This window comes from Dasypus novemcinctus, chromosome 14, assembly GCF_030445035.2.
Source record: "Dasypus novemcinctus isolate mDasNov1 chromosome 14, mDasNov1.1.hap2, whole genome shotgun sequence".
NCBI lineage: Eukaryota > Metazoa > Chordata > Mammalia > Cingulata > Dasypodidae > Dasypus > Dasypus novemcinctus.
In genome coordinates this window covers 66,291,111-66,434,925 of record NC_080686.1, presented here as the reverse complement: position 1 = coordinate 66,434,925, position 143,815 = coordinate 66,291,111, and the positions used below count along the sequence as shown (strand labels likewise).

At 38.9% G+C, this 143,815-nt stretch overlaps 1 protein-coding gene, 2 long non-coding RNA genes and 1 pseudogene across 6 annotated transcripts; 2 read left to right on the top strand and 2 right to left on the bottom strand.

The window, feature by feature from the left end:
* Nucleotides 1-18,694: 18,694 nt before the first annotated feature.
* On the bottom strand, nucleotides 18,695-20,290 carry LOC139436383 (tigger transposable element-derived protein 1-like; annotated as a pseudogene).
* Nucleotides 20,291-32,431: 12,141 nt separating this feature from the next.
* LOC131273300 (uncharacterized) lies at nucleotides 32,432-35,797 on the top strand. Its single transcript, XR_009180488.1, has 3 exons — nucleotides 32,432-32,778; nucleotides 33,360-33,486; nucleotides 35,462-35,797. It is a non-coding gene; the product is annotated as an uncharacterized lncRNA (long non-coding RNA).
* Nucleotides 35,798-51,962: 16,165 nt separating this feature from the next.
* Nucleotides 51,963-96,156, bottom strand: FZD6 (frizzled class receptor 6). Of its 4 annotated transcripts, none has more exons than XM_004457580.3 (7): nucleotides 95,863-96,156; nucleotides 94,507-94,842; nucleotides 63,034-63,230; nucleotides 58,590-59,607; nucleotides 56,107-56,255; nucleotides 54,493-54,921; nucleotides 51,963-53,421 (listed from the first exon to the last, which is right to left on the bottom strand). In XM_004457580.3, exons 2-7 carry the CDS (start codon nucleotides 94,681-94,683, stop codon nucleotides 53,256-53,258), a joined length of 2,136 nt encoding a protein of 711 aa, XP_004457637.1. In that variant the 5' UTR covers nucleotides 94,684-94,842; nucleotides 95,863-96,156; the 3' UTR covers nucleotides 51,963-53,255. The 4 variants fall into 4 exon arrangements, with proteins under 4 accessions (XP_004457637.1, XP_071064069.1, XP_012380227.1 ...); XM_071207968.1 differs by having other exon boundaries at nucleotides 94,507-94,591; nucleotides 95,863-95,992; XM_012524773.3 differs by lacking the exon at nucleotides 95,863-96,156 and adding an exon at nucleotides 95,516-95,715.
* Nucleotides 96,005-121,917, top strand: LOC101427407 (uncharacterized). Its single transcript, XR_001118563.2, has 3 exons — nucleotides 96,005-96,541; nucleotides 96,761-96,838; nucleotides 116,673-121,917. It is a non-coding gene; the product is annotated as an uncharacterized lncRNA (long non-coding RNA).
* Nucleotides 121,918-143,815: the final 21,898 nt, after the last annotated feature.

The following is a 143,815-nucleotide window of genomic DNA, read 5'->3' as shown; positions in this document are numbered from 1 at the left end:
GCGCTGGTGAAGGCCCCTTACTTCCTCTTTATCCTTCCAATGCTCTAAGAAGGTGCCCTCCCTTGTGCTTACATGGCTGTTTGTGTTAGAAAATTTGCAAAAGTAAAATTTTTAGCCACAATTTTTTAAGACTCCTCTCTCTTTGTACTCACATTTCTCCTCCATTTCACCCTTCTGTCTGGTGGCATTGGAATGGTCACAGATGTTTTGGGGATCCAGGTAAGGGGAAGTTGAGTTGGTGACTCATTTAGTTTGTGTTTAGTGAAATATGTTTATTTGTTATGGCTAACCGGCCTGGTGTAGGAATGGCTTCTGGGAATATTACTATCCACTGGGCTGATTAACCCTTCTTGGGATATGAGGGTGCAAAGCTATAGGTCGTATAAACATATCCTAAGGCACTTGGCCTCAGAAGAATGTGGTGGTGGAGGAGAAACAAGTTTAGTATGCATACAGCCAGAAGCTAGCCCTTAGAAAAAAATTTCCATAGAAAAAAAATTCCAATCATTAGACATGTAAGCAGAGGATTCAGGTCTCACCAACATCTGGTCAAAATGGAATTCCCTTCTACAAGAAATAAACTCTATAATACAGTGAACACAATAAAAATCACCATAAATATTTTTCTTTGTTGACAATCTCACAAAATCAAATTACTGGAATTTCAGTGCTTATGGGGAATAAATCTGTACTAGTACTACAAATGATGAGCTCACTGGTGTGTAAAGTCACATATTTTTTAATTCCAACCATCCATAATTTAAAGTTTCCACCAACCATTGTACAGGAATGAATTATCTGTCTAGTCTCTCTGTAGAAAATGACATTATAAAATCATTATCATATCAAAGTGAGTCAAAGAGCAGGCAGCTGAAAAATATAGGAACAAAGGTATGATAGAGATGTGTCAGGCAATTAATGAAAATATTATGACATTTTTCTGGATTTTGTAATGTTTATGGCATCCATTGGCATTTGGCAAATATGTTAACTTGTGATTTCTCATTCTAAATAGTTGCTTTTGTACATAATTTTGTATTCATAATTTTGTAATTTTTTTTAAAAAAGTGGTCCTTCCAAATTATGTGAGCTTTGGCCCCACAAAACCTGGATCAGTTCCTGTGGGGCTGGTGGGGGTCAGTATTAGAAAACAGATGAATAAACTAGTATCTTAGGGTTACTTGCACTAGACCTCAATGTTGGTAAGACTTGAAACTTGATTTTAAATTTAACTTTTTAACTAATTAGAAGTAGCTTCAAATAGCATCTTCCATGCACAAACAGCACCCCATCTTTATTTTAAAAATTAGGAAGAGAAATGAATGGGTTAATATTGTTGAGTGTAGTTTATCCTATTTTGTTCACGAGATGCGAGTTCTAATATAACCACATTGATCTCTTTGGTAGAGAAGAGTGATAGACTTTTAGAGCTGGCAAGAATTTTAGAAATCATCTAATCCAATCCAGAGAGTCTATGGTTGAGGCATATAATTATAGGCAACTCAGAGAGGTCAAGGAACTTTTCCAAGCTCCCATGGCAAGTGAATGTCAAAGACAGGCTGTACTGATATTGGCAATTGGCCACAGGCTAGAAGCTAAAATTAGCAACAGCTGTAAACTGCTCCTACCCTTAAGATGGAGAGACATAGGCTGCCCAGTCAAAGCTGGAACTATGCCAGGCTTGTCTCTTAGCGGCTGGATCCAGGAAAGAGGTGAGAACCACTGACAGAAGAGCCATCTGTAGCAGGCAAGAACAGGGCCAGTACTCTGGTTTCTTTCTTCCTCCCATCCTTCAATCTTTGATTGGCCAAACCTAGCTGGAGGGCCCCTGATACAGGCACCTGGGAACTGACCTGCAGGGGTCAGCTTCCTGTGATAAAAAGGGGAGCAGGAAGCAGGAAGAACAGCTCTGACAGCAAACTGGTGCATATCAGTCCTTCCACTGGCTCATGCCACATTTATATGCACAAGCATTGGTCAGCTCTGAAATCCAACAGTGTGGTGACTTCATTCACATTCCTAACTACCTAGATTACTGGAGTGCTCAGATCAGTAAGTGGTTAATTTACTGTCACCCTATACTGGTAAATATTAAGTATATAGCACTTGAGGCCTCTCTCTAAGCCAAACAGCATATAAATGCATTACCTTCCCCCTAGCATGGGACATGACTACCAGGGATAAGCCTTCCTGGCACCAAGGAATACTACCAAGCATGAACTAGCAATACAACTGGAAAAAGATCTTGGCCAAAAGGGGGGAAAGGTAAACACAAATGAGTTTATATGGTGAAGAGACTTCAAAGTGAGTCAGGAGGTCATTCCAGAGGTTACACTTACGCACATCTCAGCAGAAACTCATTGACTTCCAAAGTAAATATTACCTCAAATAGCAGCGCTCCTAAGGGCTCTGAAGACATCCAGACACTATATGCAGTGCAGATAGCTCAGGAGTTTGGTGCCCTACCAGTGGGCCCTACTTTGGAATTTATGCTCTCCAGTGTGACAGAGTTGGACTCTGTACTGGTTTCCCTACACATGGCTCTTCTGCCCCTTCTATTTGAATCTATAGTTAGTATTAGAGTTGATAGGTGTATGTCCAAGAGACTTAAATCTTTGGACTGTCCATATACCAGTTGGGCCCTGAATCTCAACAGAGTTGCAACACTGACTCTCCAGTTCACTGGACTCACTCAAGACAACTAACAAGGAAATGATGATGGACAACGACCATCTCAAGGAACAGAGAGAGTCTGAAACTGCAAGCAAGATAGTCCAATCCATCTGTCCCATGGGATATAAGCTCCCTCTCAATTAGAGTTGGAGTGGGCATCACCATCCCATAATCCTCAGGATTGGAGAATGAATGATGGACTAGAGTAAACTTATGAGTTACTCTACTATAGACTTATTGTGATTCTAGAAATGGAAGAACTTTTATCTTTAATGTGGAGGCAGTGGACACTGGAATTTCTGACGGGAAGGAGAGGGGAGAGTAGGTGTAATTTGGGGGCATTTTTGGGACTTGGGAATTGTCCTGAATGAAATTGCAATGACTGATACAGGCCATTATATATCTTGTCATAACTTACAAAAATGTGCGGGAGAGAGTGTAAACTACAATGTAAACTATAATCTACACTTACTAGCAATACTTCAAAATGTGTTCAGCAGTTGTAACAAATGTACCACACTAATGAAGGATGTTGTTAATGTGGGAAAATGTGGGTGGGGTAGGGAGCATATGGGAATTCCCTATATTTTTTATATAATATTTATGTAATTTAAGTATCTTTAAAAATAAATAAATAAAGTAAATCCAGGCAGGGAGAAAAAAGTATATAGCACTTGAACTGCTCATAAGTTAGGGGAATTTTTATAGTGCTAAGAGAATTATAGAACCTAAATCATTAGTGAAAGATGAGTGAAAAATCCCTTGCCTGAATTATGGTTAAGTATGTTCTAAGGGCATCCTTTTTTTTAATTTACACAACTGGAAACTGATATCAAAACAGCTGCTACTGCAAATAGAAGAGAGCTTTATTAGCAATATAACAATTCACAAATTGGGCAACATCAAGCAAAAAAAAAAAAAAGGGCTTATCGCAAAATCTAGGAAGAAGGAAACTTGTCTGAAACGTATTGGTTATGGTTTAGAACTCTTTTTCTTGTCCTATTTCCTGTAAGTCTCCTCCAAGCTGAGCATTTCTGCATTTGATTGCCTCAGCATAGGGTACTTGCCTCTGTTGCTGAGAGTCATTTTATAGCCCAGGGCCTGAAGGTCAGTTTAGAGTTCCTTTAACACTTTGCAGGGCTTGAGGGCCATCGCTGCTGTGTGTGAGAACTGAAAGAGTTATATTTCATTTATTCTGAATCATTCCATGTTGTGTGATTTCAACTTGGGTAGTCTTTCATTTCCCGTTGAATTTTCTTCCTTTTCATTAAGTTTCATGAAGCTTTCCCTCTTCATTAGACCTTGTGTATAGAAATTTTAAAATCAGCATCCTTGGAACAGACTCTGCTTTGTGAGACTTCCTCAGAAAAGTGTTCACCACAAAAATCTGTGTTTAAAAATGGTCAAGATTAAAGACATTTCTGGGCAGTTCAGATGACTCTTTGCAGTCTGTGTGTCTCTTTCGAGGTACAAAGAGCTGCCTGTTTTGTGATAAAAGAAAGCCAAAGTAAGCAGGATTTTGGAATTATATCTTAAAATATTTAGGTTTGCAAAATACATCCAGATCCCCACTCTCCCTCCATAAATCTCCAACCTCATCAGCTACACCATAGTTTCTTGTTATTCTCTCCCCCATCTTCACATGTGATTGCTTTGTTGATATAAAATCAGACCTTTGCAGTAGAAACGAGATAAGCCAATAATATTAAGCTCCTCTCCCTCACCTATTAGAGCATTTAACAAATGACAAAGCAAGCTGAATGCACGTTCAACTTCCCCATCTCTCAGTGTCCAATAGAGAATGCTAAAATGTGATAAAATGGAAATTGACTGGTTACAGAAGGGAAAAAGAGATCAGAAAGTTTGAATACAAAATAAGAAATGGATAACTACACAAAGGAGAAAAAAAAGTTAATGGAAGAGTTCTTTGTTAATTATGGCATTAAAGTTACCTATTATAAGACTCGCTAGCCAATTTTACCCTACTCTGATAAAATTAAAATGAAGTCTAGGCAAACGGCCTTCCCATCTCATTTGCCATGATTTGAAAATAACTCTGGCAATATTATCAGATACTTTGGCAGTATTATCAGATTTATCAGTATTACAGAATTGTTAAAAACATCTTACCATCTTTTTCTCTAACTCTTGGCTAGACTGTTTCTTATTTTTATGGACATACCCCCTAAATTATCTATGGATTCTAGAGAAAGTATTATATTAGTCAGCCAAAGGGGTATTGATGCAAAGTACCAGAAATCTGTTGGCTTTTAAAGTGTATTTATTTGGGGTAGAGCCTTACAGTCACAAGGCCATAAAGAGTAAGTTATGGGAAGCTGATGTGGCTCAACTGATAGAGTGTCTGTACCATATGGAGGGGCCAGGGTTCAATCCCCAGGGCCTCCTGACCCATGTGGTAAGCTGGCCCATGTGCAGTGCTGCTGCCGCACACAAGGAGTGCCATGCCACACAGGGGCATCCCCACGTAGGGGTCCCCCACAAGCAAGGAGTGCAACCCTCAAAGGAGAGTCACCCTCCTTTTTGAAAAAAGTACAGTCCACCCAGGAGTGGTGCCACACACACAAAGAGCTGATGCAGCAAGATGATGCAACAAAAAAGAGACAAAGTTTCCCAGACCCGCAGGAAAATGCAAGTGGACGCAGAAGAACCCACAGCGAATGGATACAGAGAGCAGACAACAGAGGGGAAGGGGAGAGGAATACATAAAATAAATCTTAAAAAAAAAAAAGGGTAAATTACTTCCCTCAACAAAGTCTGTTGCCATGTGTGGAGCAAGAGGTTGCTGGACTCGCAGGGGTACAGCCTTCCTTTTCCTACTGAGGCTCTGTGGTCCCAGCTTCTTCCAATATCAGCTGTAGGCTAGGATAAATCTCGTCTCTCTTTCGGGGTTCGTTTCTCTCCAGGCTCAGCTGGTCATGGCTTCGGTCTCTGCAGCTGCAAACTATCAGGGTGAATGGCTCATCTCTCTTCCCCAGGTAGTAGGATCCTGTCTAATGAGCTGTCTCTCCTCCTCTGTGTTCTCCTTCCATGCATTTACTTCCCAGGGCTCCAGCATCAAAACTCCAACTCCCTCCTCTGCCACGTAGTTTTCTCTGTTAGTCCCCTTGGTGGCTGGGGACTCAGCATCCTACTGACGTGACCAATCAAAGCCCTAATCATAATTTAATCAAGTGAAAGCGAAACCTCTGAAGTTAATATAATCTAATATGCCCGGAGGAACAGACCAGTTTACAAACATAATCCAGTATCTATTTTTGGAATTTATAAACAAATTGCTACAAGCATGATTTGCAATTTCTAAACGATGCAAAGCTGGAAGAGATATCTATGCAATGCTCAAGCTGCTTGCACCAAAACCAGATGAGAAAGATCTGCTTGGCAGCAGTTTCTGAGATCAGGGTGACTAGGTGATGGGGGAGGGAGACATGTTGAATTAGCCACTTGCTAAATTAAAACCAATTAATGGTACAGAAAAAATCACCTGAAATTGAATAAAGAGAGGGAATAAAAATTTTCACTAATCCATCAAGGAGATATAAACATCTATTGACCCCAACCATGTACAAACTTTATTTGGATCTTAAATCGACCAGGTTAGATGCTGTCACTACTTATAAGTGACTCCTACACTAGGGGTGATAAGGGCTGGCCTATGGCCTGGCTCTTGGTTTCATTGTGAGATCTCATCAGATAACTGGAGTCCTTGTCATGGACCTTGACTTTCAATGTGATTGCTCTCTTGGCCATCACAGTACCATTCCTTTCTACTCCATTCTTTTGGATACAATTCTTCTTAGAGCCAGGCCACATCCTCAGCATCTGCTATGTATGTAGCCAAGAACTGCTTCCTCTCAGTAATCCTTTATTAAGCGTCTGATTACGTTTCGAGGTGATGGCTGGAATATTACATTCCTGTGCTATCTCGCAGTCATCCCTGCCCCCTTGACCCATATTCACACATATAAACTAAGGCAAAGTCCTGCATTTCTACTCTGATTTTAATATCACTCCATATTTCACAATTATCAAGACCAGAATTATATGGCTACTAAAAACCACGCTATTCTTAGTGACATTTTAGCCACTCTAAGAAAGAAATGCGTTGACAGACATAGACTATTCTGCATGGATAAGAACACTGCTGGAGTTCTGTGTTCTGTTCCAGGCAACATATTTTAAGAGGAACCTTGGCAAGTACAGCACAGGAATGTTTCTAAGTGGAGTGAGCATGACTGGGAGGGGATTTAGAAATCATAAACAACGAACAGTTGAAAATTTGGAGGAAGGTAGCGAAGGAGAGGCAAGATGCAAAAAAAAAAAGTCTGAAGGACTGCCTCAAAGGGGAGAGAAGCCTTTGTCTATTGTACTCAAGAGGATGGAATAAGCTTCGCTGAGATAGTTGTCTACAGCATTCCAGGAAGTGCTAAGAGGGGAAGTGATCATTTGAGGAGGATGTTTGTGTTGCAACAAAAGTCCAGTTGTCCTGGCTGTGGGTGGGCAGGAAGAGGTTTTGTCTGAAGGTACAGACATACTTCTGTGAGGCCTCCTTTTTGGAGGTAGTTTGCATAGGGCAATTTCAGTTGACCCTGGAAGATTACATTCCAGAAATAGGATATGAACTGGCAATGTCTAACTCACTGAAACTGGGCTTAATAGGTAGTGCATGTCCCAGGAACTGAAACTGGCTGCCAACTCTCAAAATAGTCTTGAAGCACAGCCATTTTAAGAGTTGCAAGGGTGTGGGGACTGACTCCAGGCTTTAGAAAGCAGGTTCAGGGGAGTGGATGTAGCTCAGTGGTTGAGTGCCTGCTTCCACATATATGAGGTCCCAGGTTCAATCCTGAGTGCCTCGTAAAAACAAAACAAAAACAAAACAAAAAACAACAATAACAAAAAAACAAAAACAGGGTTCAGGTGTACTATTTTTCTCTGAACTTTTTCTCAGGACACTCTATTGTGAAGATATCCCAACCAGCCCTACCTCACCCAGAAACTGTGTCAATCACCTCCTGTACTTTGGATTCCCTCTGACCTGTGATGCTCTTATTGATGCTGCCACTTGGGTTATCTCCATTATTCTTAGAATTCTTTCATTCATTCACTCAAATAAAATTTATGGTACCTACTCTGTCTCAGAACCCTATGTTAGACACTGGCAATATAAATAAAAAGACATAATAGTCTACGTCCTCAAAGGGCTCTGAGTCAAGTACAAAGACAAATTTCTAAAGATATGATTACAGAACCGGGTGGCAAATTCCATTGCCTGAGTTGGGAATAGGTATTGCTATGGAAGGCTCCCTGGAGGAGGTAATACCTGAACTGTTTTAAAGAGCAGGCAGGAGTAAGCCAGGGAAGGGGTAGGTGCTGGGCTTTGGAGAGAGGTGGGGGAGGGGGAGGAAAGGAATGGCATTTGATCAAAGTGGCAGTGTGAGAACTAGCACAGAGCTGTGGAACAGCCCTGTGCTCAGGGGTGTCTAGAGCTTATACTGCAAAGCAGGAAGTGTCCACAAATGAGGTTGGAGAGGCCAGTGGAGGTCAGAGCATGGTGAGCTCTATATTCCTTGTCAAGGAAATTGGGTTTTGTTCTAGATTGGATGATTTGTAACCAGGACTAGCCTGATCAGGTTTGTTTAGGCAGAGCCCTCTGGCAGCATGTAGAGGCTGGTCTCAGGCCAGTCAGGTAGTATCCAGAAAGACCATTTAAAAGGCCGTTGCTATATGGCAGACCAGCAGCTCTCAGACATAGTGGTTTGTTCTGATTAGTTGTGAGAGCAGGCTCAAGTCATGCTAGGGCCTGGAAATTGCCCAGGGTCTGAGTCATATTTAAAATCTATTCTGTGTGTTCATGATCCTAGGGATGTCTTGTCTGTAACTGATGTGACTACCCATGAATATTTATTTCTCAGAAGGAAAAGGATTGGGACCCACTGGTATAGGTGAGATGTGGCAATGATCTGAAATTGTACAGTGATAGTTGGGTTGGTGAAGAAGTGATGACGATAAAAATTGGGGAGATGCAATCATTGATCTTACTGATTGATTAGATCTAGGGGTGGTGGGAGAGAGTGAGAAGTCCACAATGATATTCTCCCCTCCCCAAATATCTAGGTTAGGTGGACAATTGATGGATTGTGAATCCACCACCTGGGATGTAGGGTTCAATAGAAGGACAGCTTTCAGGGCACAAATAAACACATGCAGCTTTGGACCCGTCGGTTTTAAGGTACCTGAGGGACATCCCTGTAGAACTGTTCTGCAGGCAGTTGGAAACACAGCTGTGAAGACTGACAGAGTCATGAGCACAGACATGATACATGATACCATGAAGAAGGATGAGCAGAGTGATCAAGGAAAAGAAGGCCAGAGGGATGAGGTATCTACATGACTAACAAGTTCTGATACTGTTGGCCACTCTGTCAAGGGTGAAATTGATAAGAGGAGATGAGTGGAGATAGAATTCACTCATGAGTGAAACTGCTCATTTATATCAGGACAATGAAAAGCATACTTGCTACTCTCCCCTTCTGTTGACTTTCTTGGTGACAGATGAGGCAGAACAACAGTTATCTGTAGAACTGTTGGCTTTAATTAGTATATGACTGCTTAAGGAGTTACAAAGAAGTATGTTTGCCCACAAAAGGAATCAATCATTTGCTTTCATCAAATCACATCAGATCCTGTCTGTGGTGAACATGATTGACACACAAGCACACCTAGAGGCTGAAACACAAGCACAACTGGTGAAACTTACATTTCAAAATAGTAAGATGCTTTTTCACAATTTTGCCTATTTCCTTAAAGTTTTAATATGCTAGACATTATTAACTGTTTTTTAGTTTTCACCTGCAATTATCAGATGTGCCAGGAGGAGAGGTAGAAGAGCTTTGGTTATAGGGTTCAGATAACCCTATAACAAAACTCCTAGCATGTAGGTATGTAGTTACCCATTCATTACCCTCATAAAGTAAAAACACCCATACACAGATAACAAAATATTAAAAGCAATCATTTGAAAGTGAATCTGGATTATGAGTTTTAAGACACATAATTGGCTTAGCTTTTAGGAAAAAAAGAACCACTACCACATAAAATATATACAGGTATATATCTGGTCTCAGGATCCCTTTACAGTATGGAAAATTATTAAGGAATCTAAAGACTTTTAGTTATGTAGGTTGTATCTATCAATGTGGACAGTATTAGAAATTAGAACTGAGGAATTTCACAATATTTTTATTCACTTAAAACTAGCGGGAAACGGACTTGGCCCAGTGGTTAGGGCGTCCGTCTACCACATGGGAGGTGCGCGGTTCAAACCCCGGGCCTCCTTGACCCGTGTGGAGCTGGCCCATGCGCAGTGCTGATGTGCGCAAGGAGTGCCCTGCCACGCAGGGGTGTCCCCCGCTAGGGGAGCCCCACGCGCATGGAGTGCGCCCCGTAAGGAGAGCCGCGCAGCGCGAAAGAAAAGTGCAGCCTGCCCAGGAATGGCTCCGCCCACACTTCCCGTGCTGCTGATGACAACAGAAGCGGACAAAGAAACAAGATGCAGCAAAAAGACACAGAACAGACAACTGGGGGAGGGGGGGGAATTAAGTAAATAAATAAATCTTAAAAAAAAAAACAAAAAAAACTAGCAATAATTAACCCATTAAATGTTAACAAAAATATTTTAATGAAAAAGAGCTCTGTTTTCTAAAGCAAAAATTTTAGTGAGAAGAATGTCATTATTTTGCATTTTGGCAAAATTCTTTGGCTTAATAAAAGACAGCTGGATTCTCATATCTTCTTCTACATTCAGTTATGCGACACGTAGCCACTGGAAAACTCCACTGTGCATGTATGAGAGAAAGAAATGAAAAAGCCAAATAATGCCTTGGTATTATTGTGAAAATAGTTTTGATGTCACAGTCTACCTGAAAGTGTTTCAGGGACCCTCAAGGGTCTCTGGAGCACATTTTGAAAATAGATGACTTTTGGGACAGGCAGAGGTAGGAAAGAGCCTATGATGGTCAAGTTCATGTGTCAACTTGGCCAGGTTATGGGGTCCAGTTCTTTGGTCAAGCAAACACTCTCCTGATTGTTATTGTGAGGACATTTCATGGATTTAAATCATCAATAATTTGATTACAACCACAGTCAGCTGAGAAGGTTGCCTTCAACACTGTGGGAAGTCATCCTATCAGTTGAAGGCCTTAAAAGAAGTGATGATTTCAGCAGTCAGAAGAATTCCCATCTCTACTTCCACCAGCCAGCCTCTCCTGGGGATTCATCAAAAACCTTCAGAGTTCCCAGCTTACAGCCTGCCATATGGAGTTTGGATTCACCTATCCCCATAGCTGAGTGAGCCAATTCCTATTAAAAATCCCATAATATTTACATAATATATATGTATATATCTTCTGTTGGCTATGTTTCCTTAGAGAACTCTAATACAGAGCCTTAAAAAATAAAAGCTAGAGAAGTAAGAGGAAACCAGGACAAAACCCTGTATTAGGAGCAGATCCTTCGCCTCTGCTGTAATCAGGATTCATCCACCTGGGGGATTTAGCTCTTATTACAGGCACCTGAAAGAGCTCCCATAGGCCTGTGCAACAGAGAAGTTAAAATCACGGCAGAGAGCAAATATCCTTAGTACAAGATGAGAAGTCCCTCTCTACTCAAGCACCTGTTGGCCTTCCTAGGCTCTTAGACTGTTGATTCTATTGCTCAGCCCAGAACTTTGGCATTACATCCTTCTCTAAATCTTTGGCAACCTCCTAGTCTTTGAAATTAGTTGAGTCTATTGGATCCACAGTGCTGTTTTTCTTTTTATTTTATCCACAGCAGACACTTCCTCCTCCCCAACCTCACTATCAAACTAGGTTTTCAGAGCCGTCAGTCCTTCTGTCTTCTGGCCTGCTATTTCCCTTACATTTCAACCTTAATTTTAAAGTAAAGAACTTTATTAGAATATCCTTTTTTTAAAAATTTTTTTTAAGTAGAGAAGTTGTAGGTTTATGGAAAAATCATGTAGAAAATACAGCATTCCCACATACTCCCCTCATGATTAACACTTTGCATTAGTGTTGTAACTTTTTTACAATTGATGAAATATTATACTTGTACTATTAACCATAGTCCATAGTTTATATTAGACTGTATTTTTATCCCATATACCACCCTACTAAAAACACCTTGCCTTAGTGTGGTACATTTATTGTAATTCATGAAAGAACATTTTTATAGTTGTACTATTAATTATAGTCCATCGTTTACAATAGGGTTCCCTGTGTTGTACAGTCCTATGTTTTCTATTTAATTTTTATTTCATCAACAGATGTAAAACCCAAAGTTTTCCCTTTTAACCACATTCAAATATGTAATTCAGTGCTGTTAATTATATGTTAATTACAATTTATGCTATCATCAATACCATCCATTTCCAAAACTTTACAATCAGCCCAAGTAGAAATTCTGTACACTTTCGGTATTGATTCCCCATTCCCTACCCACAACCCTGCCCCTGATAACCTATATTTTAGATTCTAATTTCATAGTTACATATTTGAATTATTTCATATCAGTGAGATTTTACAATATTTGTTCTTTCGCATCTGGCTTATTTCATTTAAGATGATGTCTTCAAGGTTCATCCATGTTGTACCATGAATCAGAACATCATTACTTTTTATGCTCAATAGTATCCCATTTTATGCACATACCACATTTTGTTTATCCATTCACCAGTTAATGGACACGGGTTGCTTCCAGCTTTTGGCAGTTGTGAATAATATGAACATCGGTATGCAAATACCTATTTAACTCCCAGCTTTCAATTCATTTGGGTATATATCTAGTAGCAGGATTGCTGGGTCATATGGTAATTCTATACTTAGCTTTCTGAGGAACTGCCAAACTGTCTGTCACAGAGACTGCAACATTTTACAGAATATACATTTAAATCACCTTTTTTTAAAAAACCTACATATTTAAAGCCATTCTTTTCCAGTTTAAGAACAGGTAGACTTTGGATTTTAGGCACATACTGAGCAATAAGTATTTATTAAATGAATGAATAAATAAATCAGCATTCATCCAGAGGCAGAAACATGAAATGACCCTGTCATGTGTCCCTTTTCAAAGGTGAGAAAGTTTTTCCCAGGGCCCTCCTTGCCAATTTCCCTTCTGTGTCATTTGCCAGAACTGGCTCACATGCCTGTTGCCTGAACCATCTGGGCAAGGGACATTAGATCCATAGCAATAGAAAGAGATCTTACCTCTCCTGAAGAACATGGCTGCTTGGAAGACAGAGAACAAAATAAGTGTTCTGTTAGCAGGCATGGTGGTTAACTGTTGGGTAGAACTGAATGTGTCTGCCACAGAATCCAATCTCTCTTAGTAGTGATAATCTTACCATTTACCTTCTTGCCAACCATGGGAAAGTCCTTGGTTTACTCATCCAACCTCCCATCTGTTATTTCAGTTCAGAGTACCTTTTGGAAATGGGAGACCTCAAAGGTGAAGACAGGATAAAGTTTCAGGGGAAGTAAATTCCTAAGTCCAAAGAAGTATCACAAAGTTCCATTTATAGATGTTAATCCATTATACCTACTCTCTTCTGACATTAGCAATTTTTTCTAGTGTAAAAAGGCTAATTAGAGAAGGCAGCTCTGTTTTAAGGGAAGTTGCTTCATTCAGTTGTGGTTTTAATGGAATGTTTCAGAGAAGATCCATTTTTATGAGTGTTTTCCACAGATTCCAAGAAGCTTACACAAATTTCTCTGCTTACTCAGTATCCTGTGTAAAACATGTTTGCATCCTGCCTCCCTAGGGATTCTGGTCTCAATGGAATATACTTTTTCCCCACATGGGGTACTTTGTGACATTTATGGGACTCCATTTCTTGAGAAGCTTGTTTAAGTTTGGGAAACGTCAGGTTCCTAAATGGTTGATCTATTGGCAGAAACTCAATTATTAGGCATCTGTTATCAAATCACTATCAATGATTGCTACCATGATTCTATTTATAATAATCATGATTGCACTTAAACTCATGAGTTGTTTCCACACAAGTCTTTATTTACATTGGTGTGTTTTTCAATTCCACATTGAAAGAGAAGATGAATCCTTGTGACAAATAGTTTCCACTTAAGAGTTCTTCATCAGTTGACCCATTTGAAAGAGGTATAAAATGATGACTCCATTCCCTCTTCCATTCTATCTGCTATAACTCAGTGTACCATAAGCATTTTGTAAATTTACAGATTAATAGCTTCTTAGTAGCTTACTTTAGATTATCTGCAAAATTGGTCATCACTTTGTGTAAAAATAACTTCTAAATGTATGTATATAGAAAATTTGAGTTTTAATTTGATTCTATTTAATTAGATTAAGAAGAGTTTCATAGTAAATATCTTGAGGGTACACCACACACTTAGCAATTTACCTTTTATGTCCTTTAGTGTTGTATAATTTTTTTTTGCTATATCATTGGTTTCCCAAAGATTACCAAAAAGGCAGGGACTATATCTGACATTTCTTTGTAGTCTTCCACAATACTTAATACTTAAAACAGTGGTTTTTTTGGTCTTTATTTATTTTTTTAATGTTACATTAAAAAAATATGAGGTCCCCATATACCCTCCCACCCCCCTTACCCCACTCTTCCCCCCATAACAACAACCTCTTCAATCATCATGAGACATTCATTGCATTTGGTGAATACATCTCTGAGCGCCGCTGCACCTCATGGTCAATGGTCCACATCATAGCCCACACTCTCCCATAGTCCACCCAGTGGACCATGGGAGGACATACAATGTCTGGTAACTGTCCCTGCAGCACCACTCAGGACAACTCCAAGTCCCGAAAATGCCCCCACATCACATCTCTTCCTCCCACTCCCTACCCCCAGCAGCCCCCATGGCCACTTTCTCCACACCAATGCCATATTTTCTTCGATTATTAATTACAATAGTTCATGAATAGACTATCAGTAAGTACACGCTAATCCATACTCTATTCCTCCATCCTGTGGATCTTAGAATGGTTGTGTCCACTCCACATCTATATCAAGAGGGGGCTTAGATTCCACATAGATGCTGGATGCAATTCTCCTGCTTTCAGTTTTAATCTATATAATGGATGCTAAATAATACTTACTGCATTGAACTAAAATTCTACCCTTGGCTTCTTACAAGTTTCAGAGCATCTAGAACAGGAGAATAGAATCAGTTTGGGAAGAAGGTCAATCTCTTTTGAAATCTGTCACCAAATGTAGTTTAAAGTTTGAGTAAAATTGGGTGGAATAGTGCAGAATTGACTAAGGTCCCCTGAAAATCCCAACTCTGGGTCATCTTTTAAACGAAGGCTTTCTGGAATTACCATTGTCCCCATTCAAAAATCACTTTGGCTGTGGCAAGAAGCAAAACAGATCCATGTGGAGTAGCATTTCTCTACTTACAAAAGTGTACAAGAACTCCTGGTGTAGCCAAACTTCAGCATTAGGCCTTCTGTTCTAGAGGCTCATTATCTGTCCTACTTGTCTTCACCAGACCTCAGATTGGGAAAAGCTTTTAGCTTATCACTTTTTATCCTGCTATGGCATCAATCCCCCATGCTTATAATAGAATAATCAAAAATTTAATACTGAGGATTGAATTTCCTTTAGAGGCATAAGTCACATTTCCCCATCCAGATGATTACTATTGCTTTCCCTGCCGACACTTGATCATCTGATTCTCAGATGTACTCATCCCACATAAATCCTACCATTTTGCAGTATGAATAAGCTCAAATTCAGACTTACTCAGGTGGAATAATGTACATTTTGCTGAGGTGATCAGGGAGCCTGATATATTTGCACTCTTATAATATTTCAACAAATAGTTGTTGAGTGCCTTTTATGTGACAGACACTCTGCATTAGGGTATATTGCCCCAAGAAGTTGATTGTTATATCAGTTAAGGTGCTTTCAGCATCAAGTAACAAAAAATCCAATTCAATTTGGCTTCAATAATAAGGAAAATTATTTTTTCTCTTAACAAGAAGTTCAGAAGTTTACTTAATTCAGTGGCTTAGCCATATCATCAAGGATTCAGGTGTTTTCCCATCTGTATCATCTGATGCTCTGGGAGTTTGTCTGTCCCTAGACTGTCATTCTGTGGGGGAGACAGCTGGTCCTGGTGTTCCTGCTGGGTGCAGCAATGTCTAGAGGAAGAGGAGGCTCATCTCTTGGAGTGTCTCCTTCTTAAGAAGAGAACCTTTCCCAGAAGCTCCCCTCTCTATAATATCTCACTTCCCATCTGATTGGCCAGAATGGGGTTATATGTCCAACCTTAAAATAATCATTAACCAGGGGAATGAGCTAATTGCAGTTGACTTAGCAAATCAGCCAGAAGCTCCTGGGACCAGTTTCCCTGTGGGAAATAGCAACCCAGGATTGCTACTTGAGTAAATTGGGATTCTGTAACGAAGATGGAAGGAAGAATGAATGTTAAGTTGATATTTAACAGCTTCTTTTTCCCTCAAAACTGAATGAAGCTCAAGTTGGTGCCTGTACTTTCATATTCTTCACTAAGATGCTAGATATGTCTTTTCAATCCTTTGACTCCATAGCAACCCTAGCCCATCACTCGCCCACCTCCAAACTATGTAGTCTTTGTGCACTCCTCTGTGTCTGGCTTCCTTTGCTCAGCATAGTGTTTTTGAGATTCACCTTTACATGTATCCGTAGTTTTTCTTTTTATCATTGAGCAATATTCCATATTTGTTTATCCATTCATCTGAGAAGATTATACCCTATCAGCCATTCATACTTTAGGATGAGTGAGTGTATTACCTTTCCAGAGAGCAGGATTTGATCCGAGGAGAGTAAGAAAGAGCCCCAGGGCATGGATCTCTGGACTGCTGCTACTGCAGAGAGATGACCTCCAAAAGCTAGGAAAATGGTGAGAAGATGACAGTGTGCCGGTAAGCACTACCCCCTTGCTGCTTCCACTGGGTGGAGGAGGCCCAGATATGAGCTGGATTGCCCTGGGGGCTCCTGGGAATTCCCTGAAATGATGATTCCTATTTCCTATTCCTTATAACTTCATCACCAGGATTCCTTTTGTTCTGAGATTCTTGGCTTTTGCATGAGAAGCAAGAATCTAAGTCACTCCATGGGCTGCTGTGAAGGTATTTCTCCCCTCCTGATGGACAGAGTCCTAGAAAACAGAAGGCAAATGGAGACAGGATGGTTCCCCTCCTGTCTGAGCCCCAAAGGTGCATTATTAGTAAGCTCTTGGCCTAAAAGTTTGAAGTCCAATTCAATATGCTAACTTCAATCCCAATTTTCTGTTCAAGTTGTAGTAATCTCAGACCTCAGGAGACCCAGAGCTATGAGCTAAACATTTAATTCCTCAGTATATTTAACTCATGTGGTTATGACTCATTGTTAATATCTTCAACAGATATGCTGGTTTCCAAGCCACATATCCAAACTAAGGATTTTAATTGTTTTTCTTAGTGATTTGCTCATGTCTGCATACCAGCAGTCAGGCTTAGCTGTCCAAAGCCATCTTGAAATATTTAACTTCGAATTCAGTATAGGACTAAATCACCTCCCGTAGAATATTTCTAAAATCTCTATCCAGAGATACAGATCACTGACCAAAATTAAGTTCCAAACAAATTCACAGTAGGACATAAGCTATATATTTTTATATTATTGTATATTAATGTAATATGAATGAAATTTTACATGTCAAGTTCCAAGAATATGCATATTGTGTCTTTTACAAGTTGAAAAAAAAGGAAATGTTCACTAATGGGTAAGAATTTTGGAAATTCTAGAATAAGGGTGAAGATAATGAAATCCGTAAAACTGCTCATCTTTCTACTAATGTGTATCTTGAACTGCAATGGGCACTGATTTACATTAAATGTTGAACAAGTAATAGAAGTTTGCAAAACAGTTTGTTCTTTCTTTCCATGTTGTGGCTTTTTTTTTCCATTTCAGGGGCTGAAATGGGGAATACATGAACTCATCTTGAAAAACTCCACCAGTATAGAAATATATAGAGCAGAAGGTGAAAGTTTTTCCTGCTACTAACCACCACCATAATCTCACTCCTCTGAAATAATTATTCTCCATAGATAGGTAGATTGTCTAGAATTATATACATATGCACACATACATATACGAGGTAATACTTGAATATAGGCATACCTCAGAGATCTTGCAGGTTTAGTTCCAGACCACTGCAATAAAGCAAATATTGAAATTAAGTAGTCACACAGATTTTTTTGGTTTTCCAGTGCATATAAGTTATGTTTATACTATGCTGTAGTCTAAACGTGCTGTAGCATTATGTCAAAACAATGTATATACTTTAATTAAAAATATTTTATTGCTAAAATATGCTAACCATCATCTGAGCCTTCAGTGAGTTGTAATCTTTTTGCTGTGGAGGGTGTTACCTCAGTGTTGATGGCTGCTAATAGATCAGGTGGTGGTTGCTGAATGCTGGGACTGTTAGTGGAATGCTCTGGATTCTGGGCTTCTAAGTTCTTGGCAATGTTGCATAAAAGAATTTAAGGACACGCCATAGGGTAGGCAAGGGAGTAAAGAGTTTATTAAGAAACAAGAAAAGAAAAACAGAATGCAACCCCAGACATGGGTGCAGGCATGCTGCAGGGTAAGATGTGCATGTGGGACTCCAGGTTAGACCTTTTTAAGGTCTTTTTCCTCCTTCCCTTTCCTAGTGTTGGGAAGGGACCCCAGTTGTTTGCTGCTCTGATTAGCTGCCTATTAGCTCTCAGGGGCCCAATGTGGGAGGCTTGTTTGGAGTTATCCAAGGCCTCTCCTTGACCCTGGAAAGAGTTCCAAATGCAACCTTGTGGCCAGGGTTTCAGCAGGGTTTTTCCGGCTTTGTTCTTAATAACAGGGGATTTCTGGGTAGGGTTTCATGGCCATGTTTTCTGCCAGTTCCCAGCTACCTTTCCTCATTCCCTCTACTAACCTGCCTCAGAGTGGCTATGACAATTTCTTAAAATAAGACAACAATGAAGATTGCAGCTTGGATTGACCCTTCCTTTCCCAAAAGATTTCTCTAGTATGCGATACTGTTTGATAGAATTTTACCCATAGTAGAACTTCTTTCATAATTGAAGTCAATCCTCTCAAACCTGCTACTTCTTTATCAACTAAATTGATGTAATAATCTAAATCCTTTGTTGTCATTTCAACAACGTTCACGGCATCTTCACCAGGAGTAGATTCCATCGTTTTTTTTCCATCTTAAGAACCACTTCCTTTGCTCACCCATAAGAAGCATCTCCTCATCCATTCACATTTTATCATGAGATTGTGGCCATTCAGTCATAGCTTCAGGCTCTGCTTCTAATTCTAGTTCTTTTGTTGTTTCTAACACCTCTGCAGTTACTTCCTCCACTGAAATTTAAGCACCTTAAGTCATCCATGAGGGTGACTCCTGTTAATGTTAATATTTTGACCTCTTCCCATGAATCATGAATGCTCTTAATGATATCTAGATTAGTGAATCCTGTCCAGAAGGTTTTCAATTTACTTTGCTCAGATCCACCAGAGGAATCACTGTCTATGGCACCCATAGCCTTACAGAATGTATTTCTTAAATACTAAGATTGCAAGTCAAAATGACTCCTTGATCCATGGGCTACAGAATGGATATTGTGCTAGCAGGCATGAAGACAACCCTCAACTTGTGCATCTCCATCAGAGCTCTTGGGTGATGAGGTGCATTATAAATGAGCAGTAATATTTTGAAAGGAATCTTTTTTTCTGAGCAGTAGTTCTCAACAGTGGGTTTAAAATATTCAGTTAACCATGTTATAAACAGATGTGTTGTTATCCAGATTTTGTTTCTCCATTTAAACAGCCTAGTCAGAGTAGATTTAAGATAATTCTTACAGGCTCTAGGATCTTCAGAATGGTAAATAGCATTGGCTTCAACTTAAAGTCACCAGCTCTGTTCACCCCTTAGCAAGAGTCAGCCTGTCCTTTGAAGCTAGGCATTGACATTTCCTTTCTAGCAATGAAAGCCCTAGATAGCATCTTCTTCCAATATGAGGCTGTTTCATCTACATTGAAAATCTGTTGTTTAATGTGGCCACCTTCATCAATTATCTTAGCTGGATCTTCTGGATACCTTACGGCAGCTTCTGCATCAGCACTTGCAGCTTCACCTTGCACTTTTATGGTACGGAGATGGCTTCTTTCCTCAAACCTTGGTAAAAACCTCTCCAAGCTTCAAAATTTTCTTCTGTAGCTTCCTCTCCTCTCTCAGCCTTCATAGAATTGAAGAGAGTTAGGGCCTTGCTCTGAATTAGGCCTTGGCTTAAAGGAATGCTGTGACTGATTTGATCTTCTATCTAGACCACTATATATCAGCAATCAGGCTGTTTTGCTTTCCTATCATTTGTGTGTTCACTGGAGTAGCACTTTCAATTTCCTTTAAGAACTTTTCCCTTGCATTCACAACTTAGCTAACACTTTGGCACAAGAGGCCTAGCTTTTGGCCAGTCTCAGCTTTGACATGTCTTTCTCACTAACCTTAATCATTTCTAGCTGTTGATTTAAAGTTAGAGACATGTGACTCTTCTTTTACTTGAACACATAACAGCCATTGTAGAGTTATTAATTGGCCTACTTTCAATATTGTTGTCTCTCTGGGAATAAGAAGGCCCAAAAGAGGGAGAGAGACAGGGGAAGAGCTGGTTGATGAAGCAGTCAGAGCACACAACATTTATTAAGTTTGCCATCTTACATGGGCACAGCATAGTTCATGGCACCCCAACAATTACATTAGTAATGTCAGAGATCACTGATCAGATATCACTATAATGTATATAGCAATAATGAAAAAGTTGAAATATTGTAAGAATTATCAGAGTGTGATATGATTTGAGCACATGCTTTTGCAAAAATGGCGGTGACAGACCTTTTTTACTCAATGCAGGATTGTCATGAAACTTAAATTTGTTTAAAAAAAAATCTGTGAAGCACAATAAAGTGAAGCACAATAAAATGAGGTTTGCCTGTATAAGCTAAATAGGGTCCCATATGTATTATGCTATAACCTGCTTTTTTTCCCCCACTTATAATACATCCTAGACAACTTTCCCTATGAACATTATACTTAGTTCAGGAACTCTTAACAAAGGGTCCATGAGCATGAATTGAAATTTAAAAAAATATTATTCTTGTTGGGACATGTTGGTTCAGGTGTGGTATATTTATTAAACAATACAGTATAGTACGGACTTAGTAAGGGGTCCATGGTTTTCACCTGACTAACAAAGGGGTCTGTGAAACAAAAAAGGCTAAGAACCCCTGATTTAGTTCCTTCTTTTCCTTTATTAAAATGTTTCCATAGTTTTCTATTGAATAGATTCCATAACCAGTGCCATACTTGAAGGCATTTTTAGGTTTCTGTTATAGATGTTGCTTCAGTTAATAACACTGAGTAATATTCTTATATAACACTAATCTCTGTCTGAATTTATCTTGTTTGTTTATTCAGTTACTTGTTTACTGTCTGACACCTCCTGGAATATAAGTTCTGTGAAAGCGGGGCCCTTCTCCTCATTCCCCATTGCATCCTCAGCACCTAGAACAGGGCCTGACATGTATCACCTATTGTTATTACAAGGAGCACTTGGATATTTCTGTATCTGTTCCATGATGGGTGAGGTGGCTACTTCCAGCCGTCTCTCTGTCTTGTCCCCTTGCTCAACCGTTAGGACTGCTTGCTGAATCAGCAGTGCCAATTTGGAGATTGAGCTTCTCTAAAGGTCTTGAAATCTTCCCAGTCTGAAAGCTATAAGTCAGTTCAGGTTTTGGGGATTCTACCCTCACCCCAGATCCTTTCCTCCTAGCAACTTATCTGGCTCTATGGGTTGGGTGGGGAGCCAAGACACATTCATCACTTGATTCCTTGACACTTTTGCTCTTGGCTGCATCCGATGTAACCCTTAGGAATGAATGTCATTGATTGATGCAATGTGTTGGGAGCAGTACAACAAGAGTTACTTGATACAAAAAATACTTAAAAGTAACTACTTTTCTTTTAGATGAAAGTAATCCAAATCCTTTGAAAATTGCCATTATGATTTGCTTATAAAGAGTAGACTTCTTTACAAAACATGTTGCATGCATTATCTTTTTAATTTAAGAATAAGGTATTTTACTCCATTTATAAAAGTCTTTATGTCCTCAGAAAAATTCTGATGTTTTCTTCATAGTTCTTATGGAATTTATTATATTATTGAATGGAATTTTTTTCCATTGTACTTTCTAGTGAGTTATAGTTGATATTTAAGAAGGTTTTGTATACTAATTTTTGCAACTGGCCACCTTACTGAATACTCTTATTAGTCCTAGTAGTTTCCAAATCATTCTTTGGGGTTTTCTAAGGATACAATCATAATAAACAAATAAATAATTTGCCTCTTTCTTTTCATTACATTGGTGAATCCTTTCAGAGCAACCTGAGAAAAGCTGTCAAAGGAATTACCTTCATCTTGTTCTTGAATTTAACCAGAATGCTACATTATTGTTTTGATATTAAGAAAGGATTTATTACTGGTTTCTGAAGGGGTTTAAAATCAAGAATGGATGAATTTTATTCAGCACTTTTTTGACATCTTTTGAGATGATCACATATGAACACATAGTTTTTCTTTTTTCCTATTAACATGTGAATTATATTAATTTATTAATATTTTCTGTATCAGTCAGGAACAGACAAGAATGAGGTGGAACAGTCAAACAGGCTCATGAGTGTTTAATGAAGATATTATTTCATTAAACAGATGTGTGGGCAGGGTAGACAGACTAACAAAGGAGAGTGAAGCCCTCCAGGGCTGGCAAGGGTGGAGAGTTCTTACCACCCCTGTGTCTGAAAGGGCAGAGAAGAGAGTTGTCACTGGAGCACAGAGACATCAGCTGTAGGTGTAGTTTAACTGTAGCTGTTGGAGACAGCCACTCAATAGAGGAATGCAGGCACTGGCAAGCCCTAGCTTGGCATAGAGGGAGCTGGGGAGGGGGTGGGGATAAGTATTATGACCTGTCTCTTCCCACCCTCCAATCCCCTGACAGTGCTTCTGATTGACTGAACTCTAGCAGAAACCAGAAAGCAAGACCCAGTGAAGCAGTTCATAAAGATTGGCCTTCTGGAACCCAGGCCAGGATGGGTAAGGTCAGTGAGTGGATCTGAAGGAACAAGTTATTTATCCCAGCCCCACCCCTTCCATCTCCTAGCATCCACATTTGGTCCAGAAGAAAAACATGGGGGACACACAAAGTTTTATTCGATACTATTAATATATCATTGTAGGGCAATGCCTACATAGCAAAACCCTAAAACATAAAACATTAGCTTCAACTGGGAGTAGATGTGACTCAAAAAGTTGAGCTCCCACCTCCAACCCAGTAAGTCCCGGGTTCAGTTCCTGGTGCTTCCTGAAAAAACAAAAATGAATAACAAGCAGAAAAAAAAAAAAAAGACAAATGAAAAAACCCGCTCAGGGAAGCCGATGTGGCTCAGTGGTCAAGCCCTGGCTTCCCACCTACAAGGTCCCAGGTTTAATCCCCTGTCCCCAGTACCTCAAAAAAACCAAACAAACAAACCAAAAAACCCGACATTAGCTACAACCAATGTTTTTCACATAAATAGTGGGAGGGAAAAAGGGGCAGGAGTGACAATTATGAGGCCTAAGCTTATAATCATAGCTGCCTTCTTCAGTCACCTGTTCCACGTTCCCCTCATCTTCTTCTAGTACTTCATCTGGTTCAGGTTTTTCCTGATTAGATGATCCTGTTCTTTTGGGTTTCCTCAGTTTTTTCCAATGACCAAGACTATTCCAAGAGGTAAACCTCTTAGATTCCAGACATAAACTTTTTTCTTAAATTACAGAAGTTGTAGGTTTACAGAAAAATCATCCATAAAATGTGGAGTTCTCATTTACTGCCCTATCATTAACACCTTCCATTAGTGTGGTACATTTGTTGCAATTCATGAAAGAACAGTCTTATAATGGGATTAGCTCTAGTTCATTGTTCACAACATGGTTCACTGTTTACGTTGCACAGTTATGGTTGTTTTAAACTTTTATTCTAGTAACGTATGTAACCAAAAATTTTCCTTTTATCCCCATTCAGTATATAAATCAGTTCTGCTAAGTAAGTTTAAAATGTTGTGCTACCATTACCACCATCTACTACCAAAACTTTGTGACCAACCCAAATAGAAACTCTGCACAATTTAAGCATTAACTTCCCATTACCTACCCCCACCATCACCCCTGGTAACCTATATTCTAGATTCTGACTCTATGAGTTTGCATATTCTAATTATTTCATATCAGTGAGGTCATACAATATTTGTCCTTTAGTTTCTGGCTTATTTCACTCAACATGATGTCTTCAAGTTTTATTCATGTCGTCACATATATCAGGACTTCATTCCTTTTTATGGCTGAATAATAATCTGTTGTATGTATAATTTACATTATATTTATCCATTCATTGGTTGGACACTGGGTTGCTTCTATCTTTTGGTGATTGTGAATAATGACACTATGAACATCAGGGTCCAGATATCTGCTCAAGTCCCTGCTTTCAAATCTTTTGGTATATAACCTAGAAGTGAGATTGCCAGGTCATATGGTAATTCTATACTTGACTTTCTGAGGAACCATCAAACTGTCTTCTACAGCAGCTGCACTATTTTACAATCCCATCAACTATGAATGAGTGTTTCTATTTCTCCAACGTTTGTAATTTTCTACTTTTTGAATGGAAGCCATTCTTGTGGGGGTGAAATAGTACTTCACTGCAGTTTTGCTTTGCATTTTCCTAATAGAGATGTTGGGCATTGTTTCATGTGCTTTTTGGCCATTTGTATATCTTCTTTGGAGAAATGTCTATTCAAGTTTTTTCCCATTTTTTAAATGGGTTTGTCTTTTTATTGTTGAGTTGTAGGATTTCTTTATATATTCTGGATCTTAAACCCTTTTCAGAAATGTGGTTTCCAAATATTTTCTCCCATTGAGCAGGTTCTCTTTTTACTTTCATGATAAAGTCCCTTACATAAAAGTTTTTAATTTTGATGAGGTCCCATTTATCTATTTTTTATTTTATTGCTTGTGCTTTGGGTGTAATGTCTAAAAAACTATTGCCTAGACAAGGTCCTGAAGATTCTTCCTAAATTTCCTTCTAGAATTTTATAGTTCTGACTCATATTTTGGTCTAAGATCCATTTTGCATTAAAATGTATATATGATATTAGGTAGTAGTCTACCTTCATTCTTTTGCACATGTATATCCAGTTTTCCTAGCACCGTTTATTGAAGAGTATTCTTTTGATCTTGGCACCCTTGTCAAAAAATCAGTTAGAGATAAACCTTAGCGTTTATGGCTAAACTCTCAGTTGGATTCCATGATCTATATGTCTGTCCTTGTGCTAGTACCATGCTGTTTCAATTACTGTGATTTTGTAATAACTTTTAAAGTGAGAAGTGTGACTCTGATTTTATTCCTCTTTTCTAGCATAACTTGGACTATTCTGGGCTCCTTATCCTTCCAGATAAATTTGATGATTAGCTTTTCCATTTCTGCAAGGAAGGTTGTTGGAATTTTTATTGAGATTGGGTTGAATCTGTAAATCCCTTTGGATAGAATTGGCATCTTGAAAATATTTAGTTTTCCAATCCATGAATGCAGAATGTCCTTCCATTGATTTCAGTCGTTTTTTAATTTCTTTTAGCAATGTCTTGTAGTTTTCTGCATAGAAGTCCTTCATATCCTTGGTTAGATTTATTCCTAGATATTTCATTCTTTTAGTTGTTTTTGTAAAAGGAAGTTTTTCTTGATTTCTTTTTCAGATTGCTCATTATTAGTGTGTAGAAATTACTGATTTTTTTGCATGTTGATCTTATATTGTACCACTTTGCTTAATTCATTCATTAGTACCAGTAGCTTTGTGGATTTTTCTGGATTTTCTGCAAATAGGATCATGTTCTCTGCATATAAAGGAAGTTTTACTTCTTCTTTTCCAATTTGGATGCCCCCCCCCTTTTATTTTTCTTTTGGCTTTTGCTTAATTGGTCTAGCTGAAACTTTGAGTACTGTGTTGAATAACAGTGGTGACAGTGGACATCTTTGTCTTGTTCCTGAAAGCTTTCAGTCTTTCACCATTGACTATGATGTTAGCTGTGTTTTTTTTCATAGATGCCCTCCTTCATCATGTTGAGGGAGGTTATCTATTCCTAGTTTTCTAAGTGTTTTAATAAAGAAGGGGTGCTGGATACTGTCCAGGGTCTCTTCTGCATCACCTGAGATGATTATGTGGTTTCTTTCGTTTGTAATGCTAATGTGGTGTTGTACACTTACAATTTTCTTATGTTAAACCACCCTTGCATAACTGGAATGAATCCCACTTGATCACAATGGTTAATGCTTTTGATGTGCTGTTGGATTCAGTTTGCTAGTATTTTGTTGAGTATTTTCACATGTGTATTCATAAGAAATATTGGTCTAGTTTTCTTTCCTTGTGGCTTTGATATGAGGGTGATGTTCATCTCATAGAATGAGTTAGGAAGAGTTCCTTCCTCTTCAATTTTTTGGAAGACTTTGAGCAGAATATTTGTTAATTCTTGAATGTTTGGTAAAATTCACCAGGAAAGCCATCTGGTCCTGGACTTTTCTTTCTTAGGAGGTTTTTTTTTTTTTTAAAGATTTATTTTTATTTATTTAATTCCCCTCCCCTCCCCCGGTTGTCTGTTTTCTGTGTCTTTTTGCTGCATCTTGTTTCTTTGTCCGCTTCTGTTGTCGTCAGCGGCACGGGAAGTGTGGGCGGCGCCATTCCTCGCCATTCCTCGGCAGGCTGCTCCCTCCTTCGCGCTGGGCGGCTCTCCTTATGGGCGCACTCCTTGCGCGTGGGGCTCCCCTACGCGGGGGACACCCCTGTGTGGCACAGCACTCCTTGCGCGCATCAGCACTGCTCATGGGCCAGCTCCACACGGGTCAAGGAGGCCCGGGGCTTGAACTGCGGACCTCCCATGTGGTAGACGGACGCCCTAACCACTGGGCCAAAGTCCGTTTCCTCTTAGGAGGTTTTTTTGGGAGGTTTTTGATGACTGATTCAACCATGTTACTAGTTATTGTTTTGTTGAGATCATCTTGATTCAGTATAGGTAATTTATGTATTTGTAGGAATTTTTCCATTTCATATTTCATCTAGGTTGTTCAATTTGTTGGCATACAGTTGTTCATAGTGTCCTCTTATAGTCCTTTTTATTTCTGTGGGTCAACAGTTAAGTCCCTCTTTTCATTTCTGATTTTAAGTTATTTGTATTATCTCTTTTTTGGTTTGTCAGTCTACATAAAGTTTTGTTGATTTTATCAATCTTTTCAAAGAACAAAAATTTGTTTTTATTTGGTTCTATCTGTTTTGTTTTTATTCTCTATCTCCTTTATCTTAGCTCTAATCTTTATTTCCTTCCTTCTGCTCACTTTGGGTTTAATTTGCTCTTCTTTTTCTAGATCCTCTAGTTTTTAAGTAAAGTCTGGTTTGAGATTTTTCTTTTTTCTTGTTTTTTTTTCATAAATCAGCTAACAAAGCAAGCCAGCCTTCTTTTTTTTTTTAAGATTTATTTTTATTTCTCTCCTCTCAGCTCCCTCTACCCCCCCCCCCCCCCAAAGTCTGTTCTCTGTCCATTTGCTGTGTGTTCTTCTGTGTCTGCTTGCATTCTTGTCAGGCAGCACTGGGAATCTGTGTCTCTTTTTGTTGTGCCATCTTGCTGCATCAGTTCTTCTTGTGCGTGGAGCCACTCCTGGGTGGGCTGTGCTTTTTTCATGTGGAGGGGCTCTCCTTGTGGGGCACACTCCTCATGCGTGGTATACTCCAACACAGGGCATTCCTGTGTGGCATGGAACTCCCTGCACACGGCAGCAGTGTGCGTGGACCAGCTCACCACACAGGCCAGGAGGCCCTGGGTTCAAATCCTAAACCTCTTATATGGTAGGTGAACACTCTGTTAGTTGAACCACATCTGCTTCCCTTTTATTCTTTTTAATGTAAGTATTAGAGCTTTAGATTTCCCTTTCAGCACTCCCTTTACTGCATCCCATAAATTTTGGTGTGCTGTTTTCATTTTCATTTGCCTAAAGACATATCCTGATTTCCCTTGTAATTTCTTCTTTGACCCATTCATTGTTTAAGAATAAGTTGTTTAATTTTCACATATTTGTTTTTCCCTCTGTTATTGATTTCTAGCTTCATTCCATTGAGATCAGAGAAGATATATTGTGTGATTTCAGTATTTTTTAACTTATTGAGACTTGTTTTGTGATCTAACATATGGTCCTTCCTAGATAATGGTCTATATACCCTTGAGAAGAATGCATATTCTGTTGTTGGATGAAGTGTTCTATATACATCTGTTAGGTCTAACTGGTTTAAAGTATTGTTCAAGTCTTCTATTTCTTTATTGATCTTCTGTCTATATGTTCTATCCATTATTGAAAGTAGGATATTGAAATCATCTATGATTCATGTAGATCTGTCTATTTCTCCCTTCAAATCTGTCAATATTTGCATCATATTTTGGGACCCTTAGATGAATATATATTTAGAATTCTTTCTTATTGAATTGACCCCTTTGTCAATATAAAGTGACCCTCTTTGAATCTCATAACAGTTTTTGATTAAAGTCTATTTTCTCTGATATCAATATAGCTAACCCAGTTCTCTTTTTATTACTACTTGCATGGTATATATTTTTTCATCCTTTCACTTTCAGCCTACTTATATCTTTGAATTTAAAGATGAGTCTTTGTAAGCAGCATGTAGTTGGGTCCATTTTGCCAATCTCTGCCTTTTGTGTGGAGAGTTTAATCTATTTATCTTTAGAATAAACTATGATAATGCAGGATTTTCTTTTGCCATTTTGTTATTTTGTATTGCTAAGTCTTAAAACGTTTTTAATCCTTAAATCTTCCATTAATGCTTACTTCCATTTTCATTTGGTTTTTTGTATTATATCACTTTCAGATCCTTCTCATTTCTTTCTAAATATATTTTTCATATATTTTCTTTGTGGTTACCATGAGTTTACAATTCAATATCGTAAATCTATAAAAATCAGATTTGATTTGATACCAACTTATCTTCAATAGCACACCCATACTCTGTTCCTCTACCCTATCTCCGTACCTTTTTTTTCACTTGTTAAAAATTATATCTTTGTACCTTGTATATCCAAGGCCATCAATTTATCATACTTTTTATGCATTTGCTTTTTAGCACCTTTTAGAAAAAGAGGAGTTACATAACAATACATTAATATTAGCTTTTATAATTAGCCATGTGATTATACTTTTACTGTAAGTTTTTATTTCTTTATGCTGCTTTGATCTACTGTCTAGTGTTTTCCCTTTCTGTCTGAAGAATTCCCTTTAGCATTGCTTTTTTAAATTTTTCAAAAACTTTTAATAACTTTTAAAATTAAAATTAATAGATCACATAGAACATTACATTAAAAAAACATGAGGTTCCCATATAACCCACACCCCACTCTGCCACCTCCATCATTTTTGTAAATTGTATTTTTTTGAAGATAAATACATCACAGAAAAGGTTACATTATAAAAAGCATAAGAGGTTCCTGTATACCCCAATCCCTCTACCCCACTCCTCCCATACCAACAACTTCCCCCATCATTGTGGCACACTCATAGCACTCGGTGAACACATTTTGGAGTACTGCTGCATCACGTGGATAATAGTTTACTCTGTAGTTCACACTCTCCCCCAGTACATTCAGTGGGTTATGGCAGGATATATAATGTCCAGCATCAGACCCTGCAATATCATTTAGGACAATTCCAAAGTCCCAAAAATGCCCCCTCATCACATCTCTTCTTCCCACTCCCTGCCCTCAGCAACCACTGTGGCCACTTTCTCCCCATCAATGATACAATTTCTTTTATTAGTAGTCACAAAAGTTTCATAGGAGAATATCACTAAGTCCACTCTAATCCATATTTATTTCCTCCATTCTCTGGGCCCTGGGATCGTGATGTCCACTCCACCTCTATATTGAGAGGGGGCTTAGATTCCACATGGATGATGGATGCAATTCTCCTGCATGCAGTTGTAGGTACTCTCAGTTCCCTGGTGTGGTGATTGACCATCTTCACCTCCCTGTTAGCTGACCTGCATAAGTCCAATGAACCATAGAGTAGGAGTTGCAACTCTGCTGAGGCACAGGGCCCAGCTGGCACATGGACAGTCCAGAGATTCAAGTCTCCTGAGTATACACCAATGCTAACACCAACTAAAGGTTCATTAAAAGTGACAGAAGAAATAAAATGAAACAAAACAAAAATAAAAGTGACAGAAGAGGCATGTGTAGAAAGGTTACATTTGAGTACAACTCCATCACACTCAGGGACACAAATTCCAAAGTAGGGCCCCCTGAGATGGTACTGAGCTCCAGAGCTATCTGCCATGACCATATACCCTGTGGATCTCTGTAGCCCTCAGGAGAACCAGTACCTGGGGTTGTATTCACTTTGGCTGTTTCTGGGATCCTCCTGAGGAATGTGTAAGCGTGACCCCTCTGATGACCTCCTGACTTTTTTTTTTGAAGACTCTTAGCCATATAAATTCATTTGTCTTTGCCATTTCCCCCTTTTATTCAAGGTCAAAATGCAGTTTTTAACACATGATCCTACATGTGGGCTGAGATATTCTGCTTGTCTTAGTTGACCCTTTTATTCAAGGTTTTTTTCTATTTACATTATCAGCTGGTGCTTGGTAGTAATCCCTGGACACCAGGGAGGCTCATCCCTGGGAGTCATGTCCCACACTGGGGGGAATGTAATGCAATTACATGCTGAGTTTGTCTGAGAGAGTGGACACATTTGAGCAACATGGAGGTTCTCAGGAGGTAACTCTTAGGCACCCTGCAGCTCTAGGCCTAGTTCATATTTCAGGCACACAGACTCTCATAAGCATAGTCATCAGTATCAAGGACTCATTGTTGGAAAATCCTTCTTTGTTGGTCTTTGCAGTTGCACTTGGGAGACTTTAGCATTGCTTATAGGCAGGTGTATTGATGGCAGACTCCCTCAGCTTTTGTTTTCCTGGGAGTGTCTTAAAATCTCCCTTACTTTTGAAAAAAGCCTCTTTGGATATAAAATTCTTGGTTGAAAATTGTTTTCTTTCAGGACTTTAAATATTTTAAAACACTGCCTTCTTGCCTCCATGGTTTCTGACAAGAAATTGACACTTAACTTTATTGGAATTACCTAGTGCATAACACTTTGCTTTTTCTCTTGCAGCAGTCAGAACTCATTGACATTGACAATTTGATTACTATGTGTCTGGGCTTGATCCTCTTTGAGTTTAACCTGTTTGGGGTTCACTAGGTTACTTGGATGTGCATATTCATGTCTTTTGTTAATTTGGGGAAGTTTTCTGCCATTATTTCTTTGAGTATTCCTTCTGCCCCTTTCTCTTGTTCTTCTTCTCTGGGACTGACATAATGTATTTATTGGCCTGACTGATAATCTCCCTTGGTTCTTTTAGTCTCTGTTCATTCTTTTTTATTCCTTTACCTTTCTACTTCTCAGCCCAAATCCTTTCAGTTTTCTTGTCTTCAAGTTCACTAATTTTTTCTTCTGCCACCTCCAGTATGCTATTGAACCTAGAAATTTTTCCTTTCAGTTATTGTATTCTTCCCCTCCTGTATTTCTCTGGAGAGAATCCCATATTGTTCATTCATTGTTTTCCTCATATCCTTTAATTCTTTGTCCAGGTTTTCCTTTATGTCCTTGAGCACATTAAGGATCATTATTTTAAAGTCTCTGGTAAGTCCAAAGGCTGGTCTTCTTTGTTTATGTTTTCTGTATTTTATTTTGTTCTTTTGGATGGATCATCATTTCCTGTTTCTTTATTTGTCTTGTAATCTTTTGTTTTATATTGTACTTTTGAATATTTTAAAGTGTTAACTCTGAGTTTTACTCCCTGAGTAAATTTGTATCTAGCTAGCGAAATAACAGAGATTTTCTCAATTGTCAGGAGTCAATCAAAACAAACAAACCAAAGCAAAAAGCACTATTCACTTTCTTTGCAAATTGGATGTTTTACTGGTAGTCTCCTTCAGGCTTAGCCCTCCTATTAAGCAGATAAGCCCTAGGAAAATGGGAAGTGCAGCGTCCTCTTTTATCTGAGCCTGCATGGAACCAAAGCCAGGGAGCCTTCTTTGGGTTTGTGCTTGCTAGAGGCCTTAGGAATTCCCCATTTACAGTTTACAAGAGTTTGAGTGAAACCCCCTTTTAATTTCTTAGAAATAGACTTCCTCACCCTGCTGGGTGTTCTTTTTTTTTTTAGATTTATTTTTTATTTATTTCTCTCCCCTCCCCCCCCATTGTCTGCTCTCTGTGTCCATTCGCTATGTATTCTTCTGTGTCCGCTTGCATTCTTGTCAGCAGCACCAGGAATCTATGTCTCTTTTTGTTGAATCATCTTGCTGTGCCAGCTCTCTGTGTGTGCAGCACCGCTTCTGGGCAGACTGTGCTTTTTTCGTGCAGGGCAGCTCTCCTTAAGGGGCGCACTCCTTGTGCATGGGGCTCCCCTATGTAGGGGTCACTCCTGCATGGCACGGTACTCCTTGTGTGCATCAGCGCTGCGCGTGGGCCAGCTCACCACACAGGTCAGGAGGTCCTGGGTTTGAACCCTGGACCTCCCATGTGGTAGGTGGATGCTCTATCAGTTGAGCCAAATCCACTTCCCAACATTGTCAGTTTTTGTCCAGGAGCCCAGCAGAGAGATGAACCATTTGCCTGATGGTTTACAGCTGACCTTGTGAAGGGACCAGGGCAGCTGAGAAGCCTTGAGAGACTAGTCCTATGCCATCCTACAGCTGAGATCAGAAGAAGCTGGGCCCACGGAGCCTTCAGCGGAAGAAGGAAGAGACCAGGAACGTTCTCTTGCCATCCTGCTTCAACATGTGGCAACAGATGTGGGCGAGGAATTGACCTTGAGTTGGATTCCTTAGGGCCTTGTAACTGTAAGCTTTTACCCCAGATAAATACCCTTCATAAACACCAACAGATTCCTGGTACTTTGAATAAGCACCCCTTTTAGCTGACTAATACAGGAATTAGATGAGATAAAAATCTTATCTTGTTCATGTTAAAACTGCTGCTGGAGAGTGCAGTTTATTGTGAGAACCAAATGGGTGTACTCATGCTCTCTGCCTCCTAACCCTTCCATGTTTGGAACATGCTTAGAACAACTCACTCAAGGGAAAATACGAGTCTGAAATACAGACCTATTTACCTGTGTATACATGATGGAGGGTTGATGTGAGGTGTTCTGCATAGTTCCTAAGTTGTATTTCAAAAGTTTATTCTCCTCGCCCCCGCCCCCCCGCCGCCACAGGCTTGCTATTTATCAGCTGTAAAGCCCAGGTACACCCTTCAGTTTTCCTTAGTTAGTAGTCCTTTATAATCAGGAAGGTGACCTGATTCCAAATCCAAAGCAATGTGCAATAGATATCTTAGTAAAATATCAAAAAACAAGGTTGTATTGTTGCCATAGACTCTGTGTTCTTTGTATGATTGACCTTGTTTTAACTCCTTGGTACAGCTCAACTTCCATCCCATGAGAACCTCACCTGCAGCCTGAAGCACAGGCACTAGCTGATTTACCCTCCTCTCCTCGCCACTCCTCAGAACCTGGAAGATAAAGAGTTATAGCAGCACCTGCCTTGCTGGTAAGAGGAACAGACTCCCGTTTGGGCATCAGCCTCTAGTTCTGCAGAAGCTATAAAACCAAGCAAAAAGAAACGAATGAAATAGCTATTGGGAGTCACTGAATTCCAGGTCTAGAGTTTGCCTGTTACTTTGCCAAAAGACAACATACAGATTTTCCTTCTTGGCCGTGTTCATGAGGTTGAACGGTAGGTCTAGCAGTGACAGAAGAATTGCTCCTGGAGGCCCTGATAGTCTTCCAGGTCAATTCTAGGTCATTTTGTCTTCTTAGTTAAAAATAAGGAATTTTTGGTTTAAGTGTCAGGTAGTCAGAAATAATTTTTCTCTTAATAAGAGGGAAAAATGGAGCTCAAGGGAAAGGAATAGGTCAAATTCTAAAATCAAGAGCTAATCTCTTAGCTGCTTAGTAGTAGACAGACACAGACAAGAAACTTACTCCCTTCAGAGTTCAGCCTAAGTTTGGAACTACCCAGCAAGTTGAGAATGCTGACCAAACACCTTGCTGTGGCTATGAGGACAGAGACAACTGCCAACAGCCAACTTTCTTCTCAGTTCCATGCGCTCCTGGGCTTCAGCCCAAACTCCAGGGCCCAGGCCAGCCTGCAGTGCTCTGAGGAGCATGGGTGAATGCACTGGTGGGGGTTTAGAGACCTGGGGTCTGCCTTCTACAGAAAGCCATGAATGCCGTAGACTCACCCTGACCTTCACACAGACCCTTGACTCACTTTGGCCTGATGTTGAGGAACATAGAAGCAAATTGTAGTGATGCACCACCTCTGGGGGCACTTGAAATGGTATGTGTGTGGGTACAGGGAAGGGGAGGGAGGGAGAGAGAATCAGAACACCAGAATGCTTTACTGAATTTAGCCCACTACAGCCTCATTCCCCTTGTGTCCCCCATATCACACCCTAGGAGCCTGGCCTTCTGAACTGGGATTGGGTCAGAAGTTCTAGGTTTTACTGGTGAAGATGGCAGTGGGGTCTGCGGAAGGAACTTAAGAGAAAGAAGTAGGCAAGGACGTGCTTAGTGAACATGTGGTGATTTCTGTCAAATGAGAATGTGGTTGTAGGGATAGAAGAGAGGGAGGGGTGAGGAACCAGAGACGGTTGGAACTGGATGAAATGGTGGCCTTTCCTGTTTCGTGGCCTTTGCTTTCATAAAGAAAACATTTGAAACTCTCAGGGTCTGTGAGTAAGGTTGGAAAGCTCTGCCAGGAGCCTAAGGACCAGTGACAAAGAGGCAGTGATAACTGTCAGTCGAGGAAACATAGACCTCCTGTTTTGTTTTACTGTACTTTTTATTTTCCCACTGCCTGCCAACAAGGTCAGCTCTAGAAACATAGCATGCCATTTTTTTTTTCACACGGAGACTGAGCAATGGAGGTGGCGATTGTTAAAAAGCTGAAAATGCCAGCAAGGGGTTTATCAGTCAATTTTGTCCACAGGCTCTGCAGGTTTCTGTTTTATGAAAGTTTTTGTAGGGGTGGGGGCAGTCACTTGACTGACTGTTAAGAAGGACCAAAAAACAGTAGAGCAGCTCTTGCTTGGCTGGTGAATTTTTTCTGGTTAAAGTCTGGAGTCTGAATATTCAGATTTGTACAGTTCTTGACAGTGGAATTAATTAAATCCTGGCATAGGCAATCAGGAAATAAGCCCACAAGGTAGACAGTCCTACTTTATTTAGCACTTTGGAAAATAAGATGGAGAAGATATTAAGATATTTTATTTTCTTTTAATTTCACAAAAACTCTTTTTCTTTGTTCCTCCCTTCTCAACATATTTTAAATGTAATGTATATTTCTAAGCATAGGTAACTAGGGTTTACTAGTCTCTTTGCACTCGTTATATTAAAACAGTTTAAGTAAAACCAAATAAGTAGGAGATATTTAGAGTGTTCAGTGTACGTGAAGATGAACTACTGTATGTGCTTGGAAAATAATTGCTTCAAAACACTTTCTCTAAGATGTTTCTTTCCAGACTTAAATAGGTTCACCTGGGGAAACGGACTTGGCCCAGTGGTTAGGGCATCCATCTACCACATGGGAGGTCCGCGGTTCAAACCCCGGGCCTCCTTGCTCCGTGTGGAGCTGGCCCATGCCCAGTGCTGATGCGCGCAAGGAGTGCCCTGCCACGCAGGGGTGTCCCCCGCGTAGGGGAGCCCCACGCGCAAGGAGTGCACCCATAAGGAGAGCCGCCCAGCACGAAAGAAAGTGCAGCCTGCCCAGGAATGGCGCCGCCCACACTTCCCCTGCCGCTGACGACAACAGAAGCGGGCAAAGAAACAAGACGCAGCAAAAAGACACAGAGAACAGACAACCGAGGGTGGGAGGGGGGGGTGCGGGGGGTGGGGGGGATTAAATAAAATAAATAAATCTTTAAAAATAAATAAATAAATAGGTTCACCTTCCATCCTTCCTCCTTTTGTGAGGGAAAGTTAGAAAATTTATTCTTCAAAATCTTCTTGGTTTCTCTTCTTTTTTCTAGGGATGAAAAATAAAAACCTAGACTTGACCTTTGGCTACTAAAATTTTTTTCATATTAGCAATCGTTTTTCCATTTATTTTCATTCCTATTTGATATTTACTGCTTTCATTTTAGCATAGTTCTTTTCCCATCGCTCCCTTTTGGGCCCCCCTCTCCAGCAGTGTTCCCAATGAACTTCACCAGGCCACTTTTCTGTTACCCTCTAGCTTTGGGTCTATATGACTTTTGATCATTTTGGATTAACCTTTTATACTTTCCTTCCCTGCTCTTGTTGAAACTTTGCCATTGTGAGTTAATGGGAGTTTGATTCTGCACATGACAGGTCCCAGTGGCCACTGCTGAAGCCTTTAGCATCTGGAATATATGTCTTTGGCTTGTGCTATGGGCAGTGAGGTATTAAGGATTATGCTTTCCAGGCAAAAAAGCAATGGCAGGATTTCTTGTGGTTATTTAAAATAGTATCTTTCATTTCCTGAGAGTACAAGTGCCTGCCTTGGCAATGTTAAAACTTTCCAACAGTAATAACTGGCAACGCCCGCCAGTGGTACATTTCTGAGAAGATCAGAGTACGGAAGTACTAAAACTGTGATTTTGATGATGGGTGGGAATTACAAGCTGTTTTAGGTCTGGTTTTTCCAGGAAAATCTACAGAAGACTCCTTCAAAACCATGAATAGCCCTAGCAGTGATGTATCCCAATGAATAACTGGGTCTTTCTGAAAGTTCTGTTGGGGTCTGTAGAAGACTTTCAAAGTGAAGTACTGCTTTACCTTGTTTTTATTCACTGCTGCAGGGTTTAGCTGCACATTGCTTGTGTCAACCTTGTCATTGTAAGTGTAAATATTTTATGTAATTATAACTGTCTAACTCTTATAAAAAAAATTAAATCACCTCCTCTGAAATAGTGGGCTCTTTTTAATGAGTCTGGTCCCATGAAAAAGAAAAACTGCTATTTTTCCTTTTGAACTAGATAATAATTTGAAGTTTGCGCCACCCAGCATGAAAGAAAATGCAGCCTACCCAGGAATGGTGCCGCACACACAAAGAACTGATGCAGCAAGGTAACGCAACTGAAAGAGACACAGATTCCTGTGCCGCTGACAACAACAGAAGCAGACAAAAAAGAACACACAGCAAATGGACACAGGGAACAGACAACGGGGGGGGGGGGGGAGGGAAGGGGAGAGAAATAAATAAAAATAAATCTTTAAAAAAAAATGAATACCTTCAGAAAACAAAAATAAATAGCAAAGAAAAAAACAAAAACAAATGAATACTTTTTGCAAGTGAGTGTAGCTCAGTGGTTGAGCACCTGCTTTACATGTACAAGGTCCTGGGTTCAATCCCTGGTAACTACTTAAAAAAAAAAAATACATTTTGAATTCAAGCTTACTGATGACAAATATGCTGATGCTTGATAAAGTCTTTAGAATATAGATGATATAAGTACAAATTTATATACTAAATAAGTCACTAATAAATAAAACCAAGCAGGAAATTAAATGATACACCATGATCAAGTAGTGTTATTCATAGAATTCAAAGATGACATACAAGGAAATTTACTTCATACATGATATCAGTAGATCAAAATGTTGAGGGCCAATTGCTCATTAAACCTGCTTCTTCTCTCTTTTAGGCACACACCTACACTACATTTATCAGTCTTCCTTGCAATTAGGTGTGGATTTGTAACTGAGTTCTGGTAAATGGAAGATAGCTTGAAGTGCTTGTGCCTCTTCCAGACCTGGCCCATAAAATTTTTTCCTGTGCAGTCATTGACTCTCTCTCTTCCTCCATCTGCCGACTGGGTACACAGAATTCTACAGAACAATCTGAGGCCCTAAGTGGTGGCAGAGCCACAAGACAGCAGTGGTGGTTCCTTGAGTCATGACTTGGAAGACTGCCCCAAGAACATATGCCCTGAATTGTTAAATGAATGTTAACAGATTCTTCAGTGGCTAAGATTTGGGGGATTGTGTGTTACAGCAGTTAGCCTACTTTGACTAATATGGAGCAAAAAGATTTTTGATAAAATGCAAAACATATTGCTAATCTTATAAATTGTAAAATGCAACAAGATTCTTTAACTCCTTAAAAAGATCTATCATCTCAAATACCAACATTGTTCTTAATAATGACATAAGCATTTCCATCAAAATAAACAATTGACAAGACTGTTGCTACCGCTATTAATAATTATTGACTAGAAGTTCTGGCTAATAGACGAAATGGGAAATTACCATTATTTGAGATGAAAAGATCGTCTACCGAGAAAATACAGGAAAAATCAACTGCAAAATTATTAGAGCAAGTAAGAGACTTGAATAAAGTCATCTGTTACAAAAAAGTATTTTAAAATTAATGTTTCTTATATGATCTTTAAAAAGTAAATTATACATCTTCGAATATATGAAAGAATTATAAAACAGGAAGATACAATGAAAAATAACAAAGATAAGAAAAACCTCTGTGAAATTAAAGATAATGTAGTCGAATAAAAATTTAATAGAAAATACGCTTGAGAAATTTTCCTAGAAAGAAGGGAAAAAAAGAAATAGACATGAACAAAAGGAGAAGAAAGAAGAAAAAATTAGATAATCCACCCAGAAGTCCAATATCTGACTAAAAGGAGTTCCAGGGAAAAAGAGCAAGCAGAGGGGAGGAAATTATTTCACACCTAATTAAAGAATGTTTTCTGAATTGAAGGACTTGAGGCTCCAGACTGGAAGGCTCAACAAGTGATCTGCAGAATAACTGAAAAAAGACCTACATCAAGTCACAGCATCATAAAATTTCAGAATATCTGAAATAAAGAGAAGGTCCTAATCTATCTTGATATGGGAGGGGGAGGTGGCGGGGACACATAACCATCCCCGGGTCCACAGGCTGGAGGAATAGAGAATGGATTAGAGTGGACTTACTGATATTCTTCTATGGAACTATTGTGATTAGTTATGGAAGAAATTGTAGAGTGGATGTGGAGAAAATGGCCATGGTAGCTGCTGAGGGTAGGGAGAGGGAAGAAGAGATATGATATGGGGGCATTTTCAGGACTCGAAGTTGTCCTGGGTGGTACTGTAGGGACAGATGCTAGACATTGTATGTCCTGCCATGGCCCACTGGAGGGACTGGGGGAGAGTGTAAACTACAATGTAAACTATGATCCATGTGGTACAGCAGTGCTCCAAAATGTATTCACCAAGTGCAATGAATGTCCCACAATGATGAAAGAGGTTGCTGATGTGGGAGGAGTAGGGTGAGAGGGGTGGGGGGTTTATGGGGATCTCATATTTTTTGAAAGTAACATTTAAAAAAAAAAAAAAAGAAGAAAAAATCCAAACCAAAACAAAACAAAACAAAAAAAAGAGAAGGTCCTAAAAGCTTATAGAGAAAGAAAAAGACCAGAGACAAAGAAGGAAGAATCAGAATGACACTGGACTCTGAAACATTACTTGTGAGGTAGTACAGTGTAATAGCGTTTCAAAATTCTGACAAAAAAAAAAAAAATTGTACCCAACTAAACCATTGGCCCAATGTAAGGGTAAAATAAAGATATTTTCAGACATATGGAAATTAAAAATAATTGTTTCCTGTGTATTTATAAAGGAAGCTGCTGGAGGTTATGTTCCAGAAAACAGAGATAGAAAACTAGAAAGAAGACAATATGGGATCCAGGAAACTGGTGAGCAAACACAGGAAAATGGAGAGACAATGAAGGGAAGTCCTAGGATAAGAGAGATACAGTAAACCTAGAAAGCTAGTAGTCCAAATTGGAGCAGGACACAACAAGGACTCTAAGAGAGTTCTTCAGGAGAAGAACAAAATTAATAGATTATCATATATTTATGATTGGGAAAATAATCATACTGAGTGTACACATAAAATGTTAATAGTGGTTATATCTGGGCAGCAGGATTATGAGAAATTTTAACTTTTCTGTTTTATTTTCTTAAGTTTCTGCATGTGTTATTTTGGCTAGATTATTAGATCTGATGGAATGATAGGTAAGAATTAGTACATCAAAAAATAAGCAAATGACACAATTATTAACTAGAAAAACAAAAAAGAAAGAAAGGAAATATCATTTAAAAATAAATGACTCAGTAGTGAATATATTAATAATAACAAAAAAAAAAAAAACCATTGACTAATGTTTTAAACATAGAAAAATAACTATACTGTGTAGGTGGGTGCAGGGAGCATATAAGCAGAGAATGTGGGGAATATTTATGCCTTTACCATAGTAGGAACTCAAATAATAAGTCAAGAATTTTGTGTATAGGCATGTTAATTAAAAATACAGGACTATGTATCAGAAAAAGAAAGAAAAACTGTGCAAATCTGAAAATAGTTGCTCCTGAGGAGTAGTCCTGGGAGTAAGTGAGGATGGGTTGAGGAACTACTATATTTTATGTGCATTTAGGATTATTTTCTAACAACTGGGTAAAGGATGGAATTAGTAAATCTAAAAATCAATAACCTTCCTGTATATTAGTACATTTAAAATATAATTCAAGCTAATTTTTAATGTATAGGCTTAATGCTATTACAATTTTAAAAATCTCTCTACATTTTTTGGTGAGTTGGGAAGCATGATAAAGATGTTGAAGTTTAGATGAAATAATAAATAGGATAGATGTTTTCGTTTACTAGACTGTAAAAGTACAATATACCAGAAATAGGAATTTATTGTGTTGCAGGCTTAAAGTTTTGAGGCTGAGAAAAATGTCCAGATCAAGGCATCATCAGGTGATGCATTTTCCCCAAAGACCGGCTGTCAGCCATCCTGGACTCCTCTGTCACATGGCAAGGCACATGGTGGCATCTGTTGGTCTCTCTCTTCTCTTCCAGGTTTTGTTGCCATAAGCTTCTGCCCTCTTCTGGCTTTTTCTGTGTTTTTCTGTGCTTTTTCTGTGGCTTTTTTTCTGTTTCTCTGTATTCATCCCTTTTATAAAGGTCTCTAATAAGAGCATTAAGACCCACCCTGGGCCATCCCTTACTGAAGCAACTTAATCAAAAAGTCCTACCCACAATAGTTTCATAACCATAGGAATGGGTTAGCTCTAAGGGCATGATTTTTCTGTGGTCAATAAAAACCTCGAACTACCACAGTAGATAATAGGAAATAAATTAAAATACAAGCAATGAATGAGAGCTTAACCTATCACTTTATTAAAATATACAGTAAAGCTGAAATAATGAAAACAGGTTATTGATAATGCAAGAATCATCAAAGCTTGTAAAACTTGATCCAGAAACTGAACCTAGTATAGATGCAGGCTTAGTATATAATAAAGAAGGCATCACAAGTCAGTGAGTAAAGGATGTACGTTGAAAGTATAACACAAAAGATTTTTAAAAAATGATTTTGTTTTGTGTTTCCTATTTAACTCTTTAAACCACTTGTAAAATTATCGAAGGAAGTGAGAGTCTAAATTTGTTCCCCTTCCTATACTAAAAGGCAAACAAAAGGGGGCAACAGAAACCATTTGCAAGTCAATATGAAAGATAATTATTCCAAGTAATATTTTTCTTTACGCTTTTTCACATTTTTCTCAATGAAAATGTATTGCATTTTTAAGGAGAATAAGCAATAAAATTTTATTAAATTCAAAAATACTATTAGAAAAATCTTATAGCTAGCACTTCTCTGAACAACAGACATGTATATCCAGCTGACAACATGTTATTCTATCTCATGCCTAATAATCTCCCAAACTTAATATGTTTAAAACTGGGTTTCTAATATTTCCCTTACCTGCTCATCTCATAGTCTTCCCCTCCTTGGTTAATGGAACCATTATTCTTCCACTTACTCAGTCAAACATCTTGTAATCATCTCTCACTGTTTTCCATCCAGTGCACCAGCAAATCTAATTGGTGGTACCTTCAAAATAAACACCTCTGCTGCTGCCCTCCTGTACCCACCACTATCATCTGGCCTAGGTTATCACAATGGCTTCCCTACTGTCATCCTTGACTCTTTTTGGTTTCTTATCAACCCAACCACCAAAGTGATCCCTTAAAGCAAAGTCACTCTTCAGCTCCCATCTCACTCAAAGTAAAGGCTAAAGCTTGTACAAAGGCTTACAAAATCCTGTGTGACTTGGACACTCCTGCCCCTCTTGCCTCTCTGATCTCATCTCCCTCTGTTCTCCACCTTATTAATCCCTCAAACATTCCTGGAATACTCCCAACTCAAGGCTTTTGCCCATGCTTCTGCCTGGAATCCTTTCTCCCCGATGTTTGTTTCGCATGGCTTGGTCCTTCGCTGTTATCAAAATATTTAGTGTGTCTTCCTCCTTCTCAGTGAGGCCTTCTCTGGTTACCTCTTTAAAACTGCTATGCCATTTCTCTGCCTTGTTTTTTTCCATTGTGTCAAGAACTGTGAAGGGTTTGAAATGTTATCCTAATTCAAGCTAACAAGTTAGCCTGCCGTCATTTCATGGATGCTGGCAGAAGATACGAGTCTCCTGGGGCAGAGACAAAGCCTTTATTGCTGCAGCGATAGCAGTAACCCCAGTATCAGCATTTGCACTAGTTCCCACATTTCCCACAGGGTGATGTGAAGAGCACCTGCACACACAGAGGGCTGCGGTGCTTGAGAGGAACTCCCAGCTGAGGGAACTGGGGTCTTTAATAGTGGGCAGGAGGCCACAGCTGACTTCTTCCCTGGCGGGAGATGTTATTTTTACTATATTGGAGAGTAAACAAACCTGCCCTTTCCTCCAGGGGAAGACAGTATCTTGCAAGGCTGTCCTTTGTCTGCTCCAGTCTGGAACAGGCAGTCTGTATCTCTGTCTCCAAGAGGTAGAGAAAAGCAAGACTCATGGAGAACTGTTATCACAGAACAGTTACCACTGTCTGATAGATTATATCTTTTACTAGATCACTTCATTTTCTGTTTCTTGCCTCTGTGCCAACTAGCAGGCATAGATTTTTGTGTTTTTTGTCCATTAATATTTTGCCAGAGCTTAGAACAGTACCCGATATACAGTAGGTGATCACTTAAAATTTGAATGATGACTTCTCCCTACCTAAGAATATGGGTATATGATCCTCAGGTGGTTTTGAGGAATTGCAAGGGAAGGTTGAATTGGTGAATGAGATACTCTTTGACCTTTGTGATATTATTCGGCATAATATATGCCTCAACAATCAACTTTTAGTCTCTACCTTTCAAATGGCTACAAGGATTGTGTTGCCCGTGACTTGCACAAAAAGAGGACCTGAACGGTTTCTGTACGCACTAACCTTAAGATGAGCATGTCACATTTGGCACATGATCATTAGTTTCAGGACCAGAAAGGAGAGACTGTCTCACAACAGAGAAGCAGCGCAACGTAAGGGTTGAGATCCTGGATTCTGGAGCCAGCCTGATTGGGCTTGAATCCCTGGTCAACCCACTACCTGTTATGGTACCTTGAGATTTTATTTTATCTCTTTGTGTCTCTGTTTACTCATCTACAAAATGGGGATAATAATAGTTACAGCATAGCATTGCTGTGAGGATTAAACGTGCACTTAGAATTGTGCATGGCATGTACTGACTTTGCAGTAAATCTTAGTTATCATTGATGTTGTTCCTACTCTAAAATGAACCAAAAATTCTGACATTGCTCTTACTTCTTCCAAGGACTTTTTTTAGAAAGATTTATTTTTTATTTATTTATTTCCCCTTCCTCCCCCACCCCCAGTTGTCTGCTCTCTGTGTCCATTCACTGTGTGTTCTTCTGTGACTGCTTCTATCCTTATCAGTGGCACCGGGAATCTGTGTTTCTTTTTGTTGTGTCATCTTGTTGTGTCTGCTCTCCGTGTGTGTGTGTACGGTGCCATTCCTGGGCAGGCTGTACTTTCTTTCACGCTGGGCGGCTCTCCTTATGGGGAGCACTCCTTACACATGGGGTTCCCCTATGCAGGGGACACCCCTGCGTGGCAGGGCACTCCTTGCTTGCATCAGCACTGCGCATGGCCAGCTCCACACGGGTCAAGGAGGTCCAGGGGTTGAACCGCAGACCTCCCATGTGGTAGGCGGATGCCCTAACCACTGGGCCAAGTCCGCTTCCCCCAAGGACTTTTAATAAACGTTGCAGAGAGGACTAGGAGCCATAGCCTGACAACATGAGAAGTGGGAAATGGAACATTAGTTCAATTTAAATGGACTCAATTCTGGTCTAATTTTTTTTTTTAAGATTTTAAAACTTTTCTCCCCTTCCCCCCCTACCCCTGGGTGTCTGCTCTCTGTGTCCATTCTGTGTTCTTCTGTGTCTTGTCAGTGGCACCCAGAATCTGTCCCTTTTTGTTGCATCATCTTGTTGTGTCAGCTGTCCGTGTGTGCAGCACCATTCCTGGGCAGGCTGCACTTTTTTCATGCTGGGCAGCTCTCCTTATGGGGTGCACTTCTTCTGCGTGGGGCTCCCTACATGGGGAAAACCCCTATGTGGCACAGCACTCCTTGCACGCATCAGCACTGCACGTGGGCCAGCTCATCACATGGGTCAGGAGGCCCTGGGTTTGAACCTTGGACCTCCCATGTGGTAGGCGGGCACCCTATTCATTGAGCCAAATCCCCTTCCCTAGTCTAATATTAACAGTTGAAATGTGCAGGTGATCACATATCTTGATATCAAGGGCTTAGAAATGAGGAGGCTGGAAACACAGAAGTTAGAGGGCATACTCTGGAACTAAATGACTGGGTTCTAATCCTGGATCCACCATTTATTAGCTATGAGATTTTAGGCAAGTTACTTAACTTCTCTGTGCTCTGTCTTCAAGAGTAAAATAAGAATAATTGTCCCTATCCTCATAGGATTTTTGAGCAGCTAATTGACATATATAAAGTTCTTAGAACTGTACCTGGAGCTGCTCAATTCTGTTAGCTATAGATTGTCTAATGCAAGAACCTTTCAGGAGCAGAAGAGATTTTTCAGAAGACATACAAAAAAATGCATCATTGCTTTGTTTTAAATTGTGCAATGGAGCATTTTGTAATGAGCAATTACAAATATAAATAAATAGACACCACCACTTTGGAGCCAACATATCTCACAGAGCTTAGCATATCTAGAGAAGAGTCTAAGGCTTACAACAATGTTTTAGAACCAGAGGCAGAAGGGTTCAGGTACTAGTTTATCCACTAACCCTATGTAATCTTGGTTAGGTTAACCAACTTGATCCTCCAATTTTCCCTATCAAATGGGGGACAATGTTACCTAGTTTCTTAGTTCACAAACTGGTCAATGACCTTGTTCACGTTGAAATCTTGCTCAAAATCTGATTCTAAAATGCCTTACTCAGGAAACTCCTGATCCAGTAACTCTAAACCAGAGCTGCAAAACTGTTCTGTAAAGTCTTAAAGGCTAAATAAATGTTAGTTATTATTTAGTAACTAGTCCTCTATTGGATTGATGGCTGTGGTAGTTGGAGACTGTATGTACACCAGAAAAATATGTTCTTAAAACTGGTCCATTCCTGTGGGTGTGAACCAATTGTAGGGTTAACCTTACACTGTAAGGTGTAATTGTAGGGTGGACCTTTTGATTAGGTCACTTCAGTTAAGGGCCTTTTGATTAGATTACTTCATCTAGGGCATGGCCCAGAGTAGGTCTTAATCCTCTTACCAGAGTCCCTTATAAACGGAATGAATAAGGAGAGAAATAGAAGCTGAGAGAGGAAGCAAGAGGAAGCCAAAACTGAAACAATGAAACCCTGAAGAGAAGGGAGAACCCAGCAGTCATCACCATATGCCTTGCCATGTGACAGGGAAATCAAGATCACTAGCAGCCAGTTTTCAGAAAGAAAGCATCTCCTGATGATGCCTCAATTTGGACATTTTCACAGACTCAGAACCATAAGGTTGCAAACAAGTAAATAACTATTGTAAAAGCCAATCCATTTCATATATATTGCATCTTGGTAGACGAGCAAACTAAAACAATGGCTCACTGTAAATATAGCACCACACATCAAGAAAAGGTTACTTCAAAAATGAGGTGGTAGTACTTCCAGAATTGGTAGTACTTCCAGTTCTTCCTTAAATGCAATACAACAGACTCTTTTCTAAGTTGGCCACATAGGATATTTTTTCAGGACTAACCATGTCCCCTTTCCACTCATTGTATTTTGCCCCTGAACTTCCCACACTAACAATAAGGCAAAAGCTACCTTTGCTTTCTTTTTTATTTTATTTTATTTTATTTTATTTTACTCCCCCCCCCCCTCCCCTGGTTGTCTGTTCTCTGTGTCTATTTGCTGCATCTTGTTTCTTTGTCCGCTTCTGTTGTCGTCAACGGCATGGGAAGTGTGGGCGGCACCATTCCTAGGCAGGCTGCACTTTCTTTCGCGCTGGGCGGCTCTCCTTATGGGGCGCACTCCTTGCGCGTGGGGCTCCCCTACGCAAGGGACACCCCTGCATGGGGCGGCACTCCTTGCGCGCATCAGCACTGCGCATGGGCCAGCTCCACATGGGTCAAGGAGGCCCGGGGTTTGAACCACGGACCTCCCATGTGGTAGACGGATGCCCTAACCACTGGGCCAAGTCCGCTTCCCTGCTTTCTTTTTTTAAACTTGTTCATTATAAAGTATAACAGATAAAAATGCTTGGGATATTAATATATAGCTTAACAAATTAAAATGAAATGAAGCATGCCACCGGGTCAAGGAATAGAACATTGCCATCTCCCAAACCTTTCTCATGTCTTTTCCCAAAGCTCCACCTCTCTCCCGCCCTTAGAGTAACCCCTATCCTTTTATGGTAATAATTTCTTTGCTTTTCTCTAGTTTTATCACTGAAGCACATTAAAAAAACACACAGTTTACTCTTTGCCAATTTTAAAATTTTGTGGAAATGGAATTATAAAGTATGTATTTTTGGTTTAGCTTCTTTCTTGTGACATTGTTTGTGGGGTTCATCCTTGTGGGTTGTATGTAGTTCATGCATTTTCATGCTAAATAGCATTCTATCGGAAGAATATCACAATTTATCTGCCCATTCTGTTATTGATGAAACAACCATTTGGGTTATTTCCAGTTTTTCATCTCTTAGGAATAATGCTGTTTTGAATATTCTTGTACAAATCTTTTGGTGCACATGTGCATGCACTCCTTTTGGATAGAATTGTTGGGATGAATGTCTTCACTTTTAATAAAGTCAAGAAGCCTATAAAGAAGTCTTGCACATCTTTGTTATTCCTCCATGTCTAATTTTTGTTGTGGGTGCTATAGTAAATTTATTTTTTAATGTTTAATGTTTTATTGCTGATATCTAGAAATACAGCTGTTTTTTTCAAAGAGATTGATTTAATTTACACTATCACCAGGGTATGAAGTTTCTAACTTTTCAACATCCTTACCAATAGTTGGTCTCTTCAGTTTTTTTTCATATTTTTCTGGCTATTTGGATTTCCTCTTCGGAAGTGTCTTTAAGTTTTGGCCATTTTTTTTTTCCTACTAGGTCTGTCATTATCTTATTGAATTTTATAGGTTTAGAGTTCCTTATTCTAGAAAAGAGCTCTTTGTAGGTTATCATGCATTACACATATCTCCTACCACTCTAAGGCCTTTCATTCTCTTTTTTTTTTTGTCTTTATTTAATGTTACATTAAAAAAATATGAGGTCCCCATAAACTCCCCATGCCCCTCACCCCACTCCTCCTCCCATAACAACAACCTCCTCCATCATCATGAGACATTCATTGCACTTGGTGAATACATCTCTGAGCACCACTGCACCTCATGGTCTATGGTCCACACCATAGCCCACAGTCTCCCACAGTCCACCTAGTGGGCCATGGGAGGACATACAATGCCCGGTAACTGTCCCTGCAGCACCATGCAGGACAACTCCAACCCCCGAAAATGCCCCCACATTACATCTCTTCCTCCTACTTCCTACCCCCAGCAGCCACCATGGCCACTTTCTTTTTTTTTTTTTTTAAAGATTTATTTTTATTTGTTTAAATCCCCTCCCCTCCCCTGGTTGTCTGTTTTCTGTGTCTTTTTGCTGCGTCTTGTTTCTTTGTCCGCTTCTGTTGTCGTCAGCAGCACGTCAGCTGCACGGGAAGTGTGGGCGGCGCCATTCCTCAGCAGGCTGCTCCCTTCTTCGCGCTGGGCGGCTCTCCTTATGGGTGCACTCCTTGCGCGTGGGGCTCCCCTATGCGGGGGACACCGCTGCATGGCAGGGCACTCCTTGTGCGCATCAGCACTGCGCATGGGCCAGCTCCACACGGGTCAAGGAGGCCCGGGGCTTGAACCGCGGACCTCCCATGTGGTAGACGGATGCCCTAACCACTGGGCCAAAGTCTGTTTCCCATGGCCACTTTCTCCACACCAATGCCACATTTTCTTCGATTACTAATCACAATAGTTCATGAATAGAATATCAGTAAGTCCACTCTAATCCATACTCTATTCCTCTCTGTGGACCTTAGAATGGTTGTGTCCACTCCACATCTATTTCAAGAATTGCTGGGTGCAATTTTCTTGCTTTCAGTTGTAGGCACTCTTGGCTCCCTGGTATAGTGGTTGACCTTCTTCACCTCCATGTTAGCTGAGTGGGGTAAGTCCAATAAACCATAGTGTAGGAGCTGCAAGTCTATTGAGGCTCAGGGCCTAGCTATCACATGGTCAGTCCAGAGATTCAGGTCCCCTGGGTATACATTAAACCCCAGCACCAACTACAGTTCTGGTAAAAGTAACAGGAGAGACTTGTGGACAAAGATCACATCTGAGTTCAGCTCCATCAAACAGAAACACAAACTCCAAAGTAGGGCCAACTGACATGGCACTGAACTCCATCTGTCATGACCATAGAACCTGTGGGTCTCTGTAGCCCTCAGAACCAATACCTGGGGTTGTATCTACTTTATCTGTCTCTGGGACTCTGCTCAGGTGTGCATAAGGGCAAGCCCTCTGATAACCTCCAGGCTCTTTTTGGAGACTTGTAGCCATATAAACTCTTAATGATATATTTTTATAGTTATTAAATTTAATATAGTAAAACTTACTTTTCTAGTTTTCTTTTCTAGATTCTAGTTTTTTTGTCCTTTTTAAGAAGCCAGACCTAATCTAAGGTCATGAACATATTTTCCTATGTTCTACACATTATATTAGAAATCTTTATTATATTCTAAATCTTTACATCTCCACTATCTTGATTTTTTTAATATGATGTGAGGTAGGGGGTCACAAAATTTATTTTTTCTATAGAAATGTCAGTTTTCACAGTGCATGTATTGAAATGATCATCCTTTCCACATTGCTTGAAGTGCCACCTTTTTCATATATCAAGTGTTCATATATCCATGGGATGTTTTTGTGCTTTTAATTCAGTTCCATGATTTATCTATTTTATCACCAATATCACACTGCTTTAATTACTATAGCATCATAGAAAGTTTCAATATCACATAGAACAAAGGTTATTAAACACTTTTTGGAATCAGGACCTCTTCACATTCTGAAAAATTATCAAGGATCCCAAAGAACTTTTGTGTATGTTTGGTATAGCTCTTATTAAAATATTTATTAATCTATTTAAAATAATAACAAACTCACTACATATTAATATAACACATTAAGAAAAACAAAAAAAATAAAATGGCATTACTTTACATTTTTATAAATTCCTTTCATATGTAGGTTAATAGAAGACAGTTGGATGTGTGTATCTGCTTCTGTATTCAATCTGATGCAATTTATTGTTCTGGTTGATATGCAGGACGAAAATCAAACCTCACTCAGGAATGCAATTGGGAAAGGGAAGAGTATTTTAATAGCCTGTTCAATAATTGTTGATACCAAAATCAACGAGTGGTGTTCTCTCAAGTTAGTCACAATGTGGAAACTGAAATAATATTCAAGTTACGGTATTTTTCAGTTTTAAACTAATTGGTTCTTCTTTTTCAGCTCCTTGCTGAAATATATTAAAAGTAAACTTTTTTAGAAGTTTTAGATTTACGTCAAAATTGTGACAATAGTAGAGTTCCCATAAACTCTGCTCTCCTTCCCCTATTAACATCTTGCATTAGTTTGGTATATTCGTTACAATTAAGGAACCAATGTTGATACATTATTATTAACTAAAGCACATACTTTCTTCAGATTTCCTTAGTTTTTACCTAATGTCCTTTTTCTATTCCAGGATCTCATGACATTTAGTCATCATGTCTTCAGGCTTCTCTTGCTTGTGACATTTTCTCACTTTCCTTGTTTTTGATAACCTTGACAGTTTTGAGGTATTTTAATGTCCCTCTATGGAGATTTGTCTGGTGTTTTTCTCATGACTAGATTGGATATTGGGGAGAATAAGATCACATTTTCATCATATCCTCTTGAGGGTAGATGCTGTCAATACAACTTACCACTGTTGGTGCTGACCTTGATAACCTCGCTGATGTGGTGATTCTCCACTGTAAAGTTAACTCATCCTGCCCCCCCTCCCTACTGTACTCTTCGGAAAGAAATCATTGCAATGCCAGCACTTAGGTACTGGGGACTTATGCTCCAGGGTGAAGTATCTACACAAATTATTTTCAACTCTATCCTTAATTTTTAATCAGCACAGACTCATGAATATTTATCATACGTTATAATCCAATAGTATTTTACCTATTTTTGTTGCTCAAATTGTTCTAACTTTGGCCATTGGGAGCTCTTTAAGTTGGTTTCTATGCCTCTTTGACATATTGCCCTTAATGTAGTTTTTCATTTTTGTCTATATTAAGCTAAACTTGAGTCCATACTGAGGTCTCCAACTCTAATCCATTATTACATGGATTATTCTAGTCTCCTCCCCTTGCTCATCCGTAAATTCCTACTTCAAAAGTAAGGAAACTGGCTCCCACCACCTGGTATTTATTTATGTAATTGTTCAATTACAGTTCACATGTATGAAAGTATCAGAATTCTTAACCCATATCCCATGGGATAAAATTTTACTAACCATAGTACAATGCTTATGTAGTCTCGTTTGTCTTTAGGTTTACACTCATTTCCAAGCTACTTAGGTCAGCAACCTTTCCCACCTCCTTTGGTGAGATTTTTTCATACATTTGTAACATTCTTTATTCCATCCTGGGATTCTTCCTACTACCTAAATAATTTTTAAAATTTGTGTACACTAAGGGTCATTCTTTGTGCTGTATATATTCAAAGGGTTCTGACAAACGCATAATGTCATGTATGTATTCACCATTACAACTTCACAGAAAATAGTTTCACTGCCCTAAAAGATCCCCTGTGCATCAAGTACTCAACTCTCCCACCCTTCCCCCCAAAATTCTAGCAACCACTGATACCTATACCTTGCTGTTTCCAGAATGTCATATAATTGGGATCATACAACAGGTAGCCTTTTCAGACTGGCTTTCCTTAAGTTCACACTTACTCCTAGGATACATAAGTTGAGGTCCCAATTCTAAGTGTAGGGTGGATTTTCTGGATCACTCCCTCTGTCCTTCAGACCGTTCAGGCTACTGAAAGCAATACGCAGCGTGTCAGCCTTTTCTAAATCAGCAAGTGCTCCCTGGATAAAAGTATCTCCAAATGCTGGGCTTACCTTTGTGAATTTCTATCTTTTCCCAGATCTTTGGCTGGCAATTCATTACTATTTTGTTTTTAATGTGTTGGGGAAGATAGTGTTTTATTTTATGCATATTTTTTGCTTTCTTTTTTGTATATGTTTGGTGAAATTACCTAATTCACTATCAGCAGCAAAAGCAGAGTTGTGAGTTCCCACTGCTTTTTCCCTCTCATGTCTTCTATTGACTTTTAAAAGTTATGTTAACTATCACTGTAAAATTAACACGTTTGGGAAGAGATTGTGACCCCTCCCCAAAAAGTCCTAACAGTTTGCTCTCCAGCTTAAAAGAAGTTCTGGTTTATTAGTCCTGGAGACACTGGTCTGAGAATCATACCACTCCTCAGGCCAGGACTACTACAAGATCTCTTACACAAATGAAATTTTATTTTTGAAAAGATCACACGAGACAAAGTTTTTACATAAAAAGTTATGTTTAAAAATGTGAAAAACTTAATATTTACATTTTCCATACAGTATATAATTTTCTTTTTATGCTTTCACAGAATGCTAAATAGAGAAAAAAAATAAAAGCATCAGAAAACCTTATTACTGGGAAAACATTTTAAGATTTAAAATATCAAAATATTTTGTATAAAATACATAATTTTGCTCATCAGAACTACATTTTCCCCCCATTTGACTGGCACTATAACACACTCTTGAATGTTCAGCAAAATCATATACTTAGCTGAAGAAATGAATTCTATGTGGAGTCTGAGAAGATATTATACAAATACAAAAGGTTTATATTATTCTTAATGTTAAACAAAAGTAACAGTATAAGCAACGGTAAATGACCATAATACAATCTTGAGTGGTCATGAAAATAAAAAATAAAAAAAGAGTAACATTTCGTCTACAAATCCTTTAGGACATTTTATTTTAAAAATGCAGAAGGATCAGTGAGCAGCACGATACCTTTTAAGTAAGCACCTTATTTCAGTTCCATAATAGATCTGTGAAGTTTCTAAAATAATGAGAAATTGTAAAATTCACATATTTAAGACTTTAGGGTTCCTTAAGTGCTTTTAAGTTGAATTCCTATTACAACACCTTTTGTTGTGTCAACTATTTTCCATATTATAAAATAAAACTATTTTCCAGTTTCCTTGGAAGGTCTAATGTAAGCTACACAAGGAGTGTTAAAATAAGATATCTGAATGATATTATATTTTAGATAGGTTTTCCAGGATATGTTTAAAAAAGTTCAAACACATATAAACTTTTTTTCAAATACATAAAAAAGATAATGGATAAGTTTTAAATATTTCAAAGAAAAATATTTTTACATCATGAAAGTGAAAATAGCATAGCACATCTTAAAATACTTTTAACAACAGTAGAATCTTCAGAAATAGTAAAGGAAGATTCCTTCTAACTCCTTCTCCCTACAAATTTTTAAAAATATTATTAACCTGCATATTTGTTTTCTAGGTAAAATGAATTTGATTATTCTTGAAACTATTTTTTTTTCAGTGTAACTGTAGGCAATGAGCTTTAAGTGCAAAATAAGAATATAGTGGTGACTCTTATATTTTTAAGTAGTTTTTAAAAAATATATTTTTTATTTTTAGAAGATTCTTAGGTTACATAAAACGTTACATAAAAAATATAAGGGATTCCCAGTAGTGATTCTTGTAAGACAGTGCATTGGTTACCTCCAGTGAAATATGAACCCCTTTTAAGTAATGGAATAAACGGTTTTTCAAGTAGGTGAATGGTTGCTGGCACCCTGTTCTTTTCTGACTCCAGAAACTGAGTGAACAAGCAATGTGGAATCCTTGAGGCTGCTTGGCTGTGAAGAACTGGGGATCTGCAAATCATTACTCTGCACTGGGCCTGTTTCTGTTAAATCACTTTTTGGACTTATCCTAGATAAAAGAAAAAAGGTGAAATACATATATATACAATGTCAGATGTCCTTATAATTGCTATCCATTTTAAATAAGTTTCTACCTCTAACCGGTGTCCACCACTGTCAAAAGATAACTAAAACTCTTTACGTATATTAAAAAGCTTCAAAATACAAATAATTATCAAATACAATTTTCACTGACTTCAGAGACTTTCATCAAGCATCAACCATTCATGGACTGAGCATGGTGTCTCATGGGGAATATAATTAAAAAGAAAGGATTCCGCTCTAATTTAGGAAGTATTTTATTGATTTCCTACCATGGATCAGACACTGTGTAAGAAGTTGGGAGTACAAAGATGACTCAAATAAAACCTCAACTCTCCCTTTGAAGAATTAAAAAATCTAGACGACGATTAAATATATCTAATTAAAATCCAGGTTGTGTAACACTGAGATAGCGCATTTACTCCAGTCTGGGAGGAAGGGAGTTAGGTAAAAGAACCTTGAGACCTTAAAGTAGTTAGCTGTTGGCATTCTGGCTTATTATATGTTTACCTGTGTTTTGAGCCATATAGACATTTGAGCAAATTCATTAAAGATAATGTCAATATCCTTTCATGTTTAGGAAAAAAGTAAAGACATTTTGTAATTATCTTTTTTTAAAAATGACAAATACCTTTTTAGACAGTGTGATAATGTAGACCTAATTAAAGCTTAACAGCCTGTATTTTAGAAGAATCTTAAACATTTACCTAAATGTTTACAAGCAACTCAATAATTACCATATAAATGGACATTACTTTCCTACTTGAGCATTGTATATCAACACTCTTCTCAAAGCTAAGAATTCAAGTACTTAACAGCATATTATAAGCTGAACTCAAACTTCCTGGAAAATTTAGATCAAGTGTATATTTACATGGTATCTTTTACTCATAAAAAGTTTCTTTTCATATATTTCAGTCTTTAATAAAATGTGTAATGTAATGTTCAAAGCAGTGACAATCTTGAGAACTTAAAGCAGGTAGCGGACAGCATTCTGGCTTATCAGATGTTTAACAGGATTTAGAAAATTAACTCTTACCTTCCTTCACTCCGCACACTTTCAGATACACTGCTTTTATCGTTCACGTTGCCTCCCTTGCTCTTTCTATCAGTCTGTTCCCCAGAGAGTTTGGAGCTGGACGCTGCTGGTGAGGAAGGTTCACCACAGTCCTGTTCTCTTAATTTAGGGGCGTTTGCTCCATTTGCCCCCACCTCTCTCACTGATGTTTCTGGTGAGGTTTGGATTTCTGTCAAAGTTTCTTGTCCTAAGTAATCATGGTTAGTGATTGCTACTGCCGAAGTGCCATGATTTACTGCAGCTCCTGTGCTGGTTCCCATGGATTTGGAAATGACCTTCAGCTTATGTGAACTTGGTTTGTAGTGCTTCTTTTTGTGTTTAACTTTAGTATTGTGCTTTAAGAAAAACTCACATGACTCTTGTAATACTCTTCGACTTTCACTGATTGGACTGTAAAAAAATTAAAGGATTTACTTGATAAATTTTAAGTGTTTCAGTAGAAGCTATAAAATATACCATATATCTTCTGTTAAAGATTCTTGTGCATTAAATTTAGAAATTCTGTATTATCAACACCAAGAGATATAAGTAGACTGCCATAAAGTGAAATCTTTTGTGTATGCACTATTTGTTGCTTTTATCAGCTTAAAGAGTAGACTGGTAAGAAATTAAATAGGTAAAATCAAATGATGAGGACAAGGAAACACAAGGCAGCAGGAAGTGAGGAACTATCTGTATGTGTATCTTTTAAAAAATATAAAAGTAAATTACTGGCAATCACACTCCTTAGAGAGGCAAGCGTATAAGAGAAAGGATTTAGACTATAGCTAATGGATAGATTTAAATGATTACATTATTTAATGTAGTAAAGTTAGAAAGTTATATTGAGGTTAATTATGGGCAGACATAAAGTATGTGCCAAAAAAAATTAAAGTCCAATTAAAAGCAATTCTTAAGACCTCAAAAACTTATTTGTGAAAAGGTCTACAATTCTGAAATTTGAACCACAAAAAAAGTTCATTAATGAAAGCAATAGAAACAGTTTAAGTCTATGGTACACTGTTGATAGTACAGCTATATAATATATAGAAAAGAACTGAAACGAACTATTTATTTTATAAATTTAAATATATCATATGGTTCCAGAAAATTTCATAAGTTTGAATTTTTACCACCTTAGGCTAGGAAGTGATATTTTAGGCCAGAACTGTGTGTAATAGAATTTAACTGTAGTAGAGAAGAATGATCGTAATACATAACTTACATTTGCGACATACTTTATAGATATGTTTATATATAATCTGATAAAGATAAAACTATTAAAAGTGTTGAACCCAAATAATAAATACAATGATAGCAGTAATAATACTGGATACAAGTAATGGAAAGAAAATGCACATTTTATAAATCTTGCATTCTAATTTCAAATAGAATAGTATTCATCAAATACTGTTAAAACAAATGCCAAAATAAAACATATCTCTCCATGAAAAAGATTTCTAAACTTCAGGGGGCTCATCATATTCAAGGAAATGGCTGATACAGTGAAACTCCCACACAATGATGATTTGACTAGTTCCTTGGTGTTTGATGTATTATTTTAAAACAATATCAGAAAAATCAATAGGGTCTTACTCTCTCTTGCGATTTCTTTTAAAAAACCCAGCCCATTCTGTACATGTCTTTTTGCTTCCAACCCAGAAGACAGCAGAGATGCCAACAATTAATGTCATCAGATATTTTATCATAAATAAAGCCAAATCTGGTCGGGCTTCTGTTTTTGCCTACCAAAAAATGGAGAGAAAAAACAATTTTCAATGACACATTTAAAGTACAGAGATAAGCCTACAGAGTTGATGTAAAACTTGAACAAAAAGTATAAATCTTCAAAGTCTGTCTTATTATAAAAGATTTGAAATAAGATAATATTATGAATAGTATTTTAAATGCAATATATTCTTTATTGATGTTTTAAACAACAAAGAACCACTATCTGTGTATCATTATACAGAGCTATCAAGGGAAAAATATTAGGAAGAATGTTCTAAATCCTGCTTTTTTTTTTTTTTTTTAAACCAGTATAGTAGACTCTTGTAATTGCTAAAATATCTACCTCTAAATCATTACCTATTTTTCCTCATTATAATCTACCACAAAAGACATACATTTAAACTCATTATAACAACATACTATTTTAATTTAAATATCATTGTTATAAAAATGACTAGAATAATACTATCTCAAAAGTGTGAAAATGTGAAAATATCATAAAAACCAAGTAATTTTCCTCCAAGCATAAATGTTCATATATTTTAAAAAATGTTGCACAAATGTCAAAATACTTTATGTTCTGTATTCTATCTTGCTTACTGCACTTAATAATTCTTGGAGACCATGCTAGAGTGGTACAAATAGAGCTCAATTTTTTTAAAGGCTGCCTAGTGTTCCATTGTGTGGATGGACCATAACTTTACCCCTACGAATGGATATTTAGGTTATTTCCAATCTATTGCCATTGCAAATAATGTTGCAGTGACTATCTTTCTATGTATGTCATTTTTTTGTGAATAGATCTGTTGATAAATTCCCAGAAGTGGCAGGATCAAAGGGTATGCATGTTTAAAATCCAATGTATATTGTCAAATTTATCTCCACAGCAGAAACTCTCTATGAAACTCTCAATAGCAAAGTTTGAGAATACTTACTTTTCCATACTTTCACCAACAGAGTGGTTATTAAAATATCTGTTTGCCATGTCCTAAGTAGGAATTCAATTTTATTATAATCTTAATATATACATTTCTCAACTTTTTTTCCACACATTTAAGGAAAGCTTTTCATTCTCCTTTTCTGGAAACCCTCTTCATATTCTTTTCCCATTTTTATATCAAATTATTGAATTATTAATATTTCTTATTGATCTTCAGGAACTCTTTATAAATTAATTAGCTCCACAGTTATGACATGAATTGAAAATTTTCCTAGTTGATGTTTGGCTTTGATTATGGCTTTTTTCTACTCAAGCAGAATCTTATTTTTTTTTTTAGTGAAATTCAGCCATCTTTTCTTTCATAGTTTATGAATTTTATATCATACTTCTAAAGTCCTTCTCTACTTGGGATTATAATTTTCTCATTTTATTTCCTTATACTTTATAGTTTATTTTTTTTCAAGAAACATAATTTTTAAAAAACCAAGATATAAAAGTTTACCCAAAAGACTGAGGAATCTGGGAGACAGTTAATATAGAAGGATCACCTTAAGACACAGCTCCCTTATTAAATATATAGTAAAAACAAACTATGGATAGCTTGTAAGTAAAGTAAAACTATTATCTCACATTGGTATAAAAAGAAGGTTCCACTATGTTTCTAAAATTTATATTACTTCATAAAACAATTCAGTTCACATGCTACTTGATTTGATATATTGTGATGACAGAATTATTGTTCAATATAATTAGTTACTACTATACATAAATATTTAAGAATAAACTACAAAAGCTATTGGAAATAAAATATTTCAATGGCAAAAAAATCCTCAACTAAAACACTTTAAGAATTTTTATATTTTCAGAAATGTATACTTTTATACTTTCAGAAAATTACTTTTTTCAATCTTAAACATCACTCACTCTAATCACAGCATCAGAAGCACAGAATATTTTGCTTCAATTGTTTTTTTTTTCAGTTAAAAATTACAAAGAATAAACTATCCCAAAATTTGTAAGATATGATTAAATTAAACTTACTGAAATAAGGTTTTTCCCTGCAAATTAAAGAATTAAGCAGAAGTTACTTTTCTTCTTCTCCCTATGACAAGGCCTGTTCTTACAACTCTGCTCTTCTCTACTGTTAGTCATCTGCCTTTATAACCCCATTTACTTTCTAAAAGAACAGCTAAATGGGATACTTCAAAGTAACTGAAGCTAAAGCTTGAGCGAATTCTCAAGACACTTAACGCAGTTTCAAATGATGCATTTAGGAATGATTATCTATGTCTGCTGCATTTTCTTACTGAAATCTAATTTTATGTCTATGACTAATACAAGTATATTTCCAGGGAACATTTTCTATATTAAAATGAAATAATGCAATAATCCAGATGATAGCTTTTACCTGATAAGGGCATGGGATATGGTACTGTTGACAATGGTCAGAGACCCACGTTATCTCCCAGGTAATCCTGCTCATTAGCTCATATATGTAACATCCAAGAAGTGTCACTAATGGTACAAGATATAGGCCACTGAAGACTCCTATTCGAATCATAAACTTCTTTAGTTTCTCCTGGTTCCGGCCATCATGTTGTATAACTTGTCGGACATGATTTAAGGAAATAATGCCAGCTAAAAGAAGAGACAGCCCGACAAACACACAAAGGCACAGTGGCAAGAGTACAAAGTAACGAGAAGCATCCAAGTCATAAAGGCCAACAAAGCAAACTCCACTGATATTATCTCCTTCAACTTTGTTCATAGCAAGAAGCATAACAGTCAGAAAACCTGGTGATCCCCATGCAACAGCATGAAACCACACCGCTTTTTGTTCAATAGCTTCACAACTCCATTTTCTTCCTGCAGCTAAGAACCAAGTAATGGTAAGAATCACCCACCACACAGTGCCTGCCATTGTGAAAAAATATAAAAACATAAACGAAACAGTGCAAGCCTTATTTTGAGAGCCTAGAACAACTGTGTCACCAACTTCTAGTTTCTCATCTGCCTTATTACAGGCTGTGCTATTGCCTAGCAAAAACCCAATGAAGTACATGAGAGATACAATGCTATAACAGACAGAGTAATAAATAATTGGCCTCTCTGGGTATCTAAATCTTTTAACATCAATTAAAAAAGTCAGAAATGTGAACAGAGTTGCACAAAGACAAAATATTGAAACTATCCCAATAAAACTTTTTGCAAACTCTAGCTCATCACTTTTGAAATACATGTTGGGGCATGGAGGTGCACACTGGTCAATTCCCAGAAACTTATAGCCTTGCCCACCAGGCATCTTGAGATGTCTTGGACACCAAAGCCCAAAGTCTCTTTGGACTTGTTCTGTTTTCTTCTGAGGGCCAAGAAACTTTGTGGGTGGATCATAAGTTACAGGAACAGTCTCATCACAGTATTGTAATCTGTAAAGATTATAAAAATTAAATATAGGATGTCAAGATTTTAAAATTGATTCACTATTTTAATGCTGTTTTCAAACTATAAAAAATTACTTTATGCATCAATTTAAGAAAAAGTTTACCTTGATTGGCAGTCTCCAGACAAAAAAGTGCTGGCTTGTCTCTTTTATATTAATATAATGTGAAATACAAGTCTTGGGAAAATTCATATTTATTTTCTAATGCTAATGAGCAAGGTAGATCATATTGGATAAGAATGGAGATTAATAAAATGTATACACATCGAGGGAGCATTTTATGTACCCCACCGGCTTTATCAAGTATTGATATTATGACAGTTTTACTTTATATCTTTTTCAGTGAAGCAACATAACATTACAGATATAACTGGGGCCTCCTTTTTGGTCTTAGTCCTTTCTCTACCTCCTCAGAAATATTCATTATCACATATTCCATTTTTTATGATACTCATGCATGTTTTAATATTTTTACATTCTTTTCTTTTCTTTTTTTTTTTAAAGATTTATTTATTTAATTTCCCCCCCCTCCCCTGGTTGTCTGTTCTTGGTGTCTATTTGTTGCGTCTTGTTTCTTTGTCTGCTTTTGTTTCTTTGTCCGCTTCTGTTATCGTCAGCGGCACAGGAAGTGTGGGCGGCGCCATTCCTGGGCAGGCTGCACTTTCTTTTCACGCTGGGCGGCTTTCCTCACGGGCGCACTCCTTGCGCGTGGGGCTCCCCCACGCGGGGGACACCCTTGCGTGGCACGGCACTCCTTGCGCGCATCAGCACTGCGCATGGCCTGCTCCACACTGGTCGAGGAGGCCCAGGGTTTGAACCGCGGACCTCCCATATGGTAGACGGACGCCCTAACCACTGGGCCAAAGTCCGTTTCCCTTTACATTATTTTCTAACCACAACCTTGACAGTACTGGTTTATAGGTTTTGCATTTTATATGAATAACTCAAATAAATATGAATTCATATAAATAATTATAATAAAATATAATTCATATATTCACATAAACATATTTATATCATTCTTTAACTTATGTTTACTCACACTATGTTTTTTAGATTTACTCATGGTGACAGATGTGGGGCAGCTGTATTCATTTCATCAACTGTATGATAATATTCCAGTGTAGATCATCACATTATAGTAACCATACTTCTACAATGTATTTAGACATTTTCTCCTTTTTAAAAAATTAGGCATATTCTTAGACATGACTCCTTGTTTATATAAAAGTTTCTATAGAAAGGGATTTCCTAAGGTATAGACTATAAGCACCTTCAACTTTTCCATGTATTACTAAACTGTTCTTGAAAATGCTTACAACTCTATCAGACATGAGTCTACAAAGCTTCTATAGTTTTTTTTTCAGTCTACAGATAAAAACAAAGTTAGCTAGTTTCCTGCCCAGATTTATTAAATGAGGTCTCATTGCATCAGTAGAATATTTCAAATTGTAAGCCCTCAATGGTCAGAAAATAGGAAGCAAAAAGTAAGTAATCAAGAACAATGTGCAAAAGGCCAGTGAATTGATAATAAGGTACATTCCTGAGTTAACCATGCTTAAAATTCCATAAAAAAAAGACAAAAAATAAATAAAAATGAAAAATAAGAAAAGACAAAAAATAAAAAAGAGAAAACTAAAAAATTCTATTTTCTCTCTATGAACTCTAACTGTAAACGATCAAGCCAACCAGTATTTATCATTTACTTTCACTGACTCAGATTGAATATTTAAAGATAAAATGAGTATATGACTGAGATTTTTATATCCAATAAAGATATTTTACTTCACCAAAATTTTATAATAATATTGGACAGATGGTAACAAGTATAATTAGCATTTTGATCTTAACATCACAGAATATTTCATATTCTAAAAATATGTTAACTACTTTTGCATTGTTTTCATTTTGATATGCACTTGCTAATTTTAAAATCTGTCACCATATAGTGGGTGAGGGGTAAAAATGCTGCTGATAAATCATGTTAGGAGGGTATATTTTCATGAAAGCACAGCAGGCACACTTTTTGGGGGAAAAGTTTTATTATCATAATAAAGACATGAAAAAGAGCAAAAGATAAAGAATATAACAGAAAATAATTCTTATGGTAGATATGCACTGCTGTGAGGAAAAAAAATGAGAAAAGAGCAGGGAAGAAATATGAAAGGTCACAATAAAGAGGCTTACTCTACTGGCAAGCTATCAAAGAACAGCTTAAGCCAGAGCTGAAAAGAAAAGTCCGATTTGCCACAAAACTCCTCACGTACAAAGTGTGCTCTGATAAGAGGAGGAACCTAGAGGCCTCCAAAAATTAACATACCTTTTTCAGTTATGTATGGCAGGGAAGGATAGAGAGATTGAGAGGTGACTACTAAGAGGTAGAGTTTTGTTGTCTGTTTTTGTTTTTTTTATAATTACTTTTGGAGTAATGAAAACACTCTCATATTGATTAAAGTGATGAATGAACAACTCGATAAACCAAAAGCACATTGATTGTACACTTTGGATGCATTGTGTGGCTTATGAATATGTTTCAATAAAATTGCTTTCAAAAAAAGAATTAATGTACCTTTTTACCTTACTTCCAAAGCGAAGGCATTGGAGTGCCTTTGGGGAGTCAAGAGTCCAATGGTGTGCCATGTTTCTCAAATAATAGGAACTGTTAATGTTTTTATCAGATAGCTAAATTCAATAGGGGCCAAAATTAGAATTTCAATCAGAAACTCCTTTCTGTGTTTTTGGTTTTTTGTTTGTTTCCAAAATAAATAAGATGCTCTAAAAGCTTACAAGTCTTATTCACGGAAATAAAAACAATAAAGTGCTCTCTATAGGAAACAATGTGATCACCTTACCTACCCCCACTCTCTTATCTTAAAATACTTCAGGAGTTTCACACTGTTCTTAGAATAAAAACATTCAATTCAGGGCCCTTACTGGTCTGGCTGCTGCTTCTCTCCCCTTCCTTCTCTTGTACCACACTCTTTCTTACTTACATCACTCCAGCCACAATGACCTTTTAATTCTCTAAACAAGTTACTCCCTCTGCCTAAAATTTTGCGGTTACCACGGTTTTATCCTTTATCCTTTAAAGCTCTCAGGGAAACCTTACTTGCCTTCCCAGTTTAGGTCAAATGCACCATAACATGTTTTCACAGAATTACATACTTCTACATGTATCCATCACAGTTGTTGTTTTTCATTTAGCTCTATAATATTTTGATTACTATCTGTCCCTGACAGAAAGAACCATGTGTTTGTGCTCACCACGTGTTTGTGCCCCAACAGTGTCTGGCAAATACCTAGTATGCAATAAACATCTGTTGAATTAATCAAAGCCTGTCACTAACATTCTGGAGAGCCAACACAAATATTAAAATACCATCAATAGCTTTCAGTCAAAAACATAATTTACCTGTCACATTCAAGTTCCTCAGGCCATCGGATACCAAAAGTGTCAATTAATGTTTTGCAGTCAGAATATACTTTCTCACAAAATTTACGACAGGGTGGAATCACATTACTTTGCTCTGTGCAGGTTGGTACAAAAGCTTTGCAAAGGAAAGTTGCAACATTTGGTGAACATTCCAGATTTGCAAGAGGAAGAAAAAGCTATTAATAAAAACAACAAAAGAAGGTCAAAAAACGTAACAAATAAATGACATTAATTCATTTACTATTTAAAGTGTACTTTTCCACCACATACACTCCCAAGAATCTTTAAATTTCCTTCTCTATATACCCAAATTTTGAGGAGATAATTTTTTAGACTTATGAACGCTTCATATATAATAGAATAAGAATATTATTTTACCCAGTTATACATTTTTCAAGAAGATATGCTAAATCAAAACAAAAACATGGTTTCATTACTAGGTGAAATAGATTATATAAATATTCAATTTACATGAGCATTATGGAGGATGAAGGAGTATTTGGGGCAGAGGAAACAGCATAAAAAAGGCACAATACTGCAAAACCATGGTACATTCAGGGGAAGAAGTTCAGCAGGATTACAATATAAGGTCAAGGAGGTAGAGTCAAGGACAGAGTAGAGAGAGATGAGACTGGACAGCTAACCTAGACCTGATCATGAAGAGTCCAAATGATAGGCTTTGTTGCTTGGAATTTTAAATAAAGGAACGAGATACTATTGGAAAATTTTAAGCAGAAAGTGACTTTACAGTCTTGTAGTCTAAATTTGAACCCTGGCTCCAAACTTACTACCTGTGTAACTTTGGACAAGTTGCTTAACTTCTCTGTGTCTTAATTTCTATATTTGTAAAATGGGGATAATAATAGTACCTGCCGCATAAGCTTGTTGTGAAGACTGAGTTAATAAACATAAAGCACTTACAACAGTGTCTGGCATACATTAAGCACTCAATAAACGTTAATTATTGTGATAACTACATTTCGGAGAGTTCTGATAGGTTCTGGATAAACATGGTACCACATACGTTAATCTTACCCTTTTCCTTACCTTCTCACTAAAATGACAACAATAGTAATAAAGGTACTAATGAAGCAGGCTAGTAAGAGAAGGAATCAATAGATGGATCCGGAACCTGGCGAGAAATCCACATGGACATCAATAACCCCAAAATGGCTGTTGGAAGACCCTCCCCAAGATTCTGCCACTCAGAAGAAGACTTTCTCTGGAAGCCAGGAGAAGCCCTGGATATTCCCTAAGGACTTTATCATTGGGCCCTCCTAGGAGATTGATTGGAGAAATAAGCAATCAAAACAGTGAACAGCTGGAACTCCTCCCCTGCCACTAGAAAAGGGGTGGGATAATTAACAGTTCAAAAAGCGGCACCAGGCTGAAGTTCTCTCTTGCCTCTGGACCCCAACTCTGGTTGCCTTCTCCCCCGCTTGGATCACCATGCAAGTAAACCTGGGGATTTATAACCTGTAATGGGAAACTAGCCTGTAAATCAGTCCTCTTTATCACTTTTCAGCCCCTTCCTCTCTACCTGGGACCCCTGATCTGCTATTTTCTCCCATTTCTCTTCCCTCCCTACCTGAATGAATTACTGGCCTCACTCACCTGACGTGCTCATGAAATTCATTTCCGCAGCATGGTCAAAGAACCTAGACAAAATCCAGTAACACTAACGCATTAGGATAAAGTGAGCATGAGAGACCACAATAGCATATCAGAGTTTTCCAAAGAACAAATATAAAACAAAGGGACAAAAAAGAAAACCCCCAAAATTTGAAAGACGGAAAGCAACTGGAGTTGTGATAAGTGACTTAAAAGGAGTGTGTGTGTGTGCTGGGGGGGTGGTATGGGTTACAAAGCAGGAATGGAGGGATTCAGATGAGAACGAGATAATTTGCCCTGACAAATCTAAGAGTCTCAGTGCTTTGAGGTACCAAATAGCATGAGAGGCTGAAGTGGGAGGAAAGTTTATCAATCAAATCCCCCATATGTCTCTCACACATGCACACCTCCTGGGCAGCCAGGTGATCAATGCAGTCCACCAGGGTTGTTTCCAGGAGAAACAAGCTCGAGATACTGGGCACTCGGGTTATCAAGCACAGGACAGGGATGCAATGCAGAATGAAGAAGGGCCTGAATAATGGCCTATCTACTGAAATGTGGAGCCCTCAGCTTCCATTTCTTGCTCTTTTCCCAAAGGCTGGCAGACAGGTTTACCATACCCACCATCCTGAATCTTTGAAAAAACTCAAAAACTGGAGGAAAAAAGACCTCTACATAATAACAATGAAAAAGATGGTCTACCTTAAGCTCATCATACTATGAATCCCACCAGTAACATGCCCGATTTGTGCAGAGCTTCTTGGCAATCCACATCATATAAATGGACAGCCAAGGATCATAATGCACTTGAAGAAAGCCTCCAACATGAAAGAGTCCAAAACAAGTACACTGATAAGAGGAAATGTGAAGGAAAGAGAGTTCATGCAGGATGCAGAACAAAGCAAATACCTTAATATCTGAAATCTGAGAAGCGATTGCATCTAGTAAAAAAGAATAGGATGCTACGAAAAATTAAATGATAGCGGAAATAAAACACTCAATAGAAGGGGATTAGAAGATAAAAAGAGGGAAGAGATAGACAATGATAGAGACAATCCTCCCAATCAGAGGATCAGCCTCCAAGTGTCTTAACACTTGACTAAAGGAGTTCTAGAAGGAAAGAACAGAGAAAACGGGGATGGAAGGGTGATAGTCAAATAAAGAACATAAGAATATTTCTCAGAACTGAAGAATACGAGTCTTCAAATTGAGAGGGCTGGCATCACACTTTGCAATCATACTACTAAACCACTTCTGTCCTAATACTTCTAGTCAATTAACTGTCTCTTACTGTGATCCCTCTCACATTCTCTCTTTTCAACACCCAGTTCTACACCCCATCCTCCCAGCTGAAGACCTCTTTTCAGTTCACTGAGAAAACAAACAATCAGAAGATAATTTCCTTATTCTCTCACCAAATGTACCAATCTACCTGCAGCTTACCCACATTCTCTGCCTACCCTATCGCAATGTATAAATGGTTTCAACTCTCAACGAAAATTTCTATTTATATACTGGATTTCTCCCCATGTAATGAGTCAGGGACTCTGCTCCTGCAATTGTCTCCTATTATTGTGAACCCCACCCCACCCCCCCTCCTCACCCCCCATGCTGCAGTGGTTCTCCCATCCTAAGAAACAACAGTATCTGTACGTGACTCCACATTCCCATCCAGTTATTGCTCTGGTTTTTGTTGTTTTGTTTTTGCTCCTTTTAATAGGAAAACCTTCAAAAATAGTTGTCTATACATTAAGTTTTCTAATTCCTCTCTTCCATTCCCTCTTGAACCCACTCTCCAATCAGGTTTTGGCCTTATACACCAATGAAACTGCTTGTCAGAGTCACCAATAAGCTCCACATTGTCAAAACCAGTGGTCAGTTCTGAGTTTTTATCCTACTCAACTCTTAATAACATGTGACATAGTTGATCCTGCCCTCGTTGAGACACTTTTTTCATGTGGTTTCTTGGATGCTAATTCTCCTGGGTTTCTAATTATTTCATTGGCTGCTCCTTTTCAGATCCTCATCCATTTCCCAATTTTAAACATTAAGGTACTCCAGAACTCAGTCCTCAGACCTCTCATGTATCTACACACACTCCTAAGCGGAAACTAATCCAGTCCCACGTCACTAAATACCAACTATATATATAAAGGACTCCTAAATTTATATCCCTGGCCTCCCTCTCTCCTCCAAACTCTAGTTTTGAATCCAGAGTAAGTTTCCCTGACTGCTTCACTTGGCTGTCAAGACAATTTTCCCAAAACACAACTCAATCCCACAGCATCCCTATGCCCCAAACACAACCCTGGTCATCCCCATCTCAGTAAATGGCACCAACCATTCACCAAACCGTTCAGGCCAAGAATCTTAAGAGTCATTCTTTACTCTTCTCTCACTCTGTATCCAATCCACCAGCAAATCCTGTTGGCTCTCCCTTCAAATTATTCAAAATTGGACCATTTCTCACCATTACCATCCAATCTCAACCCCTGTATCTCTCACCTAAACTATTGGACTAGGCTCCTGACAGGTCTCACTGTTTCCCACTTGTTCATTTTACAGTTAATTCTCTATATGAATCCATTTTCCCACCAATGTGATTCTTTAAAACTTAAGTTTGTCCATGTTCAAAAGCCTTGAATGTAATAAATTCCAAAGTCCTTACCAAGTCCTACAAAGACTTAAATATCCTGGTCCCTGGTTACCTCTCCAATTTCATTTACTACCAATCTTTCTCTTATTCATTCCACTGTAGCCAAACTGTCTTTTGTGCATCTCTTCAAATATTCCATGTAGTTTCTGCCTCAGAACATTTGTATTTGCTGTTCCCTTCCTTAGAGCATTCTTCCCCCAAGAGAGTCACATGGCTTGTATCTTCATTCGAGTCTCTGCTCAACTGTCATTTAAAAAATTACCCTGTTATTCCCTGTCCCATCACTCTGGTTTGAATTTCTATATAGCCCTTATCATTACCTGACATTTCATATATACTAGTTAATGGTTAATTTAATTTATGCCTTCACCACTAAAATGTATATTCCATGAGGGCAGGGTCTTTGTCTATTGTTCACTCCTATATTGCCAATACAGAGAACAGTGTGTGCTACATAGTGATTTCTCTATAAATCTTTATTGAAAAATGACTATCCAGAACAATGAATAAACAATGACGAAGCATGTCAATAAAAACTTGCAGAGCATCAAGGTAAAGAGATCATAAGTGTATCCAGAGAGGAGAACAAAAAAGAACAGGTCATATACAAAGGCACAAAATTCTGAATATTTGATAATCTCAGATGCTACAGGACTAATGAAGAAATGACTCTAAAATCCTAAAAGAAAATTATTTTCAAGCTAGAATTCTATATCCAGCCTAAAACTTAAGGGTAATCATGACATTAGGCCATGTAAGGACTCAAAAATTTCAGATTTCAACTATCCTCTTTTTAGGAAGCAACTATAAGATATAGCATTCCTGAAACAAATTGAAGGAATATATGATTAACCTGGGGGTGGGGGGAGGGAATATGAGACTCAGGAATTAGATGCTCTAACACTGGAGAATGGCAAGAGAAAGCCTCATCTAGGTACCTAGTACAGAAAGCAATCAGAGCATATTTGACAGGAGAATGGAGGGCTGAAGGAAAAAGGTGACTCAGGTGATGGGAATAAGGGACTGGAACTGAAAGATTATAGATTTTGAGAATATGTAAAAATTGCTGCTAGGTATCTATCTGACAAGTCTGTTGGAACATCTGAAGAAGTTATCCATTTGTACATAGAAAACGGGGGAAACACAATTACTGCATTAATTATGTGTGGGGGGGGAGATATTAAAGAAAGGAATGTAATTAAAATATACTACTTGGAAAGTGGATTTGGCTCAACTGGTAGAGTGTCCGCCTACCACACGGGAGGTCCAGGGTTCAAACCCAGGGCCTCCTGACCCGTGCGGTGAGCTGGCCCATGTGCAGTGATGATGCATGCAAGGAGTGCCATGCCACACAGGGGTGTCCCCCACATAGGGGAACCCCACGCACAAGGAGCGTGCCCTGTAAGGAGAGCCGCCCAGCACGAAAGTGCAGCCTGCCCAAGAATGGCGCCGCACACACGGAGAGTTGACGCAGCAAGATGACGCAACAGAAACAAACACAGATTCCCGGTGCCGCTGATAAGGATAGAAGTGGTCACAGAAGAACCATGCCCTAGGTGATTTATTCTCTAGCTTTCTTTCAATTGACGTTTACATCCACAAACTATCCATTTCAGCCACAATCATAATTATGAATCAGCAGTGTTAGTTCTACTCACTATAATGTGTTGCAGTCAATTCTATTCATTTCCAAACTTTTACGAAAAACCTTTTAAAAAGTTCTACATAGATTAAACATCAGACGCCTTTCTCACCCCACAGTCTATCTCCTAGTAACCTATATTCTAGAGTTTACCTCCAAGCAAAATGAAAGCAATACATGGCCTTTTGCTATATAAAGACGAATGTTTTTACAGGGCGAACATGAAAAATCACTTCCTTTGTTAATTTTAATATAATTTTATTGAAGTATATCATACATACATGCATATACAAAAACAGTAAGTGTATAGTAGTGTTGTGAATTACAAAACAAACATGTATATTGTCATAGAGGGCTCCCATACATCATCCCATCACCAACACCTTACATTGTTCTGAAATATTTGTTACAAACTATGAACTATCGCCCATCTTACATTTGGTGTATTTTCTCCCCAACACAGCCAGTTATTAACACCTTGATTTAGTATTATAGATTTGTTATGAGAGAACCTTCTCATATTTGTTCTCTTAACCAAATTACTTCTTCCACCACTGGATTCCCTGTGTTATACAATCCCATTCTTTGTATAATCTTTCCAAAGCGTACACTCAGTGGCTGTCATTTTCATCACAGAGTTATGTGTCATTTCCTTAATTTTAAAACGTTTTCATTACTCCAAAAGTAAAAATCCCATAACACCTGTATTAGTCAGCCAAAGGGGTGCTGATGCAAAATAGCAGAAATTGGTTGGTTTTTATAAAGGGTATTTATTTGGGGTAGGAGCTTACAGATACCAGGCCATAAAAGCATAAGTTCCTTCCCTCACCAAAGTCTATTTTCACGTGTTGGAGCAAGATGGCTGCTGACGTCTGTAAGGGTTTAGGCTTCCTGGGTTCCTCTGGGCTCAGCTCCTCTGTTTTCTCCATAAAGTCAGCTGTAGACTAGGAGGCTCTCTAGGTTTTGTCTCTCTCCACAAGGTCAGCGGTAGACTATCAGGTGAACAGCTCTGTCTCTCTCCCTGGGGCTCCAGTTTCAGCATCAAAGTCCAACATCAAAACTCCAACATTAAAAGCCCTTAACTTTGTCCTTTGCCATGCCCTACTGACACAAGAAGTTTACATAATTACTTAATCAAGTAAACCTATGAATCCAATATAATCTAATATGCCCAGAGGAAAAGACCAGTTTACAAACATAATCCAATATTTCTTTTTGGAATTCATCAATAATATCAAACTGCTATACCCCCTTTACCCCCCATTACTGTCCCTTAGAATTTATAAAGTATCTTCTTTGCCACTTCTGCAAAAATATTACAATATTACTGTTAACTATCATCCATAAGTTACATTAGTTTTAAATTTCCCATGTATCACCATATCCTTAACACTTTGTAAACAAACATTTTTGAATTTATACTACCAACCACAATCTTCATCCACCACCAAAATCACCATGCCCTAGGTGATTTATTCTCTAGCTTTCTTTCAATTGACGTTTACATCCACAAACTATCCATTTCAGCCACAATCATAATTATGAATCAGCAGTGTTAGTTCTTCTCACTATAATGTGTTGCAGTCAATTCTATTCATTTCCAAACTTTTACGAAAAACCTTTTAAAAAGTTCTACATAGATTAAACATCAGACGCCTTTCTCACCCCACAGTCTATCTCCTAGTAACCTATATTCTAGAGTTTACCTCCATGAGCTTACTCATCGTATTCAGTTCACATAGTGAGACCATACAATATTTGTCCTTTTGTGTCTGGCTTATTTCACTCAACATAATGTCCTCAAGGTTCATCCATGTTGTCATACACATCTGAATTCATTTCTTTTTACAGTTGAACAGTACTCCATTGTATGTATATTCCACATTTTGTTTATCCATTCAGAGGCTGATGGACACTTGCGCTGTTTCCACATTTTAGCAATTGTGAACACTGGTGTGCAAACATTAGTTCACATCCCTGCTTTCAGTTCTGAATATAATTCTTGTAAGGGGATTGCTGGATCATATGGCAGTTCTATATTAAGGTTCTTGAGGTACTACCAAACTGTCTTCCACAGACGTTGCACCAGTCTACAATCCCACCAATAGTGAAGGAGTGTTCCTATGTGTCCACATTCTCTCCAGAACTTTTTTTTTTTTTTTGGGGGGGTGGGTGGGTATCGGGCTGCAATTGAACCCAGAACCTTGTATGTGGGAAGCTGGCGCTCAACCTGTAAGTCACATGTACTTCCTCAATGTAATTTTGATCTGCACTTCCCTAATAGTTTAGTGATGTTGAACTTTTTTTTTTTAATGTGCTTTTTCTGGCCATTTGTATTTCCTTTTTGGAAAAATTCTATTCAAGTCTTTTGCCCATTTTTTTAGTTGGGTTGCTTGTCTTTTTATTGTTGAGTTGTATGACCTCAACATCTCTTTATATAACATGGATATCAAACCCTGATCAGATATATGGTTTCTAAATATTTTCTCTCATTGAGTAGGCTGCCTTTTTATTTTCTTGACAAAGTCTTTTGAAGAACAAAAGTGTTAACTTTTGAGGAGGTCCCATTTATTTTTTTTCTTTCATTGCTCATACTTTGGGTTTAAGGTTTAAGAAACTATTGCCTATCACAAGATCTTGAAGATGTTTCTCTACATTTTCTTCTAGAAGGTTTATGGTTATAGCTTTTCTACTTAGGTCCTTGGTACATTCTGAATTAATTTTTGTATAAGATGTGAAATAGGGGTCCTCTTTCTTTCTTTTGGATATGGCTACCCAGTTCTCCCAGCACCATTTTTTTTTTTTTTCCCCTAGCACCATTTATTGAACAGACTGTACTGGCCCAGCTGAGTGGCGTTGATAGCCTTGTCAAAAATCACTTGACTGTAGATGTGAGGGTCTATTTCTGAGTTCTTGATTCAGTTCCATTGGTCAATGTGTTTGTCTTTATGCCAGTACCAGGCTGGTTTTTACCACTGTAGCTAAGTAATATGCTTTAAAGTCAGGAAGTGAGAGTCCTCCAGTTTCATTCATTTTTTAAGACATTTTTGGCTATTCAGAACCTTTTAATCTTCCAAATAAATTTGGTTACTCTGGCTTTTCGATTTCTGCAAAAAAGGCTATTGGCATTTTTATTGGAATTGCATTGAATCTGTAAGTCAGTTTTGGGAGAATTGACATCTTAATGATATTTAGTCTTCCAATCCAAAAATATGAAATTGCCTTCTACTTATTTAAGTCTTCTTCATTTTAATTTTAGCAATGTTGTAGTTTTCAGAATACAGGCCCTTTATGTCTTTGGTTAAGTTTATTCCTAAATATTTTATTGTTTCAGTTGCTATCATGAATGGAATTTTTTACTTCCTCCTCAGATTGCATATCGGTATAGAAACACTATTGATTCTTGCATGTTAATCTTGTATCCCACCACTTTGCTGAAATCGTCTATTACTTCTAGTAGCTTTGTTGTAGATTTTTCAGGATTTTCTAGAGAGAGGATCATGTCATCAGCAAATAGTGAAAATTTTATTTCTTCCTTTACTATTTGGGTGCCTTTTATTTCTTTGTCTAGCCTAATTGCTTTAGCTAGAACTTCTACCATAATACTGACTAATAAGGGTGACAATGGGTATTATTGTCTTGTTCCTGATCTCAATGGGAAAGCTTTCAGTCTTTCACCATTGAGTACGATGCTAGTTGTAGGTTTTTCATATATGCACTTTACCATATTGAGAAAGTTTCCTTCTATTCTTATCTTTTGGAATGTTTTTTTATCAAGAAAGGGTGCTGTCTTTTCAAATGCCTTTTCTGTGTCAATCAAGAGGATCAGGTGATTTTTCTTCTTCAATCTATTTATGTGGTTTATTAGAGAAATTGGTCTGTAATTCCCCCCCCCCCATAGTATCCCTATATCTGGTTTTGGTATTAGGGTGATATTGGCTTCACAGAATGAGTGTTTTAGTGGTCCTTCTTGTTCAATTTTTTTGGAAGAACCTGAGCAGGACTGGTATTAGATCATCTTTGAATGACTTGTAGAATTCACCTGTGAAGCCATCTGGTCCTGGGCTTTTCATTTTTGGGAGGATTTGATGACTGTTTTAATCTCTTTACTCATGATTGGCTTGTTGAGGCTTTCTATTTATTCTAGATTCAGTGTAGCTTGTTTGTTTCTAGGAATTTGTCCATTTCATCAATGTTGTCTAATTTGTTGGCAAACAGTTGTTCATAGTGTCTTCTTAAGGTCTTTCTTCTTGCTGCAAGATCACTAGTAAAGCCCCGCCCCCTTTCTGATTTTATTTATTTGCATCTTCTCTTTTTTTCTTTGGTAAGTTTAGTTAAGGCTTTGTCAATTTTGTTGATCTTCTCAAAGAATCAACTTTTGGCTTTCTGGATTCTCTCTTTGTTGTTATTATCCATTTATTTCTGCTCTTATCTTTATTTCTTTCCTTTGGCTTGGTTTGGGATTAGTTTGCTGCTCTTTTTCTAGTTCTTCCAGGTGTGCAGTTAGGTCTTTGATTTTAGTTTGTTCTTCTTTTTTAATATAAGCCTTGAGGTTCTACTAATTTCCCTTTTAGCACTGCATTCCCTAGGTTTTGATATATTGTGTTCTCGTTTTCATTTGTCTCAAGATATCTACTGATTCCACTTGCAATTTCTTCTTTGACCCACTGATCATTTACGAATGTGTTGTTTAATTTCTGTATATTTGTGAATTCTGATTTCCAGCTTCATTTCATTATGATGAGAAGGTGCTTTGTATAATTTCAATCTTTTTAAATTTATTGAGACCTGAGTTGTGACCCAATTTACAATCTATCCTGGAGAAGGATCCATTAGTGTTTGAAAAGACTGTATATCCTGCTGTTTTGAGGTGTAATGGTCAATAAATGTCTGTTAGGCCTAGTTTATTTATCATTATTCATTAACAGTATTCAAACTGTTTCCTTACTTACCTTCTGTCCAGATGTTCTACTCAATGCTGAGAGTGATGCACTGAAGCCTCCAACTACTTTTGTAGGCTATTTCTACCTTCAGTTTTGTCAGTGTGGCTCATGTATCTTGGGGCACCCAAGTTACGCACATAAATATCTATTACAGCTATTTCTTCTTGGTGAAGTGCCAACTTTTATTAATATGTAATGACCTTTTTTTATCTCTTATAACAGTTTTGCCTTTAAAGTCTATTTTGTTGATATTAGTATCGCTACTCCAGATCTTTTTAGGTTACTTTGCGTGGAATATTTTTCCAACCTTTTACTTCAAACTGATTGTATCCTTACTTCTGAGGTGAGTCTCTTGTAGACAGCATATAGATGGCTCATATTTTAATCCATTCTGTCAGTCTATGTCTTCTGATTGGGGAATCCAATACATTAACATTCAAGGTAATTATTGTAAAGGTATTACTTACTTTGTCATTTTACCCTTTGGCTTTCCATTGTCATAGCTTTCTACTGTTTTTTACCCTTTAAGTTATCAGTAATCTTTATTTAAACTCTCTTCTCCAAGGATCTCACCACCCCCTTTTTTTTCTTTTCTGGCTAAAGCATTCCTTAGTATCTCTTGTAAATCTGGTCTTTTGGTAACATACTCTCTAAGTTTTTGTCTGTCTGTGAAGACTTTAAACTCATCCTCATTTCTGAAGGACAGTTGTGCTGGATACAGAATTCTTGGCTTACAGTTTTTGTCTTTCAGTACCTTAAATACATCATACCACTTTCTTCTTGCCTCCATGGTTCTGATGAGAGATTGGCATTTAGTCTTACTGAGGTTCCCTTGTATGTGATGCTTCCCTTTTATCTTGCTGCTTTCAGAATCCTCTCTTTATCTCTGGTATTTGTCTTCTGAAAAGTAAGTGTCTCAGAGTAGGTCTGTTTGGGTTTATTCCAGCTGGGATATGCTGTCCTTCTTACATATTGAAATTTATGTCTTTCATAAGAGTTGGAAAGTTTCTAGTCATTATATCCTCAAACACTCTTTCTGCCCCTTTTCCATCCTCTTCTCCTTCTGGGGCACTGATAACACATTATGTTTGTGTGTTTTACACTGTCACTCAATTCCTCGAGACCCTATTCCATTCATTCCATTCTTTTTCTGTTTCTCTTGTCTTTTCAAGTTCAGTTGCTTGCTCCTCCAATTCATTCTGTCCTCTACCAATTCAAATATGCTGTTATATGCCTCTAATGTATTTTTTAAAGATTTATTTATTTACCACCCACCTCCCATGCCCCAGAGGGTTCTCTCATCTGTCTGCTCATTGCTTGCTCACCTCCTACAGGAGGCACCGGGAACCAAATCTGGGACCTTCCACATGAGAGGGGAGTACCCAACAGCCTGAGTCACACCCACTCCTCATGGGCTGTGGTACCTCCTAGCTTGTGGCATTTAGCTAGTTGTAGTGAGGGCAAAGTCTGATTGTCTTCTTTTTAGGAGGTACCAGGACCTGAATCCGGGACCTCTATGAGGTAGGTAAGTACCCAACTGATTGAGCCACATCTGCTTCACTCTAATGTATTTTTAAAATAAAATTTTAAAAAGATTTTTATTTATTCCTCTCCCCTTCCTCACACCCACCCCCGTTGTCTGCTCTCTTTTGTCCATTTGCTGTGTGTTCTTCTGTGTCCACTTGCGTTCTTGGCGGCACCAGGAATCTGTGTCTCTTTTTGTTGTGTCATCTCTGTGTGTGTGTGGTGCCACTCCTGGGAGGGCTGTGCTTTTTTCATGTGGGGCAGCTCTCTTTGCAGGGCACACTCCTTGTGCGTGGGAAGCCCTGGCGTGGCATGGCACTCCTTGCGTGCAGCAGCACTGCACATGGGCCAGGTCATTACACAGGTCAGGAGGCCCTGGGTTTGAACCCTGAACCTCCTACACGGTAGGTGGACGCTCTATCAGTTGAGCCACATCCACTTCCCTCTAACGTATTTTTAATCTACTCCATTGTGTCTTTCATTCCCATATGCTCTGTTACTTTACTTTGCAGTTTTTCAAATTGTTCTTTATGATCATACAGTAACTTCTTAATATCCTTTATCTCTCTCATATTTTCCTTCAAGTTCTTGAACCAATTTATATTTGTGTGATTATCACTGATTAGTTGTCTTAAATGCTGTGTCTCATTAGGATTTTTGGTTTGTTCCTATGGCCAGGACATCTCCTCCTGTTTCTTAGTATGGCTTGTAATTTTTTTAACTGATGTCTAGGCATCTGAATGTGTTGGGCAATTTACTCGATGGTCAGTTTCTCTCTCTTACCTACTGGTTTTGTTTCACAGCTCCTTTGACTTTTGGTTCAATTTATTAAATTTAAATAATAAAAACTGCCCAAGGGAAGCAGCCGTGGCTCAAGTGATAAGGCCTCTGCCTACCATATGGGAGGACCCAAGGTCAACCCCTGGGGCCTTCTGCTGAAAAAGAAGAGAAAACATGTCTGTGCAGTGAGCCAGTGCCTGTGTGGTAAGCTGAGTGTCCGAGCGGTGAGGCAAGTGCCCATGTGGGTGCCCGCACAGTGAGCTGAAGGTCCAAGTGAGTGCCCGTATGGCAAGCCGAGTGCCTGCATGGTGAGTCAAGTGCCTGTGTGGCAAGCCAAGTGCCCACATGAGTGCCTGCGTGGTGAGCTAGTGCCCATGTGGTGAGCTGAGTGCCCACGTGGCAAACCAAGTGCCTACGTGGCAAGCCGAGTGCCTACACAGCAAGACAAATGCCCGTGTAAGTGATTCACACAGCAAGATGATGACACAACAAAAAAGAGATGATGGGGAGAGTCAAGGTGAAGCATAGCAGGGACCAGGACCTGAGATGGTACAATTGACAGGGTACCTCTCTCCACAATAGAGGTCCCCAGGATCAAATCCTGCTGAATTCTAGAAAGAAAGATGAGGAAAAGACAAAAAAGGGAAAAACATACAGAAGAACACACAGAGAATGGACACAGACAGCAAAAACAGCAGGGACGGGGAGGGGAAATAAATAAAAATAAAAAAAAAAACTGCCAAGCTTAAGTTTCAAAATAAGACCAGGGACTCACTTATGGCGTGCAGATTTACCCCAAGCAGACTTCTAAAAGGGGTTGTTCTCCTTGCAGTTCCCTGGCCGGACAGCAGATGGTGCTAGTCAGCGAATCTTTCCACAGAGTTGTCTCTTTCATTCTCCCACTTACCCGTGATTTTGATTTTGGTCTGGCGGGTGCTGACACTCAAAGTAGGTTTTGCTGGCCAAATTCACTGCTGAGAAACCACTCTTTGCCAGACCCTCTGTCTTCCCAAGGTAGAAGACATCTGTTCCCCTCTCAGTTGGCTGTAGTAAACCATGGGTTTTATCCAGGCTTTTCACCTTAAGGATGGGGGATGAATACGCTTCCCAGCAGTGGGGATTAGTAATTCACCGTTTTCATTTCAGCTTCTTTGTCTCTCTGTACCTCACTCTCCTGTTGGATGTGCACCACTCATCTGTTGTGCAGATCCCTAAAGCAGCTCCTTCAGGCAGCTTTTTGCTCTTCCTTATTGTTGTGAGAGATTTGAGCCCTGCCTCCCTCCCCCGATGGTATCTTCTCAGAAGTTCCTGCTTCCTTTGTTTAATTCCTTTGGAGTATTAATACTGGCTAATACAATAATAATGCAATTTGCAAAGTATAAATTGTGTGAAAACTCAAATGCCTCCAGAAGCCAGACAGACAAATTCAAAGGGTATAAGACAATAAGGAATAGTTATATGTGGGAATGTGAGCACAGAATTCTCAGATCTTCTAATTTTTCAAAACAGAACAGAATCTAGATTTTTATGTGAAATCTCCCAATTTTGTCAATTTAATGTGAACATTTAAAATACTGTGCAGAACAAAGAAAATGCATGTCTTCAAGTCAGAACAGAGTAGATCACTAATTTTCAAATTCTATTATAGAATAATAGACTTAAAGAATGTTAGACTTGGAAAAAACCTGAGATGACTTTTAGGTCAATTATTTTCAAAGTGTGCATATGTGTGCATGTACACATCATTTTCTTTAAATAAAAGGTTACAAAGAAATCTAATACACGAAACAAATAAAAGCACAGCTGTTCTGGTTGAAAAGGAAGCTCTCCTTACAGAGATACCGCTCCTCTCCCATATCAAAGCACCTCCACAGATCACAGTTTGAAAATCCTTGACCTAATCCAAACCTGAGATTACAAATGAGAAACCTGAAGCCAAGACATTAATAATTTCATTGACATTTGAAAACCCAGTCTGAAATAGAATCTAGATGGTACTCATTCCTGATCTAACACTACAATTTACCAATACAATAACTACTGACCACTAAATCAAAACTTTGATTTATCTGTCACTTATTACAAACTAACACTGTACTTTTTCATATAGTACCTATCTTTACAAACTGTGAGATATATGTTCTTATCTCTACCTTACAGACAAGGTAATGGAGGCTCTGAGAGGCTGAGCATCTTGTCAAGGGTCACAAAGTGGCAGAACCAGGATATGAACCTGGTTTGGTGGTATGTCCCTACAGTATGACCTCTTTAACCCTTACACTATGTTACACCCAGCTCTCCCTGAAAACTATTCTTCCCCAAAGTGCCATGACAGGCAAAAAATGCTAGTAAGGATGAAAGGAAGGAAAGATAGCAAAAGATGATTGGGAATCTTCTACGTGAAATAATTCAGTTTGCAGGACACATAATCAAAGCCTATAAAATCACTCAAGCCATATATCTCTAGAAACAGTTTGGAACAAATAATTCTGAACAAGTAATAGCACTTAAAATAGTGGTATTTGGGATGCTACAGAAACTTGAGGAGGGATGAAGGGATTCAACTTGGTAGCAAAACATAGGCATATAATCTAAGCTTGACCATTTGAATGTTTCAGGGATTGTGATCCTTGGGGGGTGGGGGTGGGGGGGGTGGGCTGTGCCAAACAACAGATATAGTAAATTTGAGGCAGCTGAAATGGGATCTCCAATCCTGCAGTGCCCAAAATAAGCATCCTGTGGCATTGTTGCAGGGAGAGTCCACTGGCATTGGCATCAGTGGCAGACAAATCTTGTGGCATGATTTTAGTTAGGCCCTGGTTCCTTTCGCTCCTTCTTATATTCTGAACCTGGTTCTCCAGCCTCCCTATTGATTCTATAAGCTATTCAATAGCCATATATTTTCTGCTTAAATTAGTCAGAGTTGGTTTCTGTTGTTTCCAACCAAAGACTTGTTTTGGTGGAGGGAATGATTCCTGGAGCTTTCTATTCCACCATCTTTCCACATTCGTCCCTCCCAAATTTGATTTTGACTTGACCTTCCAGGGCATGCTGGGATTGAACTCTAATTAAAGGTTGAGGGAAGCGGACTTGGCCCAGTGGTTAGGGCATCCGTCTACCACATGGGAGGTCCACAGTTCAAACCCCAGGCCTCCCTGACCTGTGTGGAGCTGGCCCAAGTGCAGTGCTGATGCGTGCAAGGAGTACCCTGCCACACAGGGGTGTCCCCCGTGTAGGGGAGCCCCATGCTCAAGGAGTGCACCCCATAAGGAGAGCTGCCCAGTGTGAAAGAAAGTTCAGCCTGCCTAGGAATGGTGCCACACACACGGAGAGCTGACACCACAAGATGACGCAACAAAAAGAAACACAGATTCCTGTGCCACTGACAACAACAGAAGCGGACAAAGAAAAATATGCAGCAAACAGGCACAGAGAATAGACAACCGGGGGCGAGGCCGGGTGGGGGGTGGGGGAAGGGGAGAGAAATAAATAAATAAATCTTTTTTAAAAAAGGTTGAAATGTTCAAGAGTTGTGCATATAGGGCAAGCAGATATTTGTTTTCTTTTCACAAGGTAATTCTTTTAGGTTAGGGACATGTGCCTCAATAGTCAAGGGATTAGGGTCGGCTTTGGCTGGCAAAGGAGGTTCACTGAGAGCTGGGGGTTCAGGGCACTATGGGAGTACTCTGAATGTTGTTATATATCCCAATTTCTAGTATTTGGATCTCAGTGCTTTTCTTTTCTTTTTCTTTTTAACTTTCACTTTGGTAACATATATACAATGTAAAAATTCCCATTTTAACTTTTATCAAGTACACATTTCAATGGTATTTATTACATTCACAATGTTATGCAACAGCACCACCATCTATCACTAAAACCTTGCATCACCCCAAACAGAACATCACCCCAAACAGAAAGTCTGTATCCACTAAGCATTAATTCCCCATTCTCCCACTTTCCCTTTTGGAAACCTGTAATCTCCTTACCGTCTCTATGAATTTGATGAATTTGCATGTCCTAGGTATTTCCTATAAGTAAAGTCATATGATATTTGTCCTTTTGCACCTGGCTTATTTTATTCAATACGATGTCTTCAAGGTTCATCCATATTGTAGCATTTATCAGAAATTTATTCTTTTTTACAGTTAAATAATATTTCATTGTATGTATATACAACAATTATTTTTTATCCATACATCTGTTGATGGACTGTTGGGGTTGCTTCTAACTTTTGTCTATTGTGGATGATGCTAATTTGAATATTGGTATCCACATATCTGTGTCCATACTTTCAATTCTTTTGGGTATAAACCTAGATGTGGAATTGCCAGGTCATTACGCAGTTATTTACTTAATTTCCTAATAAATCATTTTCCTCAGCAGCTGCACAATTTTTCATTCTTACCAACAACGTACAAGGGTTCCTATTTCTCCACATAATCGTGAACATTCATTTTCCTCTTTTTTAATAATAGTCATTCTCATGGGTGTGAAGTGTTATCTAATTTTGGCTTTGAGCTACATTTCCCTAATGGCTAATGATGTTGAACTTCCTTTCATGTCCTTATTGGACATTCGTATATTTTCTTTAGAGAAATATCTATCCCAGTCCCTTGCCCATGTTTAAATTAGATTGTTTGTCTTTTTGTTGTTGTGCCACTGCTTCTTAATCATAATATCACTAGATTTTTTATGTGAAAGAGAAGCAAATCAAACCATTATAATTTGGCAACCTGCAGGATCAAATTGTGTATTTGGTTTTCAACTTCAGCCTTAAGGTTGCCAATGAGAAGAGATCTTTTAGTCCTTATAATTCAGTCTAAACTGTGAACCAAGAATTTAGGGATGCCAGTTCGTTATTCTCTTCCTAAGTCAACTAAGGCCAGTAGAAGCAATCACCCCATCTCACAGTCCTTGAATAATTCATACTTCTCATGTTTTCCTGGTTCGCAGCCATTTATTTGATCCCCCAAAGCCTTGCTTTCACTGGGCACATCATTCCAAGACTTACTTAAAATCTAAATGATTACAAGCATGAATTATTTTGCTACTATATGCCATGGGTTGCCAGATTTCCATTTCTAAATACTAACAGAATGTTCACTGCTTTTGGCCTAAGTTAGGCCAGAAAACCAGTCCTAGAATTCGTCCCATTTTGCTGAGGTCACTTGCAACCCATTCTTTGTGTAATTTCTGTATTAGTCATTTTGTTTGCAAACCTAAAAGAATTACCTTGTAAGAAGAAAATAATTATCTGCATGCCCTATGCCCACAACTCTTCAACATGTCAACCTTTATTTAGAGTTTGATCCCAGCATGCCCTGGAAGGTCAAGTTAAAAGCAAATCTGGGAGGAAAGACTGTGGGAAGATGGTGGAATAGAAAGCTCCAGGGATCAGCCCTCCACCAAAACAACTATTGAACTGGGAGGAAACTGTCTGATTTAACCACTTTAAACTCCAGAGTCTAGGGGAACACTGTGCAGCATCCAGGGAGGAGCAGAAGGAAGAGGCCAGTAAATTGGGATAAAGACCTGTGAGTCTCACTCTTCCTGTAGCAGCTACCATCCCACTTCCCCCAGCCTCATGGCCAGCAGCAGTGGGGACTGGACCTCAGGTTCTGAAATAGCTTGCTGGGGCCAGGGTGGGAAATAAAAGAATCAGTCCTCCAAACTGGGGGGTAGAGAGGGACTGTGGTCTGACCCCAGTCTCTACCTTTGATCAGCTACTTCAGATCACTGGGGGCCAGCTCTAAGGGTGACCATTGTTCCAATCCCCCTCAGACAAAGGCAGCAGAGGAATCTTAGGACAGTAACCCTCCTCAAAACTATGGACAAGAGTTAAAAGGCTGCATTAACCAGGCAAATGCTGAATTAAGATGCAGCTTCAGGGAAGCGGACTTGGCCCAATGGATAGGGCGTCTGCCTACCACATGGGAGGTCCGTGGTTCAAACCCCCGGCCTCCTTGACCCATGTGGAGCTGGCCCATGTGCAGTACTGATGCACGCAAGGAGTCCACGCAGGGGGGTCCCCCGCACAGGGGAGCCCCATGCGCAAGGAGTGCGCCCCCGTAAGGAGAGCTGCCCAGTGCGAAAGAAAGTACAGCCAGCCCAAGAATGGCACCACGCACACAGAGAGCTGACACAACAAGATGATGCAACAAAAAGAAACAGATTCTTGTGCCGCTGCTAAGGACAGAAGCGGTCACAGAAGAACACACAGCAAATGGACACAGAGAGCAGACAACTAGGGAAGGGGAAGGGGAAAGAAATAAATAAAAAATAAGTCTTAAAAAAAAATAAGGGAAACGGACTTGGCCCAGTGGTTAGGGCATCCGTCTACCACATGGGAGGTCCGCGGTTCAAACCCCAGGCCTCCTTGACCCGTGTGGAGCTGGCCCATGCGCAGTGCTGATGCGTGCAAGGAGTGCCGTGCCACGCAGGGGTGTCCCCCGCGTAGGGGAGCCCCACGCGCAAGGAGTGCACCTCGTAAGGAGAGCCGCCCAGCGTGAAAGAAAGTGCAGCCTGCCCGGGAATGGCACCGCCCACACTTCCCGTGCCGCTGACGACAACAGAAGTGGACAAAGAAACAAGATGCAGCAAATGGACACAGAGAACAGACAACCAGGGGAGGGGGGGAATTAAATAAATAAATAAATCTTAAAGAAAAAAAAAAGATGCAGCTTCAAATGACATAAAAGCAGCTCCTGTTTTCCTTGCTGGCCCCTCCCCCACCTCATCAATAAAACAGAGTGGAGACAGCTTATGCTCCCATTGTGGGTCCTTGGCCCTGTTCCAGAGGGAGCAGAGTAGCCCCTGTGCCCATTCTAGGGTGCATGCAGGTCAGTGCCAATCTACTGGATAGAAATCTGAGAGACTCTGCTAGGGATTTGTCCTGAGGGCAGAGAAGCCACTTGCAGATTGCTGGGACAGTATGAGAAACAATTAGGTTGAAGTAGCCTGGGGCAAAGGACTACCTGCAAGAAGTCACTAAAAACAGCACCAGGGCAGATGCGGAGGTCTATTTCAAAAAGAGTGGAGGACAACAAGGAGACATTCATTCAAATTCCTATAAAGTGTAAATAAGGAATTCCTAACGCTTCTAGCAAGCACAAATGCAGGAAAAGATGCAGGCTTCCTGGTGGTGGTTCCATGTAGGCTCAGAGAAGAAAGAGAGGACCTTGAACTTCCCATTTCCCTGGCGCTGATGTGCTTGTTAGGAGGATTAAGCTCTGAAGGAGACTACCAGTCAAAACAGAGCCGATCTGCAATGAAAGTGAAAGGTGCTTTTTGCTTTGGTTTGTTCTGATTGACTCCCAACAATCAAGAAAATCTCTGTCATATCACTAGCTGCTGTTTGCTTTGGTTTGTTTTGATTAGCTTCTGGCATTCAGGAAAATCTTGGTCATTGTATCAGTTGGATACAAACTTAAGGGACAGCCCAAGGACTAAACCCCAGAGTTAACAATTTAAAACAGTAAAATGTACAGTGTGAAACATAAGATTGGAAGATAAAGAAACAGGAAATGAGGCCTATCCAAAATGACAAAATAAAAATCCAGAAACCATCAATGAAGAGCTCCAGACTTGGGACTTACCGGACAGAGACTTTAAAATAATAATCCTCAATATGCTCAAGGAGATAAAAGAAAACACACAAAAAGAACTAAAGTATATGAGGAAAAGAATGAACAATATAGAAGTCTCTCCAGAGAAGTAATGGAGATGAAGAACACAATAACTGAAACGAAAAGTTCCCTAGATGGTTTCTATAGTAGATAGGAGAAGAAAGACTCAGTGAACTCGATGATAAGAAAACTGAGGAGCAGAAAGAAAGAATAAAAAAGAATGAAATGAACAGTGTCTAAAAGACACCACCAAGCATACCAATATATGCATACATCATAGAGGTCCCAGAAGAAGAGACAGAAAGAATATTAATGAAATAATAGCATAAAACTTGCCAAATTTAACAACAACAAAAAAGAATATGTACATTCAAGAAGCCCAATGAGCTCAAAACAGGATAAACTCCTATATGTATAGTAATCAAATTGTTCAATGCCAAGGACAAGGATAATTTCTGAAAGCTACAAGGCAATCCCAATAAGTTTAAGTATCAATTTCTAATCAAAAACCATGGAGGCAAAAGGCTATAGTACAAAATATTTAAAATGCTTAAAGAAACAATTGCCAACCAAGAATTTTATACTGGGAAAGACTTCCTTTAAAAAATGGGTGAGATTTTAAGACATTCCCAGATTTAAGAAAAGCTGAAGGAGTCTGTCACCAATAGACCTGCCCTATAACCAATGCTAAAAGGATGTCTTCAGACTGAAAGGAATGGACACTACAGACAGGAGATCAAAGCAGCATAGAGAAATAAAGATCTCTGGTAAAGGCAACCATATGGGTAATTATAAAACCTAGTACTATTGTAATGTTACATAACTTCACTTCTTAATCACTACAGGTACTAAAAGGCAAATGTATAGAAAGTATGATAAATTGATGGTTTTGGACGCACAAAGACATAATTTGTAACAAGTACAAAAAAAGGTGAAGGGACAAAGAAGTAGAGGAATAGTATATGGACATGCTATTGAAGATAGGTTGGTATGAAATCAAATCTGATTGTTACAGATATAGGGTGTTAAATATTAACCTCATGGTAACCACAATGAAAATACATGAAAAATATATTCAAGGAGAAATTAGAAGTGTCTCAAAATGGTACAATACAAAAAGTCAAATAATTATGGAACCAGGGATTAACAGAAAAATTGAGGGTTAAAGAAAGTATAAGATTTACAAACACAAAATAGCAAAATGGTAAAATAAAGTCCTGCATTATCAGTAGTTATTTTAAATGTAAATGGATTAAACTCCCCAGTCAAAAGGCAGGAAGTATACAATCTGATCTATTGGACTTACCACACTCAGCTAAGATGGAGTTGAAGAAGGACAACCACCACACCATGGAGCCTAGAGTGATTACAACTGAAAATGGGAGGATTGCATCCAGCATCCATGTGGAATCTGAGCCTCCTCTTGACACAGAGGTGCAATGGACACAACCAATCCAATGTCCACATAGAAGAGGTGGCATTGGATTGGGAAAAGTGGACATGGTGGACGATGGGTATGGGGAAAGGCAGGAAGAGATGAGAGGTGGAGGCGTCTTTGGGACATGGAGCTGCCCTGGATGGTGCTTCAGAGGTAATCACCAGACATTGTAAATCCTCACAGGGCCCACTGGATGGAATGGAGGAGAGTATGGGCTATGATGTGGACCATTGACTATGAGGTGCAGAGGTACCCAAAGATGTACTTACCAAATCCAATGGATGTGTCATGATGATGGGAACGAGTGTTGTTGGGGGGGGGAGAGGGGGGTGGGGGATGGGGCTGAATGGGACCTCACATATATATTTTTAATGTAATATTATTACAAAGTCAATAAAAAAACAAACAAACAAACAAACAAAAAAAACCCAAAAGGCAGGAAGTAGAAGAATGGATAAAAAGGAATGACCCAAGAGCAGATGTAGCTCAGTGGCTGAGCACCTGCTTCCCATGTATGAGATCCTGGGTTCAATCCTCAGTACCTCAAAAAAAAGAATCACCCAACTATATGCTGTTTAAAAGAGGATCACTTTAAATTAAATTCAAAGACATAAGTAGGTTGGAAGTGAAAGGGTGAAAGATGATATACCATGCAAGTCATAACCAAAAGAAAGCTGGGGTAGGTGTAATAATATCAGATAAAATAGACTTTATGTCAAAAACTGTTATAAGGGACAGAGTATCATTACATACTGTTAATGGAGTCAATTCAGTAAGAAGACAATTCTAAATATATATGCAGCTAACAGGAAAGCCCCAACATATATGAAGCAAATAGTGACAGATTTGAAGGAAGAAATAGATAGTTCTACATTATTAGTAGAAGATTGCACTATACTACTTTCAATAATAGAATATCTAAGACAGAAGATCAATAAAGAAATAAAAGACTTGAAAGATACTCCAAACCAGCTAGAGCTAACAGACATATAAGTGTGTGTGTGTATATATATATAAACACTTCACCCAACAGCAGCAGAATACACATTCTTCTCGTGTACAGATGTATCATTCTCCAGGATAGACCATTTGTTAGGTCACAAAACAAGACTCAGTAAATTTAAAACTATTGAAATTATATAATGTGTCTCTTGGAATTAATCTAGAAATCAATAACAGAGGGAGAAATGGAAAAACCCACAAATATGTGGAATTTAAACATTGTACTCTTAAACAACCAATGGGTTATAGAAGAAATCATAAGGGAAGTTAGGAAATATCTTGCGGCAAATGTAAATGAGAACACAACCATACCATAGAGTGCAGCAAAGTCAGTGCTGAGAGGGAAACTTATAAGTAAGCTCTAAATGCTTACCAAAAAAGGAGAAATTATCCTCTTCTCCTCAAAAGAGAAAAAGGAGAAGGAGAAGAAGGAGAAGAAGGAGGAGACAAATAATTGAAACCAGAAATGAAAAGGGGGACATTATTATGGACTCTGCTGAAATAAAAGGAACTATAGAGGATACTAAGAACAACTTTATACAAAGACATTGGATAACCTAAATGAAATGGACAACTTCAAGCAATTGAATGAGTCATCAAAAACCTCTCAAAAAAGAAAAGCTCAGGAACAGATGAATTCTGTCAAACATTCCAAGAAGAATTAACACTTATCATACTCAAGTCGTCCAAAACACACCCTCATACCAAAGCCAGATAAATATACCACAAAAAAAGAAAACTAAGGCCAATATCCCTTATGAAGACAGATGCAAAACTCAACAAAATAGTAGCAAACTGAATACAACAGAATTATACATCATGATTGTATTAGTCAGCCAAAGGCGTGCTGATGCAAAATACCAGAAATTGGTTGGTTTTCGTAAAGGGTATTTATTTGGGGTAGGAGCTTACAGATACCAGGCCATAAAGCATAAGTTACTTCCCTCACCAAAGTTTATTTTCACATGTTGGAGCAAGATGGCTGCCAACGTCTACAAGGGTTCAGGCTTCCTGGGTTCCTCCCTTCCTGGGGCTGGCCTCTCTTTCTTCTGTGAGCTTACTTCCCAGGGCTCCAGCTTAAGGCTTCAGCATCAAACTCCAACATCAAAACACCAACATCAAAAACCCCAACTCTGTCTTTTGCCATGCCTTTTATCTGCGAGTCCCCATCCACCAAGGGGCAGGTACTCAATGCCCTACTGACATAAGAGGTTTACTTGGTTAAGTAATGAAGTAAATCTCTGAATCCAATATAATCTCATATGCCCAGAGGAAAAGACCAGTTTACAAACATAATCCAATATCTCTTTTTGGAATTCATCAATAATATCAAACTGCTACAGGGAGCAAGTCACTTTATTAGTAAAAAAGGCTAAATGATAGCTAAGAATCTAATTCTAGATCAAAATTTTTATATTCTACTCAGGGTGACAAACAGAGTAACTCCCAAGGAGTAATAAAACACTTTATTTCTTGCTTTAAAATGGCACGATAAAAGAAAGTCAACTTCTAGTAATGGTAATGAAAATTGAGAGGAAATGAAGTCTAAAGAGTGACTGAAAAATAAAAGTGACCTTAGGTAGACAACTTATTAAGGATCTAAGGTAGGGGTTCTTAACTTTTTTTCCCCCATGGATCCCTTTGCCAGTCAGGCGAAAACCACAGACTCCTTACTAAGTCTACACTATACTGTATGTTATTTACTAAATATATCACACCTGCACCAATACATACCCACAAGAATAATATATTTTTTAATTTAAACTCAAGCTCACTGACCCCTTGTTAAGAACCCCCGATCTAAAGGAACACTTCAGAGAGTAAACAGTTTTAAAATGGTTCATAAGGGTCTTGAGTAAATTCATTGAGAATGTCAAAAGCCTGGATGTGGCTTAACTGATAGAGTGTCTGCCTACCATATAGGAGGTCTAGGGTTCAGTATCCAGGGCCTCTGGGCTCAAGTGGTGAGCTGGCCCACGGGCAGTGCTGCTGTAAGAAAGGAGTGCCCTGCCACGCAGGGGTGTCCTCCATGTAGGGGTGCCCCACGTGCAAGGAGTGCGCCCTGCAAGGAGAGCCGCCCCATGCGAAAAAAATAGTGCAGCCTGCTCAGGACTGTTACCGCACACACAGAGAGCTGACGCAGCAAGATGATGCAACAAAAAGAGGCACAGATTCCCAGTGCCACCTGACAAGAATGCAAGCGGACACAGAAAACAACACAGTGAATGGACAGAGAGCAGACAATGGGGGGAGAAGGGAGAAAAATAAATATTTTCAACTTATTTTCACGAATGTGACCAATCTCAGGCTACTGAGCTTCTTTTAAAAATGAAAAGCACTTAATGGATGCAAACTTTCTGTTTGAGGTAATGAAAAAGTTTGGGTAATAAAGGATGGTGATAGCACAATATTGTAAATGTAATTAATTTCACTGAATTGTATACCGAAAAGTGGTTAAATTGGGAAATTTTGCATATATGGTAAACAAAATAAGTTTTTAAAAAAGCAGAGTGGAATACAAGCAAAGACAAAAAAGTAGGAATTTGCTTATTTCTGTAGTAGAAAACTTGTTTCTAAAATATTTCTTGGCAGAAGCATAGAAATTTAAAATTATTTCTCCAAAAGAAATTTCCTTTGGAAATTAGACAAATATACATATGAACTGGTTGGTACTACAAAAGAATCTGTCCAGTGAAGAATCAATGAATTTTAAAAATTTAAAACTTGTAACTTGAAAAACTAATTAAGGGAAAATCCCACATTCAGGTACATATTCAACAAACATTAATGAATGGGCACATGATAAACTGTACAAACTAGGGTGATAAAACTTCACTATCGGGAAGTGGACTTGGCCCAGTGGATAGGGTGTTCGTCTACCACATGGGAGGTCGGCGGTTCAAACCCTGGGCCTCCTTGACCCGTGTGGAGCTGGCCCATGCGCAGTGCTGATGTGCACAAGGAATGCCGCGCCATGCAGGGGTGCCCCCTGTGTAGGGTAGCCCTACACGTAAGGAGTGAGCCCCGTAAGGAGAGCCACCCAGTGTGAAAAAAGTGCAGCCTGCCCAGGAATGGCGCCGCACGCACGGAGAGCTGACACAGCAAGATGACGTAACAAAAAGAAACACAGATTCCTGCGCCGCTGACAACAGAAGTGGACAAAGAACACGCAGCAAATGGACACAGAGAACAGATAACGGTGGGGGGGAGGAGAGAAATAAATAAAATAAATCTTAAAAAAACACAAAACTTCACTATCTCCATGCTCATTCTCAAATAAAGGAAATTAATCACAATCGAGCAGTCTTCTCATGGTCTGAAAGAACCATGTTCCTTCATTGACAGACACTCCTGAAGGCATAACTGATAATACCCTACACCAAGAAATACCAAGAAATGGCCCTGCAGGAAATCAGCAGAGTCTACCAGAGAAACACTGTCCCCTCTATTCACATACATGTCTACCTTTATTCTGTAGACCCAGAAAAGCAGTCAAGGTACTTTCCCTGCTACTACAACACATCACAAAGGATGATTAGTTTGTAGTTTCTACTTTTAAAATACAACAGTTGCCACTACACACACAACTAATCTGGTTTACTTTTCAGGGTCTATTTCATTTTATATGACTCAAAATCTTCCTTGAAGAATAGCTACAGCTATTTTCAGTTATTTTTCCCTAAAAAAAATAAAGTTCATCACATTTAACATTCCCTTCCTTGAGTATGGGAGTAAAAGGGTAAAGAGGAAAGGTGGTCCACTAGACGCTTCAAACAGCAGAAAAATGAAAACATGTGAAAACCATTACATAATGGAGATAGAATTTTTTTCTTAAAAGTTTGTTTATATAGTTTTTCTCATCCCTTTATTTTCAATTGAACAGAGACATTTTAGTAGTACATATTAACAGGTGGAAAGGAAAGAGGTGTTTTGGCAAGCTTCCTTTTAGACTATTTAAAAGTGGAAAAACCACATGCTGTTCCAAACACAATACATGACTTTGCTTTTGCCTAGATCTCAATGAAGGCAATTCAAAAAGAAAAATACCATATTCCTGTTTCCATTTTCCCTAGATCAGTCTCAGCTTTTTTCTGGATGAAATCAGAGTCTCGAGGGACATCAACCTCACAGTTTGAGAAACAATGCTCTAGATATGAAACAAAAAAGGAACATAATGGAAAACCTGCAGCCCTTTGTTTTCCACTTGTGAGAGTTAGACCGTACAACATCCTTCTTATGACAAGCCAAGTTGCTATTGAGAATTGTAAATTAACTCTTTGTAAAACAAATGACTTCAGGTAGAGATAATAAAACAGGGCAAAAATCTAAAGTCCCTTGTTTCTGGCAATCTCTGAAACAAAATTTCAGTTCAACTAAAGAAGCAGTATATCCCAGTCAGATCTTTTTGGTTTGTGAAAAAGAAATCTCACTTCAAAAGAAACCTTATGTAGAAAAATAAATGACATACTCAGGTGAAATAGAGAATCCACAATAATATTTATTATTTATTTGGTGCAATCCCATCTTTAATAGTACTTTCAAGTACTTTCAATTAGCAGCTGGCAAACTACAAACCAAAGGCCAAAATTTGGCCCACCACCTGTTTTTGTAAAAAAAAGTTTTATTGAAACAGCCACACTCATTCATTTACCTATTGTCTATGGCTGCTTTGAGCTACAACTGTGGAGCTGAATAGCTGCAACAGAGACTCTATGATCTACGAACCTGAGGATATTTACTATTTGGCTCTTTACAGAGAAAGTAAGCCAACTTTCGCTCTAAATCACTGGGTCGCAAACTTTAATGCTCATAAGAAACACCTGTACAGCTTATTAAAAACAGTTTTCTGGACCCCAGTCCATAGAACATATTCAGTAGGTTGAGGTGGGCTCCATGAACTTGCATTTCTAACAAGCTCACAAGTCCACGAACTGAACTTTGAGGACCACTGCTTGAAAGCATCTCATATCACGGATAAACAATGACTACAAATGTCTGAATTCCAACAAAATGAAACCTGAGGCATAAGAGAGGAGTGAGATAGATCTCTTGACTTATACTGAACTCTCGGTGTCTAAAAAGAATACAACGTTGTCACAACAATCAGTTAATTCTTCAGTCCCTCATTCTAACACTAATTCAGAAAGAACACTGGAAATTCAAGAGGGACCAGTAGGAACCAAAGGCAATTGGGTTGGAGGTTTGTAAAATCCAACCTGTTTTTCAGAGAAGCTATTAAATACAGTTTTAGCAATAGCCAAGGCAGATGCACCTATAATTTAGTGCTTGTTGACTGGACTATAAACTTAAGTACTAGAGTACATCTTAAAAAAAAAAATCTGACAAAGGAAATCTGCCATGCATTTTATAATCCCACATGGGCTAATCAAAACTCCATATAAAAATATTTAAAAAATAAAATTCTTTAAATTCTGACAAAATATGTGTAAGGAAGAGAAAAAAGGATGTCAACTGACATTATTTTACTAGAACTAGGCTCAAGCAGAACAAAAGAGGATGATATGTAAATCACTTAAAAATATCAGAATGCCACACTTGCATTTGGACACTCTAGAAAAGAGAAAGTGAAGATTTGGGGGAGAAATTCTCTCTCTGCTCATATGTTGGGACAGGAACCACCACCTTTCACTTTATTCAGCCTTTATTGTGCATCTACCATATTCAAATACGCTATATTTGGCATTAGGAATAGTGATGAGTAAACACCATTCTTGTCCTCCATCAGCTCACAATTTAGTGAAAGAGATATGTAAGTAACTGCAATACAGCCTCATAAACATTAGAAGAGTCATATATATTAATTACTGTAAGAGTGGAGAGGAGTGAGCTAATTAAATATCCTTGGAAGAAAGGTGAAAGAAGGCTTCTCGAAGCACAAAATTATTGCTTTAACGGAGACTTGAAAGATCTGAATAGGTAAAGAAGAGTAGGCACATCAGGTAGAATGTGCAAAGGTACAGCAGAGGTGAGAGAGAAAGACAGAGGTTTGAGTTCTGCAAATAGTTAGTATAGCTAAAGCAAAGTGTGCAATGTGGGAAGGGGTAAGATGGGCGTCTAGACAGGAAGGCAGAGTCCCACACAAGGAGCTCTGGCATGTCATGCTAGAGTCAAGTCTTCATTTTTCAAGTTTTAGTGAACAGGTAAAGAATTTTAACCCCAAAGTGGACTGTGAAGATTTGCATTTTAATAAAATCACTTTGGAACCAAAGAGAGGAGAGACTGAAGGCATGGAGATTGGTAAGGATTTTATTTTCAATCTAAAAATTCTGACAAGACTTTCAATAGATTGGTAATATTTACAGTCAAATAAAGGAGGTAAGAACAAAATGCCATATTGATAGTGTCCAGACCCAAAATAACCAGGGAAAAAAGCTAGGTAAATAAAAATATTTTTTAAAAAAAGTCAGAACCAACTGGTGTCTTCCCTATCTTTAAATGGTATTCTATCATAAAAAATTCAAGTCTAAATGATCTGAATTTTTAAGGTCAATGATAACACTAAACAGCAAAATATATGTAGCTACTACACAGAAAGAAAATAAAAATTAAAAAACCCACCTTTTTAAGAACACTATAAGACATGAGCTATAACAAATGATCATGAAAGAGATGCTAATGAAAGATATAAGTATTCCTTGAAGGTAATTCCACTACATACTTTATTTTAATCAGATTAAAACATGAAAATGTTTCTGATTAATCAATGAAAATCTCCCATTACCATTTGTTCAGTGTTTAAAATGACATTTTTTTTTAGAAAATACTGTGATATTTTATTAAAAATGCTGCTGAAAAGTTTATACATATGTGTCTAACCATATATATCTTCTATCATTACTTAAGGCAAAATTAAAAACAAAATTGTAAAATAATAACCCAAGAAACCATTAAACTCTGCGCGCCTCTGAAGGTCAAGAATAAAAGCCTAGGAAAGTAATTTTTTCCTATTGTTTTTCTTTTTTCTCTTTTTATAGATATCAAGTATACTTTATGCTCATAGAACTCTATGAAGATTCTATATCTTCTTTCCATGTAGAAATAAGATAGCATTTAAGATGTATTTAATTGCTTTTGATCATAGTCCTCTGTAAAAGCTAAAGTTATTCACTTAACAGGAACTCTTTTTCCAAATGTCACAAGCCCGATGCCTTACTGTACATATTGCTAGCAGAAGACAATTGGAAATACTGACATCTTGAACTGATGTGAAAAACCACTATAAGAACACAATGATATAATTTGTAATATCCTTTAAACGTACATCTATTTAGTTTTTAAAAGCTCTCCTTTCCTGGGCATAAGTATTCATTGAGGTAGTCAACTATTCAGATGAACAATGGTGGAAGACTTTCAAACAGGCAAAACCAAATCTAGTCAGGTTTTAAAGTACTATCTATATGAAATTTGCAGGCGTTTCATTTCATCTCAGCAACCATCTAAGAGCAAAATAGCTTCTATCATCCTTGGATGGTTTTTTTTAGGGAAAACTACAAAAACAATGCATTTGTCTTTCCTTCACAGGACTTATCAACTTTACAAATCTGTATGGGAGGTCAGGTTCCTGTTTCTACAGGTAGCTTTTCCTTCCCACACCTCCCTAGCATGTACATAATTCTAAACCACTGGCAGGTAAATGAAGCACCTAAGGCAATTCTGGTATCACTCTGACTTCCCCTGACATATAGTTTATTTTAACAGTATCTTATAAAGAATACTTAGCCATACTTAAAAAACAAAGTCACTTTTTTGTAAAATACTATCTAAAGCCCCAAAGTCTTCCAGTATTTTATTTGCTTCAGAAAAACTCTGCAAAGTGAACATTGTAACTACGCGTAAGAAAAAGAATGTAAATTTCTTCAGATTTAACCAAGGCAATATAGATAAAGTGTTCAAAGAATCAGGAAAAATTCAGAATCCATACTTCTACAGGAACTACCAGATTTGACTCACGAAAGCAATATATTTGTCAAGTGCAAAATAATTAGAAATCATTCATAGCTATACTTCATTATAAACAAGTCCACTAAAAAGGGCCACAAATGTACACAAGACAAAAATTAGCAGGGGATTTCACTTCCAAGAGAATTTATTCTAAATACAACACACACAATTTAAAGAAATCTCTCAATGTGCTTAAAAAAAAAAAAAATTAATTCCAGAACAAAGTATAAACTATTTTTTCTGTAAGGGTATAAAGAACTACTTACCTTCATTTCCACAGCAGCAGTATCCTGGTCGTGATGACCCATCAGATTAGGAAAAAATGTCATATTGTATGCCATGTTCATACATCTGGGAATAGCAATTGGTTCACAAGTGAAGAGACTGTGCCCTCTTACCAGGGGTAGAAAAATACATGTCAACAAAAATATAAATACTGCCATTTTCTTCAAATTCTCGATTTTACCACATGACTTGGATTAATAATCACTTTTAATGCTCAGAAGATTCCCATCCAAATATAAAACGTCCAAAATTCTCATTTCATTATTTTATCATTTTGAAGGAAGCTGTTTTCCTGAAAATGAGTTCTGGGTCAATTACTGTAAAAATAACCAAAAGGGTGTATCAATAACATTTGTCATAAACTCAGATACAGACGTAAAAGTGCAGAGCTAAAATTTTTATACTAGGTAACACTGGAAAGACCGTGGAAAATTCCATCCTCCCACGATGCTCTTCCACTAGCCTTGGCAAAGAATTACTCATTTGCGAGGAAATCTCACCTCTAGGGACCCAATTATAGGTTTGTGCTATGCTATAAGAAACATTGGGCAAAAGGGGGCATAAAATAAGAGAGATGGAGAAAAAGAAATTCTGGGGGTAGAGAATAAGTTAAAAAGAATGAACAGAATGTACAAAATCTAAGGGCCCCTGTTGGAAATCATACTTAGGCACAAGAAAACTGAGGCCCAGAGAAATTCCTTAAGCCCTAGGTAGTTCTGAGACTCTTTAAAAGACTCTAAAAGTCAATTTTTGTGGCTGTCTTCTGGAAATATACTTTTCCTGTTTTTCAAAAAGTCAACCAAAGGGCGACTTTTAGGATTCCTTCCGCGAAGGAGCGGACGGTAGTTTCTACGGGCGCGGAAGGTGCGGATCCTGTCTAAAGGGGAAACGAGCAAATCTGCCCCGCGAGGGCGACAGGGTCGTCCGGAGGAGGAGGGCCGTGGGCCCCGAAGAACCAACAACCGCCACCTTCCCCCAACACAAACCCACGCGTGCCGCGTCTTCCAGCGCGGGGCAGGGCACCTCCTCCTCCCCCGGGCACCGGCCCGGGCCTAAAGGCGGGCAGAGCGCCCCGACCCCCGCCCGTGCAGCGCCCGGGGACCCTGCAGCGCCTGCGCGGGGCTGGCTCCAACTCCCGAGGAAACTTGGGCGGGGGCGGGCCGTCCCGCCGCCGCCTCCCCTGCACCTGCAGCTCCGAGCGCTCGGCCCCGCCGCCCCACTCCCGGCGCAGCCCCGCCCGCCCCGCGGCCCCCCGCGCGCCCGCGCTCCGCCGGGCCCGGCCGCCCCACGCCCGCCTCGCCGCGGCCGCCCGCCCAGGCGGGGGCGAGGAGCCTCACCTCGGGCGGCAGTCGGGGGCCGCTCTCCCTCCCCGCCCTCGTCCCGGCGCGGTCTCCGAGCGGCTGTCGACGGCTCCCGGGAGCGTTCGGAACCCGAGCCTCCCCCCGAGCCCCGCGGGGCGCGAGAGCTGAGCGATCCCGCGAGACTGCGCTGCGGGGCGGGCGGGCAGGTCGCGGCTCGCCGCGGCCGGGCCTGGCTGAGGCGCCGCGCGGGCGGGGCTGGGGCGCGGCGCCGCAGGTGCCTGCCTCGGGCCGTGGAACCGGCACGTCCGCGCCGCCTTGCTCTGTTACGGTGTCTGAGGCGCAGGGCCGTGCCCTGTATCGCTGTCGGGGTCCGGAGAGGTTCAGCCTAGCTGGGACTTGGGACGCTCTGGGAGATCCTCAGAATAAAACACTCTAGCTGTAAAGTCTCACGGCCCAGCCGCACTTGGGTTTTAAGGAGCCGAGAGCTCTTTCACAGGGCCGCTTTGCTCTGTGAAGTCAATTGGACAGGTGACCTGAGTTGGGAAGTGGAGGCATACTTACATGTTCCAGGATAACGTCCTAAAAGGCCCCTTTCATTTGGGGAGCCTGGTAGCTAACTTGAAGCACGGGCGGCAGTGGGATTCCAGCCCTGGCAGGCCCTGCAGGGGTATTTACGCTTGAAAATCCTGTCCAACTCTGCCACTCATCATCTCAGGTAAATTGCCTGATCTTTCAGGGCCTTAGTTTCTTCGTAGTAATGGAAATGATGAGAGTTATAATGACAGTTAGCCCTTACTAGTATTGTCTATAAATCATGCATCTACATCTATCTAATCTGCAAGACACTTCAAGAGGTAGACAGAATTGCATGAGAAGCAAATGAACTTTGAAAAACGCAAAGTCGTGTTTAATTGGAGGCTATTGTCACTATCAGATAAAACATCCTGCTTCAGAAAACAAAGATCAGATTTCATGAAGTACCTGGGATGAAGGGCACTGCTGAATAACCAGAGTAAGTGTTTTGAAACCTGCAAAACAGCAAAATGGGAAAAGGCTTGAAATTGGAGGGGCGAATTCCTCCCCAGTTTTACCAAAAGCCTAGGACTGATATTGGGGGATAGCAAGTCGTGAAGAAATCATACCATTAAGACCTGGACAATTTACTTATATATTGCAGAACCTAAGTTTCTATGTAGGGAGAATATTTCTCCCCAATTTTCACAAACTTGATGAACCCTTCTGTGGACAGGCTTGAAGCAGAACCAGGCAGTGACATTTTTAAATGATGCCTTTGACATTCAGATGAACAAATGTAATGTGATTTGAAGGAAAAGATGGTATAAATTGAATTACACTGAAACAAAAACTGTTTAACTTGAGTGGTATTTGATTACATAATGAGCGGTGATGAGCCACAATGATTTTTGTCAGGGTGAATTTGGAGAGTTTAGGTGATTTCCTATATATAATCATGTTTCCCCCTGTTATTTTCATCCATTTAAAATAGACTTTACCTTTTAGAGCAGTTTTATGCTTAGAGAAAAATTGAGCAAGAATATTGACTTCCCATATGGGCCACTTCCTTCTCCCCTTTCTCCTATTGTTATTATCTTGCACTAATGTGGTACATTTGTTACAATTGATAAACCAATATTAATACATTATTATTAACAGAAGTCCAGAGTTTACATTACCATTCACTGTTTGTGTTGTACAATTCTATGGGTTTTGATAAATGCATAATGTCATGTATCCACCTCTGCAGTATCACTGCCCTAAATAAATCCCCTCTGCAGGACCCTGAAGCCCTAGCATCCTTTGATTTTTTTTACTGTCTCTCTTTTTAAAAATTTATTTTTTGTTTCTTTGTCCACCTCTGTTGTTGTCAGCGGCATGGGAATCTCTCTTTCTTTTGGTTGCATCATCTTGTTGTGTCAGCTCTCCAGGTGTGTGGCATCATTCCTGGGCAGGCTGCACTTTCTTTCGCTCTGGGCGGCTCTCCTTATAGGGTGCACTCCTTGCGCATGGGGCTCCCCTACGTGGGGGACACCCCTGCGTGGCAGGGCACTCCTTGCGCACATCAGCACTGCGCCTGGGCCAGCTCCACACTGTGCCAGCTCCACACAGGTCCAGGAGACCCAGGGTTTGAACTGTGGACCTCCCATGTGGTAGACGGATGCCCTAACCACTGGGCCAAGTCTGGTTCCCTTTACTGTCTCTCTAGTCTTACCTTTTCCAGAATGTCATGTAGTTGGAATCATATATTGTATAGCCTTTTCAAACTTGCTTCTTTCACTTAGCTATGTTCATGTAAGTTTCCTCCATGTCTTTTTATTTCTTTTAATCACTGATAATGATTTATTTTTTGATATAAAAAGTTCATCTCAATGGCATTAAGAACATAGACTTTGGTGTTCAAAATCCCTGGTTTCAAAGCTTAACTCTGACATTTTCGAGCTGTGTGACCTTAAGCAAGTTACTTGACCTCTCTGGGCCTTACTTTTCTCATCTGCAAAATATGGATAACAATCTGACAGTGGTGGTTTTATTCATTCTCTTACTCTTCTTTTTACTCTTCTGCACTGATGCTGGGGGATAGTGGTGAGTAAAATGAGAAATAGCAGACTCTTACTTGAATAGTTCTGTTTTAGTTAGCTAGCAGATACCAGGAAATGGGTTGGCTTAACAATAGGAATTTAGTATCTTACAGTTTTGAGACTGAGAAAAATGTCCAAATCAAGGCATCATGAAGACTATGCTTTCTTCCCAAAGACCAGCTGTCAGTGATCCTGGACTCCTCCATCACATAGCAAGTCACATGGTGACATCTGCTGGCCTCTCCCTTCTCTTCCAGGTTCCATTTCAGCTTCTTGCTTTCAAGACTTTTCTCTTTCTTAGTCTGAATTTCATTCTCTTTTAAAGGTCTCCAGTTAGAGGATTAAGACCCACACTGGACCATGCCTTAACTGAAGTAACCTCATCAAAAGGTCATACTTACAACAAGTTTACACCCATACGAATGGATTAGCTTTAAGAATATGATTTCCTGGAGTAATACAGTTCCACACAGGTCAAGGAGGCCCGGGGTTTGAACCATGGACCTCCCACGTGGTAGGTGGATGCCCTATCCATTGGGCAAAGACTGCTTCCCTTATTGTAGTTTTGATTTGCCTTGTCAAAAATCACTTGACTGTAGAACAGAGGGTTGATTTCTGAGTTCTTGATTCAGTTCCATTGGTCAATTATGCCAGTACCATGTTGTCTTTACCAAAGTCAGGACATGAGAGTCCTCCAATTTCATTCATTTTAAGACATTTTTGGCTATTCAGAGCCACTCTTCCAAATAAATTTGGTTACTGACTTTTTGATTTCTGCAAAAAAGGCTGTTGGCATTTTTATTGGAATTGCACTGAATCTGTAAATCAGTTTGGGTAGAACTGACATCTTAATGATATTTAGTCTTCCAGTTCATGAATATGGAACATCCTTCCATTTATTTAAGTCTTCTTCATTTTTTTTTTTTTTAAAGCAATGTTTTGTAATTTTCAGAATACAGGTCCTTTATGTCTTTGGTTAAGTTTATTCCTAAATATTGGATTATTTTAGTTGCTATCATAAATGGAATTTTTAAAAAATTTCCTTCTCAGCTTGCATTTTAATAGTGTATAGAGACACTATTGATTTTTTGCATGTTAATCTTGTATCCCACCACTTTTCTGAACTTGTCTATTCATTCTAGTAGCTTTGTTGTAGATTTTTCAGGATTTTCTAGATATAGGCTCATGTCATGAGTAAATAGAGTTTTGTTTCTTCCTTTCCTATTTGGGTGCCTTTTATTTAGTTGTCTAGCCTAACTGAACTTCTACTGCAATCATTGAATAATAAAGATGACAGTGGGCATTGGTGTCTTGTTCCTGATCTCAGCAGGAAAGCTTCCAGTCTTTCACCATTGAGTACCACACTGGCTGTAGGTTTTTCATATATGCACTTTACCATTGAAAGAGTTTCCTTATATTCCTCTCTATTGGAGTGTTTTTTAATCAAGAAAAAGTGCTGTATTTTGTCAAATTCCTTTTCTGCATCAATAGAGAGGATCAGGGAAGCGAATGTGGCTCAACTGATGGAGTTCTGCCTGCCATATGGGACGGCCAGGGTTCAGACCCAGGGCCTCCTAACCCATGTGGTGAGCTGGCTCAGGTGCAGTGCTGATGCGTGCAGGGAGTGCCCTGCCACTCAAGGGTGTCCCCCGTGTGGGGGAGCCCCACGTGCAAGGAGAGTGCCTCACGTGGACAGCTGCCCTGCACGAAGGGAGTGCAGCATGCCCAGTAGTGGTGCTGCACACATGGAGAGCTGATACAGCAAGGCGATGCAACAAAAAGAGACACAGATTCCTGGTGTCACTGACAAGAATGCAAGGAGACACAGAAGAACACACAGCAAGTGGACACAGAGAGCAGGCAATGGGTGTGGGGGGAGTGGGGGGAAGTGAAGAGAAATAAGTAAAAAATAAATCTTTAAAATAAATAGGATCATACGATTTTTCTTCTACAATTTATCAAGGTGGTTTATGACATTAATTGATTTTCTTGTGTTGAACTACCCTTGTATACCTGGGATAAAACCCACTTGATCGTGGTGTATAATTCTTTCAATTTGCTTTTGGATTCTGTTTGCAAGTGTTTTGTTTAAGATTTTTGCATCTATATTCATTAGAGATATTGGTCTGTAATTTTTTTTGTAGTATGTTTCTCTGGTTTTGGTATTAGGGGACGTTGGCTTCATAGAATGAGTTTGGTAGCATTCACCCCTGTTCAATTTTTTTTTGGAAGAGCTTGAGCAAGATTGATATTAGGTCATCTTTGAATGATTGGTAGAATTCACCTGTGAAACCATCTGGTGCTGGGCTTTTCATCTTTGGGAGGTTTTTGATAACCGTTTCAATCTCTTCACTTGTGATTGCTTTGTTGAGGTCTTCTATTTCTTCTAGGGTCAGTATAGGTGGTTCATGCGTTTCTAGGAATTTGTCCATTTCCTCTACACTGTAAAGTATTTTTGGGCATACAGTTCTTCATAGTATCCTCTTATGATCTCTGTTATTTCTGTGGGATCAGTGGTAGTGTCCCCACTCTCATTTCTGATTTTATTTGAGTCTTTTCTCTTTTTTTCTTTGTCAGTCTAGCTAAGGGTTTGTCAATTTTGTTGGTACTCTCAAAGAACTAACTTTTGGTTTTGTTGATTCTGTTTTTTTCCTCTCCATTCATTTTTCTCTGATCTTTCCTATTTCTTTCCTTCAGTTTGGTTTGGGATTCGTTTGCTGTTCTTTTCCTAGTTTCTCCTGGTGTGAAGTTAAATCTTCAATTTTAGATCTCTCTGTTTTTTCATACCATTTGTTACACAATATATTTCATTCGTAGTAACAAAATCATACAGTTTTTGTCCATTTGTGTCTGGATTGCTTCACTCAACATAATGTCCTCCAGGTTCATCCATACTGTCATGTTTTAAAACTTCATTTCTTCTTACAGCTGCATTATATTCCATCACGTGATAGACACCTGGGTTGTTTAAAACTTTTGGTAATTGTGAATAATACTGCTGTGAACATCTGTGCGCAGATGTCTGTTCATGTCACTTCTCTCAGTTCTTCTCCATATATACCCAGTAGTGGTATTGCAGGGCCATGTGGCAAGTCTATATTCAACTTCTTTAAGAACTACCAAACAATCCTGCACAGTGGCTGTACCACATCCACTGACAGTGAATAGTGTTCTATCTCTCCATATCCTCTCCAACACTAGTAGTTCTCTGTCTTTTTATTAGTGGACATTCTGATAGGTGTTGAAATGATATCTCATTGTAGTTTTGATTTGCCTTTCCCTAATCATTAGTGATGTTGAACATTTCTTCTTTTTTTTCTTGTCTTTTGTATTTCTTTTTTGGACAAATTTCTATTCAAGTCTTTTGCCCATTTTTTAATTGGGTTGTTTGTTTTTTTATTGTTGAGTTGTAACATCTCTTTACATATACTGGATATTAAACCTCACTGGATATATGATTTCCAGGTATTTTCTCCCATTGACTTGACTGCCTTTTCACTCTTTTGACAAAGTCCTTTGAGGTGCAAAAGTGTTTAATTTTGAGGAGGTCCCACTTATCTATTTTTTCTTTTGTTGCTTGTGCTTTGGGTGTAAGGTCCAAGAAACCACTGCCTACTACAAGGTCTTGAAGATGTTTCCCTACATTTCCTTCTAGTAGGTTTATGGTCTTGGCTTTTATATTTAGGCCTTTGATCTATTCTGAGTCGATTCTTGTATAGGGAGTGAGATAGGGGTCCTCTTTCATTCTTTTGGTTAGAGATACCCCAGCACCATTTGTTTACAAGACTGTTTTGTCCCATTAACATTAACTTAGTAGGTTTGTCAAAAATCAGTTGGCCATATAGGTGAGGGTTTATTTCTGGATTCTCAAAATTCTATTCCTCTGATAAATGTGTCTATCTTTATGTCAGTACTATGCTGTTTTGACCACTGAAGCTTTGTAATATGTTTCAAGGTCAGGCAGTGAAATTCCTCCCATGCTGCTCTTCTCTTTTAGAATGCTTTTGGCTATTCAGGCGCACTTTCCCTCCCAAATGAATTTGGTAATTGCCTTTTCTAATTCTGTAAAGTAGGCTGTTGGAATTTTTATTGGTATTGCATTGAATCTATAAATCAGTTTGGGTAAGATTGACATTTTTGTGATATTTATTCTTCCAATCCATGAACATGGAATGTCTTTCCATTTGTTTAGGTCTCTTTTTATTTCTTTTAGCATTGTTTTATAATTTTCTGCATATCCTGTACTTCTTGGTTAAATTAATTCCTAGGTATTTGAGTCTTTTTGTTGCTATTGAAAATGGATTTTTCCCCCTGATTTCCCCCTCAGATTGTTCAGTCCTAGTATACAAAACCATTACTGATTTTTGCATGTTGATCTTGTATCCTGTCACTTTGCTGAATGCATTTATTAGCTCAAGTAGCTTTGTCGTGGATACTTCAGAATTTATAAGTACAGGATCATGTCATCCACAAATAGTGGGAGTTTTACTTCCTCTTTTCCTATTTGGGTGCCTTTAATTTTTTTATTCTTGCCTAGTTGCCCCAGCTAGAACTTCTAGTACAATATTGACTAACAATGGTGACAGTAGGCATCCTTGTCTTGTTCCCAATCTTAGAGGGAAAACGTTCAACTTTTTCCCATTGAGTATGATGTTGACTGTGGGTTTTTCATATATGCCTTTTATCTTACTGAAGAATTTTCCTTCTATTCCTGTCTTTTGAACTGTTTTTGTCAAAAAACGATGCTGGATTTTGTCGAATGCCTTTTCTGCATCAATAGAGATTATCAGGTGTTCTTTTTCCTTCAATTTGTTAATGTGGTGTATTACATTGATTGATTTTCTTATGTTGAACCAACCTTGCATACCAGGAATAAATCCAACTTTGTCATTATGTGTAAGTCTTTTGATATGCTGTTGGATTCTATTTGAAAGTATTTTGGCGAGAATTTTTGTGTCTATGTTCATTAGAGAGAGTAGTCTGTAATTTTCTTTTCTTGTTGTTTCTTTATCTGGCTTTGGTATTAGGGTGATGTTGGCTTCCTAAAATGTGTTGGGTAATATTCCTCCTCTTCACTCTTTTGGAAGAGTTTAAACAAGATTGTTGTTAATTCTTTTTTTGCTTGGTAGAAACCACCTGTGAAGCCATCTGGTCCTGGACTTTTCTTTGCTTGGATATTTTTGATGACAAATTCAATCTCTTTCATTGTGATTGGTTTGTTAATTGATTGTATTTCTTTTAGCATCAGTGTATGTTGTTTGTGCATTTGTTGGAATGTGTCCATTTCATCTAGGTTGTCTAGTTTGCTTGCATATAGTTTCGCATAGTATCCTCTGTTGATTCTTTTTATTCTGTGGGGTCATTTGTAACTTCTCCCCTTTCATTTCGGATTGTATTTATTTGCATCTCCTCTCTCTTTTTCTTTGTCAGTCTAGCTAGGGGTTTGTCAATATTATTGATCTTCTCAAAGAACCAGCTTTTGGTTTTGTTGATTTTCTCTATTCTTTTTTGTTGTTGTTCTCAATTTCACTCATTTCTGTTCTAATTTTTATTCTTTCTTTTCTTCTCCTTGCTTTGTGATTGGTTTGCTCTTCTTTTTTTCTAGTTTTTCTAGTTGTTCAGTTAAATCTCTGTGTGTAACTCTTTCTTCTTTTTAAATATAGATATTTAGGGCTACACATTTCCCTCTCAAGACTGCCTTTGCTGTATCCCATAAGTTTTGATAAGTTGTGTTCTTGCTTTCATTTGTCTCAATAATTTACTGATTCACTCTCAATTTCTTCTTTGAGCCAATGATTATTTAGGAGTGTGTTGTTCAGTCTCATACATTTGCAAATTTACTTTTTTCCTGTCTATTATTGATTTCCAGTTTCATTCCATTATGATTTGAGAAGGTGCTTTGTATAATTTCAGTCTTTTTATATTTATTGAGAGCTACATTGTGCCCTAACATGGTTTATCCTGGAGAAAGATTTCAAGGGCACTTGAGAAGAATGTATAACCTGCTGAGTTTGGAAGCAGTGTTCTGTATATGTCTGTTAGGTCTAACTTGTTTATCATATTGTTCAAGTTCTCTGTTTCCTTACTGATCTTCTTTCTAGTTTTATCTAATGATGTGAGTGGGGTGTTTAAGTCTCCAATGATTATTGTAGAGATGTCTATTTCTCCCTTCAGTTTTCCCAGAGTTTGTCTCAGGTTTTGGGGCACCCTGGTTAGGTGCATAGATATTTTTGACTGTTATATCTTCTTGATGGATTGTCCCTTTTTTAATATATAATGACCTTCTATATCTCTTATAACTTTTTTTGCATTTAAAGTCTGTTTTCTCTGATATTAGTATAGCTACCCTGCTCTTATTTGCATGGAGTATCTTTTTCCAACCTTCCACTTTCAGCTGTTTTGTATCCCTGGGTCTAAGCTGAGTTTCTTGTAGGCAACATATGGAGGGCTTATGTTTTTTTGTTTTTTTAATCATTCTGTCAGCTTGTATCTTTTGATTGGGAATTTTAATCCATTCACATTCAATGATATTACTATAAAGGCATTATTTACCTCCACTATTTTATTCTTTGGTTTTCATATGTCATTTCATATTTGTCTTTTTACTCTTTTGGTTATCCTTTCTGCTATTCTTTCTTCTACACTTCCCTCCAAGCTTCTCTCTCCTGTCTTTTTCTTTCAGGTTCTAAGTCTTCCTTTAATATTCCCTGCAAAGGTGGATTTTTTTTTTGGAACGCACTTAGTTTCTGTTTGCTTTTGAATATTTTATAGTCATCTTCATATTTGAAGGACAATTTTGTTGGATAAAGAATACTCAGCTGACAGTTTTTCTTTCAGTCTCCCAATTGTATCATACCACTGTCTTCTTGCCTATATGGTTTCTGAATAGAAATGTACGTAAGTCTTAGTGGGCGTCCCTTGTATGTGATGGTTTGCTTCTCCCTTGCTGCTCTCAGAATTTTCTCTTTATCTTTGACATTTGACCTTCTGGGTAGTATGTGCCTTGGAATGTGTCTATTTGAATTTATTCTGATAGAGGTACAGTGTGCTTCTTGGAGATGTAAGTTCATTATTTTCATGAGTGTAGCAGTTTGATATTGTTTATGAATTCCAAAAATATATGTTGGATTATGTTTGTAAACTGGTCTGTTATTGTGGGCATATTAGATTATTTTGGATTCAGAGGTTTCAGTTTTACTTGATTAAATAGTGATTAAGGCTTTGATTGGGCTACAGCAGGAGGACATTGAGTCCTTGCCCCCTTGGTCAGCAAGGACACACAGAGAAACAGAAGGGAGGTTAGAGTTTTGATATTGGAGCTCCAGGAAGTAAACACAGAGATGCAGATAGGCGAGGAAGGAGAGAGGGCTCCATTAGACATGGCAGAGACCCCAGAGAAGAGAGACAAGCCATTAGCCTGATAGTCTACAGTTGGCCTTGTGTAGAGAGCAGAGCAGCTGAGCCTGGAGAGAAACAAGTTCAAGAGAGAGACTTATCCCAGCCTACAGCTGATATTGGAAGAAGCTGGGACCACAGAGCCTTAGGAGGAAGAGGAAGGCTGACCGCTTGCAGAGTTGACAGCCATCTTGCTCCAACATGTGGCAACAGACTTTGGTGAGGAAAATAACTTATGCTTTATGGCCTGATAACTGTAAGCTTCTACCCCCAAATAAATACCCTTTTAAAACCCAACAGATTTGTGGTATTTTACATCAGCCCTTTTGCTGATTAATACAGTGAGAGTTGGGAAATGTTCAGCTATTATTTCCTCATATACTCTTTCTGTCCCTTTTCCCTTCTTTCTCCTTCTGTAACTCCCATGACATATATGTTATTGTGTTTCATGTTGTCATTCAACTCTCTGAACCCCTGCTCAATTTTTTCTATTCTTTTCTCTCTCTATTCTTTTTTCTCTTCAATTTCAGCTGTTCTGTCTTCTGTATCACTTATTCTTTCTTCTGTCATTTCAAGTGTGCTGTTATAGGCCTCTAATGTATGTGTGTGTGTTTTTAAGATTTATTTATTTCTCTCCCCTTCTGCCCCTCTGTTGTCTGCTCTCTGTGTTCATTCATTGTGTGTTCTTCTGTGTCCACTTGCATTCTTGTCAGGCAGCACTGGGAATCTGTTTCTCTTTTTGTTGCATCATCTTGCTGTGTCAGCTCTGTGTGTGTGTGGTGCCACTCCTGGGTGGGCTGCGTTTTTCACACAGGGTGGCTCTTCTTGTGGGGTGCACTCCTTGCATGTGGGGCACCCATATGCATGGGGCATCCCTGCATGGCATGGCACTCCTTGCATGTGGCAGCCCTGCACATGGGCCAGCTTACTACATGGACCAGGAGGCCCTGGGTATTGAACCCTGGACCTTCTATATTGTAGGCCAATGCTCTATCAGTTGAGCCAAGTCTGCTTCCCTCTACTATGTTTTTTTTTTTAAGATTTATCTTTTATTTATTTCTCTCCCCTCCCCCCCTCCCCAGTTGTCTGTTCTCTGTGTCCCTGCACTGTGTTTTCTTCTGTGACTGCTTCTATTCTTGTCAGTGGCACCAGGAATCTGTGTCTCTTTTGGTTGCATCATCTTGCTGTCAGCTCTTCATGTGTGTGGTGCTACTCCTGGGCAGGCTGAACTTTCTTTCACTCTGGGTGGCTCTCCTTACAGGGTGCACTCCTTGCGTGTGGGGCTCCCCTATGCGGGGGACACCCCTGCGTGGCATGGCAGTCCTTGTGCGCATCAGCACTGTGTGTGGGCCAGCTCTACACAGGTCAAGGAGGCCCTGGGTTTGAACTGTGGACCTCCCATGTGGTAGGTGGACACTCTATCCATTGAGCCAAGTCTGCTTCCCTCTAATATGTTTTTTATCTCATCTATAGTGTCTTTCATTCCCATGAGCTCTGTTACTTTTCTGATCAGGATTTCAAATTCCTCTTTGCACTTGCTCAACATCTTCTTGATGTATTTATCTCTTTAGCCATATTGTCTTTCAACTTATTAATCTGATGTTGGAAATTTGTGCTCATCTCACTAGTTAGTTCTCTCAAATCCTGCATCTCTTCTGGGGCTTTGATATATTTCTTTTCTTGGGCCCTGTCTTCTATTTTCTTAATATGGCTTGTAATTTTTTCCTGATGTCTAGGCATCTGATTAGGATGTAATTTACTCAGACATTCAATTTCTTTCTCTTTTGTAGGGAATTAGTGGCAGGGGGCTGTGTTACCACTGCTCTTTGATTCTTGACTTGACCTGGATTGTTAGGAATGTCCCTGCTAATTGCTCAAAATTGGGCACTGGACCCAGTAATTGGGTGTAGACTCACTTCCTAGGGCCTTGGGGAGGAAGGTTATAGAGGCCAGGAAAGCCCTCCTACTTATTTTTAAATTTTCTCATGTGCACTTCCTTGGTCTGCCAGCAGATGGCGCTCTTTGGCAGCTCTGCATTCAACGCCTGCTTGGAATGTATTTGTTGCAACACAGACTGGATCAATGTGATAGAGCTTTCTGTCTGGAGGCTAGGAGCCTTGTAATTCAAACTTTCTCTGAGACTGTTCTCCAGCCTTCTCTGTCAGCCCCCTCCCTTTTCCTGGCTAGGAAATATTTCCATTCCCCTGTAAAATCTCAATAATCAGTCTCAGTTAGTATAGAAGGAGATTGAGAGGGTCAAACAATGGTGTGGCCCCACCTGGCCTGGAAGGGCTCCTGGGACATGGCAGACCAAATTTGTGAGTCAAAAGCTGGGTCAGCCTTAGGCTGTGTCCCTCTCTCTCCCCTTTCCTGGGGCATCCTCAATAATCAGTTCCAGCCCGAAGAGAGGGAGATTGTGAGGGTCGAATTTCTCCTTTCCTGTGTGGGTTCCTAGGACAAACCATGGTGTGGTCCCACTCAGCCTTGAAGGGCTAGTGGGACACAGCAGAACAAATTTGTGGGTCAGAAGCTGAGTTGGCTTTATGTCTGTAGCTACAGGCCCCGAAACCTGAGAATTCTAGTGTCTTTAGTGTGCGGGATGGTGCTGGCAGCAGCTGCTAGTGGTTTCAACTCACAGTTCTGTAGTTGCAATTTCCCTCCTTTTCCTCCTCTCCTCTAGGCAGTGTCTAGCCTTTACCTACTGTCCTAAACCCTAGAAGATCTTTGTCTAGGCTGTTTCAGCCTGTCCTCTAGCTATTTTTCTGGAGGAGAAGAGAGTACTGTGTCTTTCTAGTCCACCATCTTCCCAGAAGTCCTCTTTTCTTCTTTTGTAATGTAAACATTCAGGGCTATAAATTTCCCTCTCACCACTGCCTTTAGATTGTCCCATAGATTTTTTTAAAAAATTGATCCTCCTCCCTTGCAGCTTGCTTGCTGTCTGCTCTCTGTGTCCATTTGCTGTGCATGCTTCTACTTGTCTGCTTGTCTCCTTTTGTTGCATCATCTTGATGCACCAGTTCTCCATGGACATGGGCTGTCAGCTCTTCGCAGGCACCAGCCATCATCTCTCATAGGCACGGGCTGTTAGCGCTCGGTGGGCATGGGCCAGCATGCCTTCACAAGGAGGCCCTGGGATGCGAACCTAGGGCTTCCCATATGGTAGACGGGAGCCCAATTGATTGAGCCACAGCCGCTTCCCTTTCCCATAGATTTTGATATGTTGTGTTCTTATTTTCATTTGTCTCAACATATTTCCTGAATTCTCTTGCAATTTCTTCTTTGAGCCACTGATATTTAAGAGTGTGTTGTTAAATCTCCATATATTTTTGAATTTCCCTTTTTCCATCATTATTGATTTCCAGCTTTATTCTGTTATGATCAGAGAAAGTGTTTTGTATAATTTCAATCTTTTAAAATTTATTGAGACTTGTCTTGTGGCCCAACATATATTCTATCTTGGAGAAGGATCCATGAACACTTTAAAAGCTGTATACCATGCTGTTTTGGGGTGCAATGCGCTATAGATGTCTGTAGATCATGTATCATATTATCAAGCTGTTTCCTTATTTATCCTCTATCCAGATATTCTATCCAATATTGAGAGTGGTGTATTGAAGTTTCCAACCATTATTGTAGAAACATCTTTTTCTCCCTGACTCCCTGTTCCTTTTCTCTTGTAACAGCTGATGAAGAAGATGTCTGCTCCTCTCTCAGTCAGCTGCAATAAGCCAGGGGTTTTATGCCCACTTACTATTTGGAGATGAGCCCTTCCTGGCAGTGGAGGTTTAGTAACTCAGTTTTTTGTGTTGGGTTCTTTGTCTCTCTTTCCCTCTCTCTGCTGGGAGTTGTGAGGCACTGTCGTGGTCTGCTGACCCCCAAAGCAGATCCCTCAGGTAGCTTTTGATGCTTTCTCCATTGTTTTTGTGAGAGATCTGAGCCTTGCCTGCCTAATCCAATGCCATCTTCCCACAATCCTCTTTAAATATTATAATGCTATTATGAATGGAATTGTTTTCTTAATTTCATTTTGAGATTTTTCATTACTCATCTATGGAAATACAACTGATTTTTTGTCTAGCTTATATACTGCAACTTTGCTGAATTCTTTTATTGGCTCTTAATTTTTATGTAAGGATTCCTTAGGATTTTCTAGATACAAGATAATGTCATTGGCAAATAGAGTAATTTTACTTCTTCCTTTTCAATCTGGATGCCTTTTATGTGGGTTCATCTTTTATTCAATCAATACATTCTATTAGATTGATTGATTTTCAGATATTGAACCAAACTTGCATTCCTAGGCTAAATCCCATTTGGTCTTGGTGCATAATCCTTTTCATATGCTGCTGGATTCAATTTCTTAGTATTTTGTTGAGGACTTTTCCATCTATCTTTATAAAGGATACTGGTCTGTAATTTCTTTTCTTGTGATGTCTTTGTCTAGTTTTGGTCTTAGGGAAATACTGGCTTCATAGAATGAGTTAGAAGTGTTCCCTCCTCTTTAATATTTTTGGAAGAGTTTGAGAGGGATTGGTGTTAATTATTCTTTAAACATTTCATAGAATTTAACAGTAAAGCCATCTGGTCCTTGGCTTGTCTTTCTGTGAAGTTGTACTTTTTTTAAATTTTTAATTTTGAAATACTTCCAAACTTGAGGACTGTTACAAAAATGATAAAAACTCCACATAGAGAATTCCAATATATCCCTACCCCACTCCTCCCCCCCCACCCCCCCCAGATACCCAGATCCACAAATTTTAACATTTTGCCACATTGGTTGTATCATTCTAACTATCTGCCTGTCTGCCCATCTGTCTATCCAGCAATCTGCCTGTCTGCCTTTCTGTGTATTTATCAATTGATTTTATGAACAGTTGTATACATCGTGCTCCTTAACCACTTAATATCGTTATTTACATTTCCTAAGAACAAAGATGGGCGGCGGACTTGGCCCAGTGGTTAGGGCGTCCGTCTACCACATGGGAGGTCCACGGTTCAAACCCCGGGCCTCCTTGACCCGTGTGGAGCTGGCCCATGTGCAGTGCTGATGCGCGCAAGGGGTGCGGTGCCAGTCAGGGGTGTCCCCCGCGTAGGGGAGCCCCACACGCAAGGATTGCGCCCCGTAAGGAGAGACTCTCAGCGTGAAAGAAAGTGCAGCCTGTCCAGGAATGGTGCCGCACACACAGAGAACTGACATGACAAGATGACACAACAAAAAGAAACAGATTCCCGGGCCACTGACAACAGAAGCGGACAAAGACGACGCAGCAAATAGACACAGAGAACAGACAACCGGGGTGGGGGGGTGGTGGGGGAAAGGGGAGAGAAATAAATAAATAAATCTTAAAAAAAAAAAAGAACAAAGATGTTTACTTATACAACCACCTTAAGTACAGTTATCAAATTCAAGAAATTCAACATTGATATAAAGTTTATAGACTATATTAGAATATTTTTCATATATCCCAATAATGTCCCTTAAAGCCTTTTCTCTTCCCTTGCTAGATTTCATCCAGGTTAATATATTGCATTGCTTTATCACTATCTCTTTAGTTGCACTTTCTTTCTGTTTTTAATGGTAATAACATACATACAACAAAAACTTTCCTGCTAAGCTCTATTCTGCTTCTCCCAGCGGCTCCAGACTACCCTGGAATTTAGGTTGCTATTTTTCAAAGTTAGTACAGAACTGTAGAATAGAAGAATGGGACTAGGGCAAGTTAAAATGCCACAAAGTTTGCTGTTCTTACCAGGGTTTCAGCCCTTTTTCTTGAATAAATACTCCCTGGGTTGCTGCAAGCTTTAGGTTAATATTCTAAAGTTTTGAGGAAGTTAATTCTAACATTTTTGCCAGTTTCTTCTTTCTTTTTATAAAGAAGCAAATTTTCAGTGGTCCTTACTCTGCCATTTTTGCCGATAGCACTGATAAGTAGGTTCCTGTAGAAACTTTGTGCTTACTTGTATTGTGGCACTATTGTATTATGTTGAGTTATTTGTTCTAGATTAATCTGTCTATATTTTTATATTACTTTTATTCATTTAAATCTTTTTTTAACATTTAGTTTCTCATTTAACAAGGTCCAAATGACGTCCAGTAATGACCTGAGATGCAAGGGAGGGGGTCTGCTGCTTTGGACCCTTTGCTTTATTGAGTCTTGCATATCAAAATCACATTCATGGGGAAACGGACTTTGGCCCAGTGGTTAGGGTGTCCATCTACCACATGGGAGGTCTGCGGTTCAAGCCCCGGGCCTCCTTGACCCGTGTGGAGCTGGCCCATGCACAGTGCTGATGCGCACTGTTGGGGACGATTGGTGCGGGCGTGCGCTGAGATCAGCGATGCCAACGGCATGGCCGCCAGAGCAGAGCCCATTTGCTGGTTCTTCTCCCTCCCTGCTCCTTTGTTCTCTGTTCCCGCCACTGCCCAGGCTAACACAGTAAGGCAGGCGCAAGGCGCGAAATTGAAGTCTGCCCTCCACCCCAGCAACAGCAATAGCCAATCCCTAAACCCTGCCACTTCCCCTAGTAACAGCAATAGCCAATCCCTAACCGCCATCCCTCCCACTACCCCTCCCCTTCCCAAGAGTATAAATGCTTTGTTCTCACAATAAAACTTTGCAGCTTGATCCTCACCCTGTTTCGCTGTCATTCCTCGCGTCTCCTGTCTCACCATTCTCCTCCGCGCGACCACGAGCCCCTGTTCCCTGCCCCGCTGGCCGGGGCATTAACACGCGCAAGGAGTGCCGTGCTACACAGGGGTGTCCCCCGCGTAGGGGAGCCCCACGCGCAAGGAGTGCACCCATAAGGAGAGCCGCCCAGCGCGAAGGAGGGAGCAGCCTGCCGAGGAATGGTGCTGCCCACACGTCCCGTGCCGCTGACGACAACAGAAGCGGACAAAGAAACAAGATGCAGCAAAAAGACACAGAAAACAGACAACTGGGGGAGGGGAGGGGAATTAAATAAATAAAAATAAATCTTTAAAAAAAAAATCACATTCATGCAAATTCATTAAAGAACACACAACTGTCAATCACTAAGGATCTAGTGCCACCTGACACATAGTTTTGAATACATGTTCTCATGACAAATACTGTTAAGGCCCCAAGGAACCATTTGGCCTTTCTTGTTCTATGTCATTGGTTCTCAAACTTTAGTGTACACCAAAATCACCTGGAAAGCTTGTGAAATCAAATTGTTGGCCTCACCCTCACAATTTCTAACTCAGGAGGTTTGGGGTAAGGCCTATGTATTTATTTCTATTAAGTTTACAGGAGATGCTGATGATTCTAGCCCAGGGAACACACTTGGATTTGTTTCAAAGAACCACTGCTCTTTGAACAAATGAATGCTATTAATTCTATGAAGGTTTTTGTGTTACATCATTGCCAACATCAGAGGCAGGCAACCCTTTAGATTATGGGGAGGTGTTTAGGTAAGAAGTAAAACTACTTTGTCAAATTCTTCCTCTTATATAGCGTGAGTGAAAATGGGTTATTTCGTAAGAAAATATTATTTCCCAGTAGCACCAAGCATTCCTTTTTTTTGCTTCTCTTCGTGTTCCAGTCTATGACCATTAAGATATAGTCTTGATTGAAAAGAGATTAGAATAAACTGAGCACTGAAAATTTAGAAAAGAAGAATTTAAGGAATACTGTTGTTAATCTAGACCTTGCTCTAAGAGATGGTGAAAATCATGGTATGGTGACTTTTCCTATGTAACATTTCCTATGAAATAAAAGTTGCAAAAATTCACCATTTACAGTCCTATTAAAATATTCATTTTTGAAGATTAATATTGCTTTCATAATTTAAAGAATTTTATTGAAAATTTCGGAGCAAATTAGCAGAGCAAAGTTTTCCAAGTTACAATTAAGTTTCTTTTTTTTTTTTTAATTTCTCTCCCTTTCCCCTCCTCCTCAGTTGTCTGCTCTCTGTGTCCATTCGCTGTGCATTCTTCTGTGACCATGTCTATCCTTATCAGCAGCACTGGGAATCTGTATTTCTTTTTGTTGCATCATCTTGCTGTGTCAGCTCTCCATGTGTGTGGCGTCATTCTTGGGCAGGCTGCACTTTCTTTTGTGCTGGGTGGCTCTCCTTACGGGGTGCACTCCTTGCGCATGGGTCCCCCCTATGTGGGGGACACCCCTACATGGGGGACACCCCTGCATGGCACAGCACTCTTTGCACGCATCAGCACAACACATGCGCCAGCTCCACACAGGTCAAGGAGGCCCAGGGTTTGAACCGTGGACCTCCTATATGGTAGGCAGACACCCTATCCATTTGGCCAAGTCTGCTTCCCGCAATTAAGTTTCAAAAATCCAGGAGCTACAATAACTGAGAGAAGTTATATAATTTGGTGTTATTTTTAATAGAATACTGATTACATGAAAATTTTCATTGTAATAAAATTAAGTGGTTTTATTAGGAAGAAAGGAAGAAAAAGGTATTTTATAGAGTAAATAATTGACAAATTATGTAACTATTTTTACTTATCCACCATCTCGAGCCCATCACCAGACAATGCAGACACATATAAAAATTAAGTGTATTCATTTTTTATATTTTGTCTGTCATTAAAACATAGCTTTACACATTTAAAAAAATTTTGTCTTTGTAAAAGTATAATTTTCAAAGTGGGAGAATAGAACATATTGTATTTAACAGTTTGTTAGCTGGATTTGTGACTTTTTAACTATTTAGACATACATGGTGTCATCCTTTGTATTCTTGTCTGGGTCCTACACCCAAAACTGGGGGCAGGCTGCTTTCACAGCTGACCCGATGCTGAGGCATGAGGGGCTCAGGGGACAAACAGCAGGGGATCCTACTTGGAAGAGGCTGGCTGAGCTGAGACTAGAAGAGGAAAAAAGGAAGGGGAGAATTTGTGAGGAAGCAATTAGAGGACCTGCATTGTCTGCTTCCCTCCCAAATTCTTCTTTGCCTAGTCCTGGGAAGCCCTACTCAGGGCTCTAGACTCTCAAAATGACATTCATGACTTTGATCATGCAATGACTTAATTTTATCCATAATATAAAGGATAGCCTTGGTTTTAAAATTTAGCTTTCTCTTGAAATGCATTACCTGTTGCTCCCTGCTTTAAAAGCTGATTGAGGGAAGTGGATGTGGCTCAAGTGATAAGGCCTCTGCCTGCCATATGGGAGGACCCGGTTTCTATCCCTGGGGCATCCTGATGAAAAGGAAGAAGAGAAAGCATGCCTGCGTGATGAGCCAGTGCCTGTGCAAGTGAGTGACACAGCAAGATGATGACACAACAAAAGAGAGACAAACGAGAAAGTCAAGGGGAGGGAGGAGGGAGGAGGAAGGAAGGAGGGGGGGAAAAGGGAGAGGGGAGAGGGGAGAGGGGAGAGGGGAGGGGGGAGGGGGAGAGGGAGGAAAAGAAAAGCTAATCGCTGCCGTGTTTGTAGCATAGCAATTAACCTTTTAATATGTTGTGGTTGTTTCCATTATGGTTGACCAGAAATGATAAACTTTCTAATTACTACCTCCAGTATTATTAGAAAAGTAAATTTTTCAGCGCAGTAGTAATTTGACACTTAAAGAAAAAGCCACATTTTAAAATGACAGTTTGATATATAAGATTGCCTTTTTTGGAGCTCTGGTGTTGTCATTTGCAAATATAGAGATTCAGAATGCTAAATAAAAAAACAGCTTCAGCTCTGCCAATGCTTTGAGTTACAATTTATGCCTGTGAATCTACCCTGCTAGATTTTCTTTTTAGTGGCATCAATACCTCCCATCTGGTCATCTTAAATATTTAATATCTTGTTTCCCTAGCAAGGAAGCCATGTTAAGTCAAATATTAGAAATAGTGTTTTTCCCTAAAGCTTTTAGCAGCTAGAAAATACCTTCTTGCCTTGAACTTAGTGATTTAATTAATAACTAAATTAATTTCCCTTGGTGTACAAAACCAACTTCATACCTAATTGTGCTTCATGGGCTGCTAATGACTATATGTGCTTCTTTTTAAATTGCCTTAAAAACAAATGAGGTAATTGTGTAGTATTAGGAGGTAAGTGAAGGAAAATGTAGAATTAAATTTTTAGAGAAATTGGAATTAAAGAAATATAGCTACTGTTGCCATTTGATAGAAAAGATTTTATAGAAGAGGTGGGATTTGGGGGAGCTACTTGAATGAAAAATTATTGAGCGATTTTGCTGTTGCACACTTGGTGTGTGGGTTGGGAGAGAGTTCAGAGGTGGCAATGGAATATTTTGACACAAGGGACTGTGTGTGTTTTCAATTGAAGACAGAGGCAGATTTACCATGAAGCTAATAAAGCTTAAACTTCAGGGGTCTTTCCAAGGCTCTATCTAATTTTTGTATATGTAAACTCACAGTCTTTTTCTTAAAAAGAATTCCCCAAATTGTGTAAGCATCAAAACCATTACAATCAGAATTCATTCCTTTTGAAATGAAGAAAATCAAATAGTGAAGACCAGGGAAATGGAATAACTCAGGTGTGCTTTGAGTCAGTGAATTAACAGTTTAAAAAGTTCCTCTAGGAAAGAGAAAATGGCTGAGAGGGAGGCTGAAACCAATGTTTATATATATATAAACCTTGTAGAATTAGTTAACTCTTTTATATGTATAACTTTGACAAAACGTAAAACTTTATATGTATAATTTATTTTTATATTGTATATTAATGTTATTCATATTTATATAACAAAATTTATTATATATATGTATATACTGATTTATTCTATATACATGTATTTTTGTAAGAGCACTGGGAGGTAAGAAGGACATACAATTTCTTTAGTACTGAGATCTTCAAGCCAGGGTGAGCCCTACCAGTCTTTGACTCTCCACTTCTTCCTCCAATCTAGACACCCTGGATGTGAATGGTAGAGTTCATGGGAAGAGCAATCACTAGCCAGAAAACACTTATGGACTCTTTGAAGATCACCTTCTACTACAGGTTTGGCCTGGTCCTTCACTTCTCTATTAACTATAAGGAATTTCTTTCTACCAGGTAGTTTTCTTCATTATCCTCCACATAGGCTGGATTTCGCCTTCATTCTGAAAGTAGAATTGTGTTACTCTTAGGGCAGATTCAACCCTCAAATAAATCTAATGAATGATCAAAACCACAACAAAAACTTGAGAAAATTTTTTGTCTTTGTTTAAATATAATTTTGAGTGATCACTTTCGTTTTAATTTTTTAAAGTGTCTCTTACTTAAATGACCATACTTTGTCCAAGTGGGATTAACTATAATCTGAAGAATGGTGCTTTATTAAAAGAGAGAGATTCTTTAAGCAGAAATTTTATGGCTAAAATATTTCAATTTTAATATAAATTCTGGATATAATAATTGTTGTATTAACAAATCCATTGTAGCATAAATGATGATAAGAAAATTGCATGTACAGTTTAACAACTAGTGATATCTGAGATTGTAAAAGCCATTCTGAGTGCTTACTATAGTTATGAGACAAATATGAAAGTTACAGGATGTTTTCCTAAATAAGTTTTAATAGTTTATAAACAAAAATGTAATTGGCAGGTATAGGTTGAGTTAGGTGAGACCAGGATATGGTAAATGGCACTGAGATGGAGAGGAGAGACAAAGATATATTTGCAAGGAAACACAGGAAACTGTTTATGTTGGATCCCTTGAGGCTGACTGAAATCATTAGTGACCAAGGCTGAGATGTAAAGGGGACTCTTATCTTTCTTTTTTTCTCATTGAGCATATATCACTTTTATAAAAAAACAATTTGAAGGAAAATAGGAAAATTTCACAGTGTAGCATATATATAAGCATGAAGGATAAAAATGAAATAATAATATAACGGTAAGAAAATGAGTGGTACTCTCCTGCTCTAATGGGAAAATTAGATAAGGTAGAGGATGTTTCTGGAAAAATGTTTGTCTTGGTTGTGTTTCGTCTGGATTGGCAAAAGGAGTTCCCATTTAAAAGAGCACATTTCAGAGGGTTATACACTACAGACTGTGCAGAAAATGTTAGCATTGACACATTCCTTGGCTGTTTGCCTGCTGTGCTCATTTAACTATGATAGAAATGTTGGCAGTCCATTGGATTTAACAAAGAAAACAGTGATTTGAGGCATTTTTGTAACTCTCTTGAGCTGGAGAGTAACATCAGGGAGAAAGCCCACATATCTTGGACATTGGCCATGATTTTTAAATCTGCTTTTATCATTTTATTTAGCATTTATTCCCTGCTGACATCTTTTGCATAGGTTCATCTCATCTGCTTTTCTAAACGTAATTTACACAATGTCCAATTCTGGATAGGATGGAAACTTCCATCCTAGGGAATTGATTCTCTTCTGGAAAAAGAGTGTTTCTTCTTTTTGCTCCCATGCTTTGATTATGAATCATTTTAAACATTTTACCTGATCACGAGTTCTAAGCTTCAAGTATAATAGTGAGATTCCTTAGTAACAGATCGTAAGAAAAATGACTTTGATGTAGAAGTCTGGAAAATGTGAATGAGGTATTTGGTGACACGTCAGGCTCTATAAATAGAACCTGGTGAAAGGCAGCAGGGGAATGCTTATAAATACCAGGTTTGAGGAATATAAGTATAGCCCTTGCAGATTCTCCTACCCTTTAGGTCAGTAGCAAGAAGCAGTATAGTGTGGTTGACAGCCAAGGTCATAGGTTTAGACTTCCTGAGTTTGAATCCTGGACTGGACATTTACTAAATGTGCATCTTGAATAGGTTCTTTAAGCTCTCTGTGCCATGGTTGCATATCTGTAAAATTGGTTCAAAATAATAAATTTCTCCCTGGTTGTTGTGAGGCTGAAGGAATTAATTTATATAAAGCATAAGACCTTTGCCTGGCAAGTGGTGAGATGCGCAGCCAATGTTGGCTACTCTTAAGTACATCCAGAGAAGTCCCTGGAGGTCTTCTGGAGTTCCGGCATAATGGTGGCATGAACTAGTCTGACTGGGGCATCAGGCATTCCCTTCTTCCCTTAATCCCTTTTGAGACGCACACACAACAACCATTGATTATTGCCCATGAGTTTATGGGTCAATTGGGTGGTTCTTCTGGTCGCCCTCTTGCATGTATGGTCAAGTACAGGTCAGTTAAGTGGCCCTGCGTCTAGCAGGTGTCTGGTTATTGGTTGGAACACTTCTGTTCTCCACGCAGTCTCTCATCCCCTAGCAGGCTAGTTATATGGTTTATTTGCATGATAGATTCAGGGTTTCTACAAGGGCAGTGAAACTATGCAAGGGCCCCTTGAGGCCTAGACTTAGAAATGGCACACCATCACTTCTGCTGCATCTTTTGGGCAAAGCAAGTCACAAGGCCAGCCCAGAATCAAGAGATGGGGAAATAGATGTCACTTCTCAATGGGAGGCATTGCAGAGTCATATTGCAAAGAGGAATGGATAAAAGGAAGGCAATAACTTCAGCCATTCTTTTCAAACAATCTCTCACACTATCTCAACTGTAGGCTGGCACAGGGCTTGTCTCTCTTCCCAGGGCTCATGTCTTTCTGGGCTCAGCTGCTGTTGTCTCTTCACAAGGTCACCTGTAAACTATCAGGCTCATCTCTCCTCCCTGGCTGCAGGATCCTCTGTGTATCTTCTCTGCATATCTACCTTTCTGTGTGTCTATTTCCATGTGAGAGTCTGTTTTATCCCCACCAAGTGGGTGGGGACTCAACTATATACCCTAATGATATGGTCTAATCAAAGCCCTAATCATAACATAATTTAATCAAAGACATCTCAGCTGAATCTAATTCAGTCAAAGGGTATCATTGCCAGAGGAACAGACCAGCTTACAAACATAATCAAACGTCTTTTTTCAGAATTAATAAATAATATCAAACTGCCACACAGGATGATTGTGATAATTAGATGAAATAGCAAATATAAAATGTCTGGTACTTAGTAGTCACTCAATTAATGGTAGCTATCATTATTAATATCATTATTTATGTTATTAAGGGGTGGTTCATATGTTTTCTGTGATCTCACTGTTTCAGGATGGCTTTTAGCTTCAATAGTCTACGATTCATTTCTTCCAGATTTTTCTCTTACTTTTTTTTTTTAAACCAGAAATAGAATTATGCAGAAGTGTTAGGATGACAGTAGAGAGTGCTAGAAAACAGAAATTTCAAAGCCTTTCCCAGATCAAATAATCTCATAAGTGTGAGTCTCAAGTCTCCCAAGATTGTGCCAATTCCCACTCTCCTTAATGAGCAAGTAGGATGTTCTAAAAAGCCAAAGTTAGAAAGAAATTGCCTTCTTTTGTCCACGCTTCATGCCAAGGTTTTTGTAGGTGCTAAGGAGAATAGAGCTTCACAACAGTTATAACTGAAAGGACAGGCAACATCTAGTTTACTTTGGAAAGCACTGATACTGCTGTCTTACAATTCCCTTTCTTGTCCTCTGAAGTGTGGGAAAACTATTGTTTGACTACTTCTTCACCTGGTTCTTTCGTACATGCTTTCTTGTGATTTTTTTCAAATTACAGTTTCTTATGTATAACTAGTACAGAATAACTTAAAGGTGAAAGATAGCACTAACAAATGACCAGATGCTAATTTCCTTCCACTGGCATAAATATTGTTCAGAGATGGAAATAAGGATGGGAAGAAATTATTCATTTCCATGTTCTGGTGCCTTAGAAAGCTTTAAAAAATTGACCCAAGGCTTGGCAATGATTCACTTAAAGATAATTCTCCCAGACTACATCTAAGAGAGGATTGCAGTACCTCTGTAGGCTTTTTTTTTTTTTGTACATCATGTAAAGAGTCCCCATTACTGTTTTTTTTAAAAGATTGTTTATTTCTCTCCCCTCCCCCCCCCCCCGTTGTCTGTTCTCTGTGTCTATTTGCTGTGTCGTCTTCTTTGTCTGCTTCTGTTGTTGTCAGTGGCACGGGAATCTGTGTTTCTTTTTGTTGCGTCGTCTTGTTGTGTCAGCTGTCCTCTCCATGTGGGCAGTGCCATTCTTAGGCAGGCTGCACTTTCTTTCACGCTGGGCAGCTCTCCTTTCGGGGCTCACTCCTTGTGTGTGGGGCTCCCCTACGTGGGGGGACACCCCTGCGTGGCACGGCACTCCTTGTGCGCATCAGCACTGTGCATGGGCCAGCTCCACATGGGTCAAGGAGGCCTGGGATTTGAACCTTGGACCTCCCATGTGGTAGATGGATGCCCTAACCACTGGCCAAGTCCGCTTCCCCCATTACTGTTAATAACTTAACCACAGGAAAAATTCAGAACAATAAACAGTTTTGCCTGACTTTGGAGAAAGACCTGATACGTCTACTGATATATCATCACATACTACTAGCACCCCACAGTAACTGGATACAGACTAACCTTGTTGGGTTGGATTCATTTAGTACTCAACACTCCTTTTATATTCATCCTTTCCTCAAAAGACTGCTTTGTAAGTTATCCAAGAAATGTACCATGTCTAAGGAAGTAGCTGAGAAATGAAAATATTTTGTTTTGTGTTTTACTCTCATGAAAAAATCATTTTGCTCCCAGGTGTGTCTCATTAGCTCCATTTCTGGGCAAGATAAGGTGCTCCTTTAAAGCAGATGTAAGAATGGTTATGTCTTGTGAAATTCTTGTCATTTTCAATTGGATTATTGTTCTTTAAGTTGCTAATAATATTCAGGCTGTATAGGTATCGTTTGTATAAAAGTTAAGTCTCCTGATACTAGTTTGCTTTCCTAAACCACTGAAAAGGTAGAAGAGCTTGTGCAGGAGATGGCTAATTTTGGCACAAAATATTATATTTTGTAATCAAGCTTCTGCAATGTATTAGAACTATTATAAAACATTTGTAAGTCTTATCTTTAAATAGATCTTAATGAAAAGTCAAATATAAACATAGTTTTCAATGTATTATGGTTAAAGTCTCAGCATATCAAAGTAGTGTTGGAATAAAATAATATGTAGTAAAAAAAAGTATATATCACTATATCAGGCCAATAAACATTATTTTGACATAATTGTGAAGTGCCATAGTATATAATAACTAAATCTGTCATAATAGTGTGATAATTAAGTCAAATTTGAAAGCCAGTCTGTACTATAAGAACAATAAAGACTGAAATCACTTGTTAGATGTAGCAGTTTGTTATTGTTTATCAATTCCAAAAAAGATAATGGATTGTGTTTGTGGACTGGTCTATTCCTCTGGGCATATTAAATTATATTAAATTAAGAGGTTTCACTTTTTCTTGGTTAAATTATGATTAAGGCTTTGATTTGGCCACCTCAGTAGAATGTTGAGTCTTGCCCCCTTGGTGGGTTCACAGAGAAAATGACATGACAGAGGAGAGAGTTGGAGTTTTGATGCTGGAGCCCTGAGAAGTAAATATACAGGAGAAGAACACAGAGGAATAGAGAGAGCTTTATAGACACAGCAGAGGCCCTGGGAAGAGAATGAGCCTGATAGCTTACAGCTTCAGCTGAACCTGGAGAGAAATGAACCCTGGGTGAGAGACCAGACTTATCCCAGCCTACATCTGAGATTGGAAGAAGCTGGGACCATGGAGCCTTAAGAGGAAGAGGAAGGCTGAACCCTCACAGACATTGCCCACCATCTTGCTCAACACATGGCCAATGACTCTGGGTGAGAAAGTACCCTTTTTTTTTTTTTTGTAAGTACCTCTTATGGTACCTTGAGTTGGACTCTTTAGGGCCTGGTAAGCTTCTACCCCAAATTAGTACTCTGCATAAAACCTAATAGATTTCTGGTACTTTGCATCAGCAACCCTTTGACTAACTAATACACTAGACAAAGAGACGAAGAATAATGTAGAAAAAAGGGAGAAAGAAAATGTTCAGCAAATATATTCATAGAATTATAACTTAAAGAAACATTGGGAGATAAACTGGACTACCTTTTTCCCTTAGACTTCCTGAACTACAACTGCCCCTCCCACCATCACCAAAAGCTTTGGGAATATTTATTTCAGATGATAATTATAATAAAGATTTGTTGGACACTTGCCATCAGTCAGGCATTTTCTGGTAATTGCCTGATAGGCCTGGTGACAACATTTTCTTTCTCTCTTTTCCCTTTTTTTCTCCAACCCTAGGGGTGATAGTAGATTCCTGTAGTTACTAATCCTTCAGCTGGCTTGCTATACCCTTTTTGCTCCTTCAGAGACCTTGTAGCACTTTTGTAGTAATTCCCTTTATTAAGTCCCCTATTTGACATATCTAGAGTGTTTCTGACTAGACTCTGACACTGAGCCTGTTTTTAACCAGTAAAATATGTAGAAAGGAAATGAAAGGAGTTATGATTGAATTAAAACTAGTATTAACTAGAATGAGTGCCTAAACAATCAAAATACTTAGGGTAAAAAAGACATATCTCTGTTTTGCATGATAAATATCTATTACTTAGATAATTCAAAATATATTAAAAAATTATGGTTATAGATTTGTCCTTGATTTTTACTCTCACCCTAAATTTTTATTTACCAACCTAAAACTAGATTTCTATATATATGCACACAAGAACACTACAATTAGGCTAGTTCTATGTTTAACCAGATGATCTTGGCAGCAACAATTATAAAGACCCCTACTTAACACAGTCAAAGTTAATACTAGACATGACTAGCAAAAGGGGTTTAAGAGATAAAAGATGGGAAGAAGCTAGAATTTGATTTTCCTATTATTTGCTCAACCGAAACTTTCCCCAAAGGGAAGACATCATTGACATTGTACTTATTCAAGCTCTTCCCATAAACTGTTGATAAGGGAAGGAAAAAGTAAAAGAGGACAAGGCAGGACTTCCAAAATGACAACATAAGAAGGTTGGTGGACACTCTCCTCAGACAATTTAACTGGTGAAAGTTACGCTTAAAAAATCATTCAGAGTCTCTGGAAATTGTTCTCCAGCATATATAGCAGCCAGAGAAACATTCATTCAAGAAAATTACTAAATTCTGGAAGACAATATAGTTTGTGGCATTTGAGTCACAACCCACTTCATTGTTCTCCCCTCACTCCCAACTCCATGTTACAGAAGCTCTACTCTAAGCAAGTTCAGCCAACAAGACAGGGATTCCCTTTTCCCCGTAGTTCACCAGTCTGGGGATACAGTTTCACCCCAGAAGAGGCATACTGGTGGTATTTCTCATCCCCCTCAGTCCCCAAGTCCTGTGTTTCAGACTTTCTATCCCAGACAAACATGGCTGAGAGAACTGGGTCTGTCTTCCCCGACCTAGCCACCTCTCATAGGACCACTCTACCATAAGCACCAGAGAATGAGAATACCGGGATTCTATGCATCCCTGCCCCAGCTTACTCAGTTCCCCAATTGTAGAGTGGGGTATCATTCCAGGAAAAGTGAGTTCTTGACCTCACCTTCATTGCAGTGATGCAGGGCTTCTGTTCAGGGGGAAAGGCAAGATATTAGAAGGATAAGCTCTGCAACTGTTTGAGGGGACCAACTTATGTTTGGAAAAGAGACTAGAAGAAGGTGTTGTTGAAAACAATGTGGATCTTGGTAGAGAACAATTAAGAGGAGGCTGGTAGCTCTGATACAAACAACACACCAGAGTAACTAGAAATTAAACAGAGGAAACTATGGAAAGAGACACCCAAGAAAAACCCTCCTGGGATCATAGATATTATGTGGACATTAAACAACACATTCCTAAAAAGCGAAAGGGTCAGAAAGAAATCACAAGGGAAATTTAAAAATATTTTAAGATGACTAAAAACAGAACACAACATACAAAACTTTATGGGGAGGCAGAAAAAACATCTTTTAGAGGGAAATTCATAGCTGTAAACATTTGTATATTAAAGAGGGGGGGAGGATCTCAATCAATAAACTAGCAGTCCACCTTAAGAAACTAGAGAAAGAAAAACAAACTAAACCCAAAGCAAGCAGAATGAAGGAAATAATAAAGTTTAGAATAGAAATAAAAGCCTTAGAGAATAGAAAAATAATAGAGAAAAAACAAAACCAAAGTTTGGGTCTTCGGAAAGACACAAAATTAAAAACCTTTAGCTAAATTGACCAAGGAAAAGAGAAAAGACTCAAATTACTAGAATCATGAATGGAAAAGGAGATGTTACTACCAACCTTATAGAAATAAACGGGACTATAAATGAATACTATGAAGAACTGCATGCCAAACAAATGAGATAACTTAGGTAAGATGGACAGATTCCTAGAAAAACATTACTGAAACTGAGTCGAGAATAAGTTGAAAAGCTGAATAGGCCTATAAGAAAAGAGATCAAATAATTTGAAAAATTACCACAAAGAATATTGCAGGCTAGATGCTTTCAATGGTGAATTCTACCAAGCATTTAAAGAACAATTAATAACAGTCTATCACAAATGGTGTTGGTTAATGGTATTGAAAGAGCCTGCTTTCCTAGAAAAGCATTAGGGGACTTAAGGAAAACTCTAGGCTAGCAATAAAAATAGTAATAGCTATAATTACCACCACCACCACTATGTACTGAATCCATATACCCGATATTATGCTAAATGCCTTAGTACAATAAAATAGCTAATAGTTATTTCTGTTTTACCATGTGTCCAGCTAGGTGATAAATGCTTTATTTTTATTAATCCTAAGGACAACAATATGAGGTCAGTGATTTTTACTTTCATTTTATATAATAGGAAACTGAGGCTTAAAGAGTATATGTTTAACTCACTGAATGGACTGAGGGAGAGTATAAACTACAATGTAAACTATAATCCATGTGGTGTAACAGTGCTCCAAATGTAGTCATCAAATGCAATGAATGTGCCACAATGATGAAAGAGGTTGTTGATGTGGGGGGAGTGGGGTGGGGAGTGGATTGGGGTATATGGGAACCTCTTATATTTTTTAATTTAAAATTTTGTGTGATCTATCTATCTTTAAAATAAAATTTTAAAAATTGCTAAAAAAAAAAAAGAGTATGTTTTGTTTGCCAAAGCCAGTTAATAGCTATAGAGGAGGGATCCAAACACAGAGCTGTCAGAAGCTTATACCCATGTGGTAAACAACAATGCTATTTTTATCTCATTTAAGCCTCCCAGCAATTCTGCCTTGTAGGTAAGTGTGACAGTTTGAAGTTATTCTATCAATCCCCAAAATAAAAAGATTGTGTTTTTGAACTAATCCATTCCTGTGGGTGTGAGACCCCTTTGATTGGACTACGTCAGTAAGGCGTGACTCAGATTGAGTCTCTACCCTCCTGCTGGGTCTGATATAAATGGGGACACTGAGAGAGACAGACACACACAGAGAAAGGAAGCTGCCATATTTGACCCTGCTATGTGAGAGAAGACTCAAGAATTGCTAGCAGCCAAAGCTTAAACATGAAGTCCCCAAGAGACTGGGCTCACAGAGCAGCTAAAGGTTGAGGAAACAAGCCATATGCCTGATAGCTCACAGCTGAAATCAGAAAGGGCAGCAGTGGAAACTGAGAGAGGAGGCCCAGTAAGAGACTAGCCCTATGCCTGGCTGCCCACAGCTGGGCTCTAAGAGAAAGCAGATTCTGGAGGGGAAGGCAGGGACCTCAGTAGAGATGGACAGCCATCTTCACCATGTGGCAGGACCCCAGAATCACCAGTAGCTGACTTTAGTTAGAAAGCATCTCTGCTGATGCCTTGATTTCACAGCTTTGGATCTAGAAGCTTTTACCTCTAATAAATTTCCCATTATAAAAACCAACCCATTTCTGGCAGCCCTTTGGCAAACTAAGACAGTAGGATTATCCCCATTGTTGGGGAGGAAGACTGCTTATTCCTATTACTCCTCCTGTCTTCAGGTGGAGAAGCTTCTATTAATGTAACACCCTGGCAACTTTCTATTCCCTAATGTACCACTCCCTATAAAAGGAGTTTGGAAGAAATATCTGCCTTAGCACTTGTCTCAGTTTGTCAGGATTGCTGTTAACACAGTACTAGATAAGTGTAGCTGGATTAAACAACAGGAATTTATTGTCTCAGGTGTCTCAGGGCCATGCCTCCTCTGAAGTCTGTAGGGTTCTGGCAGTGGCTTGCCAGCAGTGTAAAACTCAACCTCTGCTTCTGTCACACGGCCATCTCTCTGTCTCTGCATCAGTTGTGGGTCTCTGTTGAAATTTCCTCTCCTTATAAGGAAACTAACTAGTCATATTGGATTAGAGCCCACCTTATCCAATTTGGTCTTATCTTAACTAATGACATCTTCAAAGATCTTATTTACAAATAAGTTCATATTCACAGGACTGAGGGTTAGGACTTGAACACATCTTAGGCAGGAAGGGAGGCCAGGCAATTCAATCCATAACAACATTGTTGGCTTATTCCTACGCTCTCTCCTTCTCTCTCTTTGGGATCCTCCCACCAGCAGATAGCATGTATTTACTTTGCCATTCCACATCTGAAGGAAGGACTGGGGAGACCTGCCTAATTCTGGGATAAAGTATAGGAAGCACATTGTTTTTCTGCATCTAAGCCATATTTTCCAGTATCAGCCTTTTCAGTAATAAGTTGACATTTGGTTTCTAGCGGCCTGACCTCTTTGTTCCATGATTAGTTTTGGATTTAAAGGGATTTAAAGGGTACCATTTATAAAACCCCTTAAAGTCACAACATTTTTTCTTTATTTCTCTCCCCTTCCTCTCCCCCCCCCCCCCCCCCCGCCCCAGTTGTCTGTTCTCTGTGTCCATTTGCTGCGTGTTCTTCTTTGTCCGCTTCTGTCATTGTCAGCGGCACAGGAATCTGTGTTTCTTTTTGTTGCATCATCTTCACTGCGTCAGCTCTCCATGTGTGCGGTGCCATTCCTGGGCAGGCTGCACTTTCTATCGCGCTGGGCGGCTCTCCTTATGGGACGCACTCCTTTCACATGGGGCTCCGCTACGCGGGGGATGCCCCTGGGTGGCAGGGCACCCCTTGCGCATCAGCACTGCGCGTGGGCCAGCTCCACATGGGTCAAGGTGGCCCGGGGTTTGAACCGCAGACCTCCTATGTGGTAGGTGGACACCCTATCCACAGGGCCAAGTCCGCTTCCCTTTTTTTTTTATATTTGAGATAATTGGGGTTGAGAAGGTTTATGTAACTTGCTTATTTTTCCTAGAGGGTTTCTACAGACCCTTTGCCTGTAGACTCAGTTGTTATTCAGGATCCCAAAGTGGTTTGAACTCAACAGAAGAATAACTGTCTTCACCTTCCACCTGCAATTCCTATTACCATTCTCCATTCTTCCATTGAAGGTGGCTTGTACTGTTTCTGCATCACTTCCTAGGGCAATAAAACTTATATCTTGCTTTTGGAAAATCACCTATCCTCTGCACTCAGTTCATGCACCTATAAGGTTCAGTACAGAAAGAACTGACATCTTTGTTAATGAAACCACATCCTTATCCTCCAGAGTTGTCAGTGGGTAGACAGAGAATTGATAGTGGAGGGTGGCTGGATGTCAGAGCGCCACCTCTTGTCCTCTGAGATCTTCCTTTCCCTTAGTAATCTCATACTCATAGCTGCTGTCACCACCATAATGCCCCAGAGAACTTTGTCTCTTTTTCTTCACAAGCATAGACCCTTCTTTTACTTTCCCATAGTACAGTCAAGACTTTTCATGACAGTTCAGGGTCCCCAGTAGGGAGTTACTACAGAATAATTGGGTCCTAGATATAACTGCTCCCATGAAGTCTCCTACAGACTTTCTCCACCAAGCCATTATTTTGGGGCAGGCAAGATTTTCAATTTCCGTAAAATCACACCAAAAAGATAAACATGGAAATAGCTTTGTAACTAGCCTAACCATAATAAAGTGGTATTTGCGGTAACATAGCTCAAATGGACTAGAGACAAGTAGAATAAATTAATGGTAGAAGACCCTACATTTTCAGAAGAAAGCTAAAATGGACATAATCACAGGCAGTCCAAAATACGCTGGACTATTGTATAAAACAACGCAGTTTAAGAGAACACTGGCAGGGGCAGGTATCAAAGCCAGCTGGTGGAGACTCAGAGGTTGGCTCTGAGTTCAGCAGGTTCAGCAGGTTGCAAGCATTAGTCCATGAGGACATCTCTATATAAAGACAGCTACTTTATTTTTTTTCTTTTATTTTTTCCTTTATTTTTTTACTGTTACATTAAAAAAATATGAGGTCCCTATATAACCCCCACCCCCTCTCTCCTCCCCCCATAACAACAACCTCCTCCATCATCATGAGACATTCATTGAACTTGGTGAATACATCTCTGAGCACCGCTGCACCTCGTGGTCAATGGTCCACACCATAGCCCACACTCTCCCACAGTCCACCCAGTGGGCCATGGGAGGACATACAATGTCCGATAACTGTCCCCACAGCACCACCTGGGACAACTCCAAGTCCTAAAAACGCCCCCACATCACATCTCTTCCTCCTGCTCCCTACCCTCAGCAGCCACCATGGCCACTTTCTCCATACCAATGCCACATTTTCTTCGATTACTAATCACAATAGTTCATGAACAGAATATCAATAAGTCCACTCTAATCCATACTCTATTCCTCCATCCTGTGGACCTTGGAATGGTTGTGTCCACTCCACATCTATATCAACAGGGGGCTTAGATTCCACATGGATGCTGGATGCAATTCTTCTGCTTTCAGTTGTAGGCACTCTTGGCTCCCTGGTGTGGTGGCTGACCTTCTTCACCTCCATGTTAGCTCAGTGGGGTAAGTTCAATAAACCAGAGTATAGGAGTTGCAAGTCTAAGACAGCTACTCTAAAAATCTGCTTCAGTAGAAAGAATGCAAGATGTAGCTATTTGATAATAGAATTGCTTTTAAAAAACAAATATACTATAGAACATATATCTATGTGGATGTACTTCTCAAAATAGTCTCCTTGGGAGACTCCAATCTCATTCTAGATTTATTGCCTTTTGTAGATGCTGTCCGTTACCACCCATTAGTTTATCCATGCTCACTCATTGTTTCTTTATACACTGACATCCTACTGAAAGCCCCTGTGACTCACTGAGGGCTTTCTCTTGGCCCTAGCACTGGTACAGTGGTAGTGCTGGGAAGTTAATACCCCTGGAAACAGCCTTCAGCCAATGACAAATGGGAGCTGTAAAATAAATACCCCAGATTTCTTGCTCCTTGGGTGAGTAAACTCTTAAGGCACGTTCCACACCGTTTCCCAGAGGTCACTGGTGGGTTTGAACCTTAATTGCTCACAGTGGTAACCTAATCATTAATATACCCTGTATTGGCTGATTTTTAAAAATAATATGGAAAATGCTCAAAATAGAATGCCAAATGAAAAAATATCAGCTAAAACATTGTATATAAAAATGATTTCAATTATATATACATGTGCACACATCAAAATAAATATGGAAAGAAAATATACAAATAACGAGCATATTCAAAGAAATCCTTTGTCATTGAGGAAATGCAAATCAAAACCACAATGAGATACCACTTCACTAGGAAGCCATTAGAATAGCTATTATTTAAAAAATAATAATGAAGGAAAACAATAGTGTTGTCAAGAAGGTAGAGAAATGAACCTCTCATCATCTCAAACATTGCTGATGGGAATTTTAAATGATACACCTACTGTGGAAAACATTTTGGCTGTTCCTCAACAAGTTAAACATAGGATTACCTCATGACCCTGCAATTCCACTCCTACCGAAAATAGTCAAAAAAATACTTGTACATGAATGTTCATAGGAACACTATTCACAATAGTCAAAAGATGCAAATGATCCAAAAGTCCATCAATAGATGAATGAATAAATAAATTGTAGTATATACATACAATGGAAAACTCTTCAGCCAACAAAAGGTATTTAGTACTGATACAGCCACAGTGTGATTGAACTTCGAAAACATATGCTAAGTAAAAGAAGCCAGACACAAAAGGCCAATATTGTATAATTCCATTTTACGAAATATCCAGAATAGGCAAATCCATAGAAATGGAAAGCAGATTGGTGGTGCCAGGAGTTGGGAAGAAGGCAAAATAGGGAGTGACAACTTAATAGTTATGAAATTTCCTTTTGGGATGATTCTTAATATCATTGAATTTTATACCTTAAAATGGTTAAAATAGTATATTTTATATTATGTGTATTTTACCAGAAGAAAAAAAGAAATATGGAAATAAATATACCAAGTACTTATGGTGGTTATTTCTGGGTGTTGAGATTTTAAATGATTGATTTTTTTCTTTATAATTGTTTCTATTTTTCCATTTTTCTTTTTTTTTTTTTTTAAAAGATTTATTTATTTATTTAATTTTCCCCCCTCCCCTGGTTGTCTGTTCTTGGTGTCTATTTGTTGCGTCTTGTTTCTTTGTCTGCTTTTGTTTCTTTGTCCGCTTCTGTTGTTGTCAGCGGCACAGGAAGTGTGGGCGGCGCCATCCTGGGCAGGCTGCACTTTCTTTTCACGCTGGGCGGCTTTCCTCATGGGCGCACTCCTTGCGCGTGGGGGCTCCCCCACGCGGGGGACACCCTTGCGTGGCACGGCACTCCTTGCGCGCATCAGCACTGCGCATGGCCAGCTCCACACGGGTCGAGGAGGCCCGGGGTTTGAACCGCGGACCTCCCATATGGTAGACGGACGCCCTAACCACTGGGCAAAAGTCCGTTCCCTATTTTTCCATTTTTCAATGTGTCCCTGTATTGAATTCTAAATCAGAACAATTGAATATATTTAAATATTCATAAAAACTGATGAATACTTTGCCTTTATTTCCTTTAATCTGTATTCATAGTCTAAAGCTATGGTTCCCATAGAGTAGTCCCTGGACCAACAGCCTCAGCAGCGCCTAGAAACTTGTTAGAAATGCAAATGATCAGACCACTTGCCAGAACTTCCTGAATGTGTGGTTTAAGAAGCCCTCCAGGTGATTTTGATGCACAGTGAAGTTTGAGAACCACTTCTTAATATAACTTTGCTGTAAATCCCTGGGAAAGTTCCATAAATTGAGTTTTTAAAAAATCAATCATATAAAATGCAGAATTGCATGTTTGTGGAGTTAATGATTGGAGTAAGCTTGCTGAGAAGGATGAAATCTCATCACAGTTGTGCTACGTTTTCATTCATTATGTGGCATATATATATGCTTGAGGAGTACAGATTCTCTAAATTGAATTCCCTGGTTCACTTGCTGGACAGAAACCTAGATTAATTTGGAGCTGATTTAATATTCATAGAGATGACATGACACCAGTGAAGTTACAGAAGCTTGGAGGAAGGTTGGTTTCCTTTATTCCTACCTCCACCCATCTCCACTTCCTCAAACTCAGTTTTTCCCAGTAATTCTCCCCTCTCCTCCACTCCCGCTAAAATGATTGACTCCAATATTGTGCAGAAAAAACTGCTACCTTCTGAATTTGGGTTGTACCCTCCTCGGTTTCTGAATGGAACCTTTTCTTACCCCAATGCATTACATTAAGATTTTTGTGGATTTGTCTGTCTCTCCCAGCAGATGGAGAGCCCTTGTGAGTAGGCACAGTGAATTATGCCTCCATACATCCCTGATTTCTAGTACACGGCTTGGCAGACAGTGAGAGCCCAAAACAAATTGATTGAATGAATGAATGCTAAAATTCATTAAACACATTCATTTATTCAGCATCAAAACATTTTACATAGCAAATTTTAATATGTGAATGCATGCCAGGAACTTTACCTACATTAATTTTAATATATGTGGGATACATGTACTTAAAGTATGATGTGCTATGCTATTTATCATTTAGTTCATTTCAAACTCATCAATTTTTCAGGAACTTCCAGTAGGTAGTACCAATAAATACTGTTATGGAATTGAACTGGAAATTGGTTAATATTTTTCAACAAAACTTAAAAATGTTTAAATGAATAAAATTTACTTGGTCTAATTGATAAGAATAATTGACATACAGTTGGCATTTTCCAGTTAACAAAGTGCTTTCATAGCCTTGTCTTATTTGGTGAGAAACTTCAAATTCTGTCAATGTATTGAGAGAGTTTTAATATATACTTTAGATTTTTGTTGACATGTCATTTAGTCACAGTAGCAGAATAATTTGTGCCAGTTAATGATAGTGCTATTATTTTATAGTTACAATGCACCAATCTTTCAAAGATAAAATTCTCAATGCAAAATTTGGGCATGCTCCTACATGTGAGAACCAAATACTAACTCAGACCCCTAATAATTTAAAAAACTACTTCTCTGTTCCTCTTATTTGTGTGTTGCACTAAGGATACAAAGCACTTTCACAGGCACAACATCCTTTGATATTCACACAACCCTATAATGTGGGCCAGGAAAACAATATTTTATAGATGAAGAAGAAGTGATTCCCTTCTCTCCTTCTTTCCCATTCCTCCTCCTGTCTCCTGCCCCCAGAACTTCCCTCCAGCTTGACTGGCTCAGACTTAATATCTCATAAATCTTAACAAAACTCCAGTGATGCATGGATGCCAATTAATATTAGTTTCATTTAGCAAATTATAAGTAAATTCTTAGAAAGGTTAAAACTCATTTTAAGGGCACAGAATTATCTGATAAGTCCCTCACAGGAATTCCTCACTTTCCCCTTGCTACCCAGCTAAACAGTCACAAGCCAAGAAAAATTGTTTTCCCATTCTTTAACTATTCTCTGGGACCTGAGAGGAGATTTTGTGGAAGCTACCATTAAAGCAATAGATATGTGTTTTGAAAGAGGACCCAGGGACAGGGCAATATCTAATATAAAGGAATGAATTGTTATTGGTGGGACTTCAGTCAGTCTGGAGGATATATAGTACATTTCTAGATACTTCTCAAGTGAAAATAGCAAAAGATGGGTTAAGGCACAAAACTACCTAATCCCAAACCAATATAGTATTATTAATTGATATTTAATTCACATGCCATAAATTCACCTTTTTAAAGCATAAAATTCAGTGATTTTTAATATAATCATAAAGTTGTGTAACAATCATCACTAATTCCAGAATATTTTTATCACCCCAAAAAGAAAACCCTGTACCTATTAGCAGTTACTCCCCATTTTCCACTGTCCCCAGTCCCTGACAACCACTAATCTATTTTCTATCTCTATAGGTTTTCCTATTCTAAACATTTTATATAAATGAAATCATACAATATGTGGCCTTTTAGTCTAGGCTTATTTCACTTAGCACACTGTTTTCAAAGTATCTATTGTTTTTTAATTTTCTCTTTTCCCTTCAATTTTGTCAGTTTTTGCTTCATGTATTTTGAGGCTTATGGTTAGGTGCATATATGCTTATACTTTTTCTATCTTTATCATTATAAAATGTCCTTTTGGTCTCTACTGAAATTCTTTTTTACTCAAAGTCTACTTTGTCTAATATTAGTATAGCCTCTTCAGCTCTCTTATTTTTTTTCAAAAATCTTAAAAAAGATTTATTTATTTATTAATTTTTTTCCCTTCCCCTCCTCCTGCCCTGCTGTTTTTGCTGTCTGTGTTGTCTTCTCTTCCCATTTTTTCTCTTCTAGCATTTATCAGTCCTGGGGACCTCCAATGTGGAGAGAGATTCTCTGTCAAATGTGCCACCTCAGTTCCTGGTTTCTGCTGTGCTTCACCTTGACTCTCCCCTTTGTCTCTCTCTTGATGCGTCATCATCTTGCTGTGTGACTCACTCATGCAGGGCACTGGCTCACCATGTGGGCACACATGTGGGCACTGGCTCATCACACAGGCACTTGCGCAGGCATTGGCTCACCAGGCAGGCATGCTTTCTATTTTTCTTTTTCACCAGGAGGTTCCAGGGATTGAGCCTGGTAGGCACAAGCTCTATCAATTGAGTCACATCCACTTCCCTGAACACTCTTTTTGTTACTGTTTGCATGGTATATTTTTTTCATTTTTAAATTTCCAACCTATTTGTGTCTTTGAATCTAAAGTGAGTCTCTAATAGACTGTATATAGCTGGATACTGTGTTTTTAAAAATTCATTCTGCCAATCTCTGCCATTTAGTGGAGTGTTTAATCCACTTATATTTAATGTAATTACTGATAAGGTAAGATTTAAATCTAACACTTTGCTATTTGTTTTCTATGTGTCATTTTTTTCCCTTGATTCCTCTATTATAGCTTTTTTTAGTCAAATATTTTCTAGTGTACCATTTTATTTTGCTTGTAATTTATTTTAATATATATTTTTAGTTATTTTTATAGTGGTTTTCATGAGAGTTGCAATTAATGTCTTAATTTATCACAATCTAGTTCAGATTAATACCAATTTACATTTCTATACATTATATGACCATTAACAGAGATATATAATTCTTGCTTTGTGTAATTGTATTTTTAAGTTAGATGGGAGAAAAAGATTTATACTGTCTTTTTAAAATGTATTTATCACCCCTTTGTTGTTGTTTGGGCTCACTGTCTGCTCTCTGTGTCCATTCACTGTGTGTTCTTTCTGTGTCTCCTTGTCTTTTCTTCTCATCTTTCTCTTTAGGAGGGACCAGGAACTGATCCCAGGACATTCCAGTATGGGAGAGAGGCACTCAATTGCTTGAGCCACCTCAGCTCCCTGGTCTCCTGCATCTCTCACTATCTCTCCAATGTGTCTCCCTTTGTTGTATCATCTTGCTTTGCCAGCTCTCCATGGTGTGTGCTGTCTGCAGCATGGGCCATCAGCTCTCTGTGGTGTAGACCAGCTTGCCTTCACCAGGAGACCCCAGGAATCACTTGAGCCATATCCACTTCCCTATACTGTCTTTTATACTTACCTATATAGTTGTCTTTATCTGTGCTCTTTGTTTCTTCATGTGTATTTGATTTACTTTCATTTCAACTTGAAGTACTCCCTTTAGTGTTTCTTGTAGAGTAGATCTACTAATGACAAGTTTTCTCAAGTTTTTTTTTTTTTTTTTTTTTTTTTTAAAGCTGGGAATATTTTTGTTTCTCCTTTATTTTTGAAGGATAATTTGCTAGTATAGAATTCTTGGTTGACAGTTTTTTCTTTCAGGACTTTGAATATGTCCTCCCATGCCATGCTTTCTGGCTCCTGTGGTTTCTGAAGAGAAGTCAACTGTTAATCTTATTGAAGATCCAGTATACATGATGAGTCACTTCTCTGTTACTGGTTTCAAAATCTATCTTTATCTTTGCCTTTTTAACATTATGATTATGATGTGCCTCAGTGTGGATCTCCTTGAGTTTATCCTATTGGAGTTCATTGAGTTACTTGGCTGTGTAGATTAATGTTTTTCATCAAATTTGAGAAGATTTTAGCCATTATTTCTTAAATTATTGTTTCTACCCCTTTCTTTATCTCCTCTCCTTCTGAGACCCCAATATAAATGTGTTGGTACTACAGATCTTTGGAGCTCTATTTATTTTTTCTTCATCCTTTTTTCCCCTCTGTCCTTCAGATTGCATAATCTCCATGGGCCTATCTTCAAATTCACTGATTTTGTGCCAGCTCAGATCTGCTGTTGAACTCCTTTAGTGAATTTTTATTTCAGTTATTGTACTTCTCAGTTCCAGAATTTCTATTTGGTTCTTCTTTTTAAAAAATAATTTTTCTCTCTTTATTGATATTTCCTATTTAGTGAAAAATTGCCCCCATACTTATTTTTTTTTAGTTCTTTAGACATGGTTTCCTTTAGTTCATTGAAAATATTAAGCATAGCTGTTTTAAATTATTTGTCTAGTAAGTTAAAAATCTGGGCTTCTTCAGGGAATGTTTCTAGTGACAAATTTTCCTCCTTCTGATTGGGTCATTACTCTCTTTCCTTTACATGTCTCATAAATTTTTTTCAAAATTGGACATTTTAATTAATGTAAGGTGGCAGTTCTGGAAATTTTATTCTTCCCATCCCAGGGTTTGTTGTTGTTGTTGTCTGTTTTCTTAAAGACTTCTCTGGACTAATTCTATCATTCTTTGCCAATGTGGCCACTGAAGTTTCTTTTCAGTTATCTTAATGACCAGCTAATAATTAGAAAGCAATTACTTTAAATGCCTGAAACCAATAAGTCTTGGTTGAGGGCTTTGTGTGAGTGTTGCAGCATGTCTTCAATGCTCGGGCATGCAATTTGCCACTCTGCCTTCACCTTCATTTCTTGCTTACAAAGAGGCTCAGTTCAGCAAGAATTGAGAGCTTAGGACCTCCTTAGGTCTTTTCTGACCATGTCCATTCCTATGCATATCTGTGAACTTCTGGAGTCCCAGAACTATGTTGAAGCTTTTCCAAGTCCCTTATGGACATGTTATTCTCCAGAATTTCTTTTATTTTTGTTATTATTACTTTTTTGTCAACTTGTTGTTTGCCCCTACTGTTATTGCCACCTCAGGCATCTTTGGTGTTAAACAATTGCTGCTGATTGTTTTGGTAAACACCCCTTGGGAAGGGGCTGCTCACACTTGGTGAGATCTGAGTCAGGTCAAATAAGGACAGTTGTATGAGTGGGGTTTTCCAGATAATTTCCAGACTGGTAAAATAATGACCAATTCTCTGAGAATGGGGATTTGGAGGGCTCCAGCCCCATTTCGCCCCTTCCACTGGCTACTACAATTCTGGTTTCACTGTTGTTTGTGGGGCTTTTCTCAAGGCTGTCACAGAGTTAAGGAGCGAGGGATGAGAATAGATCAAGTTAAAATGACACCAAACTTTCTGTTTCTGCTGAGATTCAGCTATTTTTCTTGAATAAATGCTCCTTGGATTGTTGCAAGCCTTTGGTTAATTTCCAGAGTTTTAAAAAAGTTGATTTTCACATTTTTTCCCCAGCATTATCATTGCTTTTATTGAGAAGAGGATTTCATAATCCTTTCTGCCATTCCCCCCCCACCTATATAAATTTAACAAGACCACACTGCAAGTTATTTATCCTGCCTGTGCCTCAGTGTCTTCACTTGTTTATTGACAATAATAATAATAATAGTGCCTACTTTGAAGGCTTTGTAAAGATAAAATTAGGTAATTCATGTAAAGTGCATAGCACAGTGCCTGCTCCATCGCAAGGACTCAATATTGTTAGATATTATTTCTGTGGGTTTGTGTGTGTGTGCGCTTTAATTTTCAATTTGGTGTTCAAGGATATCCCATTATTTTGGAACTGGAATGAGAGCCAAAAGCCTTTAGTCCTTGGGTAATCACTGTTAAAACTTGAGCTATTAATGATTTTTTTTTCAAGGTGCTGGGTCCAGGAATTGAACCTGGGACCTTGTATGCAAGAAGCTAGCGCTCAACCACTGAGCCACGTCGGCTCTCCTGAGTTGGCCCCTCCCTTCATTTGTTGCTTGTTGTTTGTTTTTCTTTTTAGGAGGCACTGGGGACTGAACCCAGAACCTCCTATGTATGAAACAGGTACTCAACTGCTTGAGCCACATGCATTCCCCAATAAATGACAACCATTTAAACCATATCCGCTCCCCTATTATAGATTTTAAGACTTAGCAGCTATTTTTGGAATCAATGTATTTCCCCATATTATTTTCCCTTATCCCTTCTGTATGAATTACTTTCTCCCCAGTGAACTCAGTAGGGTCCCTCTGGATGTTTTGAAACAGAACCTCTTTCCCATTAACACTGATAATAAATCCAGGATTGCAAAAGCATCTGACAGCAAAAATAGCCCTTTGGGGAGCACTCTTTGTATATCTTGAAGTCACGTAACTGATACACAGTGCATGCCCAAGCACTGGAATATTGGTGAGGTTGATAAAAGGTCAAAAATACAAGCCCAAGGTAAAGCTCATCACGGGTCAGCAAAACTCTGTCATTCATATTTCAAATTTCAGAAGAATAAGTGAACCATTCACTCACTCAGCAGGACTTTGCATGCCATAAATGAGGCAGAACTGGCTATTTGTCATGTTGCATAATGTTGCATGCCCTCACCCCATTGTTACTGGAAGCAACTTGGTGTGGGAGGAAAAACCAAGTGATATGGAACCATACAGATATTGGTTCAGGTCCTAAATTTATCTTTGAGTGTGACATATAAATTATTTGAGTTTACTTTCTTCAAATGCAAAATGGGGATAATTATCTACCTCATGGGAGAGATGAAAGATTGATGAACTAATGCATGCCAAGTATTTAGCTGAGTGCCTAGCAACATAGCAAATATTCAGTAAAAATTGGAGTAGTTATTATCTATCTTTCAATATTAGTTGTTTTCTCTATGTGCCAAGCACGTACATTGTGTATAAGTAGTGAACAAAACAGATGTCCCCTGCCTTAACAGGGTTTAAAGGCTAATGGGAAAGAAAAAACTCAAGGTGTGAAAGAAATGATTATCCGTTATAGATTGCCATTGGGATGCTGAAAGAAAAGAAACTGTTGCTGTAAGAGAATAACGGGGCACCCATTTAGATCAGGCAGAAAAGGAAGATGTTCTAAGGAAGAGTCATATAGTCTTAAAGGATGAGAAGGTGTCATTTATAAGAAAGGAAGAGGGAACAGCTTAGGGGAAAGGTCTGAAATGGGAAAGAGCTAAATGTGCTCAAGTAGGTGAAAAATGAGCAGAGTGGTCACAGCATACTGAAAGAGGGAGAAGGTGGCAGGAAGTGAGGAATGAGGCAAGTGTGAAATCATGTAATAGTGAGTAGGTAGAAGGTGAGGGGGAAAGGGGAAAGATAGCTAAGATTTATTGGCATTTGCTATGTGCTAGGCATAGTTCTAAGAGTTTCATATTTATTAACTCATTTAATCCTCACATAAAATTCTAAATGAGAGGCACTGTTATTTCAGGTCACATTAAGGAGTTTGTTTTTTATTCCTGAGTGCTGTGGGAATCCATTGAGGGATTTTACACAGTGATGTGATTAGGTTTAAATCTTGCAAAGGCCCTCCTGCTGTGTTGAGGAAGGATTGGAGTTATGCAAGAGTAGAAACAAGTCATTACATTCTCAACCACCCTTTGCTTTTACCTCCCTCCCCCCTATAACTTGCAGAGTGGTTGTATATGAAGTACCTTCTAATAAATGGATGAAATTATTACAGTAATTTTCTTGCAAGTGAAACAAATAAAAAAGCAGAAGTAAAAATATCAAGTAATTTTATGCCTTGCTTCCTCCCAATGGGTGAAAAGTTTCCATTGAGAAGTCAAGATTTAAGAACAAACAAAAAATGTATTATGCTGATTCCTCGGCCCTGGCAAACCTGAACTTTACAGAATGTTAATTAAGTTTACACAGAGAGTCAGGTGCAATTATTTTGCAAGTCAGAAAATAATTTTTAAAATGAGTCAGAAATAGCCCGAGTATCTACAACAGTACAATAGAACTCAACGCACTTTCCTGAGTGTGACGACGCCATTGTTGTCGGAGGCGGCGGTCGGTGCATGCCGACCAATTCCCTGAGTCCTAGCAGAAGTGTTGCTTCATCAGGAGAAATGTTAACTTTAATGTCTAACACTGGTTTTCTTACCCATGCATAATCCAATGTCAAGAATTTAATTGGCATATTGGAGTTAATATCAAGGACTGTCTACATACATTGAGATTTCATGGTTACATTCCCCTTCCATGCTTGATTTAGTAAATAACCAACCTTGTAGCTGAGAGTATTTCTGCCATCTCTTTTCTCCTCTACCTTACATGGTAAATTTATTAAAGGTTTAAATAAAAATTCAAAAGGAATGGCCCTGAAATTCATTTCTTTGGGAATGTGTGAGAATGTGGGGATTCCTTCTAGAATCTAGATTGTGTTTAAAACCCTTAGGATGTCAAGGCCCAAATCTGTGGTTCTGGCAGTCTTCTCTCTGCTCAGGTGGTTTTAGTTTGTTTGTCTTTGTGTTCTCATTTGTAATTTTCTAGGGTAAGACACTTTTCCTGGGAGAGGCTAGTTAGACCCCAGAAAGAGCATTATCGGCTTCAAGTCTGTGCTTCTTAGTCTGTTAGAGGAACGGATTTTGCTTTTGTTGTTTACAGAGCTGGAGCCAGCCTTGTCCTGACTGGGAGGAGGGATCATGTCATTTCTCTGCCACTGCAATAATTGTTTAGGAATGTAAATGTACTGATAGGGTTTTCCATAGCTGGGTTTGTAAATGGCAGAGGTGTGTAAGGGCATCTAGGCCTGGACAGGCCTTTGCACTCACAGGAAATCTCTGTTTTTCCTTCTCTCCTTAGTCTCTGAAATGTGCACAAACTCAAGCCCCATGGACCAGTGGCCCACACTCTGAGTTAGGATTCAGTTATGACAGCAGGTCACTCTTCTGCTGGTTTTAGCAAAAAGGGATTTAATATAAAAAATTAAGTGCTTACAAAATTTTCAGTCGGGCAGGGTCTAGAAGACTTCTAGAACAGCCCTCCAGAACTGGCCTGCCCAAGGAACTGCTATGAAAGAAAGGGAGAAAAACTTGAGATCTTGATCAAAGCTTCTGCCACAAATTAGTAATTGATTAACTATATGGATAAATATAATTGCTTTATTATGTTAATGTTGGAAAAAAACTAACCTGTCTCTTGACCAACGAAACATGGCCTATAAACCAGTGGTGTCCCCTCATGGGAGCTGATTTAAAAGCAATTATCTGGGCCCCCCCTCCAGATCTACTGAATTAGAAGCTGTAGGAGAGGATTCCAGCACTCTGTTTTTAACAAGCCCTCCAGGGGACTCTGATGCATTCAGGGTGACCAGTCTAGGGCTGAAAGGACTCCCTGGACACAAGACTTTCACTGCTAAAACGGGAAAAGTCCTGGGCGAGCCAGGGAAAAAACTGGTCAACGTAGAGGCAGCCAAAGTTTGCGAAACACAGCCTTAGGCCATGGGTGTAGGTGCTTCTTGGGTGGGTGGGAGATATTTGTGAGTCAGAGATAGGAAGCACAGTATCTGAAGGAATGAGGCAATGAGGTCTGCTCATTCAAAATAATCTAGTTGGAACAACAAAATGCTCATTTGTCACCACTTTCATATGCTGTTGAAGAGAGGAAGGTGCTGAAATGCCATGAGCTGAATGACTTTAAAAAGTGAGATGATAAATTAAGAACGTACGTGTTGCAGATGAATTTTCATAGGTCATACACTCAGTTGTGCCAAAAAAAGTATCTTTTTTTTTCTTTAACTCAATTTATTTTCATCCCAAGCTCTATTCTGTCTGGTACCATAAATTAATCCTAGCCATTTGAGAAATAGTCAATCAGATTTTTCTCAGTCAAATTGGGATTTTTCAATCAATTCAGGGTTTTTGCCGCCTCTGATTCTCTGGTTTATGTCTGAATTCTGGGGAGCTTTCACAGAGTTGCAGTGTTGGAAGAGGGGAACGCATCTGTCCCTGCTGGTACCTACTGAGATGTATATCACTCCTGCAGGAAATTTCTAGTACATCAGGATTCTCCATCTGGTCTCTGGTCATTGGTCCAAGAAGGTCACCCTACATCCCTATCACCTCAATCTCAAAGCATCTTGAGGCCTGCTGGACTCTCTCAGTGAGTTAAAATTAAGATTATTTTCTGCTTTACATCTGAAAATACAAGTGCTCCTCCCAACTCTGCTCTTCTGGATAAGTACCTCTAATCAAACTCTCCTTATCAAACAGGCCAAATGCAGTTTCTGCTTATCCCTGAGTAGTGGGTTTCTGTTGCCTGCCAGCCCACGAAATTATTCAAACAAGCAGATCACACCGTCTGGCGGAACCGGGGTACTCTACCCTCTTAGCATTACAAAACCTGCCTGTTCACTCTGTGTGGCCCTGTGTCACGTGATGTCCTCCTCCCTGAGCTGTGAGTACTTGTGACTAATAAAATGCTGTGGGTCTCATCTGTCCAGTGTCAGAGGCCATGTTCAGCCTTGCCTGTAACCCTAGGGTAGGAATTCCTCCCTCACTCACAGGGTGAAGAGTAGGCGAACAAATCACTCAGCAACTCTTGAGCACCCTTTAATGCCACGAGGCATGTCACCTCCTGGCTCGTCTCCAGGGAGAAATGCACAAATTTTCTCTGCTTTTGGATCTTCCAGTCTCTCTGAGGTTACTGGTACCCCTCTAGAGTATCCAGTGATGAATCCTAGGGCACAGGAACCTGTTCATGGATCCACAGTCTCTCTGCTTCTAGCTTTCTTTCTTTTTCTCCCTTTATCCTCCAGTCCAAAGGATATTTATCTCATTTGGGGTGAGAAAACTTGGACTTGCATAGTCAACAATTATTCTTAATTTATATTTATAATATAAACTTTACACCTTTGGTACTTCAGGGATGTGGCAGAGATTACTATGTGCAATTCTACATCCATTCTCCCTTTCAACTTTAGTAACAGAGTGCTGCTTCTATTAAGGTCAGCAGTGTGCCTTACTAAAGGATTATATTTTCCAGCTTCATTGAAGCTAGGCAAAGCCATGTGGCTAAATTCTGGCAAAAGAGATAAAAGAAGTGTTGTGCAAGATTCTGGGTTGGCTACATAAGTATCTGACTAATGTGAATCCTTTCTGTCCTCTCCCATTCCTGTTGCCTCAAAGTGGATCTATTGATTGGGGCTCTAGCAGCCATCTTATAACAAGATAATCTTGAGAATTCAAGCCAGTACAAGGAGGGAACTGAGATATAGATGGAGCCTGGGTCTCTGACGAAGGGATTCATACCAGCTCTAGACTATCTACCAAGCTTCTTTTACAAGAAAAAGAAATAGATTTCTATAACCCTTTTCTTTTCAGTTTTCTGTTATATGCAGCCTACCTAACTCCAACAAGAGTGCAGCAGTTTGATATTATTGATGAATTCCAATAAGAAACACTGGATTATGTTTGTAAACTGATCTTTTCCTCTGGGCATATTAGATTATATTGGATTCATAGGTTTACTTGATTAAGTAGTTACAAAAACTTCTTGTGTCAGTAGGGAGTCAAGTCCCCACACTTTGGTGGGTGGGACTCAACAATAAAAGGTATGGCAAAGGGCAGAGTTAAGGACTTTTAATGTTGGAGTTTTGATGTTGGAGTTGATGCTGAAACTGGAGCCCCAGGGAGAGAGACAGAGCCCTTTGCCTGTTGGTCTACAGCTGACCTTGTGGAGAGAGGCAAAACCTAGACAGACTCCTACTCTTCAGCCAACTTTGTGGAGAAAACAGAGGAGCTGAGCCCAGAGGAACCCA

Excerpts from the sequence above, each read along its gene's own strand:
- FZD6 (XM_004457580.3), bottom strand. The coding sequence starts at position 94,683 with ATGGCAGTATTTATATTTTTGTTGACATGTATTTTTCTACCCCTGGTA. Across the intron at positions 54,922-56,106 it reads AAAAGAAATCGCAAGAGAGA|TCCAATCAGTGAAAGTCGAA; the intron begins GTAAGACCCTAT and ends ATTTTTTTACAG. Across the intron at positions 53,422-54,492 it reads AGTGTGCGGAGTGAAGGAAG|GATAAGTCCAAAAAGTGATT; the intron begins GTAAGAGTTAAT and ends TCTTTTATCTAG.